The following is a 123003-nucleotide window of genomic DNA, read 5'->3' as shown; positions in this document are numbered from 1 at the left end:
ATACTTGACTGAAGAGGGGACTAAGGATGAAAGTCCAGTTAGATGCTGACGATGTACTGCCCATAGGATAGTGTGGAAAGGTAAACCTTTGAAAAGAATGTCATAATGAAGGTCATAATACCTGGCTATGAGGCCACTGAAGTCCAATATGGTACGCAAGCAACCAACTGTTTTAAATGCGATAGTGTCCAGGCCTAAGTGAATAATCCATTAAAGTCTGAAAGTTGCTGCCTAAGTGATTGGAGCATCAATATTAGTCAGCTTTGGGAAAACTAAGACACAAGAGGATTGGCAAGGACAAATCCACTCCTGATTTTTCAAAGAGAATAAAAGCCATGGAGCAGTCTGAGAATTAATAGTAAATTTAACATAGCCAAGCACGCCTCGGCAGTGAGTTTTAAATAATTTTCTACTTGTATTTATCTATTTGCTTTTTCTTTTTTTTTTAATTTTTACTTGTATTTATCTATTGGCTGTTTTTTTTTTTTTTTTTTTTTTTTTTTGCTGTGCTATGGATTGAACCCTGGGACTCACATATGCTAGGGAAGTGTTCCACCAACAAGCTATATCCCCAACTAAACAATTTTGCGTGTGTGTATATGGTGCACGGTGTGCGCATGTGTACATGTGACCGTGTGTGCCTGTGGAGGCCAGAGGTTGATATCGAGTGTCTTTCTTCATTTGTTGTCCACCATACTTCTTTGAGGCAGGGTCTCTTACTGAGCCTCAAGCATACTGACTGTCTAGACTGGCCAGCTTGAGAGCCCTCAGAATCTCCCTGCCTTTGCTTCTGAGCACCACCACTACAGGTGTAATGCTGTCATAGTTACCTTTACATGGGTGTTGGGGAGCTGAACATGGGTACTCACGCTGCCTGGAAAGCAGCTTACCCGCTGGACCAGCTCCACAGCCCCTGAATAATAATCTTCTTCTTCTTCTTCTTCTTCTTCTTCCTCTTCCTCTTCTTCTTCTTCTTCTTCTTCTTCTTCTTCTTCTTCTTCTTCTTCTTCTTCTTCTTCCTCTTCCTCTTCCTCTTCCTCCTCCTCCTCCTCCTCCTCCTCCTCCTCCTCCTCCTCCTCCTTTTTCTTGTAAGCAACAGAGAGTATGTTGTTTTATGACTGGAATATTTGATACTGTTACAGGTTAATTTTCCTTATACTAGAGATTTAATGCAATTCCAATGAGAATCCCAACATTTGGGATAGAATTGCAGACACTATAAAATGTATGTGGAAATGCAAGGCAATTAGGGTAGCCAGATAATTTAGAAAGGAGATTATGGGGAGTTGGAGGACTCACTTTTCCTGTGTTCAACACCTAAAGTTACCATGATAAAAAGCGCACAGATCAATGAGGCAAAGCCAGTGATTCACATTCTGGTCCTCACGCTGGAGCAGCGAGCTATTCACTAAGCTCTTTCCCTAACCTCTACTGAATGCATTTTTGACAAAGGTACAAAGGGAATCCAGGGATGGGAGAAGGACAGGGTGGGGGAGGGAGAAACTTCCCTATATATGATGATGGAAGAAATGAGAATATCATCATTACCCTTTTAATTCTTACCTCATATTATACACAAAATAACTAGGAAATAGACTGATTTTTTTCTATTTATTTATTTTGTGCACTCACACATGTGTGTGAGCGCACACTACGGCACACATGAAGAAATCAGAAGTCAACCTGCAGAGCTGGTTCTCTTCCTCCACATGAGTGCTGAGGAACAAACCCCAGTTGGCAGGCTTGGCAGCAAGTGCCTTCATCTGCTGAGCCACCCCTCCAGCCCCAGACTTAAAGCTTAACAAGAAATACAGCAGGCGTGGTGGTACACACCTGTAATCACAGCAGACAGGAGGTGGAGGCAGGGGGTTTTTGAGTTCCAGGCTAGCTTCAACAAATAAACAATAACCGAACAACATAAAAACCCTGAAAACAATAACAGTTAGAGAAAATAGCCATAAAGGTGGCAAAGACTCCTTAAATACAGAACCCAAACCAAAACATAATCCATAAAAGAAAAAAAAGTCACATAAAAAATCTCTGCTTTGATCATCAAGAAAAGGAAATGCCAAGTTTTGGCCAGAGTAAGTATATGTAAAGGACGTTGTTTGGGCAGAAGTGTCACCCAGCCCCTGGCATCCATATACCCAAAGAGTCTGGAAAGCTTGGGTGGATGTTCCATCCCAAGTCCCCTTTCCTGGGAGTTGCCTCAGTCCAGACTCCATCCCTGAGAAAGCCGCCAAAAGATGATCCTTCCCCAGGGATGCTCAAGACCACTGCCACAAGGTATTTAAACTGTCCCCCAGAGAACATACATGTGGTTTTCCGGTCTTCCTTTCCTGTGTCCTCTCTGAAGGGCTGGAAGGCCATCCAGGAGCGTTGGTATCCATTAAACCTGAGCTTTATCTACCTACTTCTATTTGATTTGGTCTGATTCAGATTATTGCATCAGTGGAGGGGCTTATGGGGTGCAAAAACTTTTCAGAGATACCTGTTAGAGGGCTTGTATGGAGCATCTATGATGACTCTTTAGCCTGGGGTCAAGAGGCTGAGTCAGCAACTAGCTGACAGGAAGTGGTAGGGAGGAACTAAGAGTAGTGAGGGTTCTTTAGTGGGGGCTCAGCAGAAGGCCAGCCACTTATTCCGGAGCCAGGAGTAAGGAGGGAAGGTTAGCTACTTGCCAGCAGGATTTCACCTCAATCTTCCAACCCTGAGTTCTACAGAGAGATAGAGATTTAGATGTTTCCTTTAGCAGCTGTGAAAGAGCCAATGCTTGAGGGAACAGAATTCCCACCTGGCTGCTGCCCCTAATGGCGGAACTGCTGCTGGTAGCTGTGGAGTTGCAATTGCAGGTTGGGACAGCTGTTGCTTAAGGTGCAGCCACTGTACTGAATGCAAAACAACAGGAAACTCAATTAAAAACCCGCAGGAGAGCCAATCATGGTAGCCCGTGATTCTAATGTCAGCACTTGAGTCAGAGGGAGGAAGATTTTCACAAGTTCAGGGCTGGTCTAATTAGTGAGTTGCAAAGCTAGTCAAGGCTACAGAGTGAAACAATGTTTCAAACAACCAAACAAAACCAACCAACCAACCGGAAAACCCAAAACCCAGTAGGAAGCAAGGGATACAACATCCAAGAAAGTGTATCCTTGGCAAGTAGATGCTGAACATCATCAGAGATGAAGGAAAAGTAAATTCAAGTCATCCAAGGGAACGGGGCACAAGGCTAAAACTTAACGGGCCAAATACACGGTGGCAGGAGAGCTGGGTAGTGGTTACTTTAGGCATAGAAATGAGTTTCCGCATATTCTTGGAAACAAACCCCACGCCTCTTAGCTGTCTCCAGGCGTCCTCCTCCCTAACAATGAGCGTTCTGTCTCTAGATTCAGACATATAAGTGGAGTCATACCATGAGGGCTCTTTTGAGACTCTCCCCTTTCACATAGCATAATGTTTGAAAGGTCCATTCATGTACTGTGTGCCAGTACTTACCCTTTTTATGGAAAAATAAATACTCTACTGTATGGATATATCATATATTATCTGTTCATCAGTTGATGGGGTTATTGCCACTGTTTGGCTATAGTGTTGAACCCTGTGAATGTCATTGTTCCCACAGCTTTGTGGATGTGTTTTTGTTTCTCTTGGTTATCTATCCAGAAGTGACATTTCTAGGTCAGAGCATAACTGTGCTTAACAATCTTTCAAACTGTGTCATGGCTGCAACATCACCCATAGGACCAGTCTATGAAGCTTCTGGGCTTTCTCAGTCTTCACCAACACACTGTCAGAGCCTGAGGGTTTTCTGTTTTGTATTTTTGAGGCAGGGTCTCTCTAAACTGCTGTCCTGGAACTCACTACGTAGACCAGGTTGGCCTTGAACTCACTGTTAACTGCTTCTGACTGCTGGGATTAAAGGCCTTCACCACCATGCCCAGCGGCCTTTGACTTATTATAGTTGTCCTAATGAATATGAACTGTTACCTAGTTGCTGTTTCCCCTTGCATCAGGAAACAAAAAACAAGAAAACAAAAACAAAAAAGCATACACCTTCTCCATTAAATGTCTTACCATCCTTGTTGAATCAGTTGACAGCTGACAGAGATCTGCTTTTGGATCTTAACTCTATCCCATTATTAATGGGTCTATCTTGTATCTGTCTGTGCTACTGTGGCTCCTACTGCTTTGTGGGCAAGTTTTGAAACCCAGAGTGTGAGTCTTGGAACTTGTGGCTGTTTTGGGTCTCTGAACTTCTATAGGAATGGTGGAATTGAACCATCAGTTTTTACCCACAGGTTAGCTGAGCTGGCTCTGTAAATCAGCATGGAGTCTGTCACCTCAAAGTTTTCAGCTCATGCACATGAATATTTTTCCATTTATTTGGATTCAAAAATTGGGGTGGGATTTATCTCATTATGGAGTGCTTGCCTGGCAAACCCTCTGCAAGAATCGAGGTTCGAGTCACAGTATCACAGTATCTTATTAAAACTTGTTTCCAGAAATATTTTTGCATGTCTTTTTTTTTGTTTGTTTGTTTGTTTTTTTGTTTTTCAAGACGGTTTCCCTGTAGTTTGCATGTCTTTAAAACCATTTTCCTCCACAACTAGTTCCAAAACGGCCAGGGCTACACAGAGAAACCCTGACTTGAAAAACCAAAAATAAGGTTGAAGAGGTGGCTTAGAGGTTAAGAGACTGACTGTTCTTCCAGAGGTCCTAAGTTCAATTCCCAGCAACAACTTAGTGGCTCACAGCTATCCATATGGGAACTGGTGCCCTCTTCTGGCATGCAGACATATATGCAGGCAGAATACTATACATAATAAATAAAAAAATCTTAAAATAACTCAAAAAAAACCCAAAAACCATTTTCCTAAGTTCTTTATTCATTTTTCTGTGAATATAAATGAAAGTGTTTTCTAAATTTCATTTTCATATTGTTCATTGCAAATGCGTACAAATACAATCAATTTTTTGAGTATTGATCTCGTATACATCCTTGCTGAGCACATTTATTAGGTTTAATATCCTTAAGATTTCCTCTATATGAATTCATATTGTAATTGAATAAAAAGTTTCAAGTTTTCCTCTCTAATTTGCATATATTTAAATTATTTGAATATCTTAACACAATATTGAAGAAATTCAGAACCTAGTGCTTTACTCTCTAAATGTAGTGATGGTTTCTGACCCTTCTTCTTTCTTTCTCTTTCTTTTTTTTCTTTCAGAGGGTTTCACTATGTAGCCCTGTGTATCCTGGAACTGGTTACATAGACCAGGCTGTTATGTAGTCTATCTTCTTGTATTTGTTTTATGTCTTTCTCATTGTAACTGTATTGTTTACTATCTGTGTTTTCTTAATGAATCTCTTTCTTGTACTGTCAAAGTGCTCTTACATTAGATTTTAAAGAAGAAAATGGAGAGCTACAGAAACAACCTAGATAACTTACTTAATAATAATAATAATAAACTCTAGAATGCATAAGTCCTGTCTTCACGTCACTTAACTCCAGATTCAAACTTAGCAGTGTCTACTCATCAAGCTCAGCTCAGGTAATCTCTTGAGGGCTCTGAGGGGAGGAAAGAAGGGCATGATGAATGCTTTACCGTCAGGAATCTTTTAGAAGAGACATTTACCTCCTACCAAAGTGTATCATTCACTTGAAAAGCTCCCCAAATAACCTGGGATTCCACCAAAAAGGGGGATCGATCCTACATGAGTAACAATGTCAAGCATTCACAATATTATCTTTTCTAAAATGAAAATCAAAGTTACTTCTATGTTCACTAACCCCTTGGGCTCTTCACTGAATTCTTCCTATGGCAATCATAGCCTTCCCATAGCCTTCATCCCTAGTTCCATCTCCATACAAATGTGACTCAACATTTATAGACTATGTAAATATTTATTCATCATTCAACTTTATTGAGTGTTGCGATGTTGCTCAAATTCTTTTAAAGGGGGAGGTGCTAACAACATCTACCTACGGTCCAGAGACAAACTGAGGCACCATTCTACCAAAGTTCACTCTGGGAACCAGTGAGTTTGTTGTGCTTCCCTAGACCAAAGGTGAAGGGTTACTTACTGGAGGGAGGTGCTCCCTTTCTAGAGGCCATATTGAAAAAGGACATCACCCAGCAATGATGAAGGCTTTCCAAAAGATTGATCCTCTCTCTCCTAATCTTCCCATCCTATACACTCTAACCCTTCCAAAACTCCAAGTGCAGTTAAGGCAGAGGTACACAGAAAACATGGTAGTGGGGGGCTGGATACTGTGAGGGGATGCAATCAGTCAACAGGCACAGCTGAATGCCCCAAGATGGCAGTTGTTTGGCTCAGAGAATACTACTGTACATGTGTGTGTGCTAGATGCCAGAAGACAAAGACACACTCTTAGGCTGAGTTCATGTGTATTACTATGGCAACCTCTCAACTGCTTAGTTCATTTGCAGCAATGGTTAGGATGCCAGTCAGTCATAGTTCCTGCCTGTTGTCATCTGAAGTTATACATAGCACGAGCCTCCCTTTTTAATCTTAGACGTTTAAAGTTTGGACGAGAAACTATACATAATCCTTTTATCTACCAGTCCCGAACCCCCCTCAACCAAAGAGCAAGAAGGCATTAGAGTCAGAGGAAAGGAATTCTTGTTTTTGAGCGTCCTTGCACAGCCCCCACCCGTGTGATCTCTTACAACCCTGACAGGGTTTTGCGTACTGTGTTTGTTTGGCGTAAATGAGGTCCCCATTCTCAAAAGATTTGATGTCTATAGAACAGAAAGCGATCAAAACAGAAGTTAGTGCAGGCCTTATGTCAGAGCCCCCTACCCTTCCTTTGTCATACTCTTCTCTAGGTTCCTCTGCTAAGGGTGGGATTCACCCACCTATCAGAGCAGCCCAGCATCCGATCAGCCACTGGCGAGCCAGCGCCGCAGGGCCACTCATCCTCAGCCAAAGGCTGGGCAGGGCGTCTGAATCCTGCAGCCCACAGTGGGTGGCACAGGAGAGGTACACTTATGCCCTTCAAAAACTTAGATGTTTGAAGTCTCAGGTCAGACTCTGAGGTGCCCAGTTCAAAGAGGCAGCTTGCTAATAGACCTGGTTTCCCTTGAGGGCGCATTCACGTGGGTTGAATACAGGCAGCCCTTCAGTGCCTCTTTCCCCGTGCCTCAACCCACCTGGTTTCCTCAACTCAATCAAGTAGCTAGCCTCTTGTGGTGGTCATAGGTTCCCCGTGGAATGTACAGAGCGTGACACCTCTCACTGTTTAGCCTAAGCCTATGTCAGATGCATGCACAAGGACCCATCATAATCGCCTGCCACCCAGACACTAATGATCCATCATCTGCTGGAAAAATCCTTCCTGATGGTGGAGGAGCTACCCAGTCCCACGCCCCGTTGAGTCGCACCCACTCGTCAACCTCTTTGCGCCTTTCCTTCGCCCCACACCTGGCAGCCAGGATTGAGCATGCATGCCTCCAGCCCCTGGGTTATTGGGTCTGTCTCCGGGGATCTAATGACGTCGGCTGACCTCTCCGCACCAGCGACCTCTCCAGTGATACGGTGGAAAACGCTCTGGAGTAAGCCCACAACGACCTAAATTCTCCAGCGGGCACCGGAGTTTTTCTCCTGTCTTCAGCAGCCGAAGGTTGGGTTGTCCATGGCACCAACTACTACAGCTTCTTCCTCTCCAAAAGAGGTCCCCACGCTACAGCGACGGCTTCCAGCAGCTGGCTTAGTCTCCTTTCTGACGGAAAGCCCAGCAGACCGGCAATTCTTTCATTGTGGGGCACGCTCTGCCCTAGTGGATTGCTCACCATACTTTGTAAGCGGGTTCCACCGGGTGGGGCGTGTCACCCGAGCAACTTTCCTCTATATGCAGCCCCTGCTCTCGATAGTCCCCCTAGCTTCCCTGCCCCACCCCATAGCAGCTCCAGGTGCCGGCTCCGCGCAGCGCGTGGCAGCCCAGGGTTGGGACCTCCGCGCCTAGGTTTTTACCCGGACTCCAGCACGTGTTGCAGTGGGGAGAGTCAGGCATCGGCCAGGCTCGGGGCACCTTAGTGGCACAGTAGAAAGTCACAGAAGGGAAGGTGACTGATTCTAGAGAATGTTATCTTGCCAGCTGACCAGGATCATGGGATGCCCATTGCGTTCGATCGCTTGGCTGGGACGGGGAAGCTCCCTACACCCCCGTCCCGAGGCAGCCAATGGTCGCGTCCAGGCGGGAGGCCATGTTGCTGGAATAAAGCGGGCGGGGCGGCGCGGGCCAGCAGATGCGGCTGGAGGCGCGCGGGAGCTGGGTGCGAGCAGGGCGCAGCCGCGAGGGAGGCGCGGGGGAGGCCAGCGGGAACCGGGGCGCCAGCAGCAGCCTGTGTTGGCGGAGAGCAGCCGGGCGCAGCCGGAGTCGCAGTCGCGATGGCCGTGGCCGTGGGGAGACCGAGCGTGAGTGCCGGGGCCTCGCTTCCCCAGCGTGCTGATCGCGGGGCGCCGGGTGGGCTCCGCTTTGGGGCGCGTGCGGGTGGAGACTTGCGGGAACCAGAAAGGGTCTCTGGGTGGTGGCTGCTGGGGCTGTGGGTGTGTGCATGCATTTGGGCGCGCATCTGGGAGGGGAGCTTGGGGAGCCGGCAGGGTCAGAGCCTACCTGATGCAACAGTCGATCTTCTTGGAGCGCCCCTATTTCGGGGATGTGGGAGAAAAAACGACCCCTCTGTGAGGCGCCTTTTAAAGGGGTAGCTTGAGCCGCTGCTTTCCCCAGCTACCTCCCTCTCCCGGCGCACGCCGCTCGGCTGCTGATCGTGGAGGAAGGCGCCGGCTGCGGAGGGTTTCCTCGTGGTTCTCCCGCGCCCTGCGGGCGATCGGGGCACGGGAATTGGGAGCCAAAGCGCTAAGTCACACGGCTGTAGAAGCGGGTCCAAGGGGTGAGATGTCCGTGGTGGCTTACCCCTGGTGTATTGTGAAATTCCGGACACCCTCAGGCGCCCACCCGGGTGACCCGGCCCTGCCCAGGATGTGGACAAAGCCCTAGACACACACACAAAGTTTTCAAAGGGCTCCCTTTCGGGGTGGGTGGAAGTCCTGAAATACTCTGTGGCTGGCAGGCCGGGGGCAGCGGTAGTGAATGCGTGGCTCGAGGAAGAGGAAGGGAGGGTGGGTGCCTGGAAGAGGAGTGCCCCAGCACCCGAAGGCAGGGAGGGGATGCTCCTATCCGGACTCTGGGCCTGGGGTACACGCCGCGGGCCGCGCCTCTTGGAGTATCTGCAACTCTGGAGCCAGCCAGACCGAGTGGTACTTTGAGGATGTAGTTCGGGGTCTTGTTCCCAGCCTTGGGTGAAAGGGAGGGAAGGGGCGGTGGCGGCGGCCTTTCCTTTTTTATTGAAAGGAGCCCAGCCCAGTGGGAAAGGCGGAGTCCTCTTTTCTTTTTCTCATTTTCTTTGTCGAGGATCTTAGCCCACTTTTGCCTGGTCTGCCCTTGGGGCGCCTCCGGTGTGGTCCTTCCCTGGCTAGTACCCCATCTTCTTTTTCTTCCCTTTTCGAACTTTGCAGCTTGCTGCAGGTGGTGGCCTGACTTTTTGCAGATAAAGAGAAAAGTCTTAGGTAGATGCTGAAAGCTACAAAACCCAGATGCTCAGACTCTTGGCTTCCCCCTCCCCACGCCTCTCAGCACCCCCGAGGAGTCTCAGCCCTGCAGGAAGTTTATGGGGGGGGGTCACCCTTTGCAACGCCTATACCTCCATTTAGTGGTTCAGTTGCTTTTTCTGCTGTCTGAGGTGCTTTGAAAGACTTTTTCCACGGTGAGAAAATGTGCATTGGTCATTGCTAAGTGTTCCTGTGGGTCTGTCAGGCCTTTCGAACTCTATTACATGACATATTGTGGGTCCTTTATGTCTTCTGACATAAAGGACATAGTCTTAAGAATCTTGTCTTCCTCTTTATACAAATTATGCCCTTGTTAATTGGTTCTAGGCAGTCATTACTGAGGGAATTTGCATAGTCTGGACTGATCTCTTTAGAAACCAAGGTTAAATCTTGCCCTCGCCACATTTATTTTCAGGGCACAGATTCAAAGAACTAAAATAACAATATATGTTTTAGATGCATCAGCATGCGTCTGGGAATGCAAATATCCTGTGTAGGGGGTGTCTTTTTCAGCAACACTTATTGCGGGTGCATTCTTGAGGGTTGGGGGAGGTGGAAGAAATAATTTGCTGCACATTTCCAATAAATTAGTAGGTTCATATATGTCAGTTAAATAGGAACAATATGTGGCTTTAAGATTTAGTTGTGTGGCTGTAATCATATCCAACATAGGGTCTGCCAGCCATGTGTGAACTTAGTCCTACAGAGCTCTTGGGTAAGACCTCGTATTCAGATAACGGGAGATTTTTAAAGTATGGGTATACAGAAAAGGCGACTTATGCATATCCTGTGTTGTCACTGGGTTAAGATCAAATTCCTTAAAACTTAAAAACAAGACACCCCACCCCATCCCCCAGTTGTAAGAGTGATCAGGAATGAACTAGGAAGCTGAATAGCCTTTTCAGAGGCTACTGAGAATGTGTGACACATTTGCATGGGCTGGTTGGACTGTTTGCCCTGGGGGATCTTTTAAGTGTGGCCTCTGAAACTTCAGCAGAACAGCTCCTGCGAGTGCAGACCGTGCAGACCCAGCTCTGAGGTGGCTGTGCTGCTTCTCTAGTGTTAGTGTTTACATTTTCAACCTCCCCAGTCCCTTTATCTGCCCTGGGATTTAGACGAAAGAAGGAAAAGAAATGGGAAGGGAGAGAGCCACCCCAAAGTGGACTTATTCACAAGTGAAATTGCCTTACTGCTTTAGAATTTATTAAAAAATTTTAAAAAAGAGTTGTTGAGGAAAACAAAATTTTCTCCTGTCTGTACAAACCACTGTTCTGTGTTGAGAGAAGAAGAATGACTTTTAGTAAGTCACTCTCGGTATTAGGCAGGCTAGTGTGACGTTTGCAGTGGCTGACACCTGAGGTTTAGCGAACAGAAACACTTGTATGAGGGCCTGGGTGGTTTTACATTCTGAGAATTAAGTCCAGCTCCCTGTGCTTACAGTCTACCACTGAGCTACTTATCCCGTCCTCCAAATACTGTGTTGTCTATATTATGAAATGTGTATATTCAGTTACAACTGCTTAAATTTCCGGGTTAAATTCACATGCGTCTTAGGTAGAGAGAGGCGCTCTTGGTGACAGAGCAAAGGCCGTAGTTGAATGGGATGCTCATTCTTCCATTTTTCATCTGCGTTCATAGCGTGTTCCTTTGCCCGCTGGCCCCGGGCCTTGGCCCTGAGAAGACCCCACATGTGCTGTTCCAAGGGCCTCTCTCCTATGGCCGCGGCTCCATTTTGGATGGATTAGGGATTTTACATCCACATCCCAAAGCAGCTGTCCATTCTGAACAAGGCATGGTGATTACTCTGCCTGGGAACCAGGCCTTGTGTAGATGGCATGCGCTCTCTTTTAGGTCATCTGCGTTACAGTGTCTGGGACCTGGGAAGAACTTTAGGAGTGAAATGGTGTGGGTACTGCCCCAGTGCAGAAATATTGCCTCTTTTTTTTTTTTTTCCTAGCTAAAGCTCTGTTTCAACTTTTCCAGTGGAAATGGCATATGATAGCCTTTAAGAAATTTGTTTAATTGCCCTTTCATCCATTGAGCTGAAAGAAATGGAAAACCAAGTTACTTGTTTGCCCATTTGATGCTACACGTTTGAGTACCTGCTTCGTGCCGGTCTCTGTCCCTGGAGTTCGGGATATAGCTGCGGAGAATAAACTGCCTTCTTCCTTGCAGCAGTTATTTATTTGTATTTATCCATTTTTAAAAGGTTCAAAAATCCCTGTGTATTAAAGTGACATGGGATTTGTAAACTGGGGAGAAAGGAAGTATGTGCTTATTGCTGACGACAGTTAGGGATCAGGTGGCGTTTTTCTCTGAATCACTTCAGAAAGCTTTAAAGATACTGCCTCCTCAGGGGTTGTCTCCTCAGGAGGTGGGGTTTTCCTCGTGTGAGGAAGTAGGGACAATGACGCCTTCCCATTTGTTCTAAGTTGACATTACTGTGATTTGAAAACGTGAGTGCAGATGGAGGACTCTAGCTGGATGCCTGTGGTGAACGACTGATGGATTGAGAAGAGCTCAGGGAAGAGCCCTCTGTGCAACGCGTGGACTCTGGCTGGAGAGTTTTCTAAACGATCATAACGCTTTAGCCGGTGATAGATTTGTACGTTGAGAACCAAAAAGTGTCAACGATTAAGAGTCAGAAGAACACTTTAAAGTGCAGTAATGCTTATTCTAAAACTGCTTGGAAACCAGTTAATTTCTTTAAAAGAAATCTTTTAAATGACCTTTAGCAATGTGTCCATACCACAGTGGAAGTGGGACTCGGGGAAACCAGTCAGAGAAGGAACACGCCCACTGCTGTCAGGTGCCGGCCTTCCACCAACTTCTGGAGGTTTATTTTCCCAAGCATAAGCCATCTTGCTTAAACTGCTAATTAGAAACCAAACTGTGTGCCTGGCCACTGGATGCTTAGTGTTAGGCATAGGCCACTGTGTGTCTCTGTCAGGACAAAGGGATGAATGATGGCGGGACTCCATGTTGCCACGATTTGGAGAGGCGGCTTTGATTGATTGCCAAAGCACTAAGCATTTCCCCCATTGAAGATGCCACTCTGGAGCGGGCTTCAGTTTCTTTTCTTTATGGGATCTTAATTTGTTTCAGGGAGAAGAGAGGCTGCATTTAGACTTTCTTCCCCCATTTGGGACTTGTCTTTTGTGGTCTTGGTTACACCTGTCACAGTTGGGGTCAGTAAAGCTGAACCATTGTGTAAGACTAAGTGAATCTAAAGCTTTTATCCTTTTCCCCAAGGGGCCCTACTTTATAATTTAACTGATACCCTCCTCGTCTTTTAAATCTAGATTGACAGAAAACTCTTCCAACTAAACAATACCTCCCCTGACCCACTCAGCACTGCTGGCAGTCCATCAATGCCGTTTCTGTTGAGCACAAAAACAATACACGGGCTAAGGTGACACAGACAGGATTCGAAAAGGAATTTGCTGGGTGATCAGAAATAAAATTTGCTTTGTTTCAGCCCTGGCTTGAGTTAGAAACCAGGGGTGTGCTCCCTGGTGTGACTGTAGTCGAATGTTAACTTGTCTCTAGTGTCAGTACCCGTGAATGAGAGCACAGCACTCAAGCCCAGTGACACGGGCAGTCATGAGTGCAGACGCTGTCTGTACACTTTGGAACTGTGGCCCCGTGCGATGGGGTGTGGTGTGTCGAGCAAGGGAGCAGGCTTGAAAAAGCAGGAAGGAGTCATCCTCCAAGAAGGTAACTTTGGGCCCTTCGAGTAGGACTTCTGTTCAAAACAAACACACAAAGCTTTGTTTTTTTCTGTTGTGCTAAAGGAAATTAATATGAAACTTAGCTTATTTCTTTTGATAAGTAGCATTGCTTGGGGAAGAATTTATAATTTTCTTAGAAATTGAAAACAGTCATTCTTTTTGGTGATATTTTATCTGTTTTATCAGGCGTTGCTCACTCACTTTTTGTGTGCAAGCACCGAGATTGTTGCAGTGATTCACACACAGTCCCTGTGTCTTACTGTGGTTTGTCTCTTTAATTGAGGTATTGGCCTAAGTGGCTGAGCCTAGCCTGTTAGGGCTCCCATCCTGTAACTGGTGGCATTGTTTTCCTGACAGCAGAACTGAGTGAGGAAATCAAGTCCAAGGCGGCTACAGACAAGTGTCAATAAGCTTGTAATAAGTTATTATGACAAGCATGGATAAATGGTGTGTGCAGTGAGCTCTGGAAGAGAGAGAGAGAGAGAGAGAGAGAGAGAGAGAGAGAGAGAGAGAGAGAGAGAGAGAGAGAGAGAGAGAGAGAGAGAGAGAGAGAGCCTTTTGAAGCAATCTAGTGTAGCTCAGCTGTTAGTTCAGGGTTGGTGGCGAGGTGGAGGGACATGAGACAGGAGGTAAAAGTTTTTATGTAGACATGTCTTCACTGTTGCTACTCTTTGGATACTTTATATCCTATTCATGCCTTGCTCCCAACCTAAACTATTCTTAGTCTTGGAATTGGTGGAGGTAAGACACTGAAGATCAGCAGACTGCTAATTCGTTCGGGCTAGGTTCTGTAGAGGAGGCGTGAGAAAGGATTCACACCGAGCCCTTCGAGGAGAAACTTGAAGATCTGGGAACTTTAGCTGCAACTAGGATTAGCAGAAAAGAACTCAAAGCCCACTGGATCCTATGAGAATAGGAGTTTGTATTAAATACCAGCGTTCCCTTAAATTTGAATACCCATTTCATTCTTCTCATTTGTGTGTGTATTTTTATGCCGTATACATTTGTGAATCTCATTAAGAGTGTCCACTGAATTTGTTTTGAACTGATTTTGAAACTTAGAAAAAAAAGCGGCCTTCAAAAGTCTTTGTGAATGAGGAACTTGTTCAGAATCTTGATTTTGGTTTTTTGAGACAGGGTCTTACTGTATACGTCACACTGGCCTTGAACTAGGTGTGTAACTGATAAGTAGCACAGGGTGGTCTCAAAATTCATAATCCTCCTGCTTCTGCCTCCATGTCCTGGCATTACAATATGTGTCACCATGCCTGGTAGCATCTTGATTTTATTTTTTTAGTTTATTCTATTCAGATTTCTGATGAAACAATTATACCCCCATTCTCAGAATACACAATCCACAGATTGTGTGTATGAGAGACAAGTGAGAAGTAACGTAGACAGGAAAATGAGGCATGAGCAATCACCTGGTTTGAGGCAGCCCATTGGTGGGTAAAGCTTTGGGATGGGACGGTTCTTTTTGCTGTTGCTGTAGACAAGAAGTGGTGGGAGGAAGGGTTGCCTTTTGCTCAAGGTTTGAGGGGCTGTAGACCTTCCTGTTGCCCAAGGAATGGTGGTGGCCAGCTCCATGGCATCCTGTTCACATTATGGAGGACCAGGAGCCAGAGATTCTGAGCCTGGAAGTGGACCGAGGCTGTAACTCTCAAGGCCACTTCCTCAGCTAGGCCCCACCTCTGAACGCTTACACAGTCTCCCAAAATAGTGCTACCAATTTGAAACCAGGTGTTCAAATATGTGAACCTGTGGGTGACATTTTGACATTCGAGCCATACAAGGAAGCAAAGCTCTTAGATCAATATGCACACAGGCCTACCATCTGTGTCCATTAGGTTAAAGTGAGTTGATGTAATAAAATGACTGAGGTTTGGTGGTTTACATAGCAAAGAGTTATCCTCGTTGAAAGTTCTTACCAGTTGCATCTTTGAGGGCTGGTCTGTTTTGACTCCAGCACCCAACCCAGGCTTGTGTGTCTGGTGGCAGAGCAGAAAGATCCTGGTTCCTGAGCTGACTTTGATGGGTCACTTGCCCTTGGATCTCATTGGCTAAAATAATGATCATCCCAAACTCATCAGGATGAGGATGAATAATAGTCTGGTAAAGAGTAGCCCTGGAAGTTACTCGGCCAAGCTTGCGAGCCATGGGATGGGAGGTTGATCCTTCAGGGAGAAGCAGCGAGTATTTTGAATGACAATTGACCATAGTGTGCTCTGCACTGAATCTTGTGGATCCTCGTGAAGCCAAGGGTCCTTATTATTAGTAGGTGTGTGTGTGTGTGTGTGTGTGTGTGTGTGAGAGAGAGAGAGAGAGAGAGAGAGAGAGGGAGGGAGGGAGGGAGGGAGGGAGGGAGAGAGAGATAGGAGAGAGAATTTACTCAGCAAAGTTTCATTGCTCATTCAGGATTCTTGAATCCAGGGCCTTAAAAAAAAAAGATTGGTCTTTAGTGGTCGTCCTCACTCTCCTAAGCCTGTTCTGATCACAGCTGGCCATGGTGTGATGGTGGCGAAGTAGTAAGGAAAGCTAAAGAAAGAGGAACAGCCGGAGCGAACTGAGGGCACACAGTGATGGAGTCTGTTGTTCACTGTGATGAGCTTCCAGTGGCTTCATCGCCCAGCGATGCGGTGACCTTCCGAAAGACCTTCTGTACTGCTTGCTGGCGGCCTCGGCTTGGGACTTTACTCGATGGGAAATAGCTGTGAGGCCATTAGGATTTCCAGCTGCTTGACAGAATCATTTCCCTTGGGAGGCATCCAAAGCAGCCCGTTCCCAGCCGGCCTGTCCTAAATGCAGATGTCTCACTTCCTCTCCTTGCCTCCCTCTGCTGAGAGAGGGGCAGCCTCAGCATTTGGGGGGACAGCTGCAGGCTCTGAAACCAGGATGTTCCAGCAGGATGTGCCAAACTCTGTCACCTTAGGCAGGTTACTCATCTCCTTTGTAGACTAGTAACAGTCCTTTATGAGAAGATTTAGCAATGTATAGTTCAATACAATCAAAAAAAAAAAAAGATTTAGCTTCCTCAGCCATGCTTACAGCAATACCTTGATGGTCTACAATAAGACGTGGTTGGTGGGGGGGAGGGGGCAGTGAATGTTGAGGTGGTAACAGCTTTGTGCTGACGGTGGGGTTCAAACTTAAGACTGCCACCCCCTCACTTTAGCGGGAACTGAGCCTTGGAAGGGTATAGCCCCCTGTTCTAGTCAGCACACCTTTGAATCGTGTAGTAAGCATTCCAGCTCTCATCATCAACCTCCCATTGTAGATGGGCTTTGGCCAGTTTCTTATTTGAATTCGCGCACTAGTGACTGACTGCAGCGTTGTGGCATCCCACTTAGAGTATGTGCTAGGTATGTTTTCTTTTTTTTAAAGATACTAATGAATAGTTGGGGTGGTAGTGTACCTCTTATCCTAGCTCTCCGGAAAATGAGGCAGCAGAATTATTGTGAGTTTGAGGCCAGCCTGAGCTACAGAATGAGCCCATTCCAAAAAAAGAAATCTCATAAGCAAATGAATAAATAAATCTGTAAATAAATAACAAGGGATTATCAGATATTGATATGGATGGTAAGAAGCAAGCAGACCCTCATCACATTGGCAGTGCGTTGGAGCAGCTTTTGGGCATGGTCATGTATCCTTAGTCTGGGTGTCAGAGTGAGGGGCATGTCTGTTGTGTACTTACATTCCCTATCAACATTGGCTGAAGAAGTGAAATCTCACTCTGCAAGTGTGCTGCCTAAGACTTGCATTGAACTCGCGTGTGGGCCCTACCTCCACACAACTTCCCTTGGTCTGGTGCTGTGTGACCTCAGGTAGATGTAGAATCACAGCTGTGCTTTCCTGACCTATATGCCCATCTAGATGCACAAAGGATGGCTGTCCCAACGGGAATCCATGACCAAGGGCATGGAAGGTGGTGGTTTGAGACTCACTTCAGCCAGTAAGTTGGGCAACTCTGAGGTACAAGATACCTACCTTCTGAGGGTTCCTACTGAGCCTCAGCCTGCAGGGGTGATTCGCTTCTCAGTCATTGTCCACTAGCTTCTCCTCCTTCTGTGTTTCACTCTCTCTAGTCTGTACTCAGGTTCTACTGCATCCCACCAAACAACTCCTTCATGTGAGACTGTCTCAGGTCCTTGCCGTTTAAGGAAACCTGGATGACATCACATTTGTTCCTGTCTGGGGGGGGGGGGGCTCTTTGACTTCATATGGTAAAAGAATCGGAATGTTTTATAAAAGCAGGCTACCTGGGATGATCAAATGATCCTCAAGTGCTGGGCAGTAATGGCGCCCACCTTTAATCCCAGCACACAGGAGGCAGAGGCAGGCAGTCTCTGCAACTTTGAGCCCAGCTTGGTCTACAGAAGGAGTTCTGGGATAGCTCGGGTTACACAGAGAAGCCCTGTCTAGAAAAACAAACAAACAAAATGCTCAAACAAATTGAGCATTTCCTAGGTTTTTACCACCATTTCATGGAGGGCAGGCATCAAAACTTTTGTAAAATGTGGCCTCTGAGAGAAGAGAGTGTATCAGAGTTCTTTGGGATTTTCACGTGTAGGTCTTTGGAGTGGAACTCCCAAGTTCCCAGGTTAGATGTGCTTACTTGGGAAGGAATAGCATTCATTAAGACTGGACTTACCTATTTCAGATAAATTTCCTTTCCTATTAGTCCAATTTGGAATGATTGAGCGCCTTTGTTTTTCCCTCTATATAATTTGTTGGCTAAGGATAAGATAGAAGACAAATAGATCTTCATGCTTCTAATCCAGCCCGCTCTGATTGCCAGCTCTCAGAATAAAACACAGCTTAAAGATCTGACTCATGTCATTCATCTGTGTGATGTGTAGCAGGATGCTTATCTTGTGAGCTCACGAATACCACAGCCATGTCTGTTAAGAAGACACTGTCAGAATTTCTCTTCATCTTCCCGCTCTCCCATCCTCTCTCTCCTTTTTTCTGCAATCTTTCCCAGGATTTGGAATGAGTGACAGAGATAGAGATGTCTCCTCTCAGGGCCAAGCTCTCATCAGTTACTTCTTAGCCCTTTGAAGAGTTCTGAGTCTCTCTATTAATTTACTGCAAACAGAAACTTCTCTGACTAAAACTGAGAGCAGCACTAATGTATGGGTCTAAACAAACACTCAGAAGTCAGCGTGACCCTGTCCATTGAGCACAATGACAGTATTGCACCAGGTGGACAATACCAGGCCTGAATTCCTTGCTGTGGGGCAGGTCTCAAGATTGAGCAATATTACGGCCCTGGATTACTTGGTTTGCCCAAGAGTTTTTAGGATAATTGCTCAAATGATCTCTTTACTTGGGCCAGAGGCTGTTTCTGAAATCCTGGAGAGATTCTTAGAAAGGTCACACAGCAGGCTGTTCAGCGGAGGGCCACCTTCTCCCCGGCGTTAATTAGCATCTTTCCACCCATCTTTGTTTGCTTTGGCTTGTGTGTGCCCCAGCAGCCTGGGACCAGCACCTTGGATTAGCCTGTTTGTTCGTTCCCTATCTCTGTTTTCCAGCTCTTCCATCCCTCTTAGTCACCTCTCCCCAGGGAATGGTGGTTGCAAAGTTTGTAATTAAGCACACAGTCATCTCTGAACCCTCTAAGAAAGTTTTCTAATTGTTGCTCGTCAGATTTGCCTCCTTGTGAAGCTAAAATTCCTCCGCATTTTCTGGTTGTAAGGCAGACAGTTAAGGTTTCAGCCATTGAAATGACTAATTACTTTGCTGTCTGCAGTTGCAGCTTAGAACTGGCTTTTAAGCTGTGTGGTTGAGGATCTGCAACTGAACTGGGCTTTTTAAAAAAACGTTTTATTTAGCATATGTTAGCTATACATAGTAATGTGTTGAATTACGACATTTTCGTGCATGTGTGCATTGTATTGGATCGTAGTCACCCCGTTACCCTTCTTACCCTCCTCCAGCTCCTGCGAACCCCATTTATTTCCCCGTCTATCTCTTCCACTTTCACATCTTTTTTTTTTACTTTTTTCAAAAATTCTTTTTTAGTTTAAAAAATTTTTATTTTGATATCATTGTTAATTAAAATGTGATTATGTAACTCTCCCCTTCCCTCTATTTCCTTCCAAGTGCCTCCCCACAAATTGATAGCCTCCCCTGACTATTAGTTTTACATATATATATACATATACATATACATATACATATACATATACATATACATATATATATATATATAATGGTTTTAGGACTGGCCACTTTGTATTGGCCAACCAATTCTTTTGTTTTGTTTTTTTGATGACCAATAGGTTCATTAAATTTGCTCTTAAGCACAGTGAGAAGCTGTTTACACCATGTTGCCTGGGCATCCAACCTTTGGCTACATTGTTGAAGAAAGTACCCTCTGTCTCCCATCAGCAATTAACGGGCTATCAGTCCTCAGAGGTGAGGCCTTCTGAGCTCCTCCTCCCCACTTGACAGTGTATGGAGGGCCCCATTGTATGCAGGTGATCACAGCCACTGAATTTATATGTAAAATGGCCATGCCGTGCTTGCATGTGTAGTGGCCATGCCATCCTTGGGAGACAGCGGTCCACAACACTTCTGCCCTTCTGGCTTATATAGTCTTTTCATCTTCCTTTCCACCATGTTCCCTGAGCCTTGCAACTGGTGATACAGAGAGTTCGAGGCCAGCCTGGTCTACAAGAGGTAGTTCCAGGTCAGTCTCCAAAGCTACAGAGAAACCCTGTCTCAACCCCCTCTCCCTGTTTCAAGATGTCATGGATGATGACGACTTTTTGACATTTTCTGGTGGGGTTCATGTAGGCATTTAGAAGAGCTGGCAATGTTGTAGAATATTGTCAGATCTCTCTCTAAAAAAAATTAAATGCATTCTTTGATAATTTCATATATCTATATCATATATTTTGATGGTATTTATTTGCCCCCTCTCATTAGTGTCTCATCTATCTCCTCCTACTCCTGGGATCCCTCTTTTCATCAAGTCACCTACTGCTTTCATGTCTTAAAAAAATTAACCCCTGAGTTTAATTAAGGTTGCTCGTATGAGCACGGGTGTGAGGGATTCTGTTTACTGAGGTGTGCACACTCACTATCAGCTCCACTTCTGAAGAAAAGAAAAATGACTGGCTTTCAGCAGCCAGTACTTGCCTACAGCTGCTCAGGCGGCGTGTGCGTGCGTGCGTGCGTGCGTGCGTGCGTGCATGAGGCCCTTTCTCATCCACGCTGGAAATCCTTCTCCTTCTTGAAGAGCTGTACTTACTCTTCACTGGCTTTTCCTGTTTCCTGTTCTGTAAGTCAACAGCCGTTGTGCCCCAGCTGACCCCAGGCAAGAAGGAAGAAGCCCAAACCGCATTCCTTCTCACTCTCCTACTCCAGCCGCACCAGATCCAAGGTCCGTCCTTGGTTTCAGGGCTGGTGAGTTGTGCAGACTTGTTCATTCCTACCTCGCGCCTTAACTCCTTCTGACAGGCTTCCTCAACCAGTGTGGTAGCTGAGACCCTTCTGCGATACTAGCCCTGTCTTCTGGACTCTTGGCAAGCTTACAGTGTTTCTGATGAGAACAGGCTGAGACTCAAGGATGCCCAGCTTCTGTGACTTGGAGGGTCTTGCACTATAATCATTGATGTTTGGCTCTTGCTCTTCTCTTGGATAAACGTGGGGATTTGCCTCCTGTAATCAGAAAAAGGGGGGCACTTATTTTATTTTCCTTTTTTTATTATGGAATTTTTTTTAAACGATTTATTTATTAATTATGTACACAGGGCTCTTCCTGCACGTATCCCTGCAGGCCAGAAGAGGGCACCAGATCTCATTACAGATGGTTGTGAGCCACCATGTGGTTGCTGGGAATCGAACTCAGAACCTCTGGAAGAACAGTCAGTGCTCTTAACCTCTGAGCCATCTCTCCAGCCCTTTATTATGGAATTTGAGCAGTAATTGAAAGCGAACCATGAGCTTTCTTAGGCCGTCCTTTCGTGTGAGTATTCTTTGGGTTTAAGGCTGGGATAGAAGTGGCACACACAGGGACTGGCAGTGTGTCAGGCTCTGAAGAGAATGTTTTCCGACTCTGCTGGCTGTTTTCCATTGCCTACCCTCTCCTCAGAACACTTGGGCAGCCCAGCTTATGCCAACTGGCTCTGACCAGCAAGCTAGTAGCAGTTGTTCAGCCGAGGGCAACAGGTGCAGCGGCTGTCCTTTCAGTTGTGTGCCGGGTGGACCAGTTGTCTGTTTTTAAACCTGCTCATACCAATTGTAGAAGTCATCAGACGTGTGTGGTTTAATTTCATGTTCAGTAAGTCTATGAAATATAGGTGTGAGAATCGACTTGCTTCTAAATTAGAGGTGCTAGAAAGATTCATCAGGGTAAGAATTTTGCTAATATAGAACTTGTGTGTTTTATATAGGTAAGATACTTGTCAAAAAGATGGAGGAAAAGATTGGGTTTAAGCAGAGTCTGGGATCTCGGGAGAGGGCTCAGTAGTTAAATAGCACTTGCTGCTCTTGTGGAGGACTGGGGTCCAATTCCCAGCACCTACACTGGACACATACCCCTACACAGACACACATACATAAATTATGTCTATAAATATATATGTATGTATTATAGATAAATATGCATGTATGTTATATGTAAATATATGTTATATATAAATGTATACATATTTTGGAGACTGGATCTCTCTTCATAGCCCTAGCTATTCAGAAACTCACTATGTAGATCAGGTTGGCCTTGCATTCAAACAGATTTACTTGCATCTACCACTCCAGTACTGGGATTAAAGAATGCCTGACAAAATACATTTTCTTAAGTAAAATAAATGAAATCACAAACAATGTCTGTATGTCTACTGGAATTGCAACCTGGGCAAACTTGTTCAAATTCCTCTGAAAACGCCTTGGCCCTTTGTCAAAAAACAAAAAAACCAAAAAGCCCTCACAAATATTTAGATGTTTTAAGGTGAAATAAAATATTTAGGCTATGACTATTTTTATAATATCTCAATCTTTAAATTCCTTTTAAGATAAATCCTGTTCCTTTGGATAAAGGAACTTTTATTTAACAAAACTATCCCTTTTTACTTATTGTTCCCATATGCTAGCCTGCATTGTGTGTGGCTTCTCCTCACATGGGGGGGGGAACATTTGCTTTTAAATGAGTGGTTATGGGGGTCTGGAGTGATGGCGTAGCGGTTAAGAGCACTCACTCACATGGCAGCTTACAACTGTCTGTAACTCCGAGATCCAACAGCCTTACACGGATATACATGCAAACAAAACATCAATATTGCATGAAATAAAAACAAATCATAAAAAGGAGAAATGAATGGTTTGTCTTATGTTCAGATGCACTTAGTTATTGTATCCTAATACAAATAATTATCAAGTTTCTTGTTTTATTTATTTTTTTTTCTGAGACAGGGTTTCTTTGTAGCTTTGAAGCCTGTCTTGGGACTAGCTCTTGTACACCAGGCTTGCCTCGAACTCACAGAGACCCACCTGCCTCTGCTTCCTGAGTGCTGGGATTAAAGAGTGCCCAGTTTATTGTTGTATTTTTGATAAAAGATTTAGAGATAAAAGGATCCTGTTTGGTTGGCTTCTCTTAGTTTAGCCCAGAGTAGAAGGCACTGGGATTCTAGATGCAGAGATGTAACCTCATCTTGTAAAGGCAGCATTACTGGTTTTTATTTTTACTTCTAGTTCTTGTTTGTTTTCTTTTGTCTTTGAGATAGAGTGCCACGTAGCCCAGGCTGGTCTTCAACACTGGATCCTGTCTTAATGTGCTCCACCACCTCCAGATGCTAGAATTTCAGGCTTCCAGTGCCCTGCCTGGCTAAGGCTTCTCAGTGCTTCCTTTGAGTTTTTCTCTAGTCTGTTCTGTCTGGGAAGGGGAAGCTGTTTCCTTATGTGTGGATGAAAGCTAGGGCCACAATCTGAACTAGTCACCTTCCTGGGTTTTTGCATTCATTCAAATACTCTGATTTCCCCAAGTAGCACACACTGGCTGTTCGCCTGGCCAGTCTCCCATGGTTGAACCCTTAATCCTTTCAGAATATATTTTTTAAGTGACTAATTTTCTCTTCTCTGTCTCTGTCTCTGTCTCTCTTTCTCTGTCTCTTCTCTCTCTCTCTCTCTCTCTCTCTGTGTGTGTGTGTGTATAGATATTATAAATATGTGCAGTTGAGTGCAAGTTCTCTAAGGCACAAGTAGAAGACCTTAGATTCCCTGAGTTGGAGTTAGGGGCTGTTGTGAGCCATCCCATATAAGTGCTGAGAACTGAACTCTGGTCCTCTGTATGAGTAGTCAAGCTATTACTGCAAAGCTATCTCTCTAAACCCTTAATTTTTAATCTTTAGGTGTTAAAAAGGTAAATAGCTTGGGGCAGGAGAGATGGCTCAGTGGTAAAGAGCTCTAGCTGTTCTTTCAGGGGACCTAGGTTTGGGGCTGGAGAGATGGCTCAGCAGTTAAGAGCACTGGCTTTTTCTTCCAGAGGACCCGGGTTCAGTTCTAAGCACCCACATGATAGTTCACAACTGTCTGTAACTCCAGTACCCGAGGATCTGACCCCCTCACACAGACATGCGTGCAGACAGAACACCAATGCACATAAAATAAACAATAAAAAGAGCAAGTAGCTCAGCATACAGAATATGCTTTATGGAAATGTCCTGTAACATGGCTCCATACACAAGGTGCGTGCAGTGCACAGTGAAATCTGTGTTTGAAAACAAACACAGTGTAATAAGTAGGTATAGTGGCAGCTCCAGGACACGTGGGAAATGGAGGGCAGGAGCGTCAGGAGTTCACGGTTATCTTCAGCTCTGTAGTGACTTTGAGGCGTGCCTGAGCTATAACCTTATCTTCAAAAAAAAGGAGACAATGGCAAGAAAAGCAAGTAGGAAGTTATTCTTCTATTCTAAAATAAAGGGGGTAGTGGGAACAATTGGAGGCTGTGATGTGTGATCCTTCATTCCTCAGACTTGAACTGGAGCCATTTACATGTACTCTGAGGATGCTTGTATGCCTTGCATGTGGGCCTTACATATGCGCCCTGCCTAGACTCCTTGTCCACATCCCAATGATTTCCTGATGGAAGCTGTGTAACTGCACACTTTTCTGTGGTTGGAGTTCAGTAGGTAAGTGTTTGCCTTCATGACAGCTTTGCAAGTGGGTTTGTTAGGTGCTCCTCTCAACCCAGTGCCTACAGCTGCTGTGTGAGGGATCAGGATTGAGACATGCTCCCTGCAACCAGCCGTGTTCTCAAGACTGAGTCCTGCGTGTTGGTTAAACCCTCTTACCATAGTGGGGATACCAGCCTCAACTATGAATAGCTCTGGCAGATGGGAGTTTTAGTGATGGTGGAAGTATTCCTCTACTACATTGCCAAATGTGGCAGTCACCAGCCATGCACGGATGGCGATTGTACCCTTAAAATAGGTCTAGTAGGGCTGCAGAACTCATTTTAATTTAGCTTGATGTTAAAATAGTTTATTTTTATTAGGTTTATCCATTTCATTTATGAGGAGTGTGTTGCTTGCGTGTGCATGTGTGCACATGAGCATGCTTGGTACCGGTAAAGGTTAGCAGAGGGCACTGGACCCGGAAACTGGAGTGACGGATGGCTGTGAGCCACCGTGTGGGTGCTGGGGATGGAATCCAGGTCCTCTGCAAGAGCAACAAGGGCTGTTAACTGCTGAGCCGTCTCTTCGCCCATTAATTCAACTTAATTTTAATTAACTGATATTGAAACAACCACATTGGGCTAGTGAATCCCAAATTGTATAACACAACTTTAGGGGTATAGTCTGGAAATAATTATAGTCTGGAAATAATCTGGTCTTTCTCTCTGATTTTTTTTTTTTTTTGAAATAGAAAGCCTACAGATTATAAGCAAGAACTACCATGCTAGCTACATCTTTTTTTTTTAATTAAAGTGAAAATTTCAAACATCTACAAGAGTTGGGAATGGTGTGGCAAACCGTTCTAACCTGTTATGTAGGGCAGTCGCTAGTTCATGACCGGTCTCAGGCCATGTTTCCCAGAGTGTCTGTTCACCTCCCTCCCTCCTTGAGTAAGTTGGAGACCTGGACCGAACTCTCATCCGGAAGAGAGAGGGGAGTAAGAGGCATCAGAGAGAAGTCCACCGCGACCCTCAGAGGATTCTGTGGTTTAACGGTGCTAAGCCTATAGGTAGTGAAGGTTATGACTGGCAATGGTAGGGAGCGAGTGCCGAAGTGTGTGGCCATCTTTGAACTTGTACTGTTTGACCCCCTGCTGTCATTGTCATCAGCCCTGTTCCCTCATCACCATCATCATTGCCACCACCACTACCGTCATCGTCTGTCAAAAAAAAAAATCAACCTCAGCAGGCCAGTCGCTTGCGCCAGGCCTCGCTTACCTGGGCTTATATTGAGCCTTGGGCTTATGCGTAACTGAAAGCGTGGAGACTCTACTCATGTGCAGTATTTATTGAACGGCAGCGGTGCCGAAGCATGGAAACTTCAGGAAGAGTGAAAGGGCTGAGGCCGTTTTTTAGCTGAGACTCCTCAGCTAGCTTAGCTCCAGAGAGAAGCAGCTTGACCGGGGCTTGCACACTGGGTGCTCTGATTCCCTGGGCTAAGCCTCACAGTGCTCCATCACCCTTACCTGGGGTGTTAGAAGGGTGTGACCTCCGGAGGGCAGAGACATCGTGCCCAAGTCTACTAGCAGTATTGCAGACGCTTTGGGGGAGAAGTGTTTGTGCCGTTGACAAACTATAGCAGAGTCCTCTGTGAAACTGTATCTGGGAGGTTGAATTTATGCCTGTTTCTGGTAGAATTGTGGGAAATGCTGCTTACAGAAGAAAGCCTTGTAGCAAGGGCGTTGGAGTTTTGCAGACACCGTGAGGGAAATAGTACCTGCTTGGAGATATTGAAAGTGTATTTCCCTGCAGCAAGATTATGTAGCTGAGATATTGAGTTTCAGAGTTGATAATGATTTTCTTTTTTGTGGTAGGGTGCAGATATGGATATTCTAAATTTGGAAGCCTGTACCTGAATCTCAGGAGTTAGGGGTGGATTTGCAATGGCTGGGAACTGGGACTCCTGTATCATCAGAAACACTCCAAGGTCTCTGCTAAGTGGTTCTGTTGCTAGAAGACACTACGCTGTAGAGGAAGGGCTCTGTTGAAGCTGTCAGCTCTTTCTGGAACACAGCAAGCCTTCAGCTGCATGGGGATGCAGCTTCTTTTCCATGTCCTTACCTCCTGCAGAGCCCACCCCTTGGGATCTCTTGCCTCTGTGAAGTGTTTCTGGGAGATGGGCTGGGTCTGTGTTTAAGCGCATCGGTTTTCATTCTGTGTTTCATGGGCGTAGTGGACACTCAGATAGCACCCCGTGTGGTCACTCTCCATCGCTGGAACACATACCCGAGGCAGGCAACCTACAAAAAGGAGCAGTTTCAGTTCTCAGTTCTGGAGGTTCCTGTCCATGATGGATGGATGGTGTCTGCAGTGGGGCAGCAAGCGCATCATGAGGAGCGCACAGTGGGACCAGAGGAGCGCACAGTGGGACCAGGTTGTGATCTGTCCAGGATGCAGAAGGAGAGATGAGGCTTCGATCCCACTTTCCCCTTCAAGGGCAAGTCCCCAGGTCCTTAGTGACATAAGACCTCCCTGTAGGTCACATCTCTTATCACAATAGCACCAAGATGGCGACTAAACCTTTATTTAAGCTGATGACTGGGGAGGCAGTCAAGGCTCAAGGGCCAGCCTGTTTAATGTGTTAATGCTGCCTCCTGAGTCGAGATTTCTGTCATTTTATATGTAATACTCCCACGAAGCAAATCTTATCTTTACTTGACAGGAGGCCTTTGAATCCATGTTAGAGCTAAGCCCCAAGATTTAGGATGATGCTTCCTCAAATCAACTATACTGTTCTTTCCAGGAAGGAAGCCATTAGGCTTTTAAAATGGCTGACCTGAGGGGAAAAAGGCAGCAACTTTTTCAGCAAAGAAAGCACAAGATTAGTATGAGTAGATTTTTTTTTTAATGTTAATTTTCTAGATTTCCAAACACTTTTATATAGTCTGGATTTAAACTAGCAGTAACACATCTTGAAAAAGAAAATACATTTGCATAATCCAAATCTAGTGCCTGTACATCAATATTGTTAATAAATGCAAAATACTCCATGATATTGCCATAACATTAATAAGAAGTACTTATTTATTTATTTTTCAAGACAGGATTTTTTTCTTCTGTGTAGGCCTGGCTGTCCTGGAACTCAGGCTGTAGACCAGGCTGGCCTTGAACTCACAGAGATCCGCCTGCCTCTGCCTCCCAAGTGCCTGGCTACTTTTTTGGCTACTTTTTTTTTAAAAGTAGTTTGTCTCTATTATTTATCATGTGGTTTTGGTAGATTTATGTGATTTTTGAATTGCAGCATTGATGACATATATGCTAAGGTTGTAAAGCAGGGGCTAGAGTCATGGCTCAGTGGTTAGAGCACTGGCTGCTCTTGCAGAGGACCCAGGTTCGATCCCCAGCACCTACACAGAGCCTCACAACCATCTGTAACTCCAGTCCCTGGGAGAATCCAGTTGACACCTTCTTCTGGTCTCCTAGGGCCCTGTACACTTGTGATGCTCAGACATTTATTCAGGCTGCACCCCCCCACACACCCCCAGCCACGATACACACAAGCTAGTAAAGGAGTCCGTGTGGGGTCTGGCTCAGCACCCTTCGGTGACTGAGGTGAGTACCATTATTGGAGGCCAGAAACACCCAGAGTCTTCTGTTGCTGTTACCACACAAGCACACACCACATGGGCTCTGAAGAGAAGTGGGGCTATGAAGCTTAGACTCAGTGTTGGAAAAGAAGACGGGCATTTAGATTAGAAGTCAAATTTTCCCTTCTGAAAATTTTGGCAACAGTAACCCCATGTATTTGGAAAATATTGTGTGGGATACATAAACACATTAGTAATCCGACTCTGGTAATTTGAAATCTGATTTCCCCTGGAAGAAATTCATTTGGTTTTTCTTGCATTTCAATAAAGAAACCATTAAAAATTGACATGCAGTGGCATTTATTTATGAAGACAGGGCTTGTGTAGCCCAGGCTCATCTTGAACTCACTATATTGTTGCAAGGAGAGCCAGGCCACTTGTTCGTCCCTGCCGCCCAGCTATCTTAGCCCCGAAATAACCACACAGAAATTGTATTAATTAAAACACGGCTCTAGCTTATTATTGGCTAAGTCTTACATTTTAATTTAACCCATTTCTATTAATCTGTGTATTGCCACAAGTTATTGCCTACCAGCAAAGATTCAGCATGCCTATCTCAGGCGGTGGCGGCTCCATGGTGTCTCTCTGACTCTGCTCTTCTTTCTCCCAGCATTCAGTTCCATCTCCCTGCCTACCTAAGTTCAACAGGCCAAGGCAGTTTCTTTATTCATTAACCAAGAAAAACAACACACAAACAGAAGGACCTCCCACACCATTTCCCCTTTTTTGTTTAAACAAAAAGGAAAACTTTAACATAGTAAAATTACATATAACAGGTATCTAGCAAGAATTGCAGTTACAATATTTATATCTACTTTATCTTTTATCATAACTGAGGAAAACCAATGAAAGCAGCACAAAGACAGAAGGACCTCCCACACCACTATGTAGTCAAGGATGAGGAACTGTTGGCTGCCGTCTCTCCCCACCAAGTGCTAGGGCTTCAGGGATGTATCACCATACCTGGCTTTATGCTGGAGACGGAGCCCAGGGCTCCTTTTATGCTAGGCAGTCATTTAATGAACTGAGTTACATCCCCAGCCCTGAGATGCCTTTTAGAATACAATAAACTGGAAGAACTAAAGCCTTTCTCGTGTGTGTGTGTGTGTGTGTGTGTGTGTGTGTGTGTGTGTGTGTGTGAATATGTTTGTTTTAAATAGGCGTGAAGCAAATTCCTGAACTGTAATCTGACATCCCATTGGAGAAGAGGAATAGATTCAGGTCTGGCTGATAGCGTGGCCATCCAGAGAGCCTGGGAGCCATTCTAGGGTGTGTGGGAGGTGAGCAAGTGCACATTCGGCAGAACATGTGCTATATATAGTGAAGGGCTGGACCTTTTCTTTTTCAGCTAGGTCCAATGACAGTTAATGGCTGTTCCTACAGACTATAAATTATTTGCGAACCTGGCAAGACAATGATATAAAACGCAAGTGGATATAGGTAGAAGAAAGCCTATTGCCAAATTCCAATAAATCGTTAGCTCTGGAACCCTAAGAGAGGTGAGAGGCCACCTCATCCAGGGCTGTCCCTTTGGTGAAGATGCTGAAGTCTGGGAGTTGAGCTGAGCTATAAATTGTTCCTCCCTTCCCTGGTACTAGGAGGACGGCATTTTCTGTTTTTCTTGCTTCTTCCTGCCTATAGAAAATGTATTGTCTATGTACTATTGGTGACAGTAACAGACAGTTGAACCAGAAAGAGAGTTGCTTAGCAAGTTATTTAGAAATGTCTTCCTAGAAAGCTGACTTTGCTTACCACATTTCTGTTATTTTTAAATGTGTTTTGATACTCGTTTCCCCAAACCTGCTTTCTTACATTTCTATGATGTCAAAAGAAAAGTTAGTTCATCAGTAGTAAAAAGGGATAACTAAACATGAGGCTGCATTCCTATAATTGTATTAGTTAAGAAACTGAAGCAGGAGGATTACAAGTTGGAAGCCAGCCTGGGCTTTGCATCATAAGGACTTTAAAAAGAAGTGGCACCATATCCTACTAGAAGATCGAGTTCCATGAAATAGTTGATATTCAGCCACTCTGCAACGGAAGTGGTGGTTTTATGAGATTCCAGATGTCAGCTTGATTGAAGGGCATAAGCAGTATCAGGGCACCCTCCTGCTGGAAAAGACATCCGGGGTGTCCTGTGTAGCCTTGCCTCTGCCCCTCAATGCCCCCTCTAAAACACTTCCATGGAACATCTGTACCCCAAATCATGGTACCGAGTCAAAGGCTCCATGTACGTATGTGGAGCTGTGTGCTGTTCATTTGTTATGTTTGGCTTGAAGCAGCTCCCTTGGGTTGAGGGACAGACTCCAGACTCAGGTGCTGGACTTCCGTCTCGTTTCTCAGGCCAACAGAAGCGAGTTGGAAATGCAGCACTCAGCACTGGTCAAGAGCACAGTGGCTTAGTGCCACAACTCGCACTGGGGCCTGGTACTCCTGGAAGTGTCTCTTGTTATCGTGACTACCCTTTTAATTTGGATTTGGAGATGAATTGGAGCAGAGAGAGCAGCTCCAAAGACTTGAGACTTTTGAATCTGCTAGTTTTCTAAGTGGAGTATGTTGAATGTTTGCTTTACCTGAATGACTTTTGGGAAAATGTGTCATTTTAGCGTTTTTTTTTGGGGGGGGTGGTGGGGGGGAAGCTTAAGAGACATCTTGAATGCTTAACATTGAAAGTTATGGAAAAAAAATGAGATGATGTTGTGATCTCCGACTCATATTTCAGGCTCCAGACCAAAGAAAACAAATCTCTGACTTTGGGCGTCAAGGGAATTAATAAATGCAGGCACGTTCATTTTTCTCAAGAAAAAACCCACTAAGCTCAAGTGGTAGATGCGAATCCAGTTCCCTGCAGTCCCTGGCTCATGAGATCCGAATGCTCCACAGCTGAATAAACACAGTGGGGGTCTTCGTGGTCAGCAGCTTGGAAGCACGCTGCATCTTACTCTGTTTCGCCGAGCAGTTATTTAGGAAGTCTATCGTTTTCAGACCCTTTGACGATTCGCTAAGATTTCAAACGCTAGGAAGTTTTAAACAGGGACTCACCCTGAAGCCCAGGCTGTCCTTAGGTCCTTACGCTCCTGCCTTGCCGCCTCACAAGTGTTGGGATTACACGTGTGAGCCACCATGCCTGACTAGGGTGTTAGGGGTACGTGCGTGCGTGCTTGTGTGTGTGTGTGTGTGTGTGTGTGTGTGTGTGGTGATTGTGGTGGTGGTTTTGACACAGGCCAGGAATTTATTATACTACTGTAGCCCAGGCTTGCCTTGACCTTGGAACCCCCCTGTTTTAGCTTCTTGAGTGTTTATTAGGTTCCAGAGATAGCCCACCTAACCCAACTTTTACTCTAGTTCTTAAAAAAAAAAAAAAAAAAAAAAACAACTAAAAAAACTCAATACTTTCACATAAACTGTTGAACTATACGGTCTTTCTGTTAGGATAAAACACTTCCCAAAGGAATTCTAGTTATCAGAGAGGCAGAATCTATTTTAATTTTAACAAAAGTATTTCTGCAAAGACGCCCTGCCATATTCTGCTCCCTTCAGGATGCACAAGGGCTCAGCTCCCCAGTGGCATGCGTGTGCTCATGTGCTCTGCAGGCCCAGCCTGTGCCCGCTTCCTCACGCTTTGCTGTCTCCACACGTCACTAAAGGGCCTCCCCTCTGTCTCTTCCCTTCTTCCACAGGTCCTCATCCTCCTGGACTCGGTGAGCTTCCCTTCTCCCAGGCAGAGATGAGTTTCTGAATTCTCGTTTAACTCAGGCTCCTGTAACTAGCAGCCATGCCATGTTGTTTTATTGTGGTAGCTTAGATGTCTTTCTCATTTCTGCATTTAAAAAAAATTATTACTTATTTATTTTTATTTTATGTGCATTGGTGTTTTGCCTGCATGTATACCCATGTGAGGGTGTCAGATCCCTTGGAAATGGAGTTACAGACAGTTGTGAGCTGCTATGTGGGTACTGGGAATTGGACCAGGTCCTCTGGAAGAGCAGCCATCCTCTCCAGCCCCCGTTTCTGCGTGTTAAATTCAGTACCGAATAGCTGGCACAAAGGAATTGCTTGATAAGTGCTTCAAGATTAACTGCCTTTCTGAGCTCAGGTCCCTTCCCGTGTCAAGGAGTTAGAGTTGGAGGAATGACTGTGGCATGACATGCTTGGAGAAGGTTCCGGAACTAATGACGGTCTGCTGAATTTCTCTGGGGAATCCTCAGAGCTGTCGGTGGTTCTGGGCTGAGGATGGCCCAGCAGGGAGCGTTGAGGCCTAGAAATGAGCCTGTGCAGCCGGCTTAAGATTAGACTTTTTTCACGTCGACTCTTTTGTTGTCTCAGCATACTTTCGTCAGTGCCCAGGCTGTTGACATTTTCATGTCATTTACTCCTGGATTCAGAAAACACTACCTCCCCTGTCCAGGCAGCCCCTGTAAATGGCTGACTAGTTCTCTTTGATACTGTGTTCTGGGCCTTCCCCTGGGCTTATTTTCCTAATAATTGAAATTATATGTATAGCAACGAACCCTGACGCTCGTTTGTATGCAAATTAGCAGGTTGCTTGTGGTATTTTCATTTTTGTTGCTTAATTACCTTCCAGAGAACTGCCAACATGAATGGTAAACGGTCTAGAAATAATAGGGTCGGAGGTGGTTATTAATAGATGTCTGTGATCTCCAAAATGGGGATCACGGACTTCATGGGAAGAGTACTGCTCCTATTTTACAAGTCCAGCAGTATCTCATGTAAACATCAGTGCCTGTCAGACGTGACGCTAGTTGATGGAGACTGCTGTTTACTTTTGAATTGCTTATTGTGGGTATGACTACCTCATGTTGTGTGTGTGTGTGTGTGTGTGTGTTATCTCAGTGGAAACAATAGCCAACTTACAGCACACACTTATTATCCACATTTGACAATTAAAGATAAAGAGACTTAAAAGCAGCACCATAAAGCCAATCAACTAGAAAGTAGCAGAGATGGAGCTTTTGCCCTTGGTTGACTTCCCAGCCAGGGCTGTGACGCTGTTCCCCACTCCATCATTTTTTATATGAGTTACAGAGGAATTTTAAGTCTTGTGTCATTTAGGATATTAAGTTGAGAAACTATATCTCAGAATAACACTTGCTTCATGCAGACCCATCTGGGTGTATACTGATACGAGGAAACACAGATCATTTAAAAAAATTCACATCATTTTACGTGTTTTTCTGGAACAGTGTCGGGATGGTTTAGAGAAGTGCCTCCTAATTATGATCTTTGAATGTGTGCAGGTGTAACACCGTGCAGGTGTAGCACCATCCCATCGTTAGGAACAGGCAGGGCGTTTATGAGCTTCATAATATGGTAGCATTCACTTGGGAAAGTGGGACAGAGAAACCACTTTAAGGTGAACACTACTTTGGAGATAATTGGTGATAACACTGTATGTTGAAAGACCAGGGATAGGTACCCTCCTTTTGGCGAGGCAATCCCCCGAAGTCAGAACTGTCCTAAGCCGACAGTGCCTGTGGTCCACCTGACTGGACGAAGCATGAGGGGACTGAGCACAGATTCCCCAGCACCGTGCAATAAGAGGGCCAACCCCACTGCTTGGGTGGCCAAGTCGGGAGGTGCCCTGAGCACCTCCCCCAGCCAGCTTAGCTGTATAGATGAGTTTCAGATTTAGTGAAAGATCTTATTTCAAAAAGTACCGGTAGAAATGGATGGAGGCAGACACCGCAGTTGACCTCTGGCCTCTAGTTCAGATGCGTGCACCCATGTGAACATGTACATATAATATACCACACACAACACACAAAGTCTGTAAGAGGAAGTTGGGGTTGGGTGGCGGCTCATGCCTGTAATCTCAGCACTGGGGTAGTGGTGAGTCTTTGAGTTCAAGGCCAGTCTGTTCTACAGAGCGAGTTTCAGGACAGTCAGGGCCCCAGAGAAACCTTGTCTCCGTAGTCTCGGGGGTGGGGCGGGAGGGGAAGGTGCCAGGGGAAGGTTGAAATTTCCTGAGTGAACTGTGTCATATGGAAGACCGAGCTATGTGTGGTTGGCGTTAGTGCCTTTGTCCTACCCATCCTTCATAGTTTTAGGTTAAAGCAGATGTGGTCCATACCTATTTACCCCAGTGACCGTGGTTCCCAGTTCCAGTGGTTTAGTGGTCAGGCTGGGCATTTGTATTTATTTTTTTGTGAATAGCCTATATCTATCCATACTTTCTCTTTTCTCGCTGTCTGTTGACACCATTCTTGTTAAGTCTAAATAGCGCCTATTTATCCAGATCTCTTTCCTTTGTCTCTGCTGTCTTACATAGAAGTCTAAAGCATGCTGTCTTTCCTCCGTGGCTTGTACTTTTGGCATCTAGCTCACTTTTCACTGGTTTGTTTTTAACTGTAGTTAGCTGTTGTAGTGACTGTCATGAACGAAGTGTTCATTCATCCGGGAGATGCCCTGAAATAATAATAATACATTGGAAGCAAGTCTACAAGGCCAGAAAGTGAAGAGCCTGCATCCCAGGACATGAAAGGCAGAGGCCCAAGAATCTAGTCGTGCCACAGGGGGCAGCCAAATCAGCTCTGTAATTTGAAGAAACTTTTTACTAGATAATTAGCATGTAACTCATAATTAGCCGTTGGGTAGAGGCTGAGCTGAGCAAAAGAGAGCAGGGAAGGCAGCAAGAGAGTCTCTCAGACCCTTAAAGTTAGCTGTTTGGGGCAGAGACCTCTTTTTAACAACTCTTTCAGTGGTCTGTAGATTTCAATGAAGCCATCAGTAGCAGCGGTCGTAATACTGAGTAGTTGAACGCTGCAGTGCTGCCGCGGGCAAGCTCTCTGAGCACTCCACCTATACCATCTCATTTCCTAGGCAGCCCCCGGTGCAGCGAGCGCTACCAGGGCAAAAGCCCACAGAGGGTCAATAGCTTGCCTGTTTGGCAAACCAATATTCTCAGGGTCTTTTGTTTGTTTGTTTTTAAGCAAAGAACTAAATCTACAGTTGCAGATCTAAGTTGTTACATGTTTGTTGGTGCTGTGTTGAGACACTGTTTCACTCTGTTTCAGCCTGGAACTTAGGATGGAGAGACAAGGGTGGTTTAGAACTCGCAGAGTTCTACCAGCTCTGCCTTCTGAGTGCCAGGATGCAAGGCGTGTGCCACTATGCCAGGCTGGTTGTTGAATGGTTTTCAAATAAAAATCATAGAGATTCTTCTCAGAGACCTGGAAGTGCCCAAGCCCCTGTGTGAAACGGAGTGGTATTTGCACACGGCTTCTGCGTGGCCTCCTGTGCTTTGTTTATTTGAGGTCAGCCCGTAGGCTGGATTTAGAGCAGTAATCCTTTCGGGAACTGATGCTCTCGCATTTTCTACGTGGATCAAATTTGGTAATTCTTTACCTTCACTCATTTTTTTTTTTAAATTGCTAAGTCTGTTAAATTCTTATCGTTTTATTAGTAATTTTAAGATGGTAAACATTATAATATTTCTAAATTTTTATTGTGATTTTCAGCATTTATATTTTACTTATTTTTGAGACAGTCTCATGTAGCCCACATTGGACTTCATTCAGTTCTCTGGGTAGCTGAGGGTGGCCTTGAACTGCTGATTCTCCTGCCGCCTCTTTCTCAGTGCCGGGATTACAGGTATGGACCACCATACCTTCATTCTTTCCTTAACTTTTTGGTTAGGATGAAAGTAATGGGTTTCACTATGGCATTTTCTTGCACAGATGCATCCTTATGTAATAAATGATTGTGCTTATTATCGTTATTTGCCCTCTCTTCTGCCTTTATATCACATCTATTCTATGGTCCTGTGTTGTTCCTCTTTCCCTTCTCTTTAAGTCTCTTCCTCTTTCGAAGTTCACTCTGTGTGTGTGTGTGTGTGTGTGTGTGTGTGTGTGTGATGCGTCGTGCGTGTGCGCACATGTGAATTCACACCCAGGTTCTGCACGAGACACTGAGTATTTCTGAGTCTAGATGGTTCTTTTCCATCATTCTTGCTCATTCAGATGTTGTTGCCTCGCTTAAGTGTGCCCGGGCCGTCAGGACCCCTCTGGTATGGGGTTTGTAAGTTGTCTATGCAGGAGCCAGTGTCAGGATGAAAACGCCTGGGTTACTTTTTTCTCCTGCCCCTTTCTGTTTCCTTCTTCCTTCTTAATTAATACTTCTGCGTAGCGCTGGGGCTCAGCTGGCTGGAGGTTCGCATTGACGCTCTGCCAGCATCAGGGGGAGCTGCTGGGGAGGCGGGTGAATGCCCCTTCGGCTGCTGTTGTCTGGGGTTTTGTAGCTTGCTAGTGCAGGAAGGACTTTTAAAGAACTCAGTCCTCCAGTTCTTTTCTTGTACAGAGAAGGAAGCCGGGGCCCAGGAGAGTAAGTGACCTGCTTAAGGCCCACAGACCCAGAACTGAGCCAAATCCCTTGACTTGCTTACACTAGAAATTCAGGGCCAGTAGAAGTAAGGCGTTCTAGATAAGAACTTGCCACCGATGCTGTTCAGGGGCCTGGTCAGTGTCTGCATGCAGGAGCCGGCTGCAGATGGTTTAACTCGGGTTCTCAGTGCAGTATAGTGTTTATGGGGAGCCACCCTTGGTAAACAGTGAAAGCCCTCGTAAAGGCCGTGTAATGCAGGTTGGGTGCAATTGGGTCGCTTGTGTGGCCCCCAGCACAGGCAGTAAAGGGCATTGACGGCCTCCCAGAGAGCACAAGGCGTGTTTGAGACTGCTCTACCATCTAGAGTGGACGCTGTGATGGTGTTAGCTGGGGACTTTTTTGGTTAGTTGGTATGCTTTGTGTTAAAACAAAACCTGTCTTTTGGGCGTTCCCAGGGCTTCTTGTTACAAGTTCAATCTTCTGTTACTAAACAGAGCATTTGTAACTTAAAGTAACAATGATAATCTTATTACATGTTAACATAAACATTGTTTTATGAAAAAAAAACTTTTTCAAACCAGGAATGTCTAGTTGATACATAATGCCACATTTTTGCAAATCTTTTCGGTGGCCTGTTTAATGGAAGACAGCTGGTCTTTGGGTCAGCATGCCATTGGCGCTAATGTAATACGCTGTTTCTGCTGAAATACCAGAAGATACAGCCCCTAGTGGATGTGAGGCTGGATGACCTCAGCTGCCTTGGGTTCAGGTGATGTGGGGGACTGAGCCCAGGGCTCCCACATGGTAGGCAAGAGCTGTGCAACTCCAGCACGCCTGCGAGGCTCTGAGGGTGGAAACAAATGAATGGTTCACCCCCGAAATGTTCCCCAGGGATCCTCTGACCCCGTTTGCAGGGCCACTTAGGAAGTAACCTTTAGTCTCTGTGTTCTTGTTCAGTCTGCTCTGGGTGGGAGAAGCCCTCCATTTCCTGGAAGATGACTCTGACATAGGAGGCGCACATTCTGGGATTTCAGAGTTAGGACTTCTGGTGGCTGCATGCAAAAGTGGTCTGTAACATAACACTAAGAGGAAAGACAAAATACGGCCTTTTTTTCCTGTCTTTTCTCAATTTTTCTTTTTCACTTTTTAAAATATTTATTTCTTGAGATAGGTTTTTATTGTGTAAGTCTGGCTATCCTGAAAGTCATTATAAAGTTCGGACTGGCCTTGGACTTACAGAAGTCCACCTGCTTTTGCCTCCTGAGTTCTGGGATTAAAGACATACACTAACACAGCAGACACAATACATTTTAAAAATTTGTGTGTATGTGTGCGTAGCGTGAGTGTACCACATAAATGCACAAGCCCATAAAGGCCAGAATAGGTTCTCAGATGTCCTAGAGTAAGGTGCCATCGGTTTCTGGAACCGAACCTGAGTCCTCTGCCAGAGTGGCAGGTACTCAGACTCTCAGCCATCTCTCCAGCTCCAGTCTTGACTTTCTGAGGCAAGGTCTCCCGTAGCCTGTGGGAATAACATTGTAAAGGAAAACCAAACATGGTTTTATTTATTAATTTCATGTATAGACTTTTGGAGACGGCATCTCATGTAGACCATGGGAAGTATGACTAAAAGCAAAATACAATTTTTTTCTTCTTTTTTTTTTTTTTTTTTGGCCCTCTCACAGATGATAGCAGTAAAGCCCAGAGGGATGGTGCCCCATGTCTTCTAGAGTAGATTGCACTCAGAGCTGGGTTCCTCCTACTACCCACGAGGCCCTGGATTCAGTCTGCAGTTTTGCACACACAGTGGTGGTGGTGCTGGTGCTGGTGCTGGTGCTGATGTTGTCGAAGCTGACTCTGCGGGGTTATCTTGGAAAGCTTGGGGGGATCTTAGATTGTGGAGTGCAGTGGTGGACGTGGCTTTGTTTTTGCTCCTGTTGGTATTGAGATAAGACCCACTACACAGCATCACGTGGACTGAGGTGGAGAGAAGAAAGCGGTGCTTTAAAGGAAGAATGTTTAGAATGTAGGAAAAGGCTCAGGGGGAAATGACTGCTGATCTTTATAGTGGTGCGTTATTTGTATTTTAATAAAGCTTGCCTGAAGACCAATGGCAAAGCCACTAGAGACGAGGGAGTGGTGACACACACCTTTAATCCCAGGATTTGGGAGACAGAGTCAGATGGACCTCTGTGAGTTTATGGCCACCCTGGGCTATCAAGATCAACGTAGAAATAAATCCAGGTGGTGGCCACCTATACTTTTAATCCCAGCACGCACGAGGGAGTTGCACACCCTTCATCCCAGCACTAGAAGAAATGTGAAATGTGAGGCGAGAGAGGCTGTCTGTGTAGTCTGCAGTCGCCCGGCCGTGGCAGAGGTGAGACTTCCCTAGTGACTTGGTTGCTTTGCTTTTCTGGTTCTTAGGTTGAACCCCAGTTTCGTATCTGGGTTTTTATTACTTGTGCTTCAGCTGTTCATCAGCAGAGAATATGATATCACATAATATGTGATTGGAAATTTATTCAAGTTTGGTTTTAAAAGGTGCACTTACGAAAAATATTAGTGCCTAAGTAGATAACAACTGGATGGGATTTCGAAGTTCTGGGCGAACTCGGGTCTGGGTTCTGGAGGTCACTGGAAGGTCAGCACGCTGAGCCTTCTCTGTTGGTGCCATAGAGGCGGGTGACTTGAACTTCGTTCCCCAGAGGAAGCTGCAGAAAAGTGCACATTAAGAATGTGAGTAGAATTTGAATGCCTTCAGGAAAGGGGGCCTGAGTAAATAAAATATCAACCGAAATAACTTAAGTGAAATTCCCCGAAGCCCAGCCTAGCCCAGGCTGCGGGAACTAGGTGTTAGTCGTTGAGGATAAAATCTTACTAATAACTAAAGGTTTTTGAAATTTTGAATTTATTATTGTGTACATGTATGTACTCAATGGGAGAACCCATGTGCAAGTCAAGGATAACTTTGGAGTTGGTTCTTTCCCTCCATCTTTACATGGGCTCTGGGGATTGAACTCAAGTCAGTAGGCTTTTGTGTTTTGTGACAAGTGCCGTTGTCCATGGAGCCATCTTGCCAGCCCTATGGGTTCGTTTTTTTTTTTTTAAATTTTTTTACATAAGCTCAGAATCATATAATCCATCAGCAAATGTGCACATGTGTGCGTGTGTGTAAGTATGCGCACATGTCTAATTTTAAATTCTCAACAGTAAGCCTCCTTCACTGTTCCTCTAACAGGATGTGGGAATGGATCTGAAGATGGCTTCTTTTCCCCAAAGGTTCATCTTTTCTTTTTTTAGTACTAACTTGATGGGGTGGATAACTTCTTCCATGTGGGAGGTAGGAGTATGGAGAATAGTTGTTCTCTCTTAACTGCCCAGAGGGTTGGCTGCATCAGTGTGCTTGTTCCTCAGTGAGGGGGTCTGTCGGAAGCCAAGGAGGAGGTGATAGGAATTTCCATGCTTTGGCATGTGGTTTGAATCAGTTGTACTGCTCGCTGCCTCCCCGCCTTCTGCCCTTCATGCCTCTGCTTCCAGAGGAGCCTTGGAGATCTTACACAGCAAGAGGAAGAGTGGTTGCTGTAGGCTGCTTAACCTTGATCTGTGATCTTTAGATTAGAAGTTTTACTCCTTTTTTTTGGTTTTGTTTGTTTTTGGAGATGGGGGCCACTTGTAGCCCAGCCTGGCCTTGAACTCACATTCCTCTCACCTCAACTCGGGGAGGCCTGGAATTCTATGTATGCCGTGTGATCCTGGCCCTGACTTTCTGCTCTTCTGTGTGAGAACAGTCAGGAATCCATTCCAGTAGTAGCTGTGGACTCTTTTCAGATTCTTCTCCCTCCTGCCTGCTGTGCCTCTGCCCCTTAGCTTCCATTGCTCTCTCCACATAAGCTCCCCCATGGCAGCCTGAGGTCTCCACTCAGAAGATAGTGTGATACCTCTAGTGGGGCTGTGGGTACTCAGCTCTGGTCAGCATATAGCCACATCACACTTGTTTATATAAGGCTACCAAGAAATAGCTTTATAGACTCTCTAGGACTATTCATGCCTTGGTGACAAGGACTTGGCTGCAGCCTGCTTCTGACCGAATCCTTACAGCGGTTGGGGGCGGAGCTTTGGAAGAGTCCATACTGCAGCAGTGTTTAGAGCATTCACGGCTCAGTTTTTTCTTTCCAAAGTCTCCCTTAAACTTGACCTCCATCAAATGTGCCTGAGGTGTCCCAGCCCATTCCAGGTGCTGTGGGTCTTCTTCATAGCTGCTCAGTCACATTTGGGTTTGGGTGGGCAAAGCAGGGCAGATAGACTTTCTGACAGTTTCGTCTCTGTAGCCACTGTCTGTAAACATACAGCCCTTGTTCCAGATGCTATGTATTATGGTATGGGAAGTTCAAAGTAAGGTGGATAAGAAACCATGAATTCCTGCTCTCAAGAAACACTCTTCTGGGGCCCTGACAAGCATGAAAACTGCGTACTGCTAGTTGTAAGATGTGATGGGTAGCCCAGATATGGTGGGCATTTGTCAAATAAAAAGGAAGGCGGAGACGCTTCCTGGAGAATGCAGCATTTTGCCTACAGGCGCAAGGATGCACAGGAGCTGACAGGTGGGCAGTGCATGGGCCTCCTTTGAGAAGGTTTGATTGTGTGGTGTAAGGCATGAGTGGAGACAGATTTGGACTCTGGTAGCACTGGTTTAAGCTCTGGCTCTGCCATTTCATTGAGTTCTGGTTTCCTCGTCTGTGAAAAGGGACCAAAACCATGTGCCTCACTGAATAGAGAGTGGGAGCGTAGTCTTAGGTGCTGGGTCTGGTGCTTGCTATAGCTGTCCCTTGGTGGTGGTGGGAGGGGCTATACTGGTACCTCAGAGGGTAGGTGGTGCAGCAGCCTCAGGGATCCTGTCTGGTTTGCTAGTGTAGGCTCATTGCCGACCTCAGTAGGTAGTGGTCTGCGGATGTCTGTTGGTTGGTTAAGGGAAATGTTAGACCCATTTTTGCTTCTTTGGGTGGTTTAAAAAAAACATGGTAGAACTGGGGGCCGGAAACATTGTTGTGGAATATTGTTTACACTGCATCACTGTGATTGGTTTAATAAAGAGCTGACTGGCCAATAGCTAGACAGGAGAAAGTAGGTGGGACTTCTGGGGAGAAAGAGGAACTCAAGATGAATCTAGGCACAGCCCGAGAGACTGAAGAAGGCAGGCATATGGTACAGAGGAGAGGTAACCAAGCCATGTAGCAGGACACAGATTAATAGAAACAGGTTAAAGCATAAGAGCTAGTTGAGATAAAGCCTAAGCTGAGGCCAAGCTTTCATAATTAATAATAAGTCTTCATGTCATTATTTGTGAGCTGGCAATCCAAAGGAGAGTCCAACCACAAAGGTGGCTCAGCTGTTAAGAGCACTAGCTCCTCGTGCAAAAAAACTGGGGTTCACTTACTACCCACATGGCAGCTCACAATCATCATCCACTTCCAGGGGATCCAACACCCTTTCTGGCCTCTTTGGAAACCAGGCACACACACGATGCACATACATATATACAGGCAAGCACTCATAATAGTGGAAACAAAATCCTTTTTAAAAAGTATTTATGTGTGTGTGTGTGTGTGTGTGGTGTATGGCGGGCGGGGGGATTCGTTTGTTCTTTTGTGAGTGTTGTGGTATCCACAACAGCCTCTTTCAGCTCTGAACTGATTTCCCACCCTGGGGCTGGAGCAGTAGATAAAATGTAAGACACCTTTGTTACTCTGTTACTATGTTTCTACCCTCCATGGTGACTGAGGCTTCATCAGGTTCTTTATCTGAGTACATCTGGTTTTCCGGTGATCTCCAGGTGTCCGTGAATTGGTCTGTCGCAATGTCTCATGAATTAGTATGTGGTTCGAGTGGGAGGGATTTGGACGGTGAAGGATCCATCCTGGGAGGAGCTGCCAAGCCTCATTTCCCTACCTTGTGGCTTCAGCTGCCATATTGTGCTAACCCTGCTCCAGGTCACCACAGACATTAGGCACAGTTGTGGCAAAGGGTTTTTTTTTTTTTTTTAGCTGGAGCTGTGATTACAGGAAGATAGGCAGGTTGGTCCTGTCCGTATAGACAGGGATTTGAGACTTGGATTTTTCTCCAATTCACATGGCCAAGGTAGTTCTTGGTTTTGCCAGTGTTGACTGTCGATTACTGCCCGCCTGCCTTTCACTTCCACCACTGGGATAATAGTTGTTCTGATAACCACTTGGCAGTGGGAGTGTTTTATGGCAGCTACTTGGACCAGTGCCTAAGCCTTATGCTAATTCTGGTCTTTTGTTCACCCTGGGTCAGTTAACTTTCTCACAGGTTTCTCTCTCCTCAGAATCTAAGAAGCACGGCAAGGGTCTCCTGCTGAGCTGTATCATCTTTTGGGTTTTGATTTCAGTGTGGTCCTTCCCTGTAATCATGTTTATTAGAGGCGGTCAGAAATAGTCCCTGTCATAGATCCCCCGACTTTTAATTAATTAATCTGAGTGTTGCAGGTGAACTGTGAGCGTCTGGGTTGCCTGCCCTGCCCTTAGTGCCCGTGTGTTAACCTGCTCGGAGTAAGGGCCTGTGGTGTCACGTATTTCAGCAACTGGTTTTGAGAGCTGCTGGGGTTTTTTAGAGTTACTGTCCAAAGAGAAGTTGTCCCAGTATTCTGCTGGATCATCAGCCTGATCATAATGAAAAAGTAATAAAAATGCCTCTGTGAGGTCCGGTGACAATGGAGGGCGGAGGGCACTGTGGGAACATTCTTGCAGTCCAAGCCGGCAGCCTGGGAAAACGAGGCTTGTTTTTCAGTAGTTGATCACGACAAGAAAGTCAGCATTTAAAACCACCCGGCAAGAGCACACACTTCGAAAATGCTGTGCATTCTTGGGTCTGCCTCCCTGAGCACACTGACATATATGTGAGAAAACCCTTCAGCCAGCTTGCTTTTCCAGCTAGACGGACACTTCTGAGATGTGCTGTTAACCTTGCAAAGTAGAAAGTTGCCCCTTATGCTACTGGCAGTGTGGATTCGGATGGTCCTTTATTTGAAAAGAAGACCAAGAAAGAAATGAAATCCCGGGGCACATCTAGAAGGACAGGGGTTATAGCTGTAATGAGTAGATGCTATTGCTCTGTCAAGTTCTCCTGTACAAGCTGTGGCCTCCCTCCCACCCCCTGGGGAAAGTTTGCATCAAATAGCAAACTATTTGGATGGTTGCCCAGTCTGGTAATGTGGGCTAGAGCTTTGGCTAGAAGACAATTCTCTACTCAAGAGTCCTTGTTCTGCTAGAGGATGGGAAGATAGGTTCATGGCACACTGGGTGGGAGAAAACAGAGGACTCTTCCCAACACGCCTGCTCATTGGATGTTTCTGGATCTTTCCACACAGCGCTGAAGCATGCAGTGGCAGGTCTGCTGTGTATGAAGGTCCACTGCTTGGATCTGTCTTTATGATGCTTTATTCCAAGAAGCTTTTAGCAAACTAAACCGTGAAGCCTCTCGCGAGTTCCTGGGCCTCAGCTCCAGGTGTTTCTCCTTTTCCAGTTCCTTCTTCCTTTGCCTTTGGACTTCTTTTCTTGGTGCCTTCATGATCAGCATCAGCATTTTTCTCTCCTTGAATCTCTGGTCATTTCTGCAACCACTCCGTTCTGTTTCTGTTTCCTGTGCCTCTGATCACTGCTGACTGACTTGGCTATGTGAACGGCCATCACCTGACCCTATAACCTTTGCACTATAATTCATCATAAAAACCTTTGGAAGTCATTCTCTCTCTTATCGCACTGATTTATCTTCTGAGTAATCATTCAGTCCCTAGGATCCCTGTCACAAAGCCAGCACCTCTATATTTGCAACGTTCTTTTCTACTAGATTCTTTCACAAGCAGAGAGGCTCCAACCAGGCAGTCCTTGGCCATGTAGGATTGTCACAGTGTAAATGAGAGGCAGACGCCACACTGACCTGGGGCAGTCTAGTTTGCTCTGCCATTACTAATTTCCGTCCCCTCTGTAGAAACTTGGTTGTGCTCCTTTCTGAATTGAGAAACTAATATTCTTGATTATGTCCCATCCTGATGCATTCTCAGATTGACAGAACCCTGAGATGGTTCAAGACCCCAGTTGCCCAGGAAACACATACTCGGTAGTCTCCAGGGACTTGGCACTGGGGTGAGTTAAAAGTGGAGATTATCCTGGATAGACCCGATGTGGCCAGGCTGTCCTTTATAAGGGACTGAACTCTTCCTGATGAAGGTGACCGCAAGTGAGAGAGGTACTCCTGGAGACTTTGTATTGCTGGCTTTGAAGTGGGGGAGGGGAGGGAGTAGCCGCTGGAAACTGTGGTGACCTTTAGCGCTAACCTCACCCTCCAACAAGGAGAGGCATCTTTATAGTCTTCTGGCTTCAGGGACTTGAATCTGTCAATCACCTAAATGCACTTGTTTATAGACCTTGCCCTGGAGACTGTGGGTGAAAGCTCAGCCCAGCTCAGTCAGCCTGTGGTGCCAGCCTTGTGGTCTCCTGAGCAAAGACCCCAGCCCTGTGATCCCCAACTCATGACCTGTGAAACTAAGAGAGCTAGAAGCGGGTGTATTCCAAGCAATAGAAATGAATACGCACCCCAAATTTATGTGAACAATCTCTGTTCCTTCCTGGCAGCTGTTCATTAGACCTGAGGCTAAGCCATCATGACGCCCTTACAAAGGTTGGTGAATTTGGGCCGCGATCATTGAGTGCTGTTTGTAGAATAAGGTCAGGTGTTCACTTGCGTGTTTATGAGCATATTTATTATACCTTGAGATACTTTGGGTACAGTTCTTCGATTTTCAGGTCTTACAGTGTGTTGGAGAAGACGGGGTCGTAACTGACTTGGGGAGGAAAGAGTGGCCAGGTTGTGGCTGAAGACCAACCCTGGTACTTTTGCCCCTGACTGTTTCAGAGTTGGCCTCGCTTGTCTCTGAGAGATTGCCAGTCCGTGTTCATTACTGTAATCCCCCACCCCCCCCCCTCCGCCGCCGCCCACGCCGCTTTTAAGAAAGGGACAGAAATAAATGGTGTCTTTGAAAAAGGAAGTGCTAACTTATGTCCGGTGGTAGAAATGGTGGCTTAGGGAAGGAAGTATCCTACTCATGCTTTAGTGTTTGCTGATAAATGCGTTCGGCAAACAGAATATATGAACCAAGCCACAGTGTTGGTGAAACAGGAAATGCCAGGGAGTGGATTTATGAGCGTGAGGAATAGAATTGTGCATAAAAATTGAGGGGGGAGAGACTTCCAGCTGACTCCGGCTTCCTAGTTCTCCTGGTGGCGAATTTACCCCAGCTTTTTGGAAAACATGTCTAAAAGGCATAGTCTATCATAAGGCGGCGGGAAGGACCAGCATGATCCCAGTGAGGGATCGTGTAGCAGCTGTGTGGTTAGAGGCCTGGTAAGTGGAAACCCCAAGGGCTCCGAATGGTGGGTGCTCCGTGTTGGGTGCACCAGTGTTCCAGGTGGCTGTAATGGGGAGGCGATGCAGAGGTGACAGCTGCAGCGTCTGCCCCTGTGCCACTGGGCCCGTGTACATACTTTGTGCCTGTTTGTCGTGCCGCTTCCCTCCCACCCTTCTCCCTCCGGCAGTGTTATAAAACGTGTAAGCATTCCTGGAATGCACACACGGACCCTGTCATTCCCAAACATGGGACTTTGCTCCGGTCAGCACTTTGCGGATTTGTGAGGCTCTTGCAGATGTTAGTGGCCCAGACTCCAGTAGGAAGGCTGTAATCTCTGGAAATGCAAGAAATGGCTTTTTGTTGATGTTAATTCTTGACTTCCAGTTAGATCGGACCTCTGAGTTTAAACAGACATTTTGAACAACATTATGTTTGTAAGGAAAGTTTTGCCCCCACTTGTATTTTTTGGGGTCATCACACTGGGTAGTTATTTGCCTGTAGGCTATTTTATTAATCACCCCCGCCCCCCATCTAGGGTTGGAAGGCGCTGTTGGGGCGCAGTACCCTTGGGTGCTCCTGGCTGAGGTCTGCCTTCCTGCAGTGTCCTTTCTAACTGGTATCTGAAAAATCTAATTTTGGAAGGAATGCAGCTGAAATGCTAGCCCTAGACAAAACAGCCCGGTCTCAGGAAAGATCCATTTAGGAATTCATTTAGGTGAAGGTTGGGTGTAAAGAAGACAGAGTGGAGCCTAGTGTGGTGTTTTCAGGCCCCTTGTAGAAGGCTTTACCAGCAACCCATCTGAGCTCTTCCCCAGTCTGTGTGTGGTGAAGGGCATTGATTCTCCCAATGCTCTGCCTCTGTTTCCCTGGCCCTGTGCTGTAGAAGAAGCCAGCTGTGCCCAAGTCTTCACCTGAGGGATGAGAACGACCACACAGGTGGAGAAGGTTAGGAAATGGCAGCGCCTGTGAATGCCTGGCTCTCCAGGTGTAGATGTAGGCACTAGCGGGTAGGTTGGCCGCAGAGATACCAGTGAGAGAGCACGGCGGGAAGAGGTTGTCAAAAAAATAAAACAAAAAGATACGCCGCAGTGGTGGTGTTTGAAGTATTACCTTTGGCCACAGGTGGGGAAGCCAGCTTGGTGGGTAGGACTTAAGAAGCTCCCACCCCCCCCCCCCCCCACTGAGCATGTCAGAGTGTAGAGGAAAGTCTGAAAGGGGCCAAAGTGGACTCTGTTTTTCTCCACAAGATGCACCCCCCACCCCACTCCCAAGATCTGGAGAAACATAATTCATCCCTTTCCTGAAAATCTTTTAAAAGGGAAAGTTACTTAGAAGTAACCCTTAGGGACTGGCGTGCTGGCTCAGCTGCTCAGGGCTCACAACCAAAAGATAGAGTACTCAGAATTGGGGCTGTCACTCGGAGTTTCCTAGTGTGCCCCCGGGGCTGGCATCTACCCTCAGCCACCTGACTCTGACCTGGGAGCAGGCCCCTGACATTCTTTTTCTCAGTTCCAGCCATAGCTAGAAGAGAAACCTACACTGTTTTCTTCCTACCCTGGGCCCCCACCACCACCCCATCCTCCCTCCCTCCCTTCTCTAGCTCATCCTGCTGTGTGTGTGGAACAGTTTCCCTGGGAATTTTCTTGGCTCCAGCCTTTGGATTTCATGGTATAGATGACAAGCAGACTTGGAAGCGTTATCCAAATCATCCTTCAGGAATGTGACCCTCAGTGGTAATGAGAAGCTTGAGACGTTTGTATTTTTGAAAGTCAGCCCAGCAATGCCTCGGATTGAAAGGATTCCGTGTGGGCTCATAGTTGTGGTTTGGGTCAGTAATTCACATTCCCCTGCTTTCCCTTTTGCTTGGGAACCAAGCTCAGGTCTCATCCACACGCCAGTCTCTCTTAGAAAGAGAATCTGCGACCGACTCGGTTCTCTCTGGGTTTAGTTGATAAGGGCATGTGCTTACAGAAATGCTGGGTTAGAGTACTTGGGGGAAACTGAGTTCTCAGGCAGTTTGTGAGGTCAAGATTTCTTCAGGTGCTGGGAGGTGGCTGAGTCACATTTTGCAAGAGAATCTGCATTTTCTCTTCAGCTGGGTGGCATCTGTCCTCCGGCAACAGAACCATCAAATAGAAACGTCCTAAAATGAAAAGGTTTCCTCTCCTCTCCCCTTTCATGGGGGAGGAAAGGCAGCAAAGGAACATACTGTCTATGTTTATTAGGAAAATGCCCTACTTACTTGTGCTTTCCATTCATGCTGTCCTATGGGTACGTCTGTGCTCTGCTTGAAGTTGTACATATGACCTCTTCTGCCTCCTCTCATCCATCATACCTCTGCCCAGAGAGACTCCTGGTGTTCACTGACTAGACAGCCTAAAGAATATAGCTGGCGCTTGACTCTGTGGCAGTAAACTGCTTCATTAGTATTCAGAAGTACTTGGGAATTTGTACATGTTTCTACATATGGTAGGTAGGCTGGCGAATTTACCTGAAGTCTGAGTAATTACGTGAGTTACAAAGTTGCAAAGCATCCCTTATTTTCAACTTTTTGAGTAACACAGGGTTTCCCTCCACTGCAGTAAGGCTCCACAGTTACAGGGGCTGTTTCCTCACCAGCAGATCCTGGGCACTTAGCAACGGCTTATGCACACGCTGGGACTCAGTAAGCCTACAGTACCTTTGTGGCTGTTTGACTAGCACCCACCTGCTCCTAGGCCGACACATTCACAGGGTGGGGGCGCTCTGCATTTTCACTTAGTGTTTAGCATGGTGTCTAGCACAAATTACTAATCAGTGTGTATAGTGCCAGATGAATGAACATGTCAGTAAAGATTCACTCTGGTCCCTGACAGCAGATAACCAACTCACACATGAGCTAAACTTCTGCGAAAGACTGCAGACACAGGAAACAGTAGGAAGGACAATTGAGAAGATGGGGGTGGGACCTTTTCTTCCCTTCCTCTCCCCCTCCTTCCTGCCTCCTTCATCTTTTCCTTCCTCTTCCTTCTCCCTCCCCCTCCTTATTCATCTTTCCTCTCCTTCCGCTGTGCCCGGGATCTTAACCTTACAACTTTTGACTAATTGATACTAACTGCAGGAAAACAAGCAGAAATGAGAAGTTTGGGTGGAGAAATGCATGCATGTGCACATGTGTACACACACACACACACACACACACACACACACACACACCGTCTCCATTGGTTGTAGTATCCCAGGGTGACTGATAGACTCTTCTTGTAAAGAAGCTGTCTTGATCTAGAAATCAGAACGGTGCTCACTGGAGTTTCTTCCGTGTTGCCTTTCCTCAAGTGACAGTTGTGGACTTAGGCATCTCTTATTTCCCGACAAAGAAACCCTTAGAATTGGAGATAGGACCGGAGACTCTACTTAGAGGGTCTTTTGGCTAAATTAAATCATGTAACTTTACAGCTGGATCACTAGGATTTACTGTGCACAAATTGGGGCTATGGCAAGATTTTCCTGTACACAAAAATCTCCAGCGTGCTCTCTGCAGACATAAATTATATCACAAATAAAATTTATATGTAAGAGGAGGAAATCTTTCTTGACCTTAAAGGTAAAAATTATCTTGCTTTCATAATCTCATTCTGTTTTAATTGTAACAAAACGTCACCTTGGCAACGCACTCTCTTGCTTCCGCCCACTGATAAGGATCAGAGGGTATGGGCTACTCTGCTAACCACATCTGATGCTCAACTGTTTGGCTTTAAAGTAAAATAAGGGTCTGTCACTTGGAATGTGGAGAATAGAGTCCATCTGGGTGCATCAAGCTTGTTAATTTCCAGAGTCTGGGATGGATTAAAATAGAAGCAGGGGAGAGGGTGGGGATGCAGAATGGTTTCTAGCCTTGGAGCTGTTGTTGATGCCGTTTAACAGTGGTTCTGCGAACAGGAATGCATCCTCCATGTTCCTCCAGCTTTGCAACGGAGCTGCCTCTCTGCTCCGGAGTCCTCAGCCCCTCTCCTGCCTTCTTTTTGTTCACTCCGCTCTTCTGGGTGATTTTAACTTATTGTTTAGTACAAGAGCTTTGCTGATCAGTTTCTCCTGCAATGTCTAACAGCCGTCACGGAACTAATTCATTTCAGATTTTAGAATTGGAGCCGTCTCTTCCTCCTCCCTCACTTGGAGAAGGAAACTCTTGTTTCCTGAAGACCATTAAATGCAGCCCTGCCAAGTGCTGCGTTTTTATTGGGGAGAGAACAAAGACAGAAAGCAAGTTGGAAAAAGAGCTGGGATTCAAACCCAGGTCTGTCAAAAAAGAATGTATGCCAACACCTAGTTCTAAGCGTCTCTAAACTGTTCCACAGGTTCACGCTGCAGAGCAGGATGACAAAAAGCCCAGAGTTGACAGCCAGATGGAAGGATGCACAGGGCAGGGTATGGAACACAGTTTAGAGAGATGCTCACAACTAGGTGTTGATACACATTCTTTTTTGTTTCTTTGTTGTTTTTCGAGATGGGGTTTCTCTTTGTAACTGTCCTAGAGTTCACACTGTGGACCAGGCTGGCTTGAATAGAGATTCGCTTCCCTCTTCCTCCCAAGTGCTGGGATTAAAGTCGTGTATCACCATGGTCCAGCTCTTGATGCCCATTCTTATATAATTCTTATATAAGCTGTCTCCTAGTGTTTCAATAATGAAGTCAGCGGGGCATCTCTTAAAACTTTCAGATTATAAACTTAGGGTGTACGTTCATTGCCAGTTGCTATTTATTTATTTATTTATTTATTTATTTATTTATTTATTTATTTATTTTTGAGGCAGGTTCTTTCTGTGTATCTTTGGCTATCCTGGAACTCATTCTGTAGATCAGGCTGGCCTTGAACTCACAGAGATCCTCCTTCCTCTGCCTTCCTAGTGCTGGGATTAAAGGCATGGGACATCACACCTGGCTGCTATTGACCTCTTGGACATGCGTAGCTTTCACTTAGAACTGCTCCTACAAGCTGTATGCTTGTCTCACTGATGTATACAGGGGACCTCCTATGGTGCCCCACATTTCTGTAGCTGAAAGTTACTTCTCCCTTCCCGTGTCCCTCTGTTTTTATCCTCAATAGTATTGTGTTTAGTATGACCTGTCTACATTGTAAGGCTTCTTAGAGCTGGGAACAGTGCTTGTCAGTGAGTAGCAAAACAACACCCTTCTAGTAGCACTTAACAAATAATTATATCCAAGGAGGCATTTTCTAAAAAGACAAAAAACAAAATGATCAAATTAAAAACTGGCTATTTTGTACGATCAAGTTGGGTCACAGCTCCATTAAGGATGGAGTGGGCTGTGGAATTCACCTAGTAACAAATCTTCACTAGCTAGATTAGCAAGGGGGGCATTAAATCAATTAAGGTCTGCTAAGCACTTACTTAGTGGCTTCCTGTTGCTACTTTTGTTTCGAAAATGGTTAAAACTAAGCCCTCTATTACAGGCTTCATTTGCCATGGCTGCAGAAATCAAAGTGTGTTGACTTTGCCAGGGCAGTGAAAGTATCCCGGGAATAGGTTGCCCATTCCAATTCTCAATTTCCACCCTTTACAGTTGCCAAAGAACCAGGGTTTTAGAGGATTTTTGTTGTTGTCATCTTAACATATTGGATGTCTGTAGTAGCTGAAGGCATCACAGTGTCCAAGGCTGCCTGGCAGCATCGTAGATCAGCCCACACAGCGAAGGCCAAGTGCACGGTCGCCTCTAGGTGCTGACTTCTTGATTCAAACTCCTGTCTTTCAGCTTCAGTAGCTGTGCGGCCTTGGGTAAATTACTGATTCCTCTGCCTCTGTTTCCTCATTTATAAATTGAATTTGGGTGATAGCAGCTGTTTTATGCGGTTGTTAAGAAAACAGCATCAGGGCAGGCAGTGGTGCACATGCCTTTACTCCCAGGACTTGCGAGGCAGAGGCAAGTTCAAGACCAGCCTGCTCTACAGAGTGAGTTCTAGGACAGCCAGGGCAACACAGAGAAACCCTATTTCGAAAAAGGAGAGAGAGAGAGAGAGACAGAGAGAGAGGGAGGGAGGGAGGGAGGGAAGGAGGGGGAAAGAGAGAGAGAGAGAGGCATCATCAATATGTTTCTGATTAGAGCGCTTCTGGAACATTAGCCACTATGATGTGTTAGTATAATGGCCATAGAATATCAGAAGTTTCTTCTTATTGGAAATGGCATTGTTTACTCAAAATGTTCCCCAAGATTTCCTAATAAAGGTAAGTTTGGCGGTAACATTTCAGTGGAGCCTGTAAGGTATGGCCATGTCAGCATTAGAGCTATGAGGCCCTTGTAGGTCAGAGGAAATGGGAATCAATATTCTCCAGTGGGAAGGTACCTGGGTTTGTTCCAGGCTCAGAAAGTGACTCATCAAGGTGTCAGGTACTTCCTGGTGAGGTGTAGGAGATCAAGGAAGAATGGAGACCTGCACAGCCTTGAGATGGCAGGGAGTTTGGAGGGAACCTGGGGGTACTGAGACCCCTTTGGCATCAAGGTAGAAAGAGAGGGTTAGAGAAGGATAGAATCAAGGCACAGAAGCCAGGGGACGCTGTGAGAGCGGAAGTATCTCTGATGAGAATTGAGGAGTTAGAGTTCTCAGTGGTGGGTGTTTGATTGAAAATGAGACCCCAGCCCTCTGACACCCCTATATCCAAGAAGTCTGGGATGATTGGAAGCGGCACTCCAGCCCTTGGCCTGGGAATTGCCTTGATCTGGACTCCAACTCCCAGCCTGCCAAGCGCTGACCCCTCCCCCGGGAGGGTCAGGACCACTTGCACAGGCTATTTGGGCTCAAAAAGGGAACGTGGTCTACAGGGTTTGCATGGGCTCCTCTCCCTGCCATGCTGTCCCGATCCATCTGGGAGTGCAGCAGTTATTAAATGTTGGCATTTTTGGTTCGGTCTAATCTGGTCTGGTTGGAATTATTTTGCGTCGGCAGAGATGCCCGTCTTAAGATTTTTCTTAACAGGGAGAGAAACAGGGAATTCTGGGGAAGGGTGAGTTAAGGATGGGGAGGTAGGTTTGCGGTGTTGTATCAATTCACAGTATAGATAGGAAAACCCAAGAGAACTACCTCCTCCCCCTCCAATCCCAGCTCAGAACTGGAAGTCAGGCAAACAGTGGGGTTGTGTGGATGAGATTTGGGAGTCATTTCCAGATGTGTGATAGTGTTGGTCTGTGGGAATATATGTAGTTCTTTGAGATTTGGGTCTCTAGACTCAGAGTGAATTCTTAGGTGGGTGTCCTGAAAGGCGGAGTGGAGCTTCCTTTTAGTTGTCTGAGTCACCAGGTGAGTTTCTCAGCTGGCCTTTTAGTCACTCTTGTGTCCCCATTGTGGAGCTGGTGAAGAACTTCCTGTTTCCTTTTTGCTCACCCGGCACTGATGGGCAGTGACTCTTCTTTAATACTGGGAAGAATTTGGTTAAAATTATAAAATTTAAAGGTACATTTAAAATCTTAAATATCTCACAAGACACTCTAAAGACAAAGGGCGTGCTTTAAATTTCAAAGCTTTCAAGACCGGAATGTTTTATGACCCTGCATCTCGTGTGTGGTTTTCAATGGGGATAAAAATACTCGGTGGGTATGTGGGTGGTTTCTCATGTTTTGGGTAACAGTGACAATATGAGATGCCGAGCTCTGGGCTCTGGGATGAGAGCTATAATTACCAACCGTTGCCTTCCTGGGATTGGTTTATGGATGGATATTGGGTATCTAGAAATCCAGCAAGCCAGAATCCATAGCATCAAGCCCGGCTTTTCCCCTGGAAGTTAAAATTGTGATTGGCAGTAGAGGGAGCGTAGGCTCACGTGTTTGCTTGCCTTTTTCCATCTCTGTGACCATTCACATGTACGATTGGGCAGGATTGAAGGCTGGTATGGTGGTTTCTCCAAGCCTAGTGCCCGGCAGCCACCACACAGCTGCTATGGAAACATTTCTAAATATAATCGAGGGCTGACTTTACACGCTCCTCCTCCACGACTCGGCGGATGTGGTAAACACCCTAAAAATACCTATGTTCTGAACTTTTGAGGTATCTGAAAGGAAGGGGCAGGCAGAAGTCCAGCACTGTTGGACGCTGGCTCATCCTCCAGGACCGTTGCCCCCTGGGCCTGTCTGCGAAGCTGTTTGCTGTGCTGTGGTCCATGTTGTTCCCCTCAAGGCTAAGAGCTTGCTCTTTGGTCTTGTGTTTACTGTTGGCAGGTTTCAAGGAAACTATTCATAGAATGACATCTGTTCTCTGTCCCATTGACTTCAAACCTGCAGCTGCTATATACAGGCAGGGGGTTGAGTTTTCAGTTTATTTCATAAAAATCAGAATTTTAGAGCTGTATGTACCCAGTCTAGTGTTCACAAAACCACTACAGTTTATCAGCCCTGGCCTTAAGGAATCACATTTCTATGCCCATGGAATAGCCATAGAAATTTGAGAATGGAGCCTGTTTGGGTTATTAATAATAACCAATAGCCTTATTGGTTATTATTATCACACTCATAATCCCACAATATAAAAGTAGAATAAAAAATCTTTAAAAAATATTGACTAAGTGATTGTGCAAAGCCTTTTCTTTTTTACTAAAAAAAAAGAAAAGAAAAACTGTAAGGCTGGGGAAAGAGCTCATTTGGTAAAGTGCCTGTCGAGCAAACGTGAGGACCTGAGTTCAGAACCCCAGCCTCCGCGTAAAAATCCAGGCGTGATGTGTGCTAGAAACTACAGTGCCGGGTTCGGGGACAGCTGGGTCCCTGAACTTCACTGCCCAGATGGCCCAGCCTATTTGATGCACACAAGACTCAGTGTGAGACCCTGTCTCAAAAAATCATGGACAGTGATGGAGGAAGACAGTCAAGACAGACCTCAGGCCACACGTTGGTGGGGGGTCGGGGGACACATAAGCACATCAGTAAGTCAAACAGTGAGGCTTGTTTCTTCACCTGCTCTCAGTGTTTTGAACACAGAGCCTGCTGGTGACATAGCTGGGACACCGGCAGTCTTGTCTCCCAGAAGGCTTTTCATGTTCACCTCCGGACATGAAGAGCCTAAAGTTCTGTAATTGATTGATCGCCAGCAAGTTCTGTTTCTGCTGAAAGAAAAACCTTCGTGGTTGGTCTCTAATGCCCATGAGATGTGCTCACAGTTGTGGAAATGGTCAACACTGTCATCCAGGACAGATGAGTCTCCAACTCTTACACCTCCCCCCAGTCCCCGCCAGTCCACTCTGAGGAGGTTCAGTGTGTGCAGAGCCCGCGTGAAGAAGCGCCACTATGCCATGGAGGAGATGGAGCGGTTTTGCGTGTTGAGAGTCTAAGTACTTTGTGTTATGGTGGTTACAACAGCGTCCTTTGATTGTAGCCCTCTATCTGTATCTTCCGCCGTGAGCATCTCGGAGCCCCCTTGTGCGTCTGGAAGAATGTTTGCACGTGTGGAAGATAACGGGACGTTTCTCTTGAATGTCGGAAGCTATTAAATGTTTGTGTTGTCAGCCATTGCATGTGTGAACTAGCCACTTGTAGGAGCTCCTGTTTCCTGGACCCGTGTCCGCTTAATGCAAGGAACGCAGCCCCTGGGGAGGCTGCAGGAGTGGGAGGTCCTGGGGTTTCTAGTGAAGAAGCCAGGGAAGGCATGGACACCAGGACATCTCTCTGTGTCACAAGGACCGCGGCAGTCACATCTGGTGATGTAGTTCAGGTCTCTAAACGTGTCTCCTCTTCACTTCCAGAATGAAGAGCTTCGCAACTTATCGCTTTCGGGCCATGTCGGATTCGACAGTCTTCCTGACCAGCTGGTCAACAAATCCACCTCTCAAGGATTCTGTTTCAACATCCTGTGTGTGGGTAAGTGAAGGTGTCCCCTCTTGTTCATGTCCCCTCATGAAGGGGGCGTGTTTCTGGGGCAGGAGGATGATAGTTTATCCCCTTCCCCGTTTCCTCCAGCTTAGCAGGGTAATAGTTGCTCGCCTTGTGCGGCACCCTTGTGAAGATTCAGAGCTATATTTGGTAAGTGTTTGCAGTTTTGTGGTGGTACTCAAATTGTCTTTATTTCTGTCATGTGGTCATGCAGCTGGTCAGTCTTATTTTGTTATAAAAAAACATTGTAGTTTTTTGTGGAGAGCAGGCACTGGACCCTCACTAGACTATAGGAAGTGAGGGAGCTCTGGTATGTACAGGAAAAACATTCAAAAGCTTCTAACCCAGTGATTCTCAATCTGTGGGTCACGGTCCCTTTAGGGTTCACACATCAGATATTTATATTACAGTTCATAACAGTAGCAAGATTATCGTTATGAAGTAGCAACAAAACTAATTTTATGGTTGAGGCACATCGTGAGGAACTGTGTTAAAGGGTCGCAGCCTTAGGAAGGAACCATAGTGGGTTCCTAGGGTCCCTTACTATGGTGAGTAGTAACCTTGAAGTAACCTTCCAGAAGCCTTCTAAAGACACACGGAGTTTGGGAGAGTTCAGATGACTCTGATACTTCAGCAGGACAAAACAAACAACAAAATAACCTAGAATTCTACAGCTGCCCTCAAATTGGGATCTAGATTTGACCTTTGTTTTATTCCTTGTAGACAAATGGAAAAATCCAGAGAGATCTGACTCTCACCCTTGGTGTGTCTTATTCAGCCCCACCCCCAGCCTTACCCCAGTGTTCTGGCTTAACCCAGGTCACCTCTGGTGTGGGAGGGGGTGGTGGCTGTGGTGGTGTCCTTTCTCTCTTTAGCTACATCCTTTTTAAACTAAGATGAGAAAAGTAGAAAAAGGGTGACAAGCAAGAAAATCAAGATATAAATCTGTAATCTTGATTAAAAACTGCTCCTGAAATGCTCTTACTGAAGAGCCCTGAGCCCGTTTGCCGCAGAATTTTGTTGCTATAGTCTCCTTTGCATAATCCTCAAGACACCACTCTGAGACAGGAGCATTTCTCCGTGTGGCCGCGTGAACCATCCCCCACCCCAAACCTAACAGGATGGGTTAGACTGATTTCCTGGCTAAGTGAGGTGAAATCAGAAAGGTTTGCCTTCAGTGTGAGAAGCATGCTGGCTCACCCAGAGGAGGGACAGTAGGGGAGTGGATGCTTTTCTTCGGGAGCCTGTTGCATGTAGCCGGTGTGCAGAGGGTGTGGAAGTCAGCAATGTAGAATGTGACACTTGGCCAGCACTCTGGGCCAGCTTGCTCCCTGGCACTGTGTTTTAAACCGCGGATAAGAGAATGGCAGGAAAGATGTGGTCAAAGCGGCCACCTCCTGTGTCTCTTTTTCTCGCTATGTGGAAGCCTTTTGATGGTGAATGAGGCCCTCGTGAATGACAGTTACTTCTACAGAATGGCATAAGTGAGTTGTCTTTTGGCACGTGCTCTTTGCAGAGGAGGGCAGTTCTTCGTTAGTGTAGCAATTTACTGGTTTTGTATTGAAAAGTGTGCTAGATTTTAATTCTGAGCCAATTACTATTCTGACTTCCCGACCAAGCCTTCCCAAAGCCCTTTCCAAAATGGTTCCGTGAATTGATCTGAGATTGGTGCCATGGCTCCTGCATTAGAACGAGAGCTGTCTTGTGGGGTCTGACTTGCTATCGGGCAGGATCTAAGTGGGTATGCATACAGTGGCTTAGTGACGGACCTCTCCTGGTAGAGCAGTTTTGATGCAGATTTCTTTATGTTAATGCTGTCCTGTGAGGTTAGAAAGAGCACCTGCCATGTCACCTCTCCTGTTTGCTTCAGTTCAGAACCCCTGGATAAGCTTGGTGCATAATGCAGGCTTTCATGATTCCAGTTTATCTCTGAGATGGAGATGGAGGCAAGGAGCTCATGGGCCAGCTAGTCTGGCATGCACAGCCGGAAAACAACAGAAACCCTGGTCCAAACAAAGTGGAAAGACCAAGGCTTTCACACATAGGTGCTGCCACTGACACACATGGATGTGTACACACACACACACACACACACACACACAGATAGAACACAGCTGCCTCCTGGAATGGAAGTATGTGGTCAGAACACTGTCTACTTCTTGATCTTGCTTTCTTCTAGTAGCTTGTTTGTGTTTTTGCTTGCTTTTCCTTCTAGCTGTCTGACTTCCAGCAGTTACCAGCTTAACAATGGAGGGAAGGAACAAACCATTCCCTGACAGATCACTGGACATCACAGATTTTTCTGAGTGTGGTGTCACATGCCCAGCCTGGCTGGGAGTGGAGGTCCATCTACTCCCAACCACAAGTGTTCCCTAAGGAAAGAAAGGCTTTACCAGAAGGGAAAGGCGTGTGGGGCCCCACACCCTGGACAGATAAGGACCACTCACAGGTGACAGGTGTTTTGATTTACACAAAGGATCACACTGTTTCCACGCTTTAATTTTTTTTTCACACCATAATAAATCTGGATACACTTCCAAGATGGAATGTGATCCTTCAGGTTTTCCAGATTTCTTTTCACTACGATTTGGCTGTGGTTTGAGTCTGTCCCCCAAGAGTTCATGTGCTGGGGACCTAGGCTGGGTGTCAGTACTGAGACGTTGCAGGACCTTTAAGAATGGGCCGTCTGTGACAGGCACTTAGGTTTTGCCTTCAGAAGGGAGGAGAGTGGTTCTCCTGGGTCTCTGTGCCTGGCCTTCTGAGAGGGCATGACAGGGATTTTTTTCTGGCCATTCCTCATCCTCTGGCTTTCTGTCTGGCCATGAGTTCTCTTATATGTATTCATGTTGTATGTATGTCCATGTTGTCATGACATTTGTCATTATTAGATCCTCATTGGCACCAAATTGAGGCTGGCACCATGCCTTCAGACCTCCACAAATGTGAGCTAAACACACTTTCTATAAAATTATTCTGTCTCAGGCCTTTTATTGTAGTAACAGAAATTGACTGATGCAGGACTGATGTGGAGACAGACACTGGATGACACCTTATACCGATAGGCCACAACCACGTTGTGTTACACAGATTTATAGAAATGGGTTAATTTAAGATATAAGAGCTAGCCAACAAGAAGCATGAGCTAAAGGCCAGGCAGTGTTATAATACAGTTTCTGTGTGATTATTTTGGGCCTGTGTGGCTAAGAATGGAACAAGCAGCCTCCCACTACAGAGTCCTGTCCCTAGTAGATTGTCTGTTAATCAGTCAGGTGGCACTTTGAATGTAATGCCCCCCCCCCCAGCATCATAGGGAGTGGCACTATTAGAAGGTGGGGCCTTGTTGGAGGAAGTGTGTCTCTGTGGGGTCGGTTTTGAGGTCTTCTATGCTCAAGCTATGCCTAGTTCAGTTCACTTCCTGTTGCCTTTGGATCAAGATGTAGAACTCTCAACTCCTCCAGCACCATGCCTGCCTATGTGACACCATGTCCTACCATGATAATGGACTGAACCTCAGAACTGTAAACCAGCCCCACTTAAATGCTTTCCCTTATAAGAGTTTCTGTGGTCACAGTGTCTCTTCACAGCAGTAGAAACCCTAACTAAGACAATCAGCATACAAGCAAAACACTCAGACACATCAAATAAAAATAAATCTTTTTTACAAAGGAGGAAAAAAAAAAAGACATGGTTTTGCTTTAGGGAAACTTCAAGGTACAGACAGGGCCTTGCATTTAGAATTTAGACTGAAGGTTCAAAAGCCAGTGCATTAAAAATCTCACCTATGCCAGGCATGGTGGTGTGGGCCTCTAAGCCTTACGTTTGAGAGGCAGAGGCATGAGATTGCAAGTCTGAGGCTTACCTGTGCTATATAGTGAGTTTAAAACCAGCCTAGGCTACAAAGCAAGACCTTGTCAAAACAAGAGATAGCACATGCCTTGGGTCCCAGCACTCTGGAAGGCAAAGGTCTGCAGATCTACGGAGTTCAAGGCCAGCCAGGGCTATACCATGAGACCCTGTCTCAAAAACATGAGACAAACAAAAGACATCTGAACAGTTAGCTAAGAGATGGAGCACTTGTAGAGCCTGAACAGGACCTCAGAACTGCAAAAGACAAACCCCTCTTGGTTCTGTGACCCTGCTGCCGTGTCCCACTGACTGCTCTTGGTGAACCAACCTTGGTTAGTGTTGCTGTGTCTAATTACAGCCCTTAAAAGCGCAGAGAGATCACAGACTAGGAAGCCAAACACTTGGAAATTCAGAGGAAAGTGGTTTTTACAACCAGTTGATTAACTCTGTGCTGTAAGGAGGGTCCAGAATGCTAATTGTTCACAATTTCCGCCTTAATATAGAAGATCACTCAACAGCCATATCTTTTTAAAAAGATGATGGGTGGCATCCCCAAGTCGCACTAGCGGAAGTCATCCTCAGCTAGTAAAAGAGAAAGTAACTGCAGTCTCAGGTAGAATCCTTGCCTTGTAAGTGGAAGTTTTATTGCTGCCCTCGGGGAAACATGAGAGAGAAGTAGGTCTCTCTATGACAACCTTTGACATGGTGGGAACTTCTGGGATGGGGGCCCTGCTTGCCTCTTTGTTGATGTCCTGCGGGGACAGTTTTCAGGGACCCAAACAGTCCCTGCACAACACATATGCACAGTGGCGTGGGCACTGCCACCAACAGGCTGCCCAGCACAGTCTGATCTTCTTATCTGTGTCTCTCACACAATACTTTTGTTCTGCTCATGGCTAATTTGTGAGGAAGGGAATCATGGCCATGGGCTTGGGAAGGGCCATTCATGAAGAAGCAGACTGGCTTATGTTTTTTTATACTGGGGTGTGTGTGTGTGTGTGTGTGTGTGTGTGTGTGTGTGTTACTATGCATGAGAAAATGCATTTTCAGCAAAGTAAGGAAGACCAAACCCAGTCTCAAATGCTATCCGGCCAGACGCAGAGCCATCTGGAGCGACATCCAGGCAATAACCGAGGCGCAAGCTGTCAACAGTTTGTTGTTGTTCACCCTGCCATCCCCACACCTATCCTCATTAGGATGCTGAGTCCTCAAACACCAGCTTTATAACTCCCGTCTAGTATTGCCCTTCTGTATCAACCTGTTCTCATCTCCATGAGTTCGTAGCCCTCCCTCCCTTGTCATCTCGGCCTGTTTACTTCCCTTGCCATGACAGTGTGCTGACTGTCTCTTCTTGAGAAGAGCTCTACTTGGATGTCTCTCCTATGCAGCACTGTAGCTGCCAGGCTTCTGTGGTTGTCTTTGGGTCAGAGGCCAAGATGTCGTCCTGTTTTCTGTGGCAACTCACGAGGTCACAGGGGAGAAGGTGTGGTCTTGCTCAGGAGAACAGTGTGGCTGTGGCAGACACTTCAAATGACAATCCCCTAGCTTGCCCTTAGCAACGTCCGGTTGGTATTTGGTTACATTCTAGACCAGATTCTAAGATATGAGAGAACACCGTATCAGCCTAGTTCATTGTTATATTCCTAGAGCTTGGCACAGAGCTGAGTACATAGTAGGCACTGGAAAAATACTGGCTGGCTGAGGGCTGATGAGGGAGGAAATTCTATCCATCAGGGACACACTGGGGAAGGTTAAAGAGTAAGGAAAATGCACTCTAGCAACTTTTTATTGAAGAAACGAATCAATGCTAAGTGGCAAGCCACATCAGGCTGCGCATCAGAAAAGGCCCAAACCAGAAAGCGCCATCCGACTTTATTTTACATTGTGTCGAGAAGCGGTGTTTGCAACAGTGTAAAAGCTCTCATCACTCAGTTTTGTCCATACTGTGAGAGAGTTGCCGTAAGGCTATGGATTCTAGAATTTCTCCTTTCCCCGTGGGCTCTCACCATCTGAAAAATGACTCCAGCTTCCCTTCAGGAGAGGGACTGCAGGAAGGGTTGCCAGGTCGGGGATAGGGATTGCTGGGGGGCTGATAGATGTTGAGTCTAAGAGGACATTCTGCTGACTGCTTTGAAAAGGGTGATCTCGATCGCTCCCTCCTCCTCTTGCTAATCATATCAGCACCCAGCCGGCCTTGGCAGCACATGGGCAGCGACAGGCTCAGTTCCCTGTCCCATAGCTCCGAGACGGAGTAGATAAACTGAAGTTATGAGAGATTTTGCATGGTCCTAAGCTGGAGGTTTAGAATCCTCAGTTTATCCTGGCTTCACATTTGGCTCTCCCTTCCTGGTGCAGTTGTTTTGGTGCCCTTCCCTCTGCTTTGTGCCTATGAGGAGCCCGGCACGCAGCCTTGGCTTGAAATAGCACTGTAAATCAATAAGGCGGTTGCTTTAAGTTGTGCTTAAAATATCATCACAACTGTGGCCATGAAATCCGTAAACTAGTATTTGTTATCTTGATTTTAGCTCAGTAGAGGGGAGGAGAAAAGGTGGGGAGAGCAAAGAAATTGACAAAGATGCCGAGCCATAGCTATAATAGATAATCAGAATAACTGTGAACACTAGGACCATAGACTCTAGGTTCGAACTCTGGCTCTGCCACTTTATGCTGTGACTTTAAGAAAGATATTCGGAGCCTTAGTGCTTTGTCTGCCAGTGCAGGAAATTCCAGTGCCTAGGTGATGGAGGAACAGGGAGTATAAACGAGGGTCTGTGTGTGACCTCCTGTCTAGGTGATGGGGGAACAGGGAGTATAAACGAGGGTCTGTGTGTGACCTCCTGTCTAGGTGATGGGGGAACAGGGAGTATAAATGAGGGTCTGTGTGTGGCCTCCTGTCTAGGTGATGGGGGAACAGGGAGTATAAATGAGGGACTGTGTGGGACCTCCTATCTTGGGCCTGGCACAAAGTAGCAACTTAGCAACTTTGGTGATTATTGTTATCAAAGAATTGTTTTGAAACATATACATTTTTAAATATTAAATGCACTAATGTATCTTTCCTTGATTAATCTTTTCAGGCCAATTCAGGAGAAAAAGAGATAGTTTTTATCCTTGTGGTATACAAAGTGGCCATAGGCAGAATCACAGGTACTGACTATCTAGGGGTTAGAAATATCCTTTTTTTCAACCCAGGGCCTCATGTGTGCCAGGCAGGTCTGCCACTAAGCTGTATCCCTAGCCATTTCTGTTTACTTCTTATTCTCAGGCAGTCTTGCTAAGTTGTTCAACGTGTAACCCTGCTATCACAGCCTCCTGTGTTGCTGGGATAGGAAGTCTGCACCATCAGGCCTGGCTACTAGAAAATATCCTGATCTGTGACTTCAAGCCCTCTTCTGCTGAATAGTTTATAGATTTAGAGGCTCTCCTAAAGAAGTGTTCAACCCATAGATCATCCATAGAAAGAACTATGGGAGTCACAGTGGAATTTCCAGGAATATTGCCCTCCCCGCCTAACCCAGTTTTGGTTTTCTTTTTGTGGTTATATAGGTGAGACGGGTATTGGCAAATCCACGTTGATGGACACGTTATTCAACACCAAGTTTGAAAGTGACCCCGCTACTCACAACGAGCCAGGTGTCCGGTTAAAAGCCAGAAGTTACGAACTCCAGGAAAGCAACGTACGGCTGAAGCTAACCATTGTCGACACGGTGGGATTTGGAGACCAGATTAATAAAGATGACAGGTAAGTCTGAAGATTTTTGTAGTGTAGACATGGTCAGGAGATAGGCAGCTCAAGGAAACTCCATCTCAAGGAAGGTCCATCCCAGATACATTCAGAGGCCTAGAAGAAGACTCTGGTTGCAGAATTACCAACTAGTGTCTGAATAACAAACAACTGGGGGACCAGGGAGTTGAGCCTAATGAGGAATTTGGATCAATTGAATGAATTAAAATTTCCTCTATGCAAAGAGGATTACCTAACTAGGTAATTTATACTACAAATTCCTGTGTATGCGTGGGAAAATAACTCTTAAGAAAGAAATGAAATGTTTTAAAAGCATTTGGCACGGTGGTTTGTGCACTGGTAGCAGTTACTCAATACCGATGGATTCTGTGTGGTCCTAAAATCTGGCCCTGACTCATCACATAAACTTGAAGCTATACTGTAAAATACTGCAGCGAGTTTTTATTCTGGGAAACACCAGCCCATTTGTAAAGTCACAGAAATGTGGGTCTTCCCCATGAGTGACTATTTGCCTCTCTTTGAGGAAAGCTGTTAATTCTTAAAACTTGCCAGAGAGGCCAGGCGGTGTTGGCGCACGCCTTTAATCCCAGCACTCGGGAGGCAGAGGCAGGCGGATCTCTGTGAGTTCGAGACCAGCCTGGTCTACAAGACCTAGCTCCAGGACAGGCTCTAAAGCTGCAGAGAAACCCTGTCTCAAAAAAAAAAAAAAAAAACCTTGCCAGAGAGCCATGATGTGTATGTTAACTGTCCTCAGGGCCACATCCTCTCCCCTCTTGGTCAGTGACCCTGGTCTTCCATCTTCACTTCAGACGTTTAACTGTTTAAAATGTTCCACTTGTTCTCAAACTGTGAACTGAGTCTTTGGTCCATAACCCCCTGCTTTAGTTTCCCTGTGAAGTGGGTTTCCTTGCAGGTTGGCCAAACCAACTAGAGAAAACCTCATTTCTACCACCAATGCCTATGGCAGCCTTATAATTTATAGAAAACCACGAGACCAAGGCCAGGCCATGTAGATTTTATGGTCCTTCCAGGGGGTGGACAACTAACATGGGTATTCTGCTTGCCCCAGGATGCCTCCCCTGTCTCCATCAGTAGCAGACTGCCTGCGTTCTCAGTGTGGAGGCCTCTAGACCTCCAGGAGTTATGCTCGTACAAAAAGCGATTTAAGAAGGCTGAAACCATCTCGGGCCCAAAGATGATTCTAGACACATTTTGGATAGTGACGGCATTTATAGGGCTATCTCACCCCTTTTGGATAGTGACGGCATTATGGGGCTGTCTTACTACTTTTCATGTTCAAAAGTTGTGGGATGTTTTTCTTTTTCTTTTTTTTTTTTCTTTTTTTTTTTATTTCTTTAGACTTTTTTATTGCTTTATAAATAATACCATTCAAAATTTCCACCTCCTTCCCTTCTCTTATTTCCCCCCTGCTTCCCCACTCCCCCTTCCCCCTCCAGGTACCACAGGCAAGGTACCCTGCCCTGTGGGAAGTCCAAGGCCCTCCCCCCTCCATCCAGGCCTAGGAAGGTGTGCATCCAAACAGACTAGGATCCCAAGTGGGATGTTTTTCTTACAAAATGTGTCTGTGACAGAGTTTTAAAAAATCCTTCCCTCGATGGTGTGTGTATTTCTGTGGATGTATTCTGTAAAGTGGAGTTCGAAATCTTTTTGTGTAGGAATGCTTGTCGTCTAGATACATTGTAACAGTACCCAGTAGAAGTAAGTGCGCAGTTCCTGACAGAAATGTGTCATTCATTCTTTAGCTGAGCAATGCGGTCTGTTTTATCTGCAGAGTACTTTAAACACTCGCAGTAGACACTGTCCCGTGATAACGCGGGCAACTGTTACTTTAGTGAAAAGGACTTGGTTTGCCTATGATCAAAGTAGGGCCATCTGTACTGCCCTGGGGAAGGGCCAGCCAGGCTCTGTCTGACCTCCCTCTGACTTTCAGCGCCTAGACGTGGTGGTGGGGAGGTTGTGTCTGAAGACCATTTTAATGTGAAGTGCAACACGTGAGGAGAAAATCCTGGGGACTAGGAGAAGGGCACACTTGCATTATGGGAGCTGGAGACAGCCAGCATCTGTTCCCTGTGCTGTACAGAACTATGCACAGTGGAAAGCCTGTCTCTTGTCTCTTTGTGGGATAGATTTCTTCTGGGAGTTGGGGAATTTCGTGTTTATGTGTTCCCTGGCTGGATTCTTGTCGGGCTTCCCACAGGACTGAACAGCGGCCTCTGCCTAACATCTGTAGAAGGACCATGGCTTTTCCAGCTTGCAGTCATTGCCTCAACACCGCCCCTGGTTTTCTTTTGCCTCACCCTAACCCAGACTTCCCCTCAGACTGGTTTTCACTGGCCGGCAACAAGCTGCCGAATAGCTAAGCTAGCACATGCAGATCCTCATATCTGCATCTGGAGTCCTCTTTAAGAAATGAGCTGACTCATTTGGGTCAAATAATAGTTTCCAAGGAGACTCCGAAGACAGGAAGTGTGATTTTAACCTAACCTAGATACCAATTATTTTTTCCTATTTAATTTCTTGACAACTCTTGCATAACCTCTTTGAATGACTTTTGAAGCTCTAGACCCGTGCCTCAAAAGGCATTGTTGACAATTGACTATAAACCTAAATGGCTTATCTAAAAACAGTTGCTGGACAGTCTCTTTCCATCAGAATATTGGTAGTGGGATATGCATTTTTGCATCAGTGTGTAACCGTATAGGAAGGGATGCACTTTCTCAAAGCCAGGCTTATCTTTTTTTTCTATTAGGCAAGCTTTTCTGCCATAGAGTCAGGACCTCAGGAATGTCCCAGTGTGTTTATAGACTTGGGACGTGTCGGCGTTCTTGGAACATTATCTGCCCCTGCCCTGGCTAGCTAGAAGGAGGCAGGAAGAGGGGTCTGGGAGGATTTCCTGTTATGTTTAAGTCTTGTTTAAGGACTTCCTTGCTCTGGCTGTCTGTGCTCATGGATGAGGGGAGGGGGTGTGGAGAGGCAAGAGCCAGCACAGTCTTGCTCCCTAACTAGAATCAGACTCATTTGCCCCACCTTTGGGAGGTGCCATGAACTATAAGGTACCTACCTGCCTGGAAAGTGGACAGTCCAGCCCACCGAGAGAATCTCCGTCTCCACCACAGTTAGGAAACAGCAGGAAGTGCAGTGTTTGCCCTTCCAATTCAAGTTTCCAGCCAGCTTCCTGGTAGCAGCGTCCAGAGGTAAGGAAAACGGTCTTTGGTTAACAGATAGTGAGAGAAGAAGGAAAACGTGGTCACACATTAATCATGGGAAATGGGGTCAAATAATACTGCTGGCCATGTTGCAAGAATGATCATAGAAAAAATCCGCAGAGAACGGCTTTTCCCTGCGATTTGAGGGTGAACACATCTCATTTCACTGTGTCCTCATGGCTAGAAGCGTATGCGCAGAATGCACAGTGGGGAATGGTCCCTGAGAAGGAGATTATGTTCAGTATAGCAACCCCTTTGTTCTCACGCCTGCCTTCTGCTCACGTGATAGTCCAGACGGTGGACTCGCCACACAGAACTAGACAGGTGTCCTTTCTATAGCGATGGGGACAAAAGGCACTTAGGTTCCTCTCTCTTTCTGGGAGTGCAGAGAAGGGTGGAAGGGGTTGAGACACAGTGGGCTGCTTGTTTCAAGGAGACTGGGGAGAGAGTAGACCACTGGCCGGCCTGTTTCCCCGGAGGAAACTCTTCATTGTCTCATTCCCACAACGAAACTTTAGCCTAAGGAAATTGTTCTCCGAGTGCCCAGTGGCTTTTGTTTGTTTGTAATGATATCATTTCCTCTCTCCCTTTTTTCTTTTCGGTCCTTTTCCCCCCTCCTGGCACTTAGCTAGTGATGTTGGTGGGGACAGTTATATTTCACAGACTAGGCCTTTGCTCCCGTGTGCTAGCTGGAGATTTCATCCTTGTCTGGGAAGGAAAGGGGCTGCGTGTTGAACTCCAGGTTCTGGCACCCACAGGCTGACAATGGCAAGTGGGAGGAAAGGCTCCTATGGGGCGTAGAAGAGAAGACCCATCGGAAAGATTCAATAAGCAGTTGGGTGCAGGGATCTAAAACTCAATGGAAAGACTGGGCTGGAGGTAGACGGCTGTGGCTTGTCATCGAAGGGATGGTCAGAATAAATGTGGTTTTCCAGGGTAACCACAGAGGAAGGGAGGGTGAAGGGCTGGCAGGAGTTTGGTAGAAGCAGCAAAGGAGGCCTAAGGGACAAAGAGAGAAAAGGATCCCAGCTCTCCAAGCAATCTCCACCGTGCTCCCACCCCACTCCACCCAGCGTGGAGGCGGCTTAAGACCAGAAGCAATTAGTAGAAATCAGTAGAAAGCAGAACCAAGCTTGGAACTGCCCCTGAGACAAGGCAGGGACCGCCCAGACTCAGAATCAAGGAAGCAAGGACACACTGGTAGTATCTCCTTCTAGGTGGGGTAAGGGGCTGCTGACAAGAACAGCCTGCCCCAGTGTTAGGAAACCCTGCGGCGCAGCCCCCCAGACATGATGGGTGACCTCCTGGGCTGTCCACTTCCCCACAGGGTGGGGCTCAGTACTAGGGAAGTGGGTACTGAAAAGGGTGTGGAGTTCTTGGGGCGCTTTCTCTTCCCCCCTCCTTTAAAAAAAAAACCTCCAACCACTTTCCTTGGATTTACTGCATTCTGGGTTTATTTGTTTTACCTTTTTAAAGTCAGGGTCTCTTGTAGCCCAGGCTTGCCTGGAACTTGCGTAGCTGAGGCTGGCCTTGAACTCTTGGTCTTCCTTCATCTGCCTCCTGGTACTGGGATTAGAAGTGTGTACCAGGATCTCCTCAAGCTGTCATTTTGGTGCCTGGCTTATTTATGGGAAAGTGAAACACAGAAAGATTTAGGGATCGGTTCAAGGCCACGGGGCTGGTGACTGTGATGCTGGCTTTTGGGCGCAGGCACTTTGACCTGAATCCATGGTTCTCTTACACAACTACCTGAAAATGTCATCGAATGTGGGTATTGTTATGTAATGTGTACCTATATTTCAAAACTGAGAAACTAAAGATTCTTGTTATCAGCCGCTATCCTTTGCATTGGAGTTTTGGAATTCTAATTTTAATTGATGAGACATGGTCTACCTTTTTTTTTTAAACCTGTAGAGAGACTGTTTACATTCTGCCAGTGGATTATGATCAAATCATCAAAGAAGGAATACAGTGAGCAGTTGTTTGGTAGCTAGGTGTAGGAATGCATACATGTAGTCCGGGCACTCGGGAAACTAAGACAGGAATGCCACAAGTTTGATTGAGCAGAGGCTAGCCTGGGCAACATAGCAAGTCCAAGGCTAGCTACTTATCGAGACTTTGCCTCCAAACACCTAAACAAGGGGCTGTGGAGATGGCTCGTTCAATATAAGTGCCCACTATGCAAGCATGAGGATCTGAGTTCACCACCTAAAATACATACCAAAAATCATGTGTGGTGCTGTGGGCTGGTAATTCTAGTTCTGGGGAGGAGACACCAGCGGATCCCTGGTCCTCAGTGGCCAGCTAACATCCTGCCTGGCAAGCCCCAAGCCAGTCAGAGACCCTGTCCCAAAAGAGAAAGTGAATGGCTCTTGAGGAGCAGTGCCTGAAATTGCCCTCTAACCTACACGACACCACACCACACACACACACACACACACACACACACACACACACACACACACTCCCTTCCACTCTCCTTAGGTGGGACGTCTGCTTCATCCCACTGTAAGGTTTTGTGGCGTCCTGTGGGAGCTTTCGGTTTAATTTATGGGTCTGGGATCTGGGTGTTGAAAGACTTATTTTTTTACTACTGAACTGTTCTTACAAACTTATAGCAGAAAGTTAAGTCTGGAGAGAAGTAACGCCTTGCGTTCCTAACAGATCGATGCCTTTGCTGCTATAACAGAATCCCTCTGATTGGTTCCCTTAGAGACTGAAAGGGTTAATGGACCCGTTGCTTACTTCCTGAAGAATGTGTTTCTGATAGGCTGTTGATGATTTTCATGGCCAGGTAATAGACTCGTCCATAGTTGTCCAAGACAGAGTTAGCTGTGACTTGGTGTGGAGGGACAGGGAACAAAGTTATGGTTAGAGGACAGAGTTCTTAAATCACGGTTGCCCAGGCTCTTCCGTGTCTTGATGAACTTTCGGGAATGCAGAGAGTTCAGCCTGCGTTCCTCTAGGGGATGTGCAGAGGATCCAAGGGAAGCTGGGGTCAGCCATGTCCTGTTCTGAAGTCGCAGGCTGGTGTCTTTCCCTGCACCAACGCCAAGCAGGCATTAGAAGCTGTCAGAATCACTTTATTAAGATGGATTGTTTTAGAGGGTTGAGCTGAAGGACCTTGCGAGCAGAGGCATGCGGCACGTGAGGATGGATGTCTGGGGGCCCGTACAATGGCTGTGTGCTGCTGGAACACAGAGAACACAGAGAGGAGAGGCAGGAAGGTCAAGAACTTGGGTCCTGGCTCTTAGGGCAGAGTGAGTCACCCATAATGTTTCCCAGAAGACTGTTTGCCCCAACCTGCAAATTTTTTTGAGACTTAAAAAAATTGAAAAATTGTTGTTCTGCATTCTAGCTACAAGCCTATAGTGGAATATATTGATGCCCAGTTTGAGGCCTACTTGCAAGAGGAATTGAAAATTAAACGTTCTCTTTTCAACTACCATGACACAAGGATTCACGCCTGCCTTTACTTCATCGCCCCCACGGGCCACTCCCTGAAGTCCCTGGACCTGGTCACCATGAAGAAGCTAGACAGCAAGGTATTGGATGGAGTTCTATCCACTCTGACACTTTCTCTAAGGACCCGGGTTATTTTCTGGAATGTATGTAGCTGGGCTTTGTTAACGCTTTCTTTTTTTCTAGATTACAGAGATAGAGGTTGTCCGAATGAGATGAATGCCTAAAAACCTCTTCTGAGTGTTGGTCAAGAGAAGACAAAAGCAGCACACGGCCCTACACTTAGTTCTTAGACGGGGACTGGTAGATAAGCGTGGCGTCTATTTGCCCTCCTGGAGGCCTATAAAGCCCTGGCTATAATTTGAATTTAGAGTGATATCAGATTTTAATGTTTTGCCTGCTTGAGGACACTCAGCCTTCTAGATTTTTAACTGTACTCGTCTCAAGAAAATAAAGTCTACGTTTCGCTTTTGGCCCTGGGCCTGGCATATTTGTAGCCTCTGTTTCTACAGCTCTTGAAGGAAGGGGGGCTGTCGGTATGATATAATCTGATTCCAATTTTATAATTAACTTAGTTTTCTGTTTTAAAATAAACAGAAAACACTATGTTCTGAAATGGATGATACAAGGGCATCAGGAACAACCACAAACTAAGCTGTGGTACTTTCCCCGAGACTCTGAGCCCCTCTGGCACTCAGTGGAGATTCTCACTGGATGATCAAAGCTCTGGGATGTGTTTTTGGCTGTACCCACCCACTCCCTGCCCGCAAAAAAAAAAAAAAAAAAACCAAAAAACTGTTAAAGAGATTCTTTCTCTGCAGAGAACTAAAACATAGAGAGAATGTTCAGTAATTGACCTGTCCCCAAGCTCCTTTCTGAACCAGCCAGGCTCTTTGGGCTATACAGAAAGATACTCTACTGGCCTTAAAGTATTATTATTATTATTATTATTATTATTATTATTATTACCGCCACCACCATCCCCACCGGACTCTGCAAGGATAACAGACATTCTTCCTCATTCTATTCAATTCTCTGGACTTCAGTCCCTGGGAGTTTTACCTTGCCTCATCTTGGTAGTGGCAGATCCCACGTGGGGAGGGCTGCACCCCTTCTCCCTGGTCCTTGGAAACCCGCAGGCCCTTCTGCTCTCTAAGCATCCATTTGTTAGAGACATTCAGGAAAGGAGTTGAAAGGAAAAGGGAGAAACCAGAGGCCGAACAAACACAAACAAACCAGAGTCCAACCGCTAGGCAGATTCGACTTTTAGACAACACGGTATGATATTATCGGGGATCTGAGTGCTGTCTTTCAGTGCTGTTCCATTCAGTTTCATTGAGAAAGGTCAAGGGAAGAGTTAATCAGTTACGATCATTCTAGAAGATTGTAATTGCCTGCTCATGTGATGGTTGGGTGTCTCTATTTACCCTGGTCAGTTTGGCCAAGAAAGCCATGTTTTGTCTGTGTCTTTGCATCTCAGTCTGGTGTGTGCACAGGTAGTCAGTAAGCTTTGCCCCTCGGGTTCTGATCAAGCCTTTATTTGCTGTCAGGGACGCTCCCCTCCACTGGAGGAAGCCCAAGCCCATGGCATTTGGGAGGATGCGAGAGAGAGATTGAAGACAGACTTCACATCTCTCGTTCTGGTTTGTCAGGAGTTTCTGGTTTGGCCCTTGAAGGGGAAAAGCAAAAAATTCAAATGTGCCTGAAAGACCATGGGCTCGTGAACCGGGCGGAGAGTCTAGTCTAGAAAGCTGTCCATAGCATTCCCTAAAATCCCTGTGCCTGAGAGAGAGGGGGAGAGAGTTCAACTTTAACCACGAACTAAAAAAAAAAAAAAATGTCATTTCTGTTGACCCAGCACTCAGGAAGTGGAGATAGGAGAATCAGAGACCCAGCCAGCCTGGGTCCGGAGTGGGTTTGCCGCCATCTACGTGAGACCCTCTCTCGAAAGACTGCATCCTTTCAACGGGGTTTGGGGAGTAGGAAGTAACGTCCTACCTTGGGGCTTTGTGCCTGCATTCCCAGGTGTCCTGGCTCTTACCCTGGACTGTCTGTCATTAATGTCAAACTCTAAATGCTCCCCTGTTTGTAACTGAGACTGAAAGTGAGCCTTGCTGTTTTTGAGCCCATGCCAGCCTCAGACTTCCTGTGTAGCTGAGGATAGATAGCCTGGACCGCTTCATCCTCCTGACTCTGCCTCCTTAGTGCTGGCATTTGATGTGTGTGCCACCACGCTCCGGTGAGCCTGTTTTTGATCCTGGATGAAGAGGTCATTTGATAAAAACTGATTTTCAAAAGAATTAACTCTGAGAAAGAAAATTTTAAAAATAGGTCATTTAAAAATATTTTATTATTATTATTATTTTATTTTTGGTCTGATACTTAAATCCCCCAAATTTTCAGAAAGGAAAGGGGGTCGGTCCTGCATAGCTCCGATGATGCTCCGCTTTAGCAAACCACACCCCTGAAAGGATTCAGGAGTAGCCGTTTATTCACAGAGTGGCCTGACTCCCTCGTTGTCAATGCTGTAAAGTGGGAGGCGGTGCAGGAGAGGAAATTACAAGGTCGGTGTGGGATGCGAGGGTGGCAGTGTTCCGAGAGCGAGCTAGCTAAGCGGATCCTGGGCCTGCGTCTCACTTCTCATGGGTGTCTGGTCGTCAGCATCACCTGCATCCAGTGGTGCCCTGTAGCTTCTGTTTCTTTGTCCAGTTTTCTTTCTCGCAGCGGGATTGTGTGAACGTGAACATGCTTGCTTTGCAGGTGAACATCATTCCAATAATTGCAAAAGCGGACACCATTGCCAAGAACGAATTGCACAAATTCAAGAGCAAGATCATGAGTGAACTCGTCAGCAACGGAGTCCAGATTTATCAGTTCCCCACGGATGAGGAAACGGTGGCTGAGATTAATGCAACGATGAGCGTAAGTCGTCAGTCAGATGGGGAGCGGAGGGAGGCCTTCCAGAACGCGTGTAGTGGCAGCATCATCGCAGAGGGGCTGGAAAAGCCTGTGCTGCTGTCTTCAGTGGGACTCTAGCCCTGCTGTGGCTGTGAGTCATTTAACTAGCCAGTGCCTCAGTTTCCCCAGCTGTCAAGTAGGGAAGAGAGTCAGGATTGTTTTAGCTTTCTGCCCACCACTGATTTCTACGGGGAGTCTTTGTGACAATAGCCCAGGACCTCATACAAAGCCGCTCAAAGGAAGGAGCCCCTGCCCTGTCCATGCTGGCAGAAATATGGCTGCCTGCCTCCCTTTGCCTCAGTACTGCTTTCCCGTCTGAGCTGTTCCCCTGAATCCGCTGAAGGTGTCATCTCGCTGGCCAGGTTCTCCTGTAGCCCAGCTGGGTGTCAGACTCAAAGTATAGCCAAGGCTGACTTCATACTTTTGATCCTCCTGCCTCAGCCTCTTGAATGTTAGGGCATAAACCACCATGACTGGATCAGTTGCCTTTTCCCCTCAACCATAATTTATTTACCTATTTTGGGGAGTCATAAGGGCTTTTGTTTTTAAATTAATTTTTAGTGTACAGAAGTAATGGTTCTCAAAAGCATGTTTTCGTACTTTGCTCATATTAATGCCTACTGTGGAGAGCCAAGGAAGCCCCGAGCAGTGTGTAAGGGGCTATTGAAGTCCTGAGGGAATGTGTATTGTTGACTTAAGGGTGACAGTATCAAAGACCACTGAGGCTCAGAGGGTAGCTAAGCCTTTCTCTAGTCTGAATGTGAATGCTGACAGCGTTAATAAGTACAAGTGTATGCTCACAATTAACTAGTGTGTACAAAGACTAGTAACTGCAGTGTCTTCCTGAGGTTCACTGCTCACTACAGAGACCCCCTGCTGAGGCTAGCCAACCCTGCCCCTGTGCTGTACGTAATCAGCTGGATGGGATTCTAGGCGTGGTAGAGTAGTAGGCACCATGCACGCTCCATCAGTGTGCGCAGCCTGCCTGACCTCAGCGTTTCTGTGTCTGTGTGTCTGTCCTTTCTTAATTCTTTTGTTGCCTCAGTTAGGACAAGCCATGTTGAACACCGTACCAACTTTGTAGTTTTTTTCCTTCCTTCAAAGTCCCCCTTTGCTTTCATGTCACACACACACACACACACACACACACACACACACGGTCCCGTACAAGAAGAAACATGAGATGTTTTGTTTCTTCCTTTCTCCTCTCCTGCTACACACTCCTCTCCCTTTAAGCCTATTCCCCCCCCCCCCATTTATAGGCCCCTTCCCCTTTTCGTGCCACATACGTGTATTAGTTGTTAAATCTAGACTTGGCAGTTGCTCCTGTCACCTTGAGTGGCCACTATTTCCTGGATTAATATGTTAGAACGTTATCTGGTAGGGTATAGACAGACTTGTTTCCTGACTGCTCAGTCCCAAATAATACACAGAAACCATATTAATTGCATCACTGTTCAGCCAATGAATGACTCAGGCATATTTCTAGCTAGCTCTTACGTTTTTGAATGAACTCATTTCTATTAATCTGTGTATTGGCACGAGGCTGTGGCTTACTGGTAAGGATCCAGCGTCTGTCTCCTTCGGCAGCTACACGGCGTCTCTCTTTCTCTGCCTTCTTTTCTCCTCTATCTCTGCTTGGAATCCCAGCCTTGCTCTGTGCTGCCCTGCCGCAGGCCCAAGAAGCTTCTTTATTCATTAACCAGTAAAAGTAACCCATATACAGAAGGACTTCCCACACCAGCAAGCTCCCTTTCTCTTTACCTACAGAGACTACATTTTGGTTTCAGATTTGGGATTTGAGAAAAAGAATGTGTTCTCGTGTTCTCCTTCCTACGGTGTGAGGGATTGATTAGAAAAAAATTTAAAGATTTATTTTATTTTTAGCTGAGGGTGGTTGGCACATGCCTTTAATCCCAGCACTTGGAAGGCAGAGGTAGGCATATTTCTGTAATTTTGAGGCCAGTCTGGTCTATATAGCAAGTTTCAGGCCAACCAACGCTACATAATTAGACCCTGTCTCAAAACAAAGCAGAATTATTTTTAATTATGTGGATGAGTGTGTATCTTTCTGTGAGTATGTGCATTTGAGAGCAGAGGCTTTGGAGCCGGAGCGGTTGTGAGCCCCTGTCCTCCCAAATGGGTGCTGGGAGCAGAACTCTGGTCCTTAGTAGGAGCAACTGTACTCGGTTGTAACTGCTGAGCCATCTCAGGTACTCTGGACCAGGAAACTCGGATATCTTGTGCATCACACAAAAGCCATGTGTGCAGCCTGAGCTGTGGATGCTGCCAGATTCATCTTGAACACCTTCCATCCCTTTTCCACAGTGGACAGGGAGCCATGAGCAGTTCTCAGAGCAGCCACTTAAGATCTCCTTACTCCTGTGTGCTACTAGAAAGCAGTGTTCTCCCCTGCTGCCAGGATGGAGCCATAGCTACCAGATAACCCCGTGTGGAAGAGTCTGTTGTCTTGGATACCGTACCATCTCTACTTGAGCTAAGCTTGGGTGCAAGGCTGGAGCCAGTATTTTGGGCTAAAGTGTATTTCTGACTTGGCGTTTGTGTATTGGCGAACCATCTGAAATAGTTGTGCAGCTGGGGGCTCAGCTCAGTGGTCAGCTCACACCTAGCTCATGCAGGACCTTGGGTTCTACCATCTCTGCAAAGCCAGGAAGTAGAAAAGCCATGTTCAGTAGAAATACAGTGTAAGCTAGATGGATTCCGTTTATACCTCACCAGTGCAACGGTTCCATGGCAGGCCTTTGGAATCTAACGACCCCGAGCCTCAGGTCAGAGTTCACATCCTCAGAAACAGGTCTGCATTCACCTGACATGAAATTACAATCAAGAGGCAGCTCATGCATTTGTCATTCCTAACATGCTTTAAAGTTTTTCAGTATGAAAACAGTTACTCATGATAATTTTCCTTTGCCTTCATAAAGCCCTTCTGTACCTTTTGTTAAAGATTTGGTTTGAGCTCAAAGCTAAATGAAGTGCAAACTCCTACCAATCAATAAATTTAATATTTAATGGGAAGACATTTTGCATTGCTTTCATTTTTAAATTTAAATGTGAATCAGTTAAAAAGTAAATGAAATTTAAAAGTGGTCATCTTGATCTCCCAAGCTATATATATATTTCAGAAGATTTACTTTTGAATGTGTGTACCACATGCATGCAGTGCCCATGGAGACCAGAAGAGGGCATCAGATCTTATGGAACTGGAATTAGCCACCAAGGTGTAGTTGCTGGGAACTGAACCTAGATCTCGTGGGAAGAGCAGCTAGTGCTCCTAACCACTAAACCATCTTTCCAGTCCTCCATAAGCCACGTTTTAAGTATCTCGTGGACACAGGTAACGGGTGGCAGCTGTGATAGGTGGCATGCAACTCACAAATCTAGTGTGTATGGGCTGGAGAGAATATACGTCATGAAGGACATCTGCCTAGCTACAGGGTCCCCACCCCCTTCATGTGACCATGTTTTCTCCACATAAAGAGGCCCCTCTCTAGCAGGAAGAGTGATGGGGTCAGAGACTATGATTGGAGCTGCGAGGATAACCGCTTGCCCGTTCTGTCGCCCGGCAGGTCCATCTCCCCTTTGCGGTGGTTGGCAGCACTGAAGAGGTGAAGATCGGCAACAAGATGACCAAGGCCAGGCAGTACCCTTGGGGTGTGGTGCAGGGTAGGTCTCGTCACGGGAAAGGGGCTCTCGTGTTAACGTGTATGATGGAGTGCAGGGTAGGTCTCGTCACGGGCAAGGGGCTCTCGTGTTAGCGTGTATGATGGAGTGCAGGGTAGGTCTCGTCACGGGCAAGGGGCTCTCGTGTTAGCGCGTGTGATGGAGAAAGGATGGCCACAGTCCTTCTCTCCCCTTGTTGTCTAGGGAGGTGTCCACCTGGCACAGGTGGGAAGGAGTGGCGCCATTTAGCCACCGTGGGTCTGAGGAAGAAAGAAACGGTCTTCTGGCAGGTAGACAGGCTAAGAAGCAGCTGCAGGCCCTGATACTGAGGCAGCCCCTCAAGATGTCGGGCTGTGTGGGAAATTTCCTAAAAGACGAAAGAGTTCTTCCCAGAGAGTTTGAGCCAGTGGAACCAGCAAAGCATCAGAAAGCTGGGAGAGAGCAAGTCTCCCAGCAAGAGGGCTCTTGTTCCTTCCTTGTCACTGGGAAAGCCGCTTTCCAAGGAAATGTTATTATTTCATATCGGGTAACCGGGAATAGTGGTGGTATTTAAACACTGCCCTGCTGGGTTGGGGCAGCACGGCATGGTAGTTAGGAATCTCTTTGGAGCCACACGTTACCCCTATTGGGCAGTCAGCTGGCACCCCAGACCTCTGCATCTGCAAAGTGAGCCACAGTCTGCATGGCAGAATGGTCAGGAAGGTAAAGGAAAGATTTGGGGAGTCCCTCCTTCAGCACCCTCTTTCCACCACCATGGTTAGTGCTTCACTGGGAATGGAGGGAGGGACCACCACGGCATAGGCCTTTTTGAGACCTCCAAGAGACGGTGACAACCCCTCCGGAATGCCACTTTGGTTGTCGGTGACTTCGCTGTTGATGGCCTTCCTCCCCTTTGCTGGTTTCCTGTAGTGGAGAATGAAAACCACTGTGATTTCGTAAAGCTGAGGGAGATGCTGATCCGCGTGAACATGGAGGACTTGCGAGAACAGACCCACACGCGCCACTATGAGTTGTACCGGCGCTGTAAGCTTGAGGAAATGGGCTTCAAGGACACCGACCCTGACAGCAAGCCCTTCAGGTAGGAGTGCACACAGCAGACAGGTGTCTCAGCTGTGCCGGGCGGTGTATTGGCGCACCCCGGAAAGGATTGTTGGGACTGAAGCCCCGGTAATACAGCGGCTTGGTAGGGAGGGATTAATACTGTGAATCATCGGGAGCTGTGATACCCACTTATCTCTGCTCAGTGAAGTGGGTGTTGTTATCGCTGCACTCCGGAGGGGTTGTTACAAGTGCTAACATTCAAAGCCCTCAGAATGTAAGCAACCTGCCTAAAGTCCTGTAGTTAGGGAAAGGGGGTTGTTCTGAATCCTGGCTCCTGACCCCAAGCTCTTCATTCTGTTTGTGGGGTGTAGTGCCTGACCCACGCCCCCACATTCGCCACTTTCATTGTGCTGAACAGATTTAACTTCCTAAGGCCACTAGCTTTCAAATACTCTTTAAAAAAAAAAAAAAAAAAAGAATGTGTGGGTGTTTTGGTGCGTGTGTGAGTGTGGGCACTTGTGCGCGTGTGCATGCTTGTGTGCGTCCGCCATAGAGTCCAGAAAGAAGGGGGTGTCAGATCCTCTGGTGTTGGAATTACAGGTGAGCAGCTTGATGTGGATTCTGGGCCCCAAACTCGGGTCCTCTGGAGGGGCAGCCAGTGGCTTAACCACTGAGCCCTCTCTCCAGCCCTCAAGTTCTCTTGATTTTTCACACTGTTGTTCAGTTCTGAAGGCGGGTAGGAAAGGGGAAAGCTTAGATAGTTTATGTATTGCCCGCCTCACGGATGGACAAGCGAAGTGTGATTGGAGCTGGAGAGGTGGCTCAGTGGTTTGATCCCACCACCCACATCAAGGCTTGTGGCCATCTGAAGCTTCAGTTCCAAGGGATTTGATACTCTCCTCTGGCTTCTTTGGGCACCAGGCACTCGTGTGGTGCATACATAAATTCAGGCAAAACACCCCTACACACATAAAAATAAATTTCAAAGCAAGCTAGGCTCAGCACCCTAGCAACTGCCCACATTCTGATAGAGCTTGCTGTGGTGAAGAAAGAGCTAGTTGGGTTGATTGGAGGCGTGGCTCTGAGTCACTGTGGAAGGTGAGGCTCAAGGCCAGGTCGCCACCTCCTGGTAGAGGAAGGAATCGTCCAGTCTGAGCCTGAGCAGTTTTCTTAAGGGCGATCTCAATTGAGCCAACGTGAGGTTTGTCTGGACCCTGAGCCTCTTCTGGTTTGAGTGACTTGTTTTCCACCTCTTGTGGCCACCACGAGGACACGCTCTAAAATGTACGAGCCACAGAACTGATGGCTGGCCAAAGAACCCGAGCCTCAAGTGCTGAGTGAGACAGTCTCCAATCATCTGAACGGCCCCTTTGGTGGGAGGAGTTCTCTCTTGGAACCACTTTAGAGAAAGTTCAGTACTTTCTGGGCTAGTTCCCCACACAGTGAAACTGCAATCCCGTAAGCATGTCTGTGTTTATGAGAACAAATGTAAATCTCACACAAAGGACTGGCTTCTAGCCGTTCGTTATGTAATCCAGTCCTGCAGGCTTGTGGGCTGTCTTCAACCAGGTAGGATGTGGTTCTGTGATGGTGGCTGTAGCAGGTCTTTCTATGCTTGCAATGTTTTACCAAAATCCAAGAGCATTTGAGGGTTAGTAAGTCTGATGGAAAATGGCTTTTGTATAGTGTATTTGTTTCCATGTGCAAAAGTGGAACAAAGAAACTTCTGTAAAGCTGAATGCAGTGGCCAGAGCCAGACAGTGTGGAGGAACACTGCATCAGGGGCCTGAGTTCAAGTCTTGGCTCTGCTGCTACTCATGTCCTTAACCCATCTGGGCCAGATCAGGGAGCAAAGCGGACTTAGCAAGAGGACTTTCTTTACTGATTCAGTTCTACAGACCACAGAGTCTCATCACCGTATCCAGTTCTGCTCGTCTCATTGGGAAGCACTTTAGACCATAATATAAATGAATGGGCATGTCTTCATTCCAGCCAGTAAAACCTTACTGGCAATGACAGGAAGCAGGAGGCTAAATCTGTTTCTGTGATCTACCAACACCTGGACTAGGTCATCGCCTGGATTCCTTGCCGCTTAGGTTGTTAGAGGTAATTTGCCTCTCATTGTGTTAAAAAAAACCATCCTGCACACCTGTGTTCTTTTAAGTTCTGGAATTTGAGAAATTAGAGGGTCTGGGATGCTACCTGTTCCTGCTAACGCAAGGAGAAGCCAGGTGGTCTGTCTGCCTTTCATCAAAAAGACCAGCCTTCCTATCAAGATGGCCAGGGCTGCTTTCCTGCCTGTGCAGGCACGCAGTCCATCCGTCTGTCCGCCTGCCTCCCCGCCCCCGAGTCACCCCACTGACTCTGTTGCTGCTATTTTTATTAAGGCAGCTCCTACAAGCCCAGGGTAAGGGCCTGCCTGGAGGAGGCCCAGCAGGGCTGCAGGCTACACCATCTTTCAGGCTTCAGATTTCGCTGATGACACTGGAGTTATGGTCCCCGCCTCCTTACCCATTTGGTCCCATTTCTATAGGCCCTAAGTTTCCTTTTTGATGTTGAAATAGGAAAATGTTTATACCTATACATCATTACCAAGACTCATATACATTATAACCAAGGCTTGTATACATTATAACCAAGGCTTGTATACATTATAACCAAGACCCATATACATTATAACCAAGGCCCATATATATATATTATAACCAAGGCCTGTGTCTTAAAAAAACAAAGGTGAAAGTAGAGCTTTTAAAGATAAATTCATTACCTCAGTAACTAGGACAGTGTTTTCCATTTAAAATGGAGATGGGTCCTCCTTGTACAGTCACCCACTCAACTCAGACGTCCTTCCTGCTGTGGGAAAGATCACCACAGGGACCTGACTTTGGCCCAGTGTGAAGTGAGTATGAATCCCCTTTCTTGGTGGCACTGTGTTGGAAGTCAGCCCCTCCCTTGGGACTCTTGGGCCTGCAGCAGTTCCTAAGCCGTGGGGACAGGGTAACAAGGGGCGCAGAGCTAAAGACACAGAAACCACAGTTGATCTTTGATGGCACCATTCCTGGATGTTCTGGTTTTCCCTCCTTCCAGTGTCAACATTTGATGTTTTCGTTGCATGTCAAGTCTGCCTTGGACAAAGCGAGTGGAAAGGGGACCTGGTAACTGACCGACCTTGTCCAAGTTTAAACCTTTTACCACACCAGTGTCTTCTCAGGTCTCACTGTGTAATCCTCACTGGCCTCTGACTCACCGTATAGCCAGACTGGGCTCGAACTCACGGAAGCTCAACCTTCGTCTACCTTCCGAGGACTGGGGTTAGAGGTTTGTGCCACCAGGTCTGACCTTCTCAGGCATTTCTCAGGTAAACTGAGATGCCTCCGTTGAGTTGATCTCTAGCAGCCTTACTAGGAAAAAAAAACCCAAAAAACAAAGAGAAAAAGGATTGCAGCAGAGTCAGCTAGTACAGTATTCATTTAGTAATTCAGTGCTGTTTCTTCTACAGCCAGTAATTACTCCATTGACGTTAAAACCTTAACTCCCTATGCCTTTCTGTTTAGCTCAGATCTCTCAAGGTGAAAATGCTCCTGGATGAGCCCCCCTCCCCAGGTGCAGTTGGGGTGACCGGGAGAAGTATAACCGAAAGGCTAAAAGTTTCCTAAATTGCTTAAGCAGAGGTTTCCTGTGGGGTTGGACATTGAAGTCAGTTCTTTTGAGCAGGCTGTGACCTCAGATGCATGTTTATTGGGCCACCAGTTCTAGTAGTGGGAGCCAGTGGGAGCCAGTGGGAGACCACGTAGAGTAGGGCTGGGCTGTTCTGGGCAGCGAGAATACTAGCACTCACCCACGGCCCTGGTGTTGTCCTTGAGCCCACTTAGATTTAGACAGGTGCCTTTCTTGTTCTCTAAAAGATTACCTGGATACCGGGACACCAGCCGCTCTTTTCTCTCTCTGCCTTTCCCGTTTGCCTCCATGCGTGTGGCTCTGTGGCCGTGGAACACAGTTCCAACCAGAGGACCCAAGACCTTCTTGAGCCAAGGGAACTAGTGTTTCTTGGCTTTTCTCCTGAGACACCATTGCCCTTTATGGCATACCCCCTGTCCAAATTGTTCATCCTTCCTCTCAGAGTAGCATCTTCTCTCTGACTCATAGAAAATACTCGGGTACCACCCTCATCTTTCACAGAGTCCCCTCAGGCTGTTTTAGGGGTATATAAGGCCCTGGCTCACCAGCCAAGTGGAAAGTGGGTAGGGCTCCCATCAGTGAGTGGCCTAGGTTCAGTCTTGGTACCTTGACATCTTCATGGTACAACCAAGGCAGATAACTACCCTGTGCCCACGTTCCTCCATCTATAAGATGGGGAATGGGAGGTGTCTACTCTATGACCTTATTACAGGGATTAATGCGTTCATGTGGATAAAGTGCTTTGTAAGTCCTGGTGACAATGACCAGACCCTGACATACCTTCTATCAGATGGTTCCAGGAGAGTCAGACGAGGAGGAGGCCACTCTCTGTGGACCCCTAAGATTCGGGGCATCCTTTTCCTTGATGCCAGTGAAGAAAACCTTCTCCTATGGGCTTCCAAAGAGAACATCAGGTCCTCCTGAGCAGCTGAGACCCTTGTGAGATGACCACAGTGTCTCACTTAGCAGAGGGAGTCAAGGGCTCCAGTTTAAAAGCTGGGAACTGCCAATGATGCCCTTGCTGCGGTGCCCCTGTGCATGCTCTGCATGCAGGGAGTCTTCTGAGCTGGCTAGGGTTCCATGCATCTGGATTTAGGAAAGTACACTAAGATGCGTCCATGTGGCCACGGTGTGCTGTGAGGGTGGGCCCACTGTGCGTGACGGATCCCCCGATGGAGGAGCATGCTTGCTGTTTTGACTCCAGAACTCGTCCCTTTGAAGTTCTTCTCCTGAAGCTAGGTCATGATCGCAGAACACAGGTTGGGGTGTTTCTGCATAAGGAACATTGCTTGATGAGAGAGGTCCGTTCATGATACTAAATAGAAAACTAAATTTTCTGTAAGATTTTGTAACAGGGCCAGGCTATCCCTTGTGTAAGTCTGATTCACAGATAAAGGTGACGAGTTTATCACAGCTGATGGAGATAGTCAGTCATTTGTGAATTACTCTAAAGGAACTACTGATAAAAATTCTCTTAAAAATGAATTCTAAACATCACTTTAATATTAGCCAATACTAATATTTCCAACTTGTTTTTGTCTCATATAATAAAAGTAACTTCTGAAACTCAAAGCACATGCTTGCTTGCCAGCAGAGAGCATTGGCAGTGTGCAGGGCAGGAGAACTTGTCTTCTGTGGGCTAATGAGGTGTGACACTCCGAACCTCATCACACTCTTCGTATGACTCTGTCTACCTGTTGTGTTCCCGCACCAGAGTGCTTCCCCACTGGGCGTTCCTCCTTCACCACCTGAGTGCCGCTAGAGGGTTCCTGGGAGAACCCATGGCTGCCGTCTGGGCTGCAGTAGAGTATGCCCTCTGTGCATTCAGTCTGTGTTAAAGGTAGACGCCACCTGCAGGTTCTGTTACTATCCAGCCGTCCTAGACGCCATCTGCAGGTTCTGTCACTATCCAGCTGTCCTAGACACCACCTGCAGGTTCTGTTACTATCCAGCTGTCCTAGACGCCACCTGCAGGTTCTGTTACTATCCAGCTGTCCTAGACGCCACCTGCAGGTTCTGTTACTATCCAGCCGTCCTAGATAAACTGCTAAGGAGAGAAGGGAGTGCCATATACACAGGAACTCCTGTTTCTTTGTGGTACATGAGGTGTGTGTGCGCATGCGTGTGTCCTTTGTGTTACTAAAGACACTTCCTTCCTCTGGAAATGTCTTTGTTCTGACAGAGATGCAGGTGAGTCGTGGCGTGAGTATGAAGTGCAGGCTGTGAGTTGTGTAGAAAGAGTACAGGATCAAACTGAAATAAGACTCCTCCCCACACCACTTAAAACTGTGCTGTGACTTGTGGAGTGACAGCTTTCTACCCCGTCTTTCGAAGGTAGTCGTCTCACGACGTCTCTTGTTCTCTTTGCGGGTAGAGTGAGCTGAGCGGAGGAAGGGAAGCCCTTAGTCAGCACTGCTTGTATGACACACGCTCTTCTCAGCTTCCCCCTAACTCATTCACGCAGTCTCAGCTCAGGGAAGTAAGGGTTGTTGTGTCTGAAACCTCCCTCCGCCCAGGGGACTCAGAGCTGAGCCTACAGGGCTGCTCTGTCTGACTCCCAAGGCCTGCCATTTCACCTGGGATACTAGGTCCGCCATCTTGCAGAGCTCTGAACCTGGCAGGGTAGCTGCAGGCCTTGGCACTGCATGATGCTTTTGGACATATTTGTCTCAGCAGAAAAAGGAAGAAAGCCCATGTCACTCGTGCTTTAGTGTGTACGTGACACTTGTCTCTGTTTTGTCTTTTTTTTTGGGGGGGGGTAGGGGATTGGGGGAGAAATGATGGTGTCTCATGCCCCGTCTGGGTTTGCGGGTTTTTCGTAGTCTTCAGGAGACGTATGAAGCCAAAAGGAACGAGTTCCTGGGAGAGCTGCAGAAGAAGGAGGAGGAGATGAGGCAGATGTTTGTGATGAGAGTGAAGGAGAAAGAGGCGGAACTGAAGGAGGCTGAGAAAGAGGTGAGCTGCGCCAGCCCTCCTGGAGCCTGGAACCAGGCAGGCTTTCTCTTAGCCCTTAGTAATTAATGGTGCTTCACACTGGTGCGTGGTGCCTTCTCCTTCCCCTTTATCTCAAGACAAGAGCAGCTTCCCCACCAGGCAAGGGATGCCGGCCAGATGCTCTCACCCCGTTAGCAGATGGCAAACCGAGAGCCATGAAGTTGAGTGATTTTTGCAGTCGCCAAGGTTAAAGCCAGTTCTTAGGGCTCTAGCCCTGGTCACGTGGTGTTTCAGCTCCCAGGTTCTTCCGTTTATAAGTCTTAAGATGTGAGATTTGGGGTTCAGCCAACTAAGCAGTGCAGGAGCTTTGAATTATTGGTCTTACCCGCGCCCCACGCTCCTGCCCTCTGCTTCTGTTCCAGCACATTCCCTGCTATGGCACCCTCTGACTCTACCTGGGTCCCCACCCAGGGAAACCTCACTGTTGATACGAATTTGTGCCATAGCACTTCCCTATGGCTCAGTAGTCATTGAAATAATGTTTGCATCTTATCTTGTTTTTGAAGACTAGTAAACTATGTCTTCAAATGACCCAGTGGGTGAGGGCACTGACTGCTTTCTCCTGAGGACAGGGCTTCAATCCCCAGCACCCACATGGTGGCTCACAACTGTCTGTGACTCTACTTCCGGGGGGATCCAAAGCTCTTTTCTCACCTCGGTAGGCACCAGGCATGCAAGCAGTGCACAGACATAGATGCAGGCAAAACACACACACCTGAAATTAAGTAAATCTTTTTTTTTTTTTTTTTGGTTTTTCGAGACAGGGTTTCTCTGCAGCTTTTTTAGAGCCTGTCCTGGAACTAGCTCTTGTAGACCAGGCTGGCCTCGAACTCACAGAGATCCGCCTGCCTCTGCCTCCCGATTGCTGGGATTAAAGGCGTGCGCCACCACCGCCCGGCAAGTAAATCTTTTTTGAGAAGTTAGTGAAGCTCAGAGGTCATTCACGTAGCTAAGTGCTTAAGATAGTTTTGCTGCAGAGAAAGGAAAACTGAGTGATGGGCTAAACTTCAGACCGGTAACCCTATCCCTCTTTGGTTTCTGTTTCTGTTGTTATTTTATTGTTTGGTTCTGAAGATGAAGACAGAGCCTCTCACCTTCTACCTACCACTGGGCTCTGCCCCAGCCTGTGATTGTGATTTTTTTTCTCAGATGTTAAAAGTTATTCTTATTTAAACAGTTAGTGTGTGTATAGCTAAAATATATACGTGTGCATATGTATGAAAAGAGAAGGGGCAATATATGTATGAACACTGTGGAAACTCTAAATATTTTATATGTGTTCATAAAGACCCCAAAACAAGAATCCACCTTTGTCATAAGAGTGACTTTGTTATTAGGACTATGGTTAATTTTTACCCTTTTTGTGCTTTTTTTTTTAAAAAAAATCTACATTATCTAAAATTGTGTGTGTGAGGGGGTAGGTCTGAAGACAACTTGAAGGAATTAGTTTTCCCCTGCCATGGATGTTCCGGAGATCAGACTCAGGGCAGGCTTGGCCACAAGCACCCCTACCCAATAAGTCACCTTGCTGGCATTCTTTATGTTTTCACAAATAATGTACTTTATTTTTGAGTATGGTAGTGTATGCTGTTAGTCCCAGCACTCAGGAGGCAGAGGCAGACAGATCTCTTTGAGTTTGAAGCCAGCCTGGTCTCCATAGTAAGTTCTGTGATCACCAGGGCTACCCAGAGAGACTTTGTCTCAAAATACCAAAAATAATAAGAAGAAATGAAACAAGTATCTTATTATCATAGAGAGTGCCTAAGAGGTGCTTAGCCCCAAGGAGCTCAAATGGCAGATGCTCAGGGCTCAGTGGCCTGCCTTGCTCCTCCATAAGCCACCCAGATCCTTCCTCTTGTCTTAGTCCCTCTTCTGTCACTGAAGAGACACCATGACCCCAGCAACTCTTACGTAAGAAAGCATTTAATTGGGCCTGGAGTGCAATTTCAGAGGTTTAGTCCACTATCATCAGAGTGGGAAGCCTGGCAGCATGCAGGCAGATGTGGTTCTAGTGAAGTAGCTGAGAGCTCGAGATCAGGGTCTGCAGGAAGAGAGAGCTGCCAGGAATCGAAGCCCCCTCCCCCATTCCTTCAATGAGGCCACACCTCCTAATCCTTTCCAAGTAGTGCCACTCCCTAATGACTAAGCATTCAAACATCTGAGCCTATGGGGGATGCATTTTTATCCAAACCACCATTAAGTAAGTGCAGCCATTGACGGCACACTGATTTTGCACGTACCCACACAGCCTGTGCCACTCAGGTTTCTGTTCCTTTCGCCGAGCCCATTTTCCTTTCTCCCTCTCAGCTTCACGACAAGTTTGACCTCCTGAAGCGGACACACCAAGAGGAGAAGAAAAAGGTGGAAGACAAGAAGAAGGAGCTTGAGGAGGAGGTGAGCAACTTCCAGAAGAAGAAGGCGGCGGCTCAGCTTCTGCAGTCCCAGGCCCAACAGTCTGGGGCCCAGCAAACCAAGAAGGACAAGGATAAGAAAAAGTAAGCAGGTGTCTCCCGTCTCCTGGGGACCGCTAACAATCTCTTCCTCTTGCATGTCCACCTTTCCTACATACAGACTGGAAACCGGTCTGTGGCCAGAAAAATTAAAGCAAGTATTTTTCTCTATAGTGCAGGGAAGATGACAGAGGTTTTAGAGGGTACAAGGGATTGATTAACTTATAAACATCACTGTGGTGATCACGCAGTCAGGACTGGAGTAGCCTGTCAGCTCTTGTAGCAGCTTCAGTGCCAACGCTAGGAGACTCAGAGAAGATGGGCGGGCTTCTCTTAGTGCCTCTGGAGGGGTTCTCATGACCCTTGGTAAAGGAGCATCCTATAGCTCACGGTTGCTCACGTGGCTCCCTGCTCTGTTAGACAGGATGGGGAACCAGCTACTGGATATTATTCCCAAGTGCAGCGAGTGGGCACTAGTTTTGTTTTTTGTTTCTTCCTCCTAAATTCAACAAGCTGGATGACTGTTTTATTGTGTAACTCAATCAAAATGCCCGCCCATTTAGCAGAGCCCTAGCAAGCCTCATGCCACCCCTGAGTCCCACACAGGAGCACTTTCAGCACAGTCTTGATTTCAAGTACCAAAGGGCCGGTTGCTCTCTTGTGTGGTCACTTCCGATGGCACCCCAGAAGCAGCTGTCAGGAACCAGCGAAGAGGTGCACTTCCTTGGACTTCTGTGATTTGAAGCTGTCCATTGAGTCACCTTAAAGAACAGAGGGGGTGGTGGTGTGACAGTAGCTGTGGGTTTGACAAGTAAGGTGCTACGGAAGGACCACTTTTCCAGGGCCCCACTACCGGCCCTGGGATGCCACGCTCCTCTCGAGAACCTGCTGGGCTAGTGCGGCCGTCCAGGCAACCCTGGAGCCCGCTTCGCGGTTCTTGCTCTTCATCCTTAGATGCTACGGTGCTGGGAGAAAACAGCACATGCAGTGATGCTGGTGTGAGCACAGACCTCCTTTGAAAAATGTAGCACTTAGGACTGAGTCTGCACAGTCCTGATGGAGAGGCAGGCAAACCAGCCCATTTCTGTCGCCACTTAGTCCTGGCTCGTGCACAGCAGGCTTACCCCTGAGGATCTTTGGTGTGCCTGTAGCCTTCGCAGCACCTCTGGTGACATATTGGAAGGCTAGTAAGTCATGCTCTGCACACATTGCTTTTGCAAGCCCTGAGGCAGTAGGAAATGTTCCAGCGAACAAAGGAGCGGGAAGCCGCACAAAGCAATAACAGGGTAGCCCGTGTAGATAACATAGGGTTTTAATTGGGGTTGGTATAGATCCAACTCATCAAAGGGGTTCAGCAGCCCAAACTGTGGGCCAAATCAGAGAAACCCTGCCTCGATAATCTAGATCAATACAACGCTTTGTTGCTGTGTGTTGGAAAAGCTTCTAATACTGATAGTGGCATCCTTACACAGTGAGTGGCATCCCCAGCTAGCAAGCCAGAGGCAAAGCCATTTGGTATTGAACCCTGATTCAAAGCCTTTATCTGGAAAAAACTACAGGTGTGCGGGGGGGGGGGGGGGGAGGGAGGGGGGGGTGGCTGCTCACTCAGAGCTTAGGAAGACCAAGGGTATGCTTTCTTACCCTGAAGCATTAAAGGGGTGGAGGTACAAGTTTTAAACTAGAAATGTTTATTATAAAAGACCAGCAGTGTTAAAGAGGATATTTCATGTGTCCTAGATGTGCCTTTTAGCAATAAAAATTCTAAGAACTGATGATTATCATACCTACATCTAGAAATGGACATTTTGGGCTCTGGACCATGCTGGCTTCTTTCCTTCCACCCTAGGCTTTACCAATGTATAATGCTTTTGAAGTTTATACGATACCTGTGTTAAAATCTATTTTAGCTTTATTTATATATTCTCATTTATTATCAATGGTGTTAGACTCGGTTCAGAATAGTCACCAGGCTCAGTGCCTGGCAGTGGCATATATTTTTTGTGTCACTTCTTGGTTCTCACCCTTTCCCATACTCCCGCTTGAATAATGAAAGCAAAGGCTAGTTGGAGGCCTGAATTCAAAAATATCCCTGTCATTGTTGGTGACAGTGGAAGGTTTTGGCTAGAGAGGACCGCAGAGAGACAGTAACTGGGCAACCAGAGCAACGCTTTGAGCTGGAAGAGGAAGGTTCTTCCTCCTGGCCATCCGTGCAGCTGGTGCGGGTGTCACCCCGTGTCTCTTAGGAGCTGGCTGTGCTGAGCAGAAAGCTTCAGAAGGGTGCTGCTCCCCCATCTGCTGTGCACACTCCCATCCTCTATGCACCCACTGCCAGTCTTAATTCACTTTCTAATGATTTTAAACTCCTTAATTTTTTTTCTATTCTAACAACACACTCCCTTTTTGAGCATAGGTAAGTAGGTGGCATGAGAGCATATAGCATTTCCTAAGATTACAAAGTAGAACTAACCCTGGCCCTGCCATTAGTGGGACCCCACCTTCTGCCATCTCTGGCCAACAAGCCTCCTTCGGGGCTGCACTGCTGTGGTAGGACTGCCTGAGGGGACATTTTCCAGTGGACAGTGTCCCCCTCGCTCTCCTGAAAATGATTTACACGGTTGCCAGGAGGCTTTCGCTGGATGAGATGCATCTGGCCCCAGAGAAAACTGGGTCTGCATTTTAAACTGGCATGCACCGACTGCACTATCCACAGCTGTCTCTGCACTTCTTTTTAAATTGGTTTGGATTTTTGCTAAGTAATAAAGTTGCATGTTTTGAGTTGCCTACAATTAGCCTTGCAGATCCCAGGTTTGGTGTTGCTTTGGTCTGAGGAGGGAGGGAAAGCTCTTGGCCTTGCTGTAGCTCTGACCGTGTTCCTTTTCAGCTCTGCCCAGCTAGACCAGTAGCATGTCCTCCATCCACTGTATTCCGGTTCGCAAGCTGCCTTAGGTCTCTTCTCCAGGTCACCTGCCAGAGACACCTATTGTCTGTTTATTCTCTGACTCCTCCCTCAGCCCAGAAGTGGAAGATGAAGTTTCTTTTCAGTCCTAGTGTGATCTCCACTCCTCACAGACAGTGGTTTTGTGTTATTTGAGAAAACAAACCAAGCAGTTGGTTCTTCCACTGGACTGTGCCTCGGTTTCAGGAAGTCACCCCTGGATAGAAATTCCATGCAAAAGGGGCGCGAGCGCATGCTCTCTATTCGGTATTCAAGGTTTGCTTTGCTTTTCCGGCAGAATAGCCTACTCGAGGTTTTTGCCTTTTAATTTCTGTCTGTCCTATAATCGTTGCATGAGCATTCGCCGTCGATGAATGCTGGTGCTGGCGCTCCTGATTTTCTTTTCGTTTAATTTGTTATCATCTCTAACTTTTTTGTTTTGTTTTTTTTTAACTTGCAGTGCAAGCTTCACATAAAGCCGGGCGAGCCAAGGACGCTCCCGCATTCACCTGCTTTGGCAGTAATAGCGCATCTCTGTCGTCTGTGCCCTGTTTGATTTTGTGTTGCACCCTTCCCCACACACCAGTAACCCTTAGCTCATTTTGCTGAATGTTGTCGGGTGATAGAAAACCATAGAACAAGGGGGTAACAGCAAATGCTCATGCGGCTGGACTGGGTTTCTGGAAAGTTGATGATTTGCCTCGTATGCCTGTTCCAAGTGGCAGCAGGAAGCATGTCTGTCACTTGTATGTCACTTTGGACCAAGGAAAGTGGGGTAAAATACTACCTGTACATTTGACATGAGAACTCACTGCCTCAGCAGCTGAACTAAAACCCTGAGTAGCCATGACAACAACTTGCATTTTCTTGATGATTCATCTCATGCTTGCGCAGCCCCTGACTTCATTGTTCTTATTCACACTTGCTGCAAGCCTAGCGTGGGCTGGAAAGTAGGCAGAATGCTGAGTGGTCTCATAGACAGCTTTCGGCTTGTCTGACTCTTTCATTGAATCGCTTGGTTATTTGGTGCGAGCTTGTGGTCTGCTCAGACCCTCTTAGGGATGGAGTCCACATCTGAATACCCATTCTAAAGCCTGGCCGAGCTACTATGGACCGGTGTTAGGAACATGGCTATGTTCACCTCCACCAGGGAGCTTTCACAGGCCCAGATCCCAAAGAGCAGCTCATTAAGTATTGCTTAGCTAAAGAACCTTCCACTGAGGACACTGGGTCCCTCCCCACTTACAGTGAGGGGTATACCCCAGCCCCTCCCCCCACACCTGCATTTGCCATAAACCGAATTTTCATGAACTGCAATGAAGAAAACTACCATAAAAACTTCAAATAGAAAGGATGCTACCCAATGTATTCCCCATAGCACAAATCGGAAAGGATGTCCTCAGTTTAAGGTAGGGTGGGACTGAGCCCAATGCACCATTACTCAATGCAGAGGATGATGAGGCTGTCGGTCAGCTTCGGCTTCAGTTCAGCTCCTTACTCGTGTTGAGACCCAGTTGTCTCTAAGGAACTTTCCACACTCGTCCCCTCACTGTGACTAATCTGCCTGCTCTGTCTCTTGGGGTATCAGTCACTCTGCCTCCCCCGGGCAGCACTAACTCATGTGCCAGGACACGCCCATCTGCCTGCTGTGTGAGGGGAGAAGGGTGTATTCTCTCTCCTGTCCTCCTCTCGTCTTCTGCTTGGCTGCCCATCCTAACACGATCCCCTGGCTTTTCCTGCTCTCCTGATGTTTCTTATGAACCCAACCCAGTCCGCTGCATCTCCCACTGTGACACACACTGATAAAAAGAGAATTGTCCAGCCAGCCTCTGTCTGGTCCCAGCCAAGTTTTCATGTTCTTCCTTTCTTCCTTTCCTGGCCATAAGAAAGCGGTGGTCTTTCATAAACTGATTTAGGCTTCTGTAGGCACAGTAAGGAAATTGGCTTCACTGGGGTGCAGGCCAGCCTGGGACAGAAGTCACAGAGCAGCCGCTGCCGCCACCGCCACCATCTTCACTGATTGAGGCGCCCCTAGTCAGACCCTGGCTTTGCGTCCATCTCTCCAGCCGGCTGTGGAGCAGCAGGCACTAACGGCATGCTCACTAACCGTGGCTGCATTTGCTTCTTCGCTGCACACCACACAAGAGCTTGAGTATTTGTGTTGTATGCTTGCTCCAGCCACTGCTTGTGTGAGCCGTTTTTTGTGCCTTGTAGTAGAAAATAACCCTTTGCATTTGATTTCTCACATCCCTAAAAGCTTTTTAAGATAAGCTCAGCCAAAAAAAAAAAAAAATTTTTTTTTCAAAAACCGTCCAGTTGACTTTTTGATGCCAAGATTATTGATTGGATTTCTTTCTCTTTTTTGGCATTTAATTTTTTCACAGTAAAATAAAACCTATGGAGAGTCAGGGAATAAAAAACTAAGAGAATCCTAAAAATTTTAAAAAAAGAACAGATTGCTTCTGAAACTGTTTCCTCCCACCGCTCCCAAGCCTCCCGTAGTTTGTTACTGCTGCTCTTTTTCTTTCCGTATCTGTGCCTTTCTTCACAGTAGTCCCTGGCTCTGCACGGAATAAACGATACTCTCAAATCTAGTTGGATATGCTTTCGCCTTTGCATGTAAGTACAGGACTAAGACTCGGAGATCTTTCTGTCTCAGATGAGGGAAAACCATTGGGACGGATGAGTTTTTCTTTTGGAGGGGACCTGAAGGTACAGTCTGAGTAATTTTTTTTTCCTTAAGTGAAAACATATACTGGCCACATTTCTATTTTGCCCCACAGTTTTTGCTTCCTCAGTGGAAGTAGGTAGGGTAGTGGTTACTGTCTGCAGCCATCATTCTGCAGAGCATCCTGTGGGTCGGCCTTGGATTCTGACAATGGGAGAAGGGAACTCCTGCCAACCACTGGATAAAAGTCAAGAAACAGTGTCTATGCGGCCTTTCTGTACCCTTACAGTTTGATTCTTAGCCTAATGGTCTTTCCTTTGTGCTAACTGCACAGTGGCCACTCATTTTTATTTTTTTATTTTTTTGTCAGACAGCTTTGGCTGGCCTCTCCCTGAGCATCGTTTGCCCCTTTCTGAGCATCTGTGCTCCCTGTAACTGTCTCCTGTGCTGCAGGGTATGACAGAATGGGCAGCAGGAGAATTCAGTGCCAGGTCAAGACTATTTTCCCGGCTTGGGCTCTGTATTAATTGGTCTCAAAGGGCATCATCTCAGCTAGGGGAACCATTCCACTTGATTTTGGGCTCGGGTTTCTCGTTTTTCTCCTCCTCTACTCACCAGCAGCAGCTCTTGCCTCCTCTCCATCCTCTGCGCCTCTGATGGGTGGACTTGGCTGTCTCACTTTCCTGACACCCCCACACCCTGAGTGTTCCGCCGAGTCTGTGTTCAGCCCCTCCCCCCAAATCATGCTGTCTCTGTGTGGTCCTACCAGAACTGTCCATTTGAATCCCTTGCCTTTACCATTCACAAGGGTCTGGACTTGTCAGGTGTCTGTTTTCAAAAGTCCTAGTTCCACTGACAGGACGTTTATCATGGAGTTCTTACCTATAGAGTCTAGTTTGTATGTAGGTGTGAAGGGAATTTTTGAAAATAAATTGAAAATTAAGCTGTGAACAGCATTAGAACTTTTGTCTACTTCTTGATTTTAAAATATGCTGATATGCCTTAAACTGTAGTTTTAGAACTGTCGTTTTTGCTGTTTGAAGATAACCAGTGTTTTCTAAACTGTTGTGTATTCCTTCAATGTTAATGCGGAATTGTCATGTATGTAAGCTGCATGTTAGACACGTGTCTTTTTTAAGAACTAAAATAATTGTATTGATGTGAAGCCTATCGTTCCTGCAAGTATAAAAGTGCTGGCTCAGCAGCCCGCTGAGTAACTCCAGTGTCTGTGAACGTGGTGTGCTGACAGGTGACCTATGCATTTATCACTAGTGCCAAGACTTAAAGCGGGGAAATATATTTTTACCCAACCGTTGTTCTGTGTGCCCGTTTGTGAGTTCTTTTCAGTCCCTGCCTGACATGCCTATGTACACACACGTGATTGTCACATCACATAAAGAAATGGGGATGGACTGTCTCCTGCTTCCTTGCCTTGTGTGGTGGATTTCAGTGCTGCTGTCTGGTTGGCCCAGCTTCTTCAAGACACTTGCCCTATGGCGTCCTCACCCCACACTCGTCCTTCCTGTCCCTGCCTGTAGTGCATCCATGACCCACAGTGTCCAACAGAGGCATCTTTCCCTCCCTTGGTCCGGTGTCCACACTGCCACCCACTCCTCCTCCCAGCCGTGCTTAGTGACACTGACCCTTCAATTGACACACTGCCACCTTCATAGCTGGTTGTAAAGAAGCGCTTTTTTTTTTTTTTTGGCTTTAAGAATCAATTTGAATCTGAACCTTTCTCTTTTCTCTCTGTAGCTTCTTCTTTATGTAGCCATCCCGTTGCCAAGCCCTACTCTCTCTTAATGGACAGCATTAGAAGAGCAGGAGCTGCCTGCTCATACGAGTTTGGGAAGAGTTACCTCATTTCCGCCATCGCCTCCTGTCCTTTAAAGTCTGGGTCAAATATCGCACCGCTGTTTGTATTTGTCAATGTCTGTTTACAAACCACCACCCTCAGTGGCCACCGAAGGGACTTCAACTACCAAAAATAGTGACAATAATATTCATTAAAAGAGTGAACTAGAGAACTTGGCCCTGACTCGGACTTGGGCTGGAATCCTCTTGCTTAGCTGCCATTTTCTTGAACTTCCTGATCTAAGACCTTATGGACCGAAGAGAGCATGTAGCCCACTTGAGGTGGTCAACACCTGTGGAGCACTCTTAGCTCATGGTACCCCCATCTCTATCCCCTGGGCAACTCTCACCAGCCCCTCAGGATCCTCAGCCATCAGCAGGTCATAAGAGCGGGACAACCCTTGCCTTCTTCTGTTAGTTTTGTGGGTTGTTTCGGTTTGGGATTAAAAAAATATATAAATATTTGCTATTGCATGTGCAGAGGTGGCTGCAGTTTTTCCTCTGGAACGTCCTATTGATACAGTGTTTTTACTTTTCAGCTGACCATCTGCCTCTTGAGAGAAAGAAGTGGGCATCTTCCTTTAAGTTCAGCAGCCGTTTTTATTTGACTCTGTTACCTGCACCCCTTATAGAAACTGTCTGGAGAGGGAGTTCTGTTCGTTTTGGGGGTGGGGGATTCCAACTAGTCAGTCCTGCTTTATGTATTTGTTATTCAAACTTAGTTTTGGTAACAAAAATTATGCCAGTCTTAAGCTCACTTCAAGGGGAAGTACTGTTAATTTTAAGGCTCAAAATCTGTTTAATATGTTCTTAGATGCAATTTGAAAAATGCCCCTTTTTGTTACTAGAGTTTTGATCTACAAGTCTTAATTATATTTGAATTGTGCCAGTGTTGGGTAAATGACTTTTCTGCCTCTGAGGCTCGATTTATATTTAAAGATATCTTAAAATAACTTCTGGCCCGTCCCTGCCTTTCTGTTTGTTCTGAAGCCCTACTTGACCTCCTGTCCATGGTTTTGGTTGAGTTTTTGTTTGTTTTTTTAAATCAAGAACACCAAATAATGTATATATCCCTTCACCCAGTAACTTCATCGGTAACAAAGGTTCAATTCCTGTCTTCTCAGAGGGATCACATGACTTTTCCCCTGTACTATCTGCAGAAAGCCCGCCCACATCCAGAAACACTTGTGTCAGTTGAGTGAGCTTGTGATTTCCAGTGCAGACAGACCTGTCAGGCTCACTAGGACACTTAGTCACCTCTCAGACAAAAGTCAAGGCCTATCTAGTCAAGAATGAAATTACCTTCCAAATTCACTACTTGCTATAGCTTTGCTTGTTTGCATCTTAAAATATTTTCATCTCCTATAAAGGAGGTAGCTTATGGCACTAGTGTGAGTTACATTTGGCCAGAATCCTTTGGAGTGGTCCCCTCTGTAAGAAAGGTTCAGTGCTTCTGTGGGTCACTGAAGACAGTAGTCCTTATTGTTCTGATTGCTGGAAAGCAACTGGATGCATTTGTTGGCAAGCAGCTTGCATTCCTAGAAAGTATTCCTAACTGTAAGTAATGTCAGTTCCACAGGAGATAGCAAGAGACCCACATGTGCCTTCATGGTGTACAATGGCAGAAATTCAGTGCTCTGACTACTAGAAGGGGAGTAGGTACCAACTTTGATGCCAGACTATTGCTGTTAAACCTGAGGTCATGCTGAAACCACTAAGCATAATTTGCTTAATTCTTAACTTCTTTCAATCAGTTAATGTCAATTTTATACCATCGTTTATTTTGAAAAAGCATTCTGTTTCCGATCATAGTGTGAACAATGTTTAATCAAGTCTGGAAGCAGAGTTCTGCCAATGAAGACTGTCTAGTTTCACTGCTTACCCCTGCATTCATCCCCCTGGGGTCAGGGAGTTTGAAGCAGGCTAGCTTCTTCAGTGACCATGGTGACCCTGGTTGTGGAACTCCTTGTGACCTGTCTCCTAAGATAGGCATTCATCTGGCATTTTGCTTCAGGTGGCTCCTTTTCTCATATGTTGGCAAAACTGGTGGGTCCTCAGGTCCTCCTGTGAAATTATGCTGAGGACAATCACCAGCAATAATAAACATGCTAGCTTATCCTAATCTAGATTGTGGGAAAGAAAAACAGAACCGAGCCACTAGAACCTGTTTCTGATGGCAACATCCTTTTTATTTTCCACTCAAGCTTCAAAAAATATTACTCAATTTCAAATATTTGCTTATCTAGGTATATAATGTCTAGTTGTTCTGCTTGAGGCCAGCACAGTACATTATGAAGGAGAATTATGTCCTGCTGAGCTGGGGCGATTGCCCAAAACATCCAGACATTTCAGCATCGATGACACCAATCATACGTGCTGATTACAAGATTCCAATTCCAGGACTCAATTGGTCCCAACACATACAGAACTTTGTATAGTTGTTTTTGTTCACCACTGAGACAGACTACGGGGCAATCACTTCTGGATGTTTAAGAACTACAACTGTGACCATATTTAATGACCTACACAAAGCCTTTTGCTTTGCAGATACTTTCTGCCATGGAGATCAACAGGGCACTGTGGCTCCTTCAAAGATCCTTGTGCTTCAATGTTTATAGTGACACCTAGTCCTTCATGTCTGCTACCATCTAGCTTTCAGATCAGTCGCTAGCAACTGCTTTCCTAGTGAAAGGAATCAGTGTGTTCATTTGAGCCTAACTGCCCGTTCCCTCACGATCCAGCCTCACTGCAGAGCATCCCGAGAGATGCAGAATTCCATGTCTGCCTCATTGTTGGTGGTTCCTTTCAGTCCTCTGGAAACTGGCTGCCAAATGAGTGGAGCAGAGGCTGTTACCATGAGCTTGACCCTTTCCCACAGAGCACAACTTAGTGTGTGAGAAGAATGGAGTAACATCTCATAAAAAGCTGGGCTCATCATGCTTTCTCTCTTAAGATTCGGGGACAGCTCTCCTTCCTAGCTGTCCGTATCTACTCCTTCCCTCTCTCTGAATACTGTATTGTGTACCATGTGCCCAGCCCACACCAGGAGCTGAGAATGTAGCCACATGCTTACTTGTATTTATCCCTCAGTGTACCTCCTAAGCACAGCAAGTGTTTGGAGCAAAGGAAAGGGGTGCCTGCCATGTCTCTTGCTCATCTATCAGGGACAAATCTTATTCTGAAAAGCAACAGGGCTCCATCCTCCTACAAGCATATTTCATGGCTGTTTGCTAACACTGGTTTTCATTCCACTAAACGAGCAGCAAGTTCGCGGCACATAGAGGTGTTCTTTTTCCTTCTTAGCTACATGTAACACAGTAAGTTTTAAAACAGTTGTGGCATTTGATATGAAGGTTATACTGAGTCAAGAGTTGTTCTTTTTATTCTCAACCTAGAACTTCTACAGCAGGTAAGACATTCTTGGTTACCGCTTAATGCTTTTTTTTTTTCCCAAAGAAAGAGTAACAGAGCCGGCCCAAGCAGTTTATCTCTGTCCTACATCTGCATCTTATACATCTGTGTATCTGAAAACAAATCAACCAGGAATAGAAAACTTTAATACCTTAATGACAACTGTCCTAAATGTATGAACTTCATCTCTTATGTCCCAATGATCGGTTAAATCCAACTCAAACCAAAAGCAGCAAGACCCTGGGATCTGGGGGTGCCTTCACACCTTTGTGGAACTACACACAACTTACTCATCAGGGCACTTGATGTATACTAGTGGTTCTGGGTTATTTGACTGTGGTATGTAACCATTACCTGCCCCTTGCAATTTCTTCAGTCTCACAAGCCCATAGATACCTTAAGCCATGTACAACTGCAACCACAAAGGCCAATGAGATGGCTCAGTAAGTATTCTGGCACACACCAAGCACTAGCTTGGTACCCCAATGATGGAAGGCAAAAACCAACTGCTTCCAGTTGTCTTCTGACCTCTGTCCATACATACATACCACAGTAAACATACACACCCACACATATACACACCATGAAATGGACTAAATTATAACCACAAAACATTAGAATGTATCAGGAGGGACTTAGTAACCAGTTGATTAATCATTTATCTGCCTACTAGTACCACAGTCAATCCAAACAATTAAATTTCACACCAAGTTAAAAAAATGACTTAATCTTTTCCTGAGAGCACCATCTAGTGGGCAGAACTCAAAATTATTTAATAATGGGTATAGGAGACCTCATTAACATAGCTTAAAAGTTCAAGAACTTGGGAGCTTTCAGAAATAGCATTCCTGTTAGAACTTCCTGTCAGATAAAAGGTGAAGATGTGAGATACTTTAAAGATAACATCATTCACCCCTCAATGTTTTTGGTATGAAGATATTCACCTCAGGATGGTGAGAACATTGACAAAGAACCTTCCCTCTCCCCTTGAGAGCATGTTGGAGGAGCATGATAGTGTAAACCACATCTTCTCTTCAAGGGAGAGACTATCACATTGCTTTGGGCAGTGATGCTCAAGTACAGCTTGCCTTACTTCAGGATCTTGAGTGAAGCAGGCATGTCAAGGAGACACAGCAGCCACTGGGACAGTTCTTAAGCAGGCAAGCAGTAAGGTGGGAATCTGTAAGTTCTCACCACCTTCCCTCAGCCAACCATGGTGTCAGAAACGCCAACAAGAAATGTATGTGGGGGCTGGAGAGATGGCTCAGAGGTTAAGAGCATTGCCTGCTCTTCCAAAGGTCCTGAGTTTGATTCCCAGCAACCACATGGTGGCTCACAACCATCTCTAATGGGGTCTGGTGCCCTCTTCTGGCGTGCAGGCATACAGACAGAATATTGTATACATAATAAATAAATATTAAAAAAAAAAAAGAAATGTATGTGACCTTCCAGTTGGGGTACGGACCATTGTCCCAGCTCCCCTTACTCTTGTACAGAAACCATTCTGCTCTCCACTGATAACCAACTTCTCACCCATCTTTTAGAGGATGCAGTCAATTGCATCTAGTTTCAACCTGCAAATCCTGCTCTTTCTGGGGATTTCATACATTGGTTAGCATGCCCATCCTTTGACAGCCTCCTTTCTGGAGGATTTAAGGATGATGCACCTTTTAACCACCAGGAGGCAGCAGACAATTGTAACAGATGAAGCTCAAGCATCTAAACTTTGGTAGTTTGCAATGGGATACCAAGAAGTAACCTGAGCATCTTAAGGAAGACTAAGAAAAGCTCCAGGTAAAGCAACAAACGTTCTTAATACAGGAATATTCTTCACCGAAATGCTAGTTTGCTTTGGGTCTCAGGCTGAAGTTCTGAAGAGTGGGAGAGGAACTTTCAACTATAACCACTGAACCAAACCAAGAGCTCACTTGTTTCAGTGTCCCATGGAAACAATACTCAAACTCACTCTACTGGTTTTCAAGATGAGATCTCATTACTGCTTGGGTAGCCCAGACAAAAGCAGTGTTCTTGTCTCCGCCTCTTCAGTACCTCGGACCACAGTTGCATGCCAGCACCAGGTTACCATCAGCATTAAGAAACCTGAAGACCAAACAGCTAAAGTCCTACTGTCTCCCAACTTGTGCACTTTGCAGCTTCTGGATTATAGATTAGCTATGCAGACTTTTAGACTCAAGTTTTATACCATCTGAGTGTGTGGGGGGCTCCATTCATATCATAAACATTATGAACCTGGAGCTCCCATTAATTCAGAATCAAAAAAGCTTAAAATCAGAATAATTTTATAAAAATATCTGAGACTAATCCCTTGCACACAAATCATTTTTTCACTTTCCCCCACCTCTCCCAACTCCCATCCTTACACACATAATGCTTCCCCAATTGGATTTTTAAGGTCATATAAAACGTGCAGTTAAGTCTTCCACAAGTTTCTAAAAAGATGTTGACCTGGAGACACTCTTGCTCTGCTAAACTTAAAATCAATGACCTAAAAATATTACCTATATGTAGGCTAGAGTCTGCCCTCATAGACCATCCCATTAACCAGTTGTTAACTGTAAGGTTCACAGCCCACCAGCAAAAAAACACTAAAGGGCACACCCTGTGGTCAAAGATTGCTCTTAAGTTTTTGGTTTTTTTTTTTTTTTTTTTTTTTACTGCTTTCCTTGGTTGAAAATGAAGTACCCGAGAAGTCAGAAACCATACCTTCCCATAAATAAATAAACAAAAGATCCTACAGACACCAGGGTTAAGGACAACATTTTATTGCTACCAGAGGCTTTATCACCAGTCCATGGTCAGACTATAGTGCCTTCAGACTGCAAAGGGAGCTCAGGGTACGGAAGTCACTCAGAGAAAAACAAGGGGAATAACTTCTTATCAAAAAAAATCCTGACAGCTTAATATAAACTAGGGTACTGAATTCAATTATAAGTTAGACTCCAATCAGAGCTGCCCCATAGCTAGACAGTTGCTCCTACTCATTTTAAAAGAACGAGAACAGATCAGTTACAAAATCTAAGTAACATTACATACATGTTTCTTTGGTGAGCACCCAGATATATTAACTTTATAAGAAATTCTTTATACAAATGTCAAAAATGCTCAAAATGTCCTAATTACATGCCATTTTTAAGCTTTAAGATAAGCAAAAAGGTAAAAAAAAAAAAGTCATCTTGTTTTTAAACTAAATTGAGACACACAAAGTAAGAGAACTTTTTCAGTTACCATTGATTCATGAGGATAGCTTCAAAGTGCCCTTTTTGAACTAATCAACTTGAGCCATGGATTAACATGGATGCCACACAAAAAATTGCTTATTGAATTGCTTTTTTAAAAAAAGTTGGGGCTACCTATTCAGTGGGAGTCAGAACACATACATCAAGCACAAAGATTATTAAGTATCCAACAGAGAGGCAAGAAAACATGAGAGAAAAAATGAGGACACTGGAAACAAGGTTTCTAGCATTGAATTTTGCAACTTTCTCCCCTAAACATTGATTTTCATTTTAGTTTTTTGGATATGGGGCAAACTATTACTTTAACAAAGAAAAAAGTAGAACTGACATAGTGCAAAGAACTTTACCTTTAAATATATTTTGGATCTTGAGTCTATAAATATATGCCTTTATATTAAATAATGTTGAATTTTAAGTAGCTACACAAAGGAACAAAAAGGGCACTTGTTTTTCTTTTCTCCTGGCTCACTTCACTCAGTCTGATAAAGCACATGCCCTTCTCTACAGCCTTTCCTGGTTTTTATTGTCAGCCCTAGTGTGCACCGGAAGGTAACCCCTGAAACTACATGACTGAAACAGGCTGCAAGGGTGGACAGGGAGAAGCATGCCCTTCTTGCCTTGATAAATCAGTGCCGCACACAGAACCCACATTCTCTGAAGCATTATCTTCATTGTAGAGCCGCTTGATGCCGTCATAGAAGTCATCCACTTCCATTTCCTCCACTTTGCGTTTAGCAGAGGTATGCTTGCACCCACTGGCAGCTGGGAGGTGATGGTAGAAGGCTGTTGTACCTCTGACTGGCACTTCTGGCTTGCTGTTGTCCTTGGAGAAACCTGGGCCTGAGACAGAGGAGGGATGTAATTTGAACGCTCCTCTGTCGCAGGACACCAGGGTGTGCTTGAGGGGACGGTAGACATAAACGGAATTCAGAGGCAGGGAAGACTGCAGATCAGAAAGGTGATGTGCTGCTAGCTCCCGACAGTGGATCAACTGCGAGCTGTCCATCTGGACCAGGAAACAAACAAAACAACGTCGATCACTACCTAACACAGTCCACTGTTGCCTTTACCAGCCACTGCTCCATCCTGTGCCTTCTCTCCCTTGAGCTTTCTTTTCTCTCTACCACATCTTCTACCTCACTCATTGATTCTTCCACCTACCAAGCATTCTTCTGAAATATGCTTATATCCATGCTTCGAGCATAAATCTGCACCTGTGTGCTGGGCACTTACATCAACAGAAACTTTCTTTGTTCACTGCTTTATTAGCAATGGAAACCATTAAACTAAAGATGATGGGAAGTTTGCTTAGCATAAAAATGAGTGTTTTTTTTTAAAACAACTGGAAATGTTAAGTCACATTTTTACAGAAAACAGTAAGACTTTATTAACAACACTACATAATTACATAGTTTGGGAAATGCATTTTGTTGTTATCCTTTGTGGTAGTTCAGACAGTAATCCTTTCTGGAGTCACACACACTTGACCCCTTCAACCTCTTGAACTCCCCCAATTTCCATGGTCATGTTTGTTTCAACATGCCTTCACAGTCAAGCATACGATCATAATCATCTAGCCTTGCATCTGGTGACTGCAAGACTCAAGTTTTAGGCCTACGTCATATCCATCCCTTTATGCCTGTGGGTTGTGATCCCCTGGGGGGGGGGGTGTCAAATGACCCTTTCATAGGGGTCACCTAAGACCACTAGAAAACAGATATTTACATTTTAATTCCTAACAGTAGCAAAATTAGCTATGAAGTAGCAACAAAAATAATTTTATGGTTAGGATCACCATACAAGGTACTGTATTAAAGGATCGCAGTTTTAGGAAGGTTGAGAACCACTGCTTTATACTAAATGTTAAGTGAGTGCAATGGAAGGACCTCAAAGTTTTGCCTTCTAAGCGTCTGCCTTCATTTTAACTGTAGCACTGTCTGAATGGCCTGTCACCATCCACTTCTCCTCTATCCCAATTTCTTCAGCAGCATGGCAGTACCTTCAGAACAAGCCACATGCTCTCTAACACGCTAGGAATGAGGCTCTCTATAAATCTGACCAACCTTCCTTCTCAGTGTACCCCACACTGACACTCTACACTCCTGGCAAACAGGCCAAGTCTAACACACAAATCGGCCCCTTCCACTTTTCCCTTGCTTACCTGTGTCTATGTGCTTTTCCCTGAAGAAAGCTTATCTTGGCCATTTAAGTATGAGGATCAAGTTGTCCCTGTTGTGCATATACATTTTATAGCACTAAGAAGTTACTTTCCTTGTCTTTCTTTTTTTCTGCTTCTAGCTCAGGCTGGCTACCACTCTTGGTTCTCCTGCTTAGCCTCCCAGGTGCTGGGCTCCAGGTGTGCCCCATCACACTCAGCTTACTTTGCACATTTCTTACCCTATTTAACTTATGCCAACAAAGCCTGCTCTACATAGCAGAACTGTCTGCAATCCTATGGGAAATAAATTCCACTAAAAGAATACATCTTGTTACATTAGCTGATCACTAAATATATTCACCGTGTTAATCAAGAATCAACTGGAAGAATACACATGTAGAATTACATAAAACTATCAGAATATGTAACAGAAAACCTGGCATTCACCCCTGGTTCACTTAGCCTTCCCCTTTGTAAAGAACTTCCTAAGACATATGGTAAGACATATTTATAGTCTCTAATTGTTAAGTTTTTGTTTTTGCTTGTGTGTGCATGCATGCATGCTCATGTCTGAGTGGGCACATATGCAATGGCACACACATGGAGGACAGAGCACAACTTTGTGCAGTCAGTCTGTTTCTCCCCTTCCACCACAGGCTCTAGAGATTGAACTCAGGTGCCTCGGCTTATATGGACTTGATCTAATTATTAGCACATTGATGTAGGCCCTGCTAAAAACTAGTAACAGCAGGTAAGAAATGGGGCTTCCAATCATTTCAAGCAGCATATAAAAGAGAACAGATAGAAAATCACAATGGACAAGCACTTAGCATCCTGAAAGAGTAAAAGTGCCACAAATATTTTAACCCCTTGTACACTGGTCATGATCCTGAAACTGTATTTAAAAGGAGCACTGTTATCTCTGTTGATGAAAAAGAGGAATGAGTTATTTTTAATGATTTATTTTCATTTTATGTGCATTGAGGTTTTGCCTATATGTATGCATGTCTGTGTTCCAGGGACATCAGGTCCACTGGAACAAGAGTTACAGACAGTTGTGAGCTGCCATGTGGGTGCTTGGAAGTGAATCTGGGTCCTCTGTAACAGCAGCCAGAGTGCACTTAATCACTGAGCCATTTCTCCAGCCCCTGAGAGTTATTGTTTAGAGGTGAAGACTATCAAAAATTGTTAAGACATTAGACATTAAATAAATAACCTCTATTTGAATTCTACTTTCCATTGGGGTCCCAAAACAAACTTTGTCCAAAATAAATCCTAATCTTGCACAATATGAATTTGTCCTTTTAAAACAAGTCAGCCCCAATCTTCTGCTTTTGTAGTAAAGTGCACTTGTTTTAAGTACATATACTACATTTACCAACTCTGGATGCAAACAAGTCCTTGATCTTTCTCTTAAAATTTAAGCATTTAAAATGAACCATCTATTATCAGCTCTGAGAACCTTACTAGTTATTTTTATGACCGTCTCTCCCCATTTCAATATAGTAACCACTGTCAAAAATATTACTAACTACAGCTGACCAGGGGACTGTGTCAAGTAGCAATAAAACACACTATCACATAGGTTCCCAATAAAAAGGAGCAGAATAGCATAATACATGTGAAAGGTCCCCGAGAACCCACACGTGGTGAGCAGCATGAAACACTGAATATACCTGTTGGAATATTAGGTACCTTTCAAGAGTCCATGGTAGAACTTATTTAATCCTCTAGTTTTAAATAAGAACATCTACTTTCACCATTACTTGGCAGGCAGCTAGAGAGACCACAACAGAATTCACACCTAATTACTACCTGATATGATAATCAGGGTGGGCCCCTATAGGTCGAAAATAGACGACATGAGCATAGCCATATAAATCAACTACAATAAAGGAGTACAGAGAAAGATGTGGCCATCCTAGTGTGGAGATTTACAGTGACACAGGAGCATTAGAATGGGCTGGATAGGGGGAACATAAGAGGCAGCTTGCCTTTCAAATCAGAGAATATGTGCCAAGTTCAGAAGGAGCACAGGCAGAGTGAAGACAGAACAAAATGCATGCAGAATGGGGTGTGACTCAATGGCAGAGTACTTGCTGAACAAGGGAGGGGGCAACACTGACACGATCTGATGTAAGGCTTCTGATACCAGAACCTCAAGTCCAGGTCTCATCATGGGTCTACTTACAAAGAAACAAGACCTTACATTCCGAGCTAAATAAAAACAGATGAACTTAGCAAGGGTAGAACTATGCCCAGAACTAGCCATCATGCTGGGTCCCAAAGGATGGTACTCATGCTTACACACAAGAACTTCACCCACTGAGCCACCACTCCAGCCCCGGACTAGATTCTTTAAGGTTGGGTGTTAATAAAACAAAAAGGGCTGGAGATGGCTCTGTGGATAAGAGCAAGATACTGCTCTTGCAGAGGACTCAAGTTCAAATCCTAGCACCCATATCAGATAGCTCACAACATATATACAGCAATCAAACCACCACCAGCTCCTTTTTAGCCTTCACAACCACGAAGTTCTATGTCATCTAATAACTCTCAAATTCTCCAAACTGAAACTAATTGATGAGTAAATTGATTTCTAAGATCCTATCAAGTCAGTTAAGGAAAAGACAAGTTTAAATGAGGAATTTCTTTGAACCCCAGAACATATACAAAGAAAATCACCATCTCAGGGTTGGAGAGATGGCTCAGAGGTTAAGAGCACTCACTGACTGCTCTTCCAGAGGTCCTCAGTTCAATTCCCAGCAACCACATGGTGGCTCACAACCATCTGTAATGAGATTTGATGCCCTCTACTGGCCTATAGGATATATGTTGGCAGAATACCATATATATAATAAATAAAAAGAAAATAAAAAAGAAAATCACCATCTCTGAGCTGTGCACTAGAGAAGGAAAAAATTCATCAGTCTCTATGGACACCAATGAGCAAATATAAACCTGAATTCTCAAGTGGCATGAGTAGAACAAGGTTTTTAGAGAACTCCTAACCCACAGCACTATTACTTTACCACATCTGAATACAATTTTCCTTATCTAAACTTTTCAATATACTGAGGTGGTTAACATTTGAAACCATTTGAAAATGCCAGTTACAAACTGCTATTTTGTTTTGTTTTGTTTTGTTTTGTTTTTGTTTTTCGAGACAGGGTTTCTCTGCAGCTTTAGAGCCTGTCCAGGAACTAGCTCTTGTAGACCAGGCTGGTCTTGAACTCACAGAGATCCGCCTGCCTCTGCCTCCCGAGTGCTGGGATTAAAGGCGTGCGCCACCACCGCCCAGCTACAAACTGCTATTTTTTTAAGCTGAATGAGAACTGAACCCAGGGCCTTTTCTACCACTGAGCTAAACCTCCAATCCCTCTTAGTTTTATTTTAAGACCATAGGAAACAAAAAGTGTGAAGAACGTAAGTGAAGCTGGTAGCTACCTGTGCTTTCTGAAGCAGTTCAATCGTAAGAGGAAGCCAATCGGGAATGAGTTTCTCCATTTCCAGACTAACCATGGCCAGAGCAAGCATGGATCCTTTGAACTGCAGAAGTTGGTTGCAGGCCATACAGTGAAGTAGTTGCTTGGTCAGGAATGCCAGATGTTGAGACGGGCTCAATTTGGGCAAACTGAAAAGTAACTGAGGCCTAGTTGACACCGCAATGGCATGGAACTGGGGGTGGGGGTGAGAAGAAAACCACAAAATTGTTATTTAAGGAAAATATCTAAGTATACATAGAAATAACTTCTCAGGCACTATGCAAGTTTGTAATTCAGTGATTTGATATATTTTCAGAATCTAATTTTTCCTTGACTAATTTCAAAGTTTTCTCCAAATCCATACAAAATACATCAACAGGTAACCTCTGTCCAAGTTACTGGACCAAGACTATGTGTTCATAGTAAGAACTAAACATTTTGGATATACTTACAATGTGAAGAAAATCCAATGGTGTGGCTGTGTGAAGATCCCAATTCAACTTATCCAGAATAATTCTCTCCATTCTCAAAATCTCAGATGAGGAACAGCCACAAAAACTGTCTCTTGCCAATACCTTTAGTGCTGGAATTTTCTATCCAAGCAAAAGGAACAGGAAACAAATTAATTCAATTTCAGAACAGAAATGAACTCATTTTCAATATTTGTTCTGAAAAATAAAATGTAAAATAATAGAAAAAATTCAAAAATAAAATGAACTAGAGAGGTGGCTTGGTGGTTAAGAGCAGTGGCTGTTCTTTCTGAACCCAAGTTCAATTCCCCATAGCTACATGGCAACCCACAACTGTATTAACTCCTAGGGAATCCAATGCCCTTTTCTGACCTCTGTGTTCACCAGGCACACATGCATACAGTACACATACATACATTCAGGCAAAACACTAATATACATAAAATTAAAATAAATTTCAAAAAGATAGCTGATGTTCTAAAGCAAGCATTTTAGAGGGACAACACATCTAAACACTTAACTGAAACTGTAGTTTATATAAGACAGTATTCATTTTACACCCCTAGAGGCACAAGTGGTCAGGCCCTGCTCCCAGATTACTCTAATGGCTTTGTCCAGCCCCTTGAGACCAGACAAAGGTGGTCAAGCTCCGTCCTACAGAGGAAAAAGACCAAGATCAGGCCACAGAGTCCCACCAACTTCAAGCCAACCTAGGAAGCCCTCCTCCTATATAAACCTGCCTCCTTAGTTCTTTGCTGTGTTTCTTCAGAGCAGAGGCAGCCACCTTCTGTGTCTTTCCCAATAAAACTCTTATGTGACAATTTTTTGTGGCATTCCTTGGCTCCCAACCTTTCCTCTCATAGCAAAAAAAGTTTCATTAACAATAAATGAAAAAAACCTCCAAGCAAGACCTACCAAAACATAAAGAATAAATCTTAGAAGGATTCATTACCTCATCTTCTTCAACAGTCTTAGCAGCTAGAAAAAAACAGCTGATTGCAATACAATTCAAATATTTTGGATGGGCCTAGAATTTCAAATAGGAGAAGAGCAACATTAGTGATTTTTTTTTTGTTTTGTTTTGTTTTGTTTTTCGAGACAGGGTTTCCCTGTAGTTTCTAGAGCCTGTCCTGGATCTAGCTCTTGTAGACCAGGCTGGTCTCGAACTCAGAGATCCGCCTGCCTCTGCCTCCCGAGTGCTGGGATTAAAGGCGTGCGCCACCACCGCCCGGCTAACATTAGTGATTTTTGAGCTGAGCTTTTGCTAACTGTTTAAACTGAAATACACATTTATTTGTATGTTAAAACTGAAATATACATTTAGCTCACAGCTCCCCCAGTTTACATCTTCCTAGGCACAAAATTAAGTTTCTTTTTCGTTAAATACTATGGAAAGCTCCAAACCCGAGTCATTTCCAAAATTTTAAAACAAAACAAATACTGTCCTCGCAAGATCTCTCCATCTGCCACGACAGCATGTTTACTAGTGACCTACGGTTTAACATGGAAGTCCTTGAACAGAAGCTATGCCTGAGTGTATCTTACAATACTTACTTTTACTGTAGCTAAAAACCTGTCCAAAAGACTGCTTGCCAGAGCAAATGTTTCTGGGTAAAGGTTGAACTGGTATTTGAGTTTGGCCAACCATTGAATTACTTCATCTCTCTGGGATGGAGAAACATTCTATAAGGGAATAATTAAAAAAAATAAAAGATCACAAGGTTTCAGTTATCATTAGGTGTACATTTAGAGTTCTCTAAACACAGGGGGCTGGACAAACAGCTCAGCAGGTAAAGGTACTTGCTGCCAAGCTTGATGACCTGAGTTCAATCAGTGAGATTCACACAGTGAGAGAATCAACTCCCACAAGTTGTCCTCTAATCTCCAACATGTGCTGTGGCACACAAATGCCCATACACAAAATTAATAAATGTAACATTTTTAAACGTTAGGAAATACAAAAGAAAATGCACTAATAAGTTAAAATGTTTTAAGGTCATTCAAAATTGAGATAGATGAAAATTTTATATACTATATCATATTTAACATAATTTACTTTATTAAAATCTTCACTATTCATTTCAAGTATCTACAGATTGAATTATTCAGGAAACAGAACATTTTAAAATTTAGGTAAATTATTACTAATTGATAATTTTGAATTTTCTCAACTCTTTCTGAGGAAATAACACTCATTAGTTTATCTTAGGAAATATAAATGGACTATCAAGCAGAAGGATTAATTCACCAAAAACAAAACAATCATCTTAATTTCCCTAAATACTATTTTTAACTTTTGAGTAAAGGTTTATGTTTTAAAAGGTTAAATACACTTTAAAATAGTAGCGATTATTTTACTTTTATTTGAGTTTCAGTCTCTACTAAACAATTAGTGTACTCCTGATGCTAAGTAGTCCTTTTGAGGACTACTTACAGGGCCAGATTAGCAGGTATATCTCAAGCTCACTGTGTAGTTGAGGGTGACCTTAAAGTTCAGATCCACCTCTCAAGTGCTGGGACACAGAGGCGCACCGCCACACCGAGTTTATGTAAATATTCTTGGGATTCTAGGGCTTCACATGAGGAGACAAACTTTACCAACAGAGCCATATGCCCCAGCCCCTCATACACTACAAACTGTGCCATGCAAACACAATGAAGTACCAAACTGGAATAGTGTTTTCAATAAAGGATCATCCTACAAAATATAGTCAAGCACTGACTTATGCTAACTCATCTTTCTTTATGAAGTACAGTACAATGATGATGACACAAATACTTTTCCTGACTGCTGTCAACCTAAGCTAATTCTTTTATCCTACAAAATTACCTAACAGCTATTAAAATATTCAATGATGGGCCGGGCGGTGGTGGTGCACGCCTTTAATCCCAGCACTTGGGAGGCAGAGGCAGGCGGATCTCTGTGAGTTCGAGACCAGCCTGGTCTACAAGAGCTAGTTCCAGTACAGGCTCCAAAGCTACAGAGAAACCCTGTCTCGAAAAACCAAAAAAAAAAAAAAAAAAAAAAAAAAAAAAAAAAATTCAATGATGGTCTCTGTAGAGTGCAGCTCCTCAAGTAGGAACCACAGCTAGAACTACGTTATTGTTTCTGGCTTCCTCTAGTTTTACTAGGAATGACTTCTTGCTCACTGAAGTCCGTGCCACTGCATCCGCTGACTTCTCTCATTCCTAGTCCTCCTCCTCTACCTGCTGTCACTTTTGTCAGTTTTGATGGCAAAGTGTTCTTCATTACCAAACCAACTAACACACTTATATAATTCTTACATCTAGCTCCAAACTCAGTTATAATTGGTATTTTTAGTGCAGAATTAACATACACCTACGTTCTGGTCAACCCTTTAGGAACAACATCACAATGGTGAATAGAAATACTAATAATTTACAATCTGTTTTATTCACAACTCACTACAAAGTTGGTAAATGAGTGAAAGTTACGTCTTATAGCTAAGCAGACCATTAAATGGTATTAAGCCAGAGTTACATATGGTGCTCTAGGGACACCTGGCCCAGTGTGGGAGTATAATAAATCTTCTTAGAAGAAACAGCAACTAACTCATATCTTACAAAATAAGGTAAGGAGGCTGTAGAGATGGCTCAGAAGTTAAGAGCACTGGCTGTTCTTCCAGAGGTCCTGAGTTCAATTCCCAGCATCCACATGGAGGCTCACAACCATCTATGAGACCTGATGCCCTCTTCTGGTAGGCAGATATACATGCAGACAGAACACTGTATACATAATAAATAATTTTTTAAAAAAATGAGGTGAGGAAGTCCTCTGTGCTACAAAATACAGTTTTGATGTTTAAGCCCATGGACTTTCCTATGGAGGATAGAAATGATTTCAAACTCAAGGCAGTAACATAGTTAAGCTCTGCTGAAGAGCAAACAAGAATAAGGTGGGTAGAGAACCAGGGACTGTTGCCCAGAGAATCAATCCTAGAATTCTATAATCAAACAAAAAAAGGACTTAAGGCAGTTTTGAAAATAAAGCTGTCAGCCTGAACATTCTTATTGCATAGAGTAGCAAATAAATTTATGTCCTGCAGACTTTTGTCAGTTTGACAGAAAAATGGAGTCAAAATTTTTTCTTTAAAAGACAGGGTCTTATGAAGCCCAGGCTCACCTCAAACTTGCTATATAGCCAAGGATGATTCCCCTGATTCCACTACTGGGATTACAGGTATGCACCACCACACCTGGTTTATGCAGTGCCGGGTACTAAACCCAGGGCTTCACATAGGCTAGACAAGCAGTCCAACAACAGAACTATACCTAGAGCCTAGAGTCAGGCTATCAATAATGTAAGTTGGATCAAACCTTTGACAAAACACCACTGTCTAGAGCTATGGCTTCTTTAGGTGAGAGGACATCAGTACAGCTTTACAGTTAGGAACTGGGTTAACTATCAGTTGGCAAGGTCCTTAATTACACAATTTCCTGCATTTTCAGAGCCCCATGTTGCTACTAATAAAATCTAGCTCTGTTCCCTAAAGATCTCTGAGAAGTAAAGGTAGTTTCTTCTAATTAAGAAGTTGTGCACTTAAGGAAAATTCAGCCATCCAAATAAACCAACAATAAACAAATTCACAAGAGAGGTAGCAATACCATCTGATGCAATTAATGGGCTCTTTGGAGAGAAAAGGAACAATAATCAGAAGACACAAGAAACAGGAGCCTTACTAACTATCCTGTCATGTCAGACATATATCAAGAGGGAGAAATAACATTCCCAAATAGCAGACTATATTCTTATCTGGTACATTTGACTTTAAACAAATATAAAAGACGAATACAAGGGACACATGTCACTTTCTGCCTTAACCTCATACTGTTAACTGTACTCAGGACTCTAATTCTTCCTTATATTATTTTACATCCCTGCTTCCATGCTTTATTGCTCCTTCTAGAGGAAATACTTTCTCTATTTTACTTTGTCACACACACATACTTCAAAACACTGGGTATTGTTTTTGTTTTTTGTTACAGCACTGCTGTGACAACCAGGTTCTGAAGAAGCATGACTCTGGAGAGGAATAATGAAGTGATGTCAGCATTCTAAGATAAGGGCAAGCAGCTAAGAGTAAACTGGTAGAGCATTTAGGAGAGTACAGAATGAGAGACAAAATCCGAGACTTGTAAAACCAAGGGACTAGTGGAAGTTGGAGGTCAGAAATCTCGAGGGGAAAAACCCACTTGGCTGATGGTGTTAGTTTTTCTCAGAGCTATGACCCATGAACCTGGCAGAACCATTTACAAGGAGGGAAAACTTATTGTGCCTTACTGTTTCAGAGATTTCAATAGTGGTAGCATTGGCGGAAGAAGGGGAGAGAAGGAAGGAGGTAGAGAAATAAATAAAAAGGACAAGACAGGATCTTCCAGCAAACAAGGGGGAAAGAGGAAGAAGGCAAACAAAGAGGAAGAGGCTGGGAACAAATTCCACCAAGGTCTGGCCCCAGTGAGGCCCCATCTCCTGAAGTTTCCAGCACTTGTGAAAATGGTGCCCACCAGTTGGGGACCTAGGTTTCTATACATGAAATCTGTGGAAGACATTTTATATGCAAACTCTCAGACTGATTTTCCTCTTAGACATTTCCTGAATGAAATCCTAAAAATGGATAGTATAGAGATCTAAAAACTCAGGCACGCACACGCACAATTTCATTTTTAATAACAGGTAAAGAAATCACATTCAACTGAAGTCCAGCCCTCAATCAGCCTTGACTACAATCTTTCCTTGGACTACAGTGACTGGTCCTAATTCAGTTTGTCCGTCAGAGGGAAGACTGAAAACTCTCCACATAGGGAAGACTGAACTCTCCACATAGGGAAGACTGAACTCTCCACATAGGGAAGACTGAACTCTCCACATAGGGAAGACTGAACTCTCTACATAGGGAAGACTGAACTCTCTCATAGGGAAGACTGAACTCTCTCATAGGGAAGACTGAACTCTCTACATAGGGAAGACTGAACTCTCTACATAGGGAAGACTGAACTCTCTACATAGGGAAGACTGAACTCTCTCATAGGGAAGACTGAACTCTCTACATAGGGAAGACTGAACTCTCCACATAGGGAAGACTGAACTCTCTACATAGGGAAGACTGAACTCTCTCATAGGGAAGACTGAACTCTCCACATAGGGAAGACTGAACTCTCTACATAGGGAAGACTGAACTCTCTCATAGGGAAGACTGAACTCTCTACATAGGGAAGACTGAACTCTCTACATAGGGAAGACTGAACTCTCTACATAGGGAAGACTGAACTCTCTACATAGGGAAGACTGAACTCTCTCATAGGGAAGACTGAACTCTCTACATAGGGAAGACTGAACTCTCTACATAGGGAAGACTGAACTCTCTACATAGGGAAGACTGAACTCTCTACAACAGGTTTGGAATGTGACACAATGGCAGTGCTTGCTAAGGAAACAGAACCTTCTTTGACTTCCCAGCACCACAAAGATAAAATAACTAAGGGTATACCATTTTTAAAATAATAGAATGTTCAGTGTCAAATCAAAATTTATCAGGAATAACAACAAAAACCTAAGTAAACAAACTAAAAGCCAAAAGAGGAAACCAGGCAAGTGGAAGAAATATCTTTATCAGAATAAATGACTATTACACATGATATCATGGGGGGGAGGGGTGCTAGAGAGATGGCTCAGTGGTTAACTGCTCTATTAGAGGACTTGATTTCAGCATCCACATCAGGTGGCTCACAAACTCCTTTAACTTCAAGAAGTCTTACAAAGCCTCCTTTGTTTCAGAGAAAACACACACCCAGTAACAAAGATGAATTTTGCTACTAAATACAACCAAAGGGCTAAAATTGAAAAATAGTAAGTGTAAATTAAAGACTCAAGTGTGCATCTAACAAAAATTACATATGATTGGTCAGCTATATTTGTAGCCTTGAAAAATTCTGTTAAGTCTAGGAACCAGAGAGATAGCCCAAAGAGTAAAGGCACATACATGCTGGCAACCCTGGAAACTCAAGTTTAACCCCCAAGACCCATATCATAGAAGTAAAGAACAAAGCCCACACAAATGCCATGGCATACACACAAGTGTGTGCCCATATCCTAAGTAGATAAATGCAAAGAAAAATTAAATTACATAAAAAATTATAAATCCAAACATATTACAGTTAAAAGAAAAAAAGCTAGTAATTTTAAGCAATGAGTAAATCTGTAGTTTCAATGATGGTCCTTTACATACTTAAGGTAGGTTTTACTTCCAGAAAGTCATCATGTTAGCCACATTAGTGCTGGGACAAATGTGAGCCACAACACCAAGCATTTCCACATGGATTCTGGGGAATCAAACTCAGTTCCTCAAGCTTAGGAGGCAAACACTACCAGCCGAACCATCTCCTCAAACCCACTAGAAGCATTTCTGAGGTTGAATTTAGGAAAAGCCTTGTAATAATTAGAAAGTAGAGCTTTTCTAAGATAGAATGGACAAAGGAATACAACTACATTATCAGAGATGTTAAACAAAATGATCCTTTTACTGTACAGTTAGAATATATCTGCTTCCAAACTTAACGCATACAAATACAAGCAGGAAGCAGTTTTGAAACACAATTCTAGAGTCAGTAAGGTGGCTAAGGAAGGGCATCAAGCTGGGTAAGCTTGACTGACCTAAGTTTAACTCCTGGAACTCCAGTGAGAGAAGCAAAGACCTGATTCCACAACTGGTCCTTGGACTTCCACATGCAGGGTGTAGCAAACCCTACCCACAACAATAATAAAGTTACAAAATCCAACAGCTGCTACTAGAACTCAAAAGGTCTGGATGTGAGGACTAAAATGATCCCTTGTCCCTTTTGAGATAGGGCGTTATTCTTAGCCCGCTGGCCTGGAACTTTCAGAAATCCTACTGCCTCGGCCTCCGAAGTGCTGGGGTTATAGGCATGCTCCACCACCCCCAGCTGAAAACTCCAATATTTAAGAAAGTTTAGGTAATTCTGATCTATTTAGTCGCCAAGTAGTTCGTGTAAACCCGTGTTTCAGCTGTCCTTAGCATAAATCCTGCTTTTGGAACCATAATCAGATAGCCTTTGATTCCTTAGTGTTCAAAAATTCTAATAAAAACCACTTTAAAGTTTGTAACAAGACTTTTTTTTTGCAATCGAAAAGCACTTTAGCAAAAATAAATGCAGACTACCTGAGAGGATCACTATTTTCAACTTTTCCCTAAATTTATTTAATGCAACTATAAAAACTTCAACTATTCTATAGAACTTTTCTGTAAGTACCAAGAACACACAATAGACCACTACTTAAATAAATTATAAAGAAGCCATAACCATTCGTTTAAATGTTTAACTCTGAGTGTGCTAAAAACATAACTGAAAGCCTAGTACTCACTGGTAGACAGAGGAGAATCAGGAAACTAAAGGCTAGCATTCACTGGCAAAGCAAGTCTGAGGACAGCCTAGGCTACAAGAGACCCCAACTCAAAACATCATCAGAAAGTAATGTTTCATGGGAGTCTACTGTATGTCAGAAAACAATGATGCAACAGTGGAATCACCAGGAAATTATACTGTGTTCTCACAAGGGAAGGTACAGACAAGGGTGGGAGTCACAGGTGTAACAGGATTATTTTCTTGCCTGGCCACATTTAGGTGTTGGTCTAAAATGAAAAAGAACTGTAAGAATGGCCTTGCACTTGCAGGAGACAAGGAAAGGGAAGTAAAAGAAAGCAGAAGCAACAGCACAAAAGAAAACTCTAAAATACTGCACTTTTCTATTTTTATCAGCACTTAAAAGTTAAGTAACAGTAGAAAGGCCAGCCCACGACCAGGAATTAGATTGCTCTTTTAAGCCTAAACCCATATCCTCTCCTATTTCCATCAGATCAAGCCCATTCTAAGTTTAAAGTATTAAATAGAACTACTTGGCATTACTAAAGAAAGTCCTTGACTAATGCCCTGCTGGTCCAACTCCATTTTGTGTTTTCTTAGACAGTTCTCAGTCCTCTACCCATCCTGCTCCTCCCAACAGTCACCTCTGCCTTGGCAACACACATGAGATTTGTTATCAGGGACAGCAGGATGGCTCAGTAGGTAGAGGGAGGTAGCAAGCTTTGTTGGATCCCAGAGGAGGGAGAAAATCAACTTCCACATAAACACTGCAGTACCCACACATATAAATAATAAATGTTAGTATTTTATCTTACATGTCCCAGAATTTTTATAAACTAAACTACTTGGCTGAAGAATTTTACTCATCTTTTAACAAACTAAACGTCCTTTAGTGTGTAGATTATTTGATAAGGGAATATTAGAGATAATATAGAAATGTTACAATGAAAGAGATCCATTAATATAACTCATGATTATTCAATTTGGAAAACTTACATATTAGTCCAAGACTTGAGAATTGACTTTAGCTATATGAATCTGTAAGATATACCATACTTTATATCTTTTTGTGACCATATTACAAATAGTTTAAATTATGTTGTAGTTGTCCTGTTTAAAAAGTTGTTTCAGGGAAGGAAAAAGAAGTAGGTCCACCTTGTAAGTTTAGAGCCTGTCTTGTTCTCTGTTACCTCAATGACACCCATTAACTTGGCTACAGAATAGACTAAGTAAAGTGGTAATTCAGCAATTTAAAGTATCACCTCCACAGCTATGCTGCCAATGGTTATTATGGTTAGCTGCATACTGACTTAAGGAGATAGAGGAGAAAGGGGAGAGTTCTTTTTAAACTCTGCTGGAAGGCTTTGAGTCCCAACACAGTCAAGAAATTCAAAGTTTTCTCCATTCATATCTTCAATATGTACAACTGTACCTGGAATATAGCAAATATTCAATAAACATTTAAGGAAAGCTAAGCCATACATTCATACTAAAATAGAATGAAAAAGTGTAAGAAGAGACTGCCTCAAGAAAAGACTCAAATTGTAACTACTATTAGAATATTACCGAAGTCCTGAACAATACAGGACTGACTATACTTACCTTAAGAGAATCAAATGATATACTAAATGATCATGCCTAAGTGTTCCTACCACAGACAGTACTTATTCAAAGTCAACTGTCTTCAACATGCAAACTGACAAACAGCAGATGCAAAAAAAGATTTTTTCAGGTTGTAGGAAGAGTTAAAAGTAGAAAGACTTCAAAAGTCTATAAAGCTAAGATAACCTGTAACAGCAATATTTGTCATTTCATCACATATTAAAACTTTCCTGGCCACTCTTCTAAACCTCAAGCACCTTGTTACAAGAGATACAAACATGTACAAGTCTTACATAGTAAACTGTTGGAATGGATAAACTTTTAGTTACTAACCACCAGAATATGATTAAAGAACAAAAATGTCTGAAGGAGAAAGTGTATAGACAATAGCAAAGAGTTCACCTTACTATTTCTCAAAGACTTGCAACACTGCCATGACCTTAATAACTCACTTCAACGCCTTATAAATACTGACAAAGAGGTAAAGATGTCCTTCTAGAAACAGCTTACTACTGAATTAGTCTACAAGGAAAATGAATGCATGTAATTACCAATAACTCCGGTAAATCAAAAGTTTTATCTTACTTTATTCAGAAAGATGATGTTTCTTGAGTGTTTTTTCCTTGTCTTTGCAAGGTCTTATGTAGCTCAGGTGAGCCTCCAGCTAACACTGACCTTGAACTTGTCTTAAGTGCTAGGATTATAAGCAGGCTCCCCCACACCCAGCTGAGAACATATTTAATAATATAAATATTCCCAGTGAAGCATTAGGATAATGCATTAAGCCAATAGTGAATTTCTAATAAAACACTTGTTTTAAGAGAAATTACCTGATTTGTACTCATTTTCGGCACATTGACCTTCCACATCTGGGCTTCCCTGGAGATTGCCCTTTCCAATAGGAAAGACAATCTTTGGTTTTCCAAAGGTCCTGGAAACTTCATGATATCCCTTTGGATCTGCCTGTCACCCAGTTTGATGTGGCTACCTAGTAAAATCAAATATAAATAATGTCCATTGCTTAATTACAGAATAAGTATAATATACACATTTATAAATGTTAGCATTTATTAAATAATTTATAAAACAAAATAAGAATGTTATGAGGCAGTATAGGATTTTATAGCTCTTTAAAATGCCATATATTAAAGCTAGCAGTAATATTATATAAAACATCCTCACTTTAAATCTGAAATTCTAAAACCACCGACTTTTTATTAGAAATTCTTAGCAACAGTTGTCCCAAACCTTCTCCCTAAAAATAAAGTAAAACTACTAAGTAAGGGCCATTCCTTTTATTTATCATTTAAACATATTAAATATTACATTAACCATTTTAAGTTATGTAAGGGGGAACAAGACTGATTTAAGGGACTGTTATCCTATGTGTAATTGAGGCCTTCAGTAAAGTGTCCAGATGTTATCAAGTAAAGAAACAGAAAGTATCTCTAGATAAGTGAAAACTAAAGACACAGAAAACTCACAAGACACAAAGAGAGCTGTGGGCGTTAAGGGGAAGCTTAATTCCTGAAAATGCCTATATTAAAATATTCCAAATCACCTGCTTAACCTCCACCTAAAAAGACGACGTAAGTCACGTGTGGTGGTTAATGTTCTCTCAGCACTTCCGAGGACCTGTGCCATACAGTAAGACCTTCTCTTAGAAAAAGAAAACAAAAATGGCAGGTAGTGGTGGTGCACACCTTTAATCCCAGCACTCGGGAGGCAGAGGCAGGCGGATCTCTGTGAGTTCGAGACCAGCCTGGTCTACAAGAGCTAGTTCCAGGACAGGCTCTAAAGCTGCAGAGAAACCCTGTCTCGAAACAAATAAAAACAAAGAACGATGAGAAAATTTCCTTAAACATAAAACAAAAACAAACCCCAAACTACAAAAACAGGCCTGGTGGTGCACACTTGCAAACTTGGGAGATAGAGACAGGAGGATGAGAAGTTCAAAGTCATCCTTAGCTACATTGCAACTTTAAGGTCAGCCTGAGCTTTTCAGATAATCATTTAATTGCTGGAACAATGTGATAAAAAGGAGAAACAACGAAATCAATTGAAAATTAGTATGAAGAGGTCCAGTTTAAATGTACCTCTAACTGAACTGGCTCCTGTACTGAGTGAGAACAAGGTATATTTTAAAGTACACTTCTAGATTAAGGAGATAAATGGAATGTTGACTATAAGTTACAGTCTATATACATCAAAATTAATTTACTAAAATTTAAAACTATACTATAACTCTGTAAGAGAATACTCCTACTCATAGGAGATACTGAGCCTTAGGAGTAAAAGGTCCTAATATGTGCCACATACATAAGACAAAAAATTAGTACAATTCAGAAAAGGCATTTTTGCACTCCTAGTAAGGCAATCACAACACCAACTCTATTATTAACCCTGTGCGGACTGTTGGAGTTTAGTTCTTCCTTTTCTGAACAGGGATTATCTTATCTGCTATCCCCCTCCTTACTGTATACACCAGAAATACTGGGTCATGGGTGATTCATGTCATCCACTGTTCATCCGACTTGCAGAGCCTTCTGCAGCTCCAATTCCTCCCGCTAAATTTGCTCTCAATCTATTAGCATCACATTTTGGAATTGTGCAGGCGCACCCCACCTTCCTTTACCAGCGCCTGGACATAATCCTACCTTTGCATTTAACTACGACCACTGCTAGACCTCTTTTTCAACTAATCACGAGATTCTTCACCACTAACAGTTCCAGAATTTAGCACCATGCACAATAAATAGCAGCTTACACTTGTCAGGTGCTTATCAATCAACCCGTGATGGTTTGCTATTTGGCCAGCTATTTTGACCTAGATAGTCCTCCATTTAAAGATGAACAAGCACATACATGTAAGTTGAATGCTCTTCATTTCTAAAGAAGTGCATGATCAGAACAAACTCTTCACTTCTAATCTTGACCCCTCCTAAAAAAAAAAAAAAAAAAAAAAAAAAAAGGCAGGGTCTCACTAAGGTAGCCCTAGCTGTCCTGAGACTGCTAGCTATACGAGCTGCTGTTCAAATGTTCAATGGCTCCTCGGTGAGGGTGAAGTAGAAGTATTTTACTTTGCTATTTTACGATCTCCAGTTGACCCATCTACCTGGCACTTCCCGCTATTTACCACAATGTTCAACTTCTGTCTAAAAGATCTGCGGTGGAGCCGGTAGCAGAGGGCACTGAGCTCTTTAAAAATTCGGCATTTTTCTGTCCTTTACGACGCCTTCAAGTATCCTCCACCAGCCCATGCCCTAGGTAACGTTATCCTCCCGCATCACCGCGGGGTGGGGGCACACTATTTGCTTAGCATTCACTCTGCTTTGTCCCGTATATTATCTTCGTGCGGCCCCGCGGGATCGGTAGCCCCGGAGGGTGGGGGGTGTGTCCCCTTCTTTATTAGCCTGGCTCGCGGAGTCTGTTAACTGGCACCCCAGTCGGTAACGCACTGTGGCTACAAGGGGACAGAAACACCGGGCTGAAAGGAATCCCACCCTGCATGGCCAGAGGTGGCGGGGTGGGGGGGAGCGTCCCCCAAGGTGCCCAGATAAGGCCCGCCGAAGGATGGGTCCTAGGGGAGCGGCGCGCGCCCCCGCGAGCTCCCCCTCCGGTGGCGCGCACGGCGGCCGCGCCGCCGCCCTCACCTTCTTCTCCTCCTCTTCCTCCTCCTCCTCCTCCCCGGCAGAGCTGTAGGCCTCACAGTGGTGACGCGGGGTCATCCGGGGACCCGTTACCACCTCATGATCCTTGGCGCGCGGCAGCGGGGCGCGCGGGACCAAGAGCCGGGCCGACTGAGGAGGGAGAAAAGGGCGAACCGGGCCGGCGGGCGCGGGCACTCGGGCGGGACGCACGGCTGCGGCCGAAGGGTCAGTCAGCGAACTAATTCCATGATGACCCTGGGCCCGAGGCCGCCGCCGCCGGTCCGGCTCCTCCGACCGCCGCCGCTGGTGCCCGGGTGAGGAGGGGGCGCCCTCTCGCCATAGGGCGGCGGGGACCGGGGAGAGGCGCGGGGTGAGGCCGGCTCTGCCCCTGCCCGGGGGAAGCGCCTCCGAGGGGAAATGGTGGAAGGGGGGGAAGGGGGAAAAAAAAAAGAAAAGGAAGGGGAAAGGGGGAGAAAATAAGAAAAAGCGAGACAGAGGCGCTGGCGCGTCCGCTCGCGGGGAAGACTGGGGAGGGAGGGGCGAGCAAAAAGCGCCGGCCGCCTAGCTCCGCCCTCGCGGACTGATTTCGGCCGCACGCGACTGTAAACAACGCCAGGGTTCTCCCTGCAACTTCCGCTGTCCCACGAACGCATAGAAGAGTTTTAGCAAAGCTGAACCTCTGAAGATCTATGGAAGGAGCTGGCACGGGTGAGAGAGGAGGAAGTGCGTTTGGTGTGCACAAAGAGAAGGAAAGGAGCGCGGACTCGTTGATCTTGGGGAGCGGAAGAACCCTTCTCCTTCCGCGCGGTGACGTGAGCGGCTGGGTTAACCGAGGAGGCGTGCAGCAGCCGGAGAGTGTGCTGCGCATGCGCCTCTGTAAAGAAAGGCGTCCCGGAGCGCTCGCCTCAGGGAAGGGTTTCTGGGCGAGCGCCTGGGTCCATCCTGGAGTCTCCCGGTACTTTCCAACCCTGCTTGTCTCTGGAGCTCCTAAGCGAACTTCATGAACGGGGCTGGTGATATTTTGTGTAAAGATCATATTCTCTATTACTTTACCAAAAAAAAAAATTATGCTGTACCCTTCATATTGACGATGATGGGCGTGTGGCTTTTTACTGGTCTGTGGGTGTTGGGAGACTCTGAAGCACTTTAGAAATCAGAAAAACTAAGAGGATCATATCCTGGGTGCTTAAGACCACTTTTTAAAACAGTAGATTTCGCTACCGACCGACACCTTGGCATTGTGCCAAGGGAATTCTAGTCACCAACCAATATATCTAGGAAGTTTTATTCCTAGTGATAAAACGGATCCTGTTTTATCCTGTTTTATCAGGATTCGTTTTATCACTAGGTAATTAACGAATGTGAAATGTGTTTTATTAACTTGGAGTCCTTTTTACTCCAGTTGGTAGATTTTTCTTGTCTTATAATGGTCCTATTTGCTAAAGCTCTTAGCAAATAGCTTTGGGGAAAACTGGAACTCAACCATTTATATAGTCACGTACTCATTTTACATCAGTGGAAAAAAAAATGTGGACCAGGTTCTCAACAAACTGGGATTAGCTTGAAGGCAGAGAAAGCCCCTGCCTTCAAGGAGTGTGCAGTTTAAGCACAGTGAATAGACATTAACTACTTAACACGATTGGAAATCGCCTAATACACTGTCGTACTGTACAGCCATTCCCTCCCTAAAACAGGTCATAGATGTCAGGAATCTCGTAGCTTTTGTTTTATGCTGCATCTCTGTGTGATATTGAGAAAATCTGACAACTGGCTGGATAAACGGGCGCCAGTAGCAAAAGTGTCAAGATGGAAAATTACAGGCTGCTTTGGAAACACCCTTAGCTGGTTGGGCTCCGTGAAGGTTTCTCTGTAGAAGTGACTAAGAGGAGACATGAAACCACTGGGCAAAGGAAAGTCCGAGCAAAGGAAGCAACGTGTGCAAAGGCTCATCTTCCTCTGAGACTTGAGGGGGAGGAAGGTAAAGGCCAGAGAGAAGATTCCATGGGAGGCAGAGGAAGCGCTGGAAGGATTTCAAGTAGGTTATATGTGTGCCCCACGCGTCTCCACCTCAGGCTTATTCTGTATTGTTACCTGGTTTTTATTTTATATGACCTGTTGGGGTCCGGTGTCAGCCCAGACCCCAACATAAACTGTCTCTCTCGACTGGCCTGGAGGCGCGGGAATAAAGACACAACTCATGTGGTTTTATCGGGAGGGAGATTCTCAGTGATCCCTCATGAAATCCTGAGTTCACAACCTGAAGAGTTTCTCTCTTTATTCTCCAAACAGCCTTATATATCAA

The 123003-nt window shown here is 45.2% G+C and overlaps 2 protein-coding genes across 5 annotated transcripts; one reads left to right on the top strand and one right to left on the bottom strand.

The window, feature by feature from the left end:
* Positions 1-8286: 8286 nt before the first annotated feature.
* Positions 8287-95221, top strand: Septin11 (septin 11). Of its 3 annotated transcripts, none has more exons than XM_038348760.1 (10): positions 8287-8437; positions 55603-55717; positions 63122-63317; positions 69906-70092; positions 72770-72931; positions 76555-76651; positions 77558-77726; positions 84190-84322; positions 86669-86856; positions 94808-95221. In XM_038348760.1, exons 1-10 carry the CDS (start codon positions 8411-8413, stop codon positions 94809-94811), a joined length of 1278 nt encoding a protein of 425 aa, XP_038204688.1. In that variant the 5' UTR covers positions 8287-8410; the 3' UTR covers positions 94812-95221. The 3 variants fall into 3 exon arrangements, with proteins under 3 accessions (XP_038204688.1, XP_038204679.1, XP_038204670.1); XM_038348751.1 differs by lacking the exon at positions 94808-95221 and adding an exon at positions 94170-94697; XM_038348742.2 differs by lacking the exon at positions 94808-95221 and adding an exon at positions 90207-93729.
* A 5225-nt stretch (positions 95222-100446) lies between these two features.
* On the bottom strand, positions 100447-121143 carry Ccni (cyclin I). 2 transcript variants are annotated; one of them, XM_038348775.1, is made up of 7 exons: positions 120705-121141; positions 117882-118039; positions 108604-108732; positions 108002-108076; positions 107032-107172; positions 106542-106772; positions 100447-101942 (listed from the first exon to the last, which is right to left on the bottom strand). In XM_038348775.1, exons 2-7 carry the CDS (start codon positions 117993-117995, stop codon positions 101499-101501), a joined length of 1134 nt encoding a protein of 377 aa, XP_038204703.1. In that variant the 5' UTR covers positions 117996-118039; positions 120705-121141; the 3' UTR covers positions 100447-101498. The 2 variants fall into 2 exon arrangements, with proteins under 2 accessions (XP_038204703.1, XP_038204711.1); XM_038348783.1 differs by lacking the exon at positions 117882-118039 and having other exon boundaries at positions 120705-121143.
* Between the last annotated feature and the right edge of the window lie 1860 nt (positions 121144-123003).

The sequence above is a fragment of the Arvicola amphibius genome, chromosome 1 (assembly GCF_903992535.2).
Source record: "Arvicola amphibius chromosome 1, mArvAmp1.2, whole genome shotgun sequence".
Lineage (NCBI taxonomy): Eukaryota > Metazoa > Chordata > Mammalia > Rodentia > Cricetidae > Arvicola > Arvicola amphibius.
Note: the sequence above shows the minus strand (reverse complement) of the source record. Positions and strands in the feature narration are given on the sequence as shown.

Excerpts from the sequence above, each read along its gene's own strand:
- Ccni (XM_038348775.1), bottom strand. The coding sequence starts at position 117,995 with ATGAAGTTTCCAGGACCTTTGGAAAACCAAAGATTGTCTTTCCTATTG. Across the intron at positions 108,733-117,881 it reads CGAAAATGAGTACAAATCAG|AATGTTTCTCCATCCCAGAG; the intron begins GTAATTTCTCTT and ends ATTCCCTTATAG. Across the intron at positions 101,943-106,541 it reads AACTGCTTCAGAAAGCACAG|ATGGACAGCTCGCAGTTGAT; the intron begins GTAGCTACCAGC and ends TTCCTGGTCCAG.
- Septin11 (XM_038348751.1), top strand. The coding sequence starts at position 8,411 with ATGGCCGTGGCCGTGGGGAGACCGAGC. Across the intron at positions 8,438-55,602 it reads TGGCCGTGGGGAGACCGAGC|AATGAAGAGCTTCGCAACTT; the intron begins GTGAGTGCCGGG and ends CTTCACTTCCAG. Across the intron at positions 63,318-69,905 it reads CAGATTAATAAAGATGACAG|CTACAAGCCTATAGTGGAAT; the intron begins GTAAGTCTGAAG and ends TCTGCATTCTAG.